The sequence below is a fragment of the Giraffa tippelskirchi genome, chromosome X (genome assembly GCF_054371585.1).
Source record: "Giraffa tippelskirchi isolate mGirTip1 chromosome X, T2T-mGirTip1v1.2.pri, whole genome shotgun sequence".
NCBI lineage: Eukaryota > Metazoa > Chordata > Mammalia > Artiodactyla > Giraffidae > Giraffa > Giraffa tippelskirchi.
Window position 1 is genome coordinate 87,768,509 of NC_137289.1, and position 144,179 is coordinate 87,912,687.

A 144,179-nucleotide genomic window follows, 5' to 3' on the forward strand; every position below is an offset into this window, starting at 1 on the left:
ATAAATCACAGCAATATGATTTTGCATCCACCTCCTAGAGTAATGAAAATAAAAACGAAAATAAACAAGTGGGATGTAATTAAACTTAAAAGCTTTTGGACAGCAAAGGTGGCGGGGGGGTGAGGGGGTGGGGCGGGGACTATAAACAAGACGAAAAGACAACCCTCAGAATGGGAGAATATATTTGAAAATGATGTGACAGACAGGGGATTACTTTCCAATATACAAGCACTTCATGAAGCTCATCATACATACATACATACATACATATGTATATATATATAAAATCTGCCCATTATGCTTTATACAAAGGGGCAGAAATTGTGTTTCTCCAAGAAGACATACAGATGGCCAAAAAGCACGTGAAAAGATGCTCAACATCATTAATTATCAGATAAATGCAAATCAGAACTACAATGAGGTATCACCTCACACCTATCAGAATGGCCATCATCATAAATGTACAAACGGTAAATGCTGGAGAAAGTGTGGAGAAAAGAGAATCCTCCTTCACTGTTGATGGGAACATAAATTGGTACAACCACTATGGAGAAGAGTATGAAGTTTCCCTAAAAACTGAAAATAGAACTACCGTAAGATCCAGCAATCCCACTCCTGGGCATATATCGGGAGAAAACCATAATTTGAAAAGACGCATGCACTCAAATGTTGATTGCAGCACTCTTTACAACAGCCAAGACACGGTAGCTACCTAAATATCCAACGACGGAGAAATGGATAAGGAATATGTGGTACATATATACAATGGAATATTACTTAACCATACAAAGAATGAAATAATGCCACTTGCCGCAACATGGATGGATGTGGTGATTGTCATACTGAGTGAGGAAAGTCAGAAAGAGAAAGACAAATGTCCCTTAGGGGTGGAACCTAAAAAACTGTACAAAGGAACTTATTTACCAAACAGAAACAGACTTTGAAAACTTATGATTACCAAAAGGGAAAGGCAGAGGTAGGGGAGGGATAAATTAGAAGTTCGGGATTAACAGATACAGCCTACTGTATGTGAAACAGATAATCAACAAGGGCCTTCTGTATAGCACAGGGAACTCTACTCAACATTGTGTAATAATTTTTATGGAGAAAGAATCAGAAAAGAAATGGATATATGTAGATGTATAACTGAATCACTCTGCTGTACACCTGAACCTAACACAACATTGTAAATCAACTACACGCCAGTTAAAAATAAACATTAAATTAAAAGAAATATTTTTAAAAGTACATTATGAATAGATATTGACACTACTTACTTTTTCTGAACATGGTTTTCTCCCATAGTCTGATGAGCTGGAAGGATATATCACCTCAAATTAAATCAAGTTTGTATTCCTGGGGTGAATCTGTGTGCTGTGCTGTGCTTAGTTGCTCAGTCCTGCCCGGCACTTTGCGACCCCATGGAGGGGGGAGCCCAGCGGCTCTTCTGTCTATGGGGATTCTCCAGGCAAGAATACTGGAGTGGGTTGCCATGCCCTCCTCCCGGGGAACTTCCCCACCCAGGGATCGAACCCAGGTCTCCCGCATTGCAGGTAGGTTCTTTACCATCTGAGCCACCAGGGAAGCCCCGGGATGAACCTACTCATGGCATATGATGTATTTCCCTTTTGCATATCCTGTAGGATTCACCTTGCTAAGATTCCGTTTCTGGTTCTTGCTTTTATGCGCTGAGTGTGTGATTGACCTGTGTGTTTCCTTTCTCAAACTGTCCTTGACAGGATTTAATATCAAGGTTATTTCATTCTCAGGGAAATGAGTTTGGGAGTATCCCACCTTTTCTATTTTTCCTAAGGTTTTGTGTGAAATTGAAAATATTTATGCCTAGGATGTTTGTCAGCATTCAGTGGGGGAAGCCTGGAGGATTTCTGTGAAAGTTGCTTTGACTACTGGTATATTTCATTATGGTTACCTGGAGCAATTCTGGTTGGCTATTCTTTCTGGAGTCAGTGTTGGTAAGTTATTTTTTTTTTTCTAAAAATTGGTCATCTTTTCCTAAGTTTTCAAACGGATTGGAATAAAGTGGCCCATGATGTCCTCTTTGCCCCCAAATTTTATTTTCGGAAATATCTCTCTTACATGTAGCTGTTGTTGTTGTTCAAGTCACTAAGTCGTGTCCAACTCTTTGCGACCCCATGGACTGCAACACACCAGGCTGCCCTGTCCTCCACTATCTCCTGGAGTTTGCTCAAACTCGTGTCCATTGAGTCGGTGATGGCATCCAACCATCTCCTCCTGTGTACCCCACCCCCACCCCACCTTATCCTCCTGCCCTCACTCTCTCCCAGCATCAGGGTCTTTTCCACTGAGTCCTAACCACTGGACCCCCAGGGTATTCCTTCTACAGATAGCAGTTGCAAGAAAACAGCACAGAACACCCAAAGATCCTTCACCTGGACTGACCCACTATTAATATTTTGCCACATTTGCCATAGTCTCTGTCTGTCTCTCTCTCTGTTTTGTGGAATCACTGGAGTTCCTTTAAGACGTTGCGGTGTATCTTCTCTCAATATTCCAGTATGGATCTCTAAAGAAAAAGATTAGTCTGCCTCAAAATCTTAATGCAATTATCATACTCAGGAAATTTAATTTTGAGACAATACAGTTACCTACTATATGATCCTCACTCAAAATGTCTGATCATCCCAATATTGTATTTCTACCTGATTTCTAAAAGGTCCCCTGGAGAAAGAAATGGCAGCCAAATCCAGTATCCTTGCCTGGAGAATCCCATGGACAGGGGAGCCTGGCCGGCTAGGTCCATGGAGCTTCAAAGACTCAGACATGACTTAACAAGTAAACAATAGCAACACTCCCTTTACTACTCATTGCGGATATAGATGCTTTTACTACTTGTGTCCTTTAAACTTCCCACTAGCTTTGTAAGTCATTGATGTACTACCTTTACTGTATATTTGCCTTTATCAGTGAGCTTTCTCCTTTCATCATTTTCATGTTTCTAGTTGTGTCTTTTCTTTTTTGCTTGGAGAAGTCCTTTTGACATTTCCTGTAAAGCTGGTGAGTGTGGCTGTTTCTGGGGGCAGCTGGCTGACATGCCAAGGTATCTTGAGGCTGGTTTGTCCTGCCATTGACTGGGTTTGGGGTCAAGGGTGTCCTGGGGCTAGCGCCAGCTCACTGGTGGGTGGAGCTCTGTTTCTGTTCCTGGGTCTCTAACTGCAGGGCCCTGGGGGTCCCAGAGCTGGTCTCAGTTCACTCTTGGGTGGGGCCCGTTCCTGACATTGCTGGCTGTGGAATCCTAGATGTCGCATAGGGGGTTTCCACACACTGCAGTGTGGGGCCAGATTCCAGAGCTGCTGGCTGAGAGCTCCAAAGTGTCCCAGACCTGGTGTCTACTTGCTGGTACACTGTGCTGGGGCTCAGTGGCTCTTGGGACTGGTGTGGGCCTGCTGGTGGGTGACCTATTTCCTGCTGTGGCAGGCTGCAGGGCTGGAGTTACTCCAGTTGCTGTTGTCTGCCTGCTGGTGGATGGAGCTGGTTCTTGGGTTCTCTGGCTTCAGGGCTCTGGAGGAGTCCAGAAGTTGGTGTTTTGGGCCATTGGTGGATGGGGCTGGATCCAGGGCATACTAGGGCTGGTGCCTACCCACTGATGGGTAAAACTGGTCCTGGGGCTAGTGATGACCTGCTGTGGGCAGGAACTAGGTCCCAGGGCCTCTGACTGCAGGACCCTGGAGTCCTGGCTTAGTGCCTTCTCACTGGTATAGGGCCAGTGTGGTGTGTTGGGGCTTCTGATTGACAGGTCCAGCTCCAGGGAGACTTAAGACAGCAGGCTTGCTTGTGGGTAGGGCTGCGTCTCTTCCTGGCTAGTGGTTTGGCCTGTCCTAGTATTACTGCCTACAGGCTGATGGGCAGGTCTGGGCACTGGTGCTAGTAAGCTAGAGGGAGGAGTCCAAAATGGCACTTGCTAGAACCAGTGACCACGGGGTAGAAGGAGCTCCGCAAAATGACTGCTTCCTGTGTCTATGTCCCCAGGGTGAGTCCAGTTGCCTCTTGCCTCTCTGGGAGACTCTCCAAGATAAGTAGCTGGGTCTGACCCAGGCTCCTTTCAAACTATTGCTTCAGCCCTGGGTCCTGGAGCGTGTGAGATTTTGTATGCCCCCGTTAAGAGTGGAGTCTATTTCCCACGACCCCCTGGCTCTCCTGAAATTAAGCCCTGCCGGCTTCAAATCCAAAAGTCCTGGGAGATCCTCTTCATGTGAATAAATACAATTTCATCAGCAAAATTATACAGACTACCACTACACAGAATAGGCTTGAATCTTACAAATTTAACATTGATTGAAAAACCAAGAAGCAACACAGATATATTTAACTATTCCATTTGTACAGGTGTAAGTAGCTGTCAACACTAACTCATAACATTATGTGTGTGTGTGTGTGTGTGTGTGTGTGTGTGTGTGTGTGTGTAGTATAAAAGTTTTGAGGAAAAGGGAAGAAAGATTGGCACATAAGTAAGAGTGGGCCTATTCTCCTTGAAGAAGGAACGGGGCTAAGATAAGACAGGGAAACTTCAGGAGTGTTGGGGAAAGCCGACACTATCCCCTTCTGAGACTTGGGGGTATACACTTGATAAGATAATCAATTATTAAACTCCACGTATATATTGTGACTTTTTCTCTATCTATGCTATGTTTCAGTATAATTGGAGAAAAATATAATGCTTAGGGAAATAACATCCCAGTATAAGCATATTGTAATTATATTCTAACCAGAAGTAGAACCAAAATTACTTTCTTTGTTGATAACATATCTAATTGAGCTTAGTAATCTTATTTCATCTACATTAATAGCTATATTTTTGGCAACTCATACCTTTTTAACTAAAACTAATCAAGTGTTGCTTATTTAATTATAATATCAATCTCAATTTTTAAATATATTCCATATTTGGGTAGTACATTCTCATTCAGAATTTAATTGTGAACTTGTGCTGAAACTCAAAGAAGTCATGTATTTGGATACAATTTCTCAGAGACGTCTCCCCTCCCCATCCACTTCCTCTCAGAGGTGGAGCACCAAGAACCTGAGAAAAAGAAATGAAAGCAAAAAATCCAGAGCGATGTGCCTGCGCTATAGTACACCTATCTGACCAGCCGAGGGCAGTATTGCTTAAGGCTGTTTTTTGGGAAGGGCCAGATGCCATGCCTTTGGAGTTCCTCCTGTTCTTTGTGATTCGTCTATTAACCCCTGAGACTGAGGAGCTTATTTGTGCCAGTATGGTGGCGGTGGTGATGGTGCTGGTGGTTGGATGGGCTGCATCTCCCTTGCCCGTTTGACACTGCTGTCTTAACACCAACCTTCACCCCTGCTCCTCGCATCAGCAGCTCTTTTCTTCCTCTTTCTCCTCAGACAGAAACTGAGACCATCGATGTGCTAGACTGGGTGTGCTCCCACCTTCCACTGGCACAGAAGCAGTAGGTGGGTGTGCACAACCCTTCAAGCCCTTCCCTTGTTCTTTGTAGGGAGCAAAGCGGAAAGAATTTTCCTTAAATGTTAACCTCCAGTAGTGGTTCTCAACCTGGGTTCCAAGAACTTCCTGAAATTGTGTGCAAAGTTGTGGGAGACAATGTATACAGTCTTATTGGGAAGATGTATGAAGCTTTCATTAGATTCTCAAATGAGTCCTATTATGGGCCAAGTTGTGTTGCCCCCAAATTCCTATCTTACAGCCCTAACCCTCAATGTGACTGAATTGGAGAAAGAGCCTTTAGAGAGATAATTAGGGTTAATTGAGAGAGCTGGTAAAGAATCTGCCTGCAATGCAAGAGACCCCAGTTTGATTTCTGAGTCAGGAAGTTCCCCTGGAGGAGGGATAGGCTACCCACTCTAGTATTCTTGGGCTTTCCTGGTGGTTAGACGGTAAATAAACCACCTGCAAAGTGGGACACCTGGGTTCGATCCCTGTGTTGGGAAGATCCCTTGGAGAAGGGCATGGCAGCCCACTCCAGTATTCTTGCCTGGAGAATTCCCAGGGACAGAGGAGCCTGGTGTGCCACAGTTCATGGGGTCACCAAGAGTCGGACATGACTGAGAGACTAAGCACAGCACACACAGAGGTTATAAGAGTGGGGCCCTGATCCCATAGGATATGATATCCTTATAAAATGAGAAGATACTAGAGATCTCTCTCTCTCTTTCTGCATACACACACAGAGGAAACATTATGTGAGGAAACAAAGATTATGGCCAACTGCAATACAAGAGGAGTTCCTTCACCAGGAATTGAACTTGCTGGCACCTTGATCTTGGACAAGTTATCATGTTTGTGCCTCATATATGAAATAGGGATAAGATTAGTATCTACCTTACATGGCTGTTGTCAGAATCAAATGACATAATGTATGTAGAAGGCTTGGCACACAGTGAAGTTTCAACAGATATTAGTCGCTTTTGTGATGAAAATATACATATCTATCAGAGTTTTTTGCCTGTATAAACACTGTTGTGAGCAAACTTCTTTACACTCAGAGAATATTTTTTCTTTTAAATGATTTCCTCAGGTTCAATTCTTGAGAGTGGTACAACTGAGTCAATCCCTTATCATTTAGATGTTCTTATCTTGTTCTTATTGAAACATATCCTTTACATTTATTTAGGTGTAAATCTCTTAGAAATACACAGAAAAGCAAAATAAATTTATAATATTTCCAGCAGTTCTTACTATTTAGTATAGAATTTATGGTGGCTCAGACAGTAAAGTGTCTACCTACAATGCGGGACACCCAGGTTCAATTCCTGGGTCAGAAAGATCTCCTGGAGAAGGAAATGGCAACCCACTCCAGTATTCTTGCCAGGAAAATCCCATGGACGGAGAAGCCTGGTAGGCTACAGTCCATGGAGTCGCAAAGAGTCGGACACGACTGAGCGACTTCACTTTCAACTCAGAATTATCAGTGTTGCTAGTTTTACACCACATACAATTCTTTGGTGGGACACCATTTATAAAGAGTGCTTCACTGTTGGGTCCAGGATTTCCTCCCAAAATTGAGACCCCCATCTGGACCCTGTCAATGGAGATGCTTTCTAAGAGGGTTTCATGTATGTAGAAGTAACGAAAACTACATCATAAAACTGGCAGATCACCAACAGCTGGCACTGTCAAAAGTATGCTCATTTTAGAAACAAGAAAATGTAAAAAAAAAAAAAAAGCCTGTCTTAGAATCAATGAAATATGTTTACTCACCACTACTATGAATCCTATCTTCTTCAGGTAATTTTCTTAATTAACATTTTCCAACATCCCTTGCAAGCCTGTGATTTGTGATTTGGTTCTCACCAGTAAGGTACTTCTGTGGAAGGCTTTGATTTGCAAGTGACATTAGGAAACTGCTGGGCAGAGGTCATGGTTTCCCTGGCATGAATAGAAACCATAGAGGCAGTGTTTCTGAGGTTAGTCAGACAAATTAAGCAACAGTGATTCTGAGAGATTTGCCTAGAGCTTCTTCTATACCTCTTCTAACAATTCTGCAAGGGATAAATTCCTTTATGTCCCAACTAGTTAGAATTGCCCCCATGAGATCTTTTCTTCCTTCTTGCTTGTTAACAAACTCTAATGTTTTGGGGGGCAGCAATACGTTCAGGCTACAAAGGTACACTTTCCAGTCTTCCTCAAAGAGAGATAAGCACATGACTAAATCCTGGCCAGTGAGACATAAGTAGAAGTCAGCACATAGAGCTTTGGGGAAAATTCCTCAGGAAGCAAGGTGACCTCAGCATGTCCCATGGCTGGGACTGTATATATGTCATGTGTATGTCGACTTCTTAAAGCTAGAGTAGTTTTTTTTAATTACTCTTGTTAAGTGTAAGCAGAGGACACAGATTCATTTTGAAAAATAAAAATCACACCCAGAAATGCATTTGAATTATAATAAGGAAACAAAAATATGAAATCCAGATCCCCTATTGTATACTGATAACTCCCCCAGGGTGCAGAATCCTCTTTCAGCTCTGTCATTTTACAGAATCATTTTACCTGAGCCCCATTCGGGATGCATAAAGAATCACTAGGTTCAAATTGACCAGATGCTTCTGCAGATATGTTAGTGCAGGGAATAGCTGACAAGCCAGAACCAGAATCTATTGCTTTGGTTTTATTTCAGGTAAAATTTGTATTACATGATCAAATATTTGGATTCTGTTTTGTATCTGCAAGGTCTCCCACTGAAGAATAATATCTATCTTATGGAAAGCTCATACTCTTAACTCAATAAATGCTAGTTTTCTTCTTACCCTACATTCCTTTTCTTACCATCAGAAGTTGATTTTACTTTTCATGATGGTCTCATTTCATAGTGTTTTAAATTGGAATGATCCTAGATCATGAAGCTTTAAATTATTTTTATAAATCTCTTTGCAGATTGAGTGCTCTTTGTTTAACATCTGTTTTGATGTACCACTGCCAGCTCCACACTGGATATATCGTTCTTTGACAGTATACTCTGCTGAAACTAGCAGTGAAATCAGAGTACCATCTTTCCTACCTAAAAGTACCTAAATGCTTAACAAATATATTTTATGGCAAAGAAACACGAGTGGGGAGCTGAATCAGTTGACCAATCTCCTTTTGCTCTTACCTTCACTTCCTCTCTGCTGCCTTGAAGACAGATGTGAAGGATGAAGATCAGGCAGCCATTTTGTGAAGGCTAAATGACCATTGTATCATTGAGCAGAAATACAAAAGGAGTCTGAATTTCTGAAAGCATCATGAAGTACTATTTCAGCCCTTGATTGCCCATCTTCAGATTTTTCCTTAAATAGAAATAAAATTTTACTTAATTTGTTTAAGCTACTGTTTTTGGAGTCCCTATTACTGGAGCTAAATTCAGCTTCTAGTTGGTTTATAATTTGGTACCTCAAAGTGCAAGCTGTAAGTTACAGAATCTAAAGTTTTAGAATTGGCTGAATAGGAAGAGTTGGACTTGGAGCCATAATGGTAAAGCTATGGCAGGTTGAAAAGTTGTTACTCTTAGATATGTGATGATGAAACATTTAGTCAAACAGTTGTATGTGGTACTTTAGAAAGTGGGCTCTGTGCCAACCAAAACTGTATGTTAGGGCAATTAGGTTATTTTTAAATTTGTATAAATTTGTATGCTTTTTAATCTTTCTACAAAGGAAGTTTTATCATGCAAGAGAATACAAGGAAGAGAGGCAGAGACAGAGAGAGAGAGATGAAAGGAAGATACCCTCACCCACACAACAGTCCAATATTGGACTTGCACAGCCAACTCAGATACTGGGCCCCACTTCCACAAGACTGGAAGACTTTCCCAGATAAGCAAAAGCTGATGGACTTTTTCACCACTAGAACTGCTCCACGAGATAGGCTAAAGGAAGTCCTTCAAATTGAAACAAAGGGATGGTAAACAGCAGTACGAAGCCATATCAAAACATAAAGGTAAATACATGCACCAAACACTATGATAGTTTTGGCGAATAGACTTAAATAAGAAAAACATAAAAATAACTATAAACCTGTATTAATGGTTATACAATAAAGAAAGATATATGTTTTTAATACCATAAAAAGGCAATGATCTGGGAAAAAATTCAGTTTTTTTATGTAACTGAAGCTTTTTTTAGCCACTTAAAAATAGAGTGTTATAATTTAAAGATGTTTTATATAACTGCAAAGGTAACCACATGAAAAATGTCTGTAGAATATACATAAAAGGAAATGAGAAGAGGATTAAAGCATATCACTACAAAAAGCAAAATCAGTGAAACAGGAGGGAAAGCAATAAGAGATGAAAAGAGGAACAAAAAGGTTGCAAGACTTATGGAAAATAGTTAGTAAAATGGCAATAGTAAGTCCTTCCTATCAATAATTACTTTAAATGTAAATGGATTAAACTTCCCAAGATACATAGATTTGCTGAATGGATTAGAAAAAAACAGGATCCATATACTGTCTACAAGAGATTTGCTTTAGGTCTAAGAACACACACAGGCTGAAAATGAAAGAATGGAAACAGATTTTCCACGCAAAAAGAGAGTAGGAGTGGCTATACAAATATCAGATAAAATGGATTATAAATCAAAAACAGTAACAAGCGACCAAGCATTATATAATGCTAAAAGGGTCAATTCATCAACAAGATATAACAATTACACAAATTTAGGCACCAAACCTCAGAGCTCTTAAATATAGGAAGCAAATGTGGACATAATTGAAGGGAGAAATACATTGCAGCACAATAATAGTAGGAGACTTCGATATCCCACTTTCAGTAATGGATGAGACAACCAGACAGTAGATCAACAAGCAAATAGAAGACCTGACAATAGAAGACCAACTGAACTTAACAACATACGCAGAATAATCCATCCAACAACAGTGAAATGCACATCCCCCTGTATAAATGGAACATTCTCCACTATAAACTACATGTGTAGCCACAAAACAAGCCTTAACAACTTCAAGAAAACTGAAATCACACACAGTATCTTTTCCGATCCCAGTAAATGAAACCAGAAAGCAGTAGCACAAGGAAGGTGGGAAAATCCACAAATATATGAATATTTAACAACACACTCTTAAACAACCAATGGATCAGAAAAGAAGTCACAGGGGAAATTAGAAAATACCTTGAGACAGAAAAAATGAAAACACAACATGCCAAAAGTTATGGGGTACAATGAAAACAATGCTGGGAGTTTATAACTGTAAATGCATACATTAAAATTGAAGAAGGATCACAAATCAAATACATAATTTTGCACTTCAAGGAGCTAGAAAAAGAACAAACTAAACCCAAAGCTAGCAGATGAAAGAAATAATAAAGATTAAAGCCCAGATAAAAGAAATAAAGAATAGGAAAGAGAACAGAAAAAATCAACAAAACTAAGATTCAGTTTTTTAAAAGATCAACAAAACTGACAAATGCTTAGCTAGATTAAATAAGAGAAAAAGACTAAAATAACTAAAATCAGAAATAAAAGAGGGAATATTACAACCAATGCCACAGAAACAAACAGGATTATATGAGAATATTATGAACAACGGTGTGGCAAGAAATTGAACAACCTATACAATTGGACATTTCACTTCTAGAAATGAATAAATTCCTAGAAACACACAATCTACCAGCACTGAATCAAGGAGAAACAGAAAACCTGATAGACCAATAATGAAATTGAATAAGTAATCACAAACCTCCCCATAAAAAAAACAATCTGGAAAAGATAGCTTCACTGGAGAACTACACCAAACATTTAAAGAATCAATAACAATCTTTCTTGAATGCTTCCAAAAAGGTTGAAGAAGAGAGAACACTTCCAAACTCATTTTATGAGGCCAGCATTATTGTGATATCATAGGCACCAAAAGAAAAGAATACTACAGGCCTGTTTCCCAGGTGAATGCAGACGGAAAAATCCTCAACAAAACACTAGCAAAACGAATTCAACAGCACATTAGAAGAACTATGTACCACAGTCAAATGGGATTTATCCCTTGGATGCAAGGATAGTTTAACACACAAAAATCAATCAATATAATAAAACACATTAACAAAATGAAGGACAAAAATCACATGATCATCTCTGTACATCCATAAAAAATCCAACACTCTTTCATGATAAAAACTCAAAGAACTAGGAGTAGAAAGAAATTACCTCAACGTGATAAAGGCCATATAAGAAAAGTCCACAATGAACATCATACTCAGTGGTGAAAAACTGAAAGCTCTTCTAAGGTAAGGAACAAGGCAAGGAAGTCCACTCTCACCATTACTATTCAACATACTGAAAGTCATAGCCAGAGCAGTTAAGAAAGCAAAAGAAATAAAAGGCATCCAAACCAGAAAGAAGTACAATTATCTCTGTTTGCAGATAGCATGATTTTGTACATGGAAAACCCAAAAGATTACACACAAACACACACACACACTCACAACTGGTAGAATTAATAAACAAATTCAACAAAGTTGTAGGACAGAAAATCAGCAAACAAAATTCAGTTGTATTTCCATACACTAACAAAGAACAATTTGAAAAGGAAATTAAGAAAACAATTCCATTGATGATAGCATCAAAAAAGAATAAAATACTGAGGCATAAACTCAAGTAAGGAGTCAAAAGACTTCCACACTGAAAACTACAAAACATTGCTGAAAGAAACTAAAAAAGACACAAATAAATGGAAAGGTATCTGTGTGCACAGACTGGAATACTTAATATTGTTAAGAGGTCCATACTATCTGTGATGGTTAATTTTATGTGTCAGCTTGACTGGTCCACAGAGTGCCTAGATACTATTATCTGGGTATTTCAGTAGAGTGCTTTTTATAAGATTAATGTTTAAATCAGTCAACTGAGTAAAGCAGACTGCCCCCCCAATAATGTGGGTGTGTTTTACCTAATCAGCTGATAGCCTGAATAAAACAAAATGGTGAACTTTCCTCATGTAAGAGAATTCCTGCTGCATGAAAGCCTTTGGACTGGGTGACTGAGGAGATCATGACACCATTAACAAAAATAGTGAATTCAGGAAAAGGAAGCAATTTGGAGGAGACGAATTTTTTTTAAAACATATTGAGCTTGAGGTGTGTGGGGGATAGCAAAGTATAGATATTCTGTAGACAGTTGGAAACACAAGTCTGGAACTCTAGAAGTTCCCTCCAGAGGGGTGGGAGCTGGAGGTATCAACTGGGGAGTTTTCTGCTCAGAGATGGTGGTTGAAACCAAGGGTCAGTTATAGCTGACCGACCAAATCAAACCCACAACCATCTTTTGTACAGCTTGTGAACTAAAAACAATTTTTATATTTTAAATGTTTATGTAAGTACCTACATAATCGCTTTGATTTTGCCTTTTGGCCCACAAAACTGAAAATATTTACTCTCTGACCTTTAAGAAAAAGTCTGCCAATGCCCGGTTGAAATCATAAGAGTAAAGGTGTTCACTGAGTGAGTCATATCTAGGGAGTGCTTCATGGGTAATAAAGAGAATAGACAGAGGGAAAACCATAATAAAGCCACAATGAAAATCAACAGAAGAGAGTGCTTCAAAAAAAGACAGCTAGGCCAGAGCGTCAAGTGCTGTACAGAGTTCCATTTGAGTTTGGCAGCTAGGAGACTGTTAGTAGTCGTCAGGTTGGCAACAAAATAAAGTGGCAGAAGCAGATAACAAGTAAGTAGGTTATGATCAGGTGGGGAGCTCATGTAGACTATTCTTTGAAGACATTTGATGTTGGGAGCGACTGGGGTAGGGCGGTCTCTGGAGTGGAGGGTGAGAAGATGGTTTCAGAATGGAAGAGATCTGAGTATATTATATGCTGGAGGGAAATGTAGAAAGAACAAATGCAGAGGTAAATGAATGATACAAAGGATCGCTGTTGGAGCAAGGTCTTGAGGAGACGATATGGGGTAGGAGCCAGGGTACCCGTCAGAGGAGACTGTTGGCATGAAAGGAGACAATTCTTCCCGAGCCATGGCAAAAGAAGATCAAGGAGAAGCAGACAGACTTTTCGATGATGAGTCCTCCACTCCCATAGCATAGGAGTAAAACACTCTCTCCTGAAAATTTGGGCATTTGTAAACTAAAACAGTAAGCAGACAGTTATCCAGGCCCAGAGATCATCCAGAGAAAGGAGTGTGGAAACACAAGGAGGTGGTGAAAGCATGGTGACATGGCTAGACATAGGGTTCTGACTTGGAGAGGGGTGACTGAGACCAGACTAAGGTGGCCTGGGAGAATGAGGATGGCTTGAGGGGCCAGAAGCCAAGCTGAAGACAGACTGACTCTGGTAGAAGAAAGAGAACTGAAAGAAACAGAGGTTATACTCAGAAAAGTGGATTTCCAAGTTTAAAATCTTGAAAATGAAACTCTGGTTGAATGAAGAAGACATTCTAGGTGTGATTAAATGTGTGGGAGGCTGAATAAGAGTAGACTTGGAGATTACTGAAAATGAAAGGAACAAGTTACATGGTCTTATTTATTCCTTATCACATACTTAGGAAATAGAAGATGAAGAAACTGGGGCACTGAGAGGTTAAGTAACCAGCCCCAATTCATGCAGCTAGGAAATGGCTGAGTTGAAATTGGAGTCTGGATCTGTGGTTGCAATATCCAGTTGACCATGTCATGGGAGAGATGTGATAATTTTCTATCACTGGAGATAGAATAAAAAAAGATAGCAAGGGGACTTCCCTGGTGGTCCACAGTCCCAATGTAGGGGGCATGGGTTCAATCCCTGATCGGGGACTAAGATCTCACATGCCACAGAGTGCAGCCAAAAAAAAAAAAATTCAGAAAAAAAGATAGCATGGAGAGAGGAGGACAATGTCCCACAGGTAAAGGCAGAATTAAGCATGTGCTTAGTTTGAACAGTGGTAATGGAATAAGGAGGGTTTCATCTGTATGAATCAGGTTCCTAAATTAGGGACTTAATTTTTTATATCTCTCTTCTTCTGTGCCACTTTAAGCTAAAGTTGTCCTTTGGAAGTCATTAACACATGACTTCATCCCTCAGCACCTTCACAACAGTCTCTGGAGGTAGCCATTATTATTATGTCCATTTTATTGAGAAGAAACAGTCTGGAAAACTATGATTTGCCCATGATCACACAAAGTGACAGATATTGGGTTCTTTTGTTGAGCCATCTCAGTAAAAGTAGACTTTATTGCCCCCCACCGTCTCACTGGTATTGAAGAAATCTCTAGCCCCAGTACCTCTAGCCCTCCCTCCAGCCTGAGGTGACTGAGACCAAAGGGAGGTGACTTTGGAGAATGAGGAACTGAGTAAGTTTGAAACCATATCCTCAGAGAGAACTATTGAGAATCTTACTAAATGGCAGAAATATAGAGATAACAAGCATAGCCTGTACATCCAAAGAACTCATCCATGGAGGAGAAAGAAATGTTTTTAAAATGACAATCCAAAGTACTAATGTTTGCTCCGTCCTGATGCACACAGTACTGTGGGAGCCCAAGGGAGAAACACCTACAACCACAGAGAGCATTCAAGACCAGCTTCTGAAAGGAAGAGCTGTAAGGAGGCAACTGAGTTAGAGCAGAGGAGATAGGAACAGCATGCACAGAGGCACAAAGGGCCTGTTGATCGGTTTGGTGAATGAACTTTGCAGCATGCTTGGAAAGTGGAGTCGCTGTTAAGGAGCCAGGTTAATGGGGCCTTGTGTGGCAAGCTTAGAATATTGGCCCGTGTACAGAAGGTAGTGGAGAAGACCATCGTGGAGTTTCTAAACAGTGAAGTATATGATTAGGTCTGTCTTCTGAGCAGTCTTTCCATAGAGAGGCAGAACTGGGCACTGAGAAATCAGATAGGAGTCTGTTAACAGAGGGCCAAGTGAGAGATGCCAGCTTGAGCCCCAGGAGGAAGGCTAGAGAGGAGGAAATCTATTTGAGAATATCCTCATACACAGATTTTTGAGCACTTGTTCTGCTGGGGTTGCTGATTCAAAGAAGATGCATCTGTTTTCTGGATACTACCCAATTGCTCTCCAAAAAGGCTGGAAAATCTTATGCAGGTGATGTTCGTTAAGGGTACCCCAACCATTTTCCATTCTCTCAGTCTTCCTATAGTGCTATTTCGTATAAAATGCTCCATAGAAGAGATTGTATTTTCTGATTGTGGATAAAGAAAACCAAAACCTTCATTTTAAGCATGTGGTTTCCCAAGCAATTGCGTGGCTCCCTTTTGCCTTCACTCCCACTGCGCCCAAGCTTCTCAGCACATTGAAAAGTGTGTTTCTTTCTTACAAGAAATAGTACTTCTCTTTATTGTTTTTCTAAATCAACTTAATTTCGATTCTTCACCCCATATCAGTAGAGGGTTGGGAAATTCTACCTGAGTCATTCTTGCAGTTCCTGCCTCCCTGAGACCAAGACTAGATCTTGGAAATTTCCACAGTGCCAGACATCTGAGGGAGCCCCATCTGGTCATCAATTATCCGTAGTATGTAAGTGGCTACCAAGCCACTAACTGTCCTCATTGCCCCCTGCCCATTGCTGCTCTTGTAGGAAGCTGAGGAAATCTTCCAGACAGCTGGGAGCCCTGGTATTTCTGGATGAACTGGGTGAAGGGGGGAGCATTCCACTCTGGGGAATTACCAGCTCCTCAGAGCACTACTAGGAAGCCGGGTCTAGAGACCCAGAGTTCTCTCTCTCCTCCCACTACCAGGCTATGTACCTCTCCTGAGACAGTAAAGTGCAGAGCTGACTTCATTTTGGTGGGTTGTGGGGAGAAAGAGGAAAATACAAGAAGGAAAAACACAGCCTTCAGCCTATGATACCTAAAAGGATGAACTAATTCACTGCTGAGTAGGTTTATTAAAACTGATCTAATAGCAGAGTAAAGCAATCTTAGAGCTTATGGTTTAAAAATAATTTGAACATGGCAATGTCCAATCTAACTTTAAAACACTTAACTGGGGCTATAGCCCCACATTATGTATTCACGGCATCTCCCAGATGATGTTGACACTTTTGTTCCTAGGATGGAGACTCCTTTCTTCCTAGGCCTGTAGGGGGGTGGGGGGAGAGCCGAATGATTTCCCTCTCCACCCCATCAAAGATGCTCACATCCTAATCCCAGAACTTGTGAATATGTTATATTAATATTACACGGCAAAGGGTAATTAATGATTGCAGATGAAATTATGGTTGCTTATCAGCTGGCTTTGAGATGGGAAGATTCTCCTGCATTACCTGGGTGGGCCAATGTAATCACAAGGGTCCTTGTAAGTGGAAGAGGGAGCCAGAGTGAAAGAACCAGAGAGATGGTAGCCTGAGGACTCAGCCTGACATTGCCAGCTTTTAAGATGAGGAAGAGATTGCGAGCCAAGAAATGCAGCCAGTGTCTAGAAGCTGGCAAAGGCAAGGAAACCAATTCTTCACTAGGGCTTCCAGAAGGAGTGCAAACCTGCCAATACCTTGATTTTAGTCCTGCTGCTGCTAAGTCGCTTCAGTCATGTCCGACTCTGTGCGACCCCATAGATGGCAGCCCACCAGGCTCCTCCATCCCTGGGATTCTCCAGGCAAGAACACTGGAGTGGGTTGCCATTTCCTTCTCCAATATATGAAAGTGAAGTCGCTCAGTCGTGTCCGACTCTTTGCGACCCCATGGACTGCAGCCTACCAGGCTCCTCCATCCATGGGATTTTCCAGGCAAGAGTACTGGAGTGGGGTGCCATCGCCTTCTCTGGGTTTAGTCCAGTGAGACCTATTTCAAACTTGTGACCTCCAGAACTGTAAGAGAATAAATTAGTGTTATTTTAAGCCACTAAGTTAATAATAATTTGTTACAGCAGCAATAGGGAATAAATACAGCCTGACAGAGGAAAACAATGCTTTTTTAATGTCCTGACATTGTTTCCAGGGTAACTGTTTCCATCCTGAGGGGCTCTAAGATAGCACTGGGCAAGACTGGTATCATGTTTGCTTCTATACTTGGATGTTAGAGGGTGGGTAGAACAGATGGCCCACCTCTGGCCCTGGCCACATGGACCCTGAGAAATCAATATCTTCCCCTTGCCCTCCAATCCATCTAAAAACCAAGCCTTGACTAGAGTGCTAAAGGCAGCTAGGTCTACAAATGTATCCTCCTTCAGGCTCATGGCTGATCTGCACATCCTGTCCCCACTGAAGTTAGATGTGGTGATGTGGCTGTGTGGCTTGCCTTGACCAATGAAGTTTTAGGAGACAGTTTCCAGTTCATCTCGTTCTCATCCCATGACTGCAGTAATCATGAGAGGAGGGGCTGAGATGGGACCACTATCAGCCTGGGTCCTTGAGTGGCTATGGTGAGCCAAGCCCTGGTCAACATGTGTTGCACGTCTAATGTGAGTGGGAAATAAAGTTCTAGTTGGTTAACCCTCTGAGATTTGGATATTTTTGCTGTTATCACCCTGATAGCCTAGTCTTGCCTGCACTGACAGACCTAGGTCCTATCAGTAGCTCTCTTTCCTAGGCTATCTCTTACTTAAGTGGCTACAAGAGGTGGAGCCTGAGCCTTCCTCAGTTCAAGCACAAACTTGGGCAACATGGACTCTGGCTCCAGCCTCATGCCCTTTGCCTCACTTGATACAAACTGACCTCTGCTTTCCCATGGTCTACTCTGAGATACTGTGCAAGTGAGGAAGCTTTTGGCTGCAAGTAAAACAAGATAGGGACTTTTTCATCTCACTTCATAAACCCAGAGTAGTCTCAGAGATTATTCAGGAGCACAAAGACTTCATCAAGGACCCCAGACTTTTTCTATCCTTCTAATTTGCTAAGCATGTTGACATTTGTCCTCGGGTTTGTCATAACTGTAAGATGGCTGCTTCACACAGCCATATCAAAAAACAAGAAGCTACAGGAGGAACAGTCCACACCAATTTCTCTCTTTAAGACAGGGAACCCTTTTACTGAAACCTTCTAGCTGATTTCCCTTTATGTACCACAGTTCAGAAATTAGTCATCATGCATGACCATTCCTACCTGTAAAGGAGGCTGGGAAACTGAGTACCTGGCATTTCCAACCTCTTTTGTGGGAGAAAGACCCCCCTGTGGGAAGAAGGGGACAGACATGGCTGTCAAACAGAAACCAACAGAGTCTACCATAACCACTGTCTGCCCAAGCTATAGCCTGCTTCTCTCCCACACCAGCTGTGACACTTGGATTCCCTGGATTGTGCGGTTTGCTTCTTCTCTTCCTTCCCACGCTCCTGGTGAGATGACTGCCTGGGTTATGGCATAGCTGAAACACAAAACGGAGTGTGACTTGTGGCTGAAATACCACTTGAAGGTTTAATGCCATACATTAGGGAATTCTCATTCCTCTATCTTTTGTGCTTATTGGAGGGGCTGGCTTTCCTTAGAAGCAAGCAAGAAAGACAGGGTTACCTTCAGGGATTTTCCCACATGCTTAGATGCAGAGGTGTTTTCAAAAGTGTCATGCAAAGCTTTGATGAGGTATTTCCTTTCTAAATGTCTGATAGCAGCTGGAGGATGAAAGAAGTGAAGGCCATACAGCTTATAAGAGACTTGTTTCTCAGACTTACCCGAGACAGAAAACTCAAGGCAGGAACTTTCCAGTCTCTTCCTCCAGCTCTACCTGGGGGCTTAGTGGTGATGTTTGTTCAAGAATAAATGTGCTCTACAGGAGACCGGTGTCAGGATGCCCTGAGAGACAGGACACAGACTAGGAAAGGATAGACCTCAACATCTTCCTTTTGATAAGAAACAGGCACAAATGTCACCCAAGCAGAGAAGTCTAGTCACTTGGCCCCTGGGGTTTGTGAAAGATAAAGCCCCTCATTCTCCATGAGACTCTCATTCTCCATGAGAGTCTCTGCTATGTGGGCCTGTTCCAAGCTTCCAGGGAGTGTGAATTTCCAGCTTGCAGGGTACTAAGTGCTGTTGGAGGTGGAAGGGTGGAGAGAGAGAGCAGGGCAACTGTTTGTTTGGAGGCTGTTTAGCCCAGACAAAAGCCACCAGGGCTTCCCTGACGGCTCAGCTAGTAAAGAATCTGCCTGCAATGTGGGAGACCCAGGTTTGATCCCTGGGTTGGGAAGATCCCCTGGAGAAGGGAACAGCTACCCACTCCAGTATTCTGGCCTGGAGAATTCCATGGACCATAAAGTCCATGGGGACACAAAGAGTCAGACACGACTGAGCGACTTTCACTTTCACTAGACCAGACAATGGGTATGGATTTGGGCCAAGTTAGCATTTAAATCTTGATCCTACCACTTATTTGCTGTATCATCATTTCTGAACCTCACTTTCTTTTCCTGCAAAATAATAATAATCCCTGTTCATAGCAACATTATTCACAATAGCCAAAAGAAGGAAAAGACCAAATGTCCATTGATGGATGAATGGATAAATAAAATATGATATATCCATACAATGGAATATTATTCAGCCTTAAAAAGGAAGTCCTGCCACATGTTATGACATGAATGAACCTTGAAAATATTATGTTAAGTGGAATAAACGAGTCAAGAAATGTAGCTCCACTTACATGTGGTACATAGAGCAGTCAAATGCATAGGAACAGAAAGTAGAATGGTAGTTGCCAGGGGCTAGGAAGAGAGGGGAATGGGAGTTAGTGTTTCATGAGAACAGTTTCAGTTGAGAAAGGTGAAAAGAGCTCTGGAGATAGTAGTGATGGTTGTACAAAACTTTGAATATACTTAACGCCACTGAACTGTACCCAGAAATAATTAAAAGAGTAAACTTTATGTGTATTTTGCCACAGTTTTTAAAAGTTGCATGCCAGCTGCCAAAGTAAAAGCACTTATGTTAAAATAATATGTCTAAATTAAATGACTCAAAAAAAAGAGTCTGAATCCACATTGACATATAGTTCTTACTCCATCCCATCACTGTGGGAGGAGAAGGCTGAGAGTCAGACATAAAATGCAGTAAATAGAGTATTCTTCCTGATATTTATGTGCTGTGCTGTGCTTAGTCGCTCAGTCATGTCCGACTCTTTGCAACCCCATGGACTGTAGTCCTCCAAGCTCCTCTGTCCATGGGGATTCTCCAGGCAAGAATGCTGGAGTAGGTGGCCATGCCCTCCTCCAGTGGATCTTCCCAACCCAGGGATTGAACCCAGGTCTCCCTCATTGCAGACAGATTCTTTACTGTCTGAGCCACCAGGGAAGCCCCCTGATACTTATAGTTATTCAAAATAAGTTAGAACTTTGAAGTTTACAAAAGGCAGCTTCAAAGCCACCATCTTATCCTTTCAGTAAACTGAAATAATTTGGGATTTTGAGGTTAAATGTGATATTCTATATGTGAAGAATCTATTACCTATCATAAAAATGTATCTATGATGCCTTGTCCCCAACAAAGGTTAAAATAGTAAGCTTTATGTGATGTATCGGAGAAGGCAATGGCACCCCACTCCAGTACTCTTGCCTGGAAAATCCCATGGACAGAAGAGCCTGGTAGGCTGCAGTCCATGGGGTCGCGAAGAGTTGGACATGACTGAGCGACTTCACTTTCACTTTTCACTTTCATGCATTGGAGAAGGAAATGGCAACCCACTCCAGTGTTCTTGCCTGGAGAATCCCAGGGACGGAAGAGCCTGGTGGGCTGCCATCTATGGGGTCGCACAGAGTCGGACACGACTGAAGCGACTTAGCAGCAGCAGCAGTAGCATGTGATGTATAGTTAGTTAATGTTAGTCACTCAATCGTATCTGACTCTTTACAACCCTATAGGCTGTAGCCCACCAGGCTCCCCTGTCCATGAAATTCTCCAGGCAAGAATACTGGAGTGGGTAACCATTCCCTTCTCCAGGGGATCTTCCCGACCCAGGGATTGAACCTGGATCTCCCGCATTACAGGTAGATTCTTTACTGTCTGAGCCACCAGGGAAGCCCCTTGTGATGTATATTTTACCACAGTTTTTTAAATGACGAAAAACTAGCAATAATGCCTGCCTGGCTTATTTCCTCAGAGAGCTAGGGGATTAAGGAGATAGTGGACAGAAAAGCCCTGGATAAGACTCCATGGAGTGTTAATTCACTATATTCCAATATAAAAATTTTTTTAGTGTTTTTAAAAAGACCCCCATGAAAAATGGAAGTATTCCTTTTTGGAAGCACCAACATCAAAAAGGTTTAGTCCCTCATTATAAAGCCTCATACCAGTTAGCTTAAACCTCAAACTTATATTTAACACTTTGGTACCAAAAACACTTGGCCCATCCTAAAGGCCAACTTCTCGTTCAGAGAGTCAGCAGGGTTGCTGAAGACCCCCCAGCCTCAGCCTCTGCAGTCGTGGCAGAGTTGCCTCCTCCAGCGGGGCCAGAAGGGAATAGAGGTTGTTGATCAGTGGGCCCAGACCAAGGGCTTTCCCTTCTTCTATTAAATAAACACTACCTCCTCTTTCTTTCCCGTAACCTTTGGCAGCTCTCTGGTGGGTCCCTATGTCCCACCAGCCCTGGTCCTGTAGACTCTGGCTGGGGGCTAGGGTTCTCACACATCAGTGGCTCCAGAGACACTTTCTGCTTTTTCTCTGTCCCTCACACTTACTGAGCATCACCCCACCCTCCCCCTACAGAGGCAGCCAATGTTCCTGGCACTTTCCTTATTATCTCCCTGAGAAGGTCAAGAGGGTTAATTATGGATGTCAACATTATGAACCTTGTTACTATTCTTAAAGATAATATTCACTAACAGCTCTATTTTTACATTCTCATCATATGGACACTATTGTCCAAGTGGTTTTCCACTCTTGCTACTCATTACAGTTACCTGGAGAGCTCTTGAAAACCACCCATACCCAGACGCTCTCCCTGGCCTAATTAAATAAGTACAGCGCAGTCATCACTCTCTATCTGGCGTAATTACCTCTCCATGTCTTTGTACACAGTGAGTCCTAGTCCTTGACACACAAAAAGAATCAGTAGGAGAGCTTGGTCAATATTCAGCCTCATTCTTCCACCCTGAGGAGAGCCTGACAATTATAGTATCCTTTTATGTTTTCAAGTTGTTTCTTCCTGTGCTCTACTCCCATCTCCACTTCTATCCTTTCTAAAAACCCATTTTTCTCAGCTCACCATTTCTCAAAATAGTAGAGAAGTTGTGGAAAATAGGGGAGACAGTGACTGGTTGGCTGATAATGGCTCCCAAAGATCTGTCCAGCCCTAGGCCCCAGAACCTGTTAAGTGTCATCTTGTTTGGAAACAAGGTCTTGACAGATATAATTAAGTTAAAGATCTTGAGATGAGGAATCAATCCTGGATTATCTGGGTGGGCCCTAAATGCCGTCACAATTGTCCTTATAAGAGACAGATAGAGGGAGATTAGACACATAGATGAGGGAGAGACCATATAAAGATGGAGGCAGATATTGAAGTCATGGTTACAAACCAAGACATGTGGAAAAGTGAAAGAAAGTGTTAGTTACTCACTCACGTCCAAGTCATTGTGATCTCGTGGACTGTAGCCCTCCAGGTTCCTCTGTCCACGAAATTCTCCAGGCAAGAATACTGGAGTGGGTAGCCATTCCCTTTTCCAGGGGATCCTCCCGACCCAGGGATCCAATCCAGGTCTCTTGCATTGCAGGCGGATTCTTCATCCCTTGAGCCATCAGGGAAAGTGGGCTAACATCTAAAAGACCCAAGAACAGATTATCCCCTAGAGCCTCTGAAGGGAGTGTGGCTTGCCAGCACCTTAATTTTGGATGACTGGCCTATAAAACTGTGAAGGAATAGATTTCTGGGGTTTTAAACTACCCAGTTTGTGGTAATTTCTTATGGCAGCCTTAGTAAACTAATATGATAACCAAATGAGTTTGGCTACTCTTGTCCTTACAGCAGAAGCTCCCCAAACCTCTATCTTAATATGCATTATTTCCCAAACACAGCCCCTAGAAAAGTACTCCCCAGAACACACCCTGTGCTAGGTCACATGCTTGACAGCAGCAATGCCCCAAACTCACAGTGTTGCAGGTCATATGCATGATAGTTACAGCCATCCATATATAAATACACGCACTCACTCGATAAATATGTATGAGCACCTACTATGAGTCAGAAACTATTGGAGGCCCTAGGAATATAGTAACTAAAATAATAAAATTGTATCTCTCGTGAAAAGTATACTGTAATGGAGTGATCAATCAATAAACAAATAAGCAAATAAATAGCATGTGATGATGAATATCAAATAAGCTAAAGGGACAGACTGGTTCCAAATAGGAAAAGGAGTACATCAAGGCTGTAGATTGTCACCCTACTTATTTAACTTATATGCAGAGTACACATCATGAGAAACGCTGGGCTGGAAGAAGCACAGCTTGTGCCGGGAGATTGCCGGCACAAGATTGCCAGGAGAAATATCAATAACCTTAGATATGCAGATGACACCACCCTTATGGCAGAATGTGAAGAAGAACTAAAGAGCTTCTTGATGAAAGTGAAAGAGGAGAGTGAAAAAGTTGGCTTAAAGCTCAGCATTCAGAAAACTAAGATCATGGCATCTGGTCCTGTCACTTCACGGCAAATAGATGGGGAAACAGTGACGGACTTTATTTTGGGGGGCTCCAAAATCACTGCAGATGGTGATTGCAGCCATGAAATTAAAAGACACTTACTCCTTGAAAGGAAAGTTATGACCAACCTAGACAGCATATTAAAAAGCAGAGACATTACTTTGTTAACAAAGGTCCATCTAGTCAAGGCCATGGTTTTTCCAGTGGTCATGTATGGATGTGAGAGTTGGACAGTGAAGAAAGCTGAGCATCGAAAAATTGATGCTTTTGAATTGTGGTGTTGGAGAAGACTCTTGAGAGTCCCTTGGACTGCAAGGAGATCCAAACAGTCCATCCTAAAGGAGATCAATCCTGAATATTCATTGGAAGGTCTGATGTTGAAGCTGAAACTCCAATACTTTGGCCACCTGATGCAAAGAGTTGACTCATTTGAAAAGACCCTGATGCTGGGAAAGATTGAGGGCAGGAGGAGAAGGAGACGACAGAGGATGAGATGGTTGGATGGCATCACCGTCTCAATGGACATGGGTTTGGGTGGACTCTGGGAGTTGATGATGGACAGGGAGGCCTGGCGTGCTGCGGTTCATGGGGTTGCAAAGAGTCAGACATGACTGAGCGACTGAACTGAACTGAAAGAGACAGAACGGGATGGGGTGGCTACTTTAAAGTGATTGTCAAAGAAGGCCAGGTGTTTCACCAGGTGGTTTTCCTAAATTAGTTTCATGTAATCCTTTAAACAAACATTTCATCCTTTTCATATGAGGTAAATATCATCTCCGCTTTGCAGATATGGAAACTGAGGTTAGGGAAGCGAAGTGATTTACCCAACTCATATAGCTGTTGAGTGGCCAATACGAGATTGAAACCCAGGCCTGTCAGACACCAAACAAAGCCCATTTACTACCACCGTGCTGCACAGTTCCTGTCCTCGGTAAGACTCCTGCTGAGGTCTTCCTGAGCCTGTCTTGGTCTTTCTATACTTTTTCAATGATTGCCAGTGAAGTGAGTGGTTCCAAGGGGAAGAAGACTGGAGGAGAGAGATCAGATGGCCAAGGACACTTCTAGTCAGAGAACTCGCCCCACAGAATAATTTCAACCCATTTCTATCTTTGGAAGGTAGGCAGAGGGTACTGAAACTTCCTACTTCTTGCCTTGGATCTTCTCACCTCTCCTTTCTGTCAGCCTTATCACCTAGGGCCCTCAGGGCAGAGCCATGGTGTCCAGATAAAGGGACTCTGTAATGCCTTCCTGTCTCTGAGCTGTACCTCTGAGTCCTAGACAGTGGGCAGGACTCAGGTAGAGACCAACCAAGCATGAAAACTTGGGATATGCTTGCAACAGTGTGGGGCTCAGTTTGGTTACCATATAGGATGCACAAAGCAGAGAGGAGAATCAGGCTGTACAGGAGGCTGGGGCCAGATCACAGAAGGTTTTGAGAGCAGGCCAAGAGAACAGCCTCCATTCTCTGTACTGGTATTTGCCAAAGTGCATCCTCAGACAACTTGCGTTTGGGGATAACAATAGCAGGAACTGGAAGAGGTATTATGTGAGAAAGTGAAGTTTCCTTGTCACTAATTTGGAGTTCAAAGAAGCTAAACAGAACTCCTTTCATGCCAAACTTCCCAGACCTGACATGAGGGTAGGGGACCAGCTGAGGAGCCAAAATGGATGCCATCCTCAGAGAAAAGATGAATGGAAATCCAGGAGAAGCAGACTGGGCTAGGGGTGGCCAATCAGTGCTGTGGATTCCAGCTCTAAATCACCTTCTCTCTCCCCTCCCTACCACCCCTGCTACTCACACTTGAGCAAACACTCTCCCTCCCTTTAACTTGTCTCCTTACACCTACCTGCCCCAAACTGTCTCCTCACACCCATTCTCCTCAACCATCTTATCCTATGCCTCTTCACATGCAAGCACTTCTCTAGCTACACTATATACCACTGTGCATGGGCATGTATGCTCAGCCGTGTCTGACTCTTTGCGACCCTATGGACTTTAACCCAACAGGCTCCTCTGTCCATGGGATTTTCCAGGCAGGAATACCGGAGTGGGTTGCCACTTCCGCCTCCAGGGGACCTTCTGGACCCAGGGATTGAACCTGCATCTCTTGCGTCTTCTGCATTGGTAGGCAGGTTCTTTACCAGCTGAGCCACTATAGTAGTTTATAAATCCTCTGGGTAGTTATGTGAAAGACTGTAGTCACTAGCAAATACAGTAAAAATTCATCTGCATTTCACAGAGGGTTTGTCCTAAGCCCTTCTCTAAAAAAAAATCTAGAATTAAAAAAAATATCAATTGCTTTTTTTTTTTTTAGACACAGACAGGCTCATCTGAGCTTGGAGCTTTACCACACTGTGGGTTGCCATGGTAACCATCTCCAGTTCCAGACTCCTGTCCTTCATTTCCCTTCTGGCACTGGCTGTGAAATATGCCTGAGGAGCCCCTGTTGTTACAGGAGTGGCCCTGCCTTAGTTTCTACAGCAGCCCCCGCACTGGCCTCATCACTCTGGAACCCTGATTGAGGTTTAGGATTTGCGTATTAAGCTGCACATTCATCCTGGGCCCAGCTGCAGCTCAGCTTCAGGCGCCTCTGCTTCTCTTAAAATCATGTAATAGCCTTTTCAAACTCAAGACAGTAGAGCAGAGTTGTTAAGAGTGTGGATTTTGAAGCCAGACTGCTGGGTTTGAAAGCCCGGCTCTGTCACTTACCTTTCACCTCATGTGAGTTACTTCACCTATTTGAGTCTGTTCCCTTACCTCTAAAATAGGAATAAAAATAGAATCTCTCAAAGAGTTGTTATGATATGTATGTGTAAAGGTGCTTCAAATGGCATGATAAGTGCTATACAAGCATTACTGATTAGTATTATTATTGTTGTTGTCTGTTCCCTCATCAACAGACATTTTGGCCAAGTCAGTGATTAACATGATATTCTGTGAGTGATATTCTGGAACTTGTGGGTATCACAGGGGAAAGCATGTTTTCAATTTGGTGTCTCCTCAAGCTCCTTTTAAGTCCATAGTCTAGAGCAAGGCTCAGCTTCTACACCTAGTCCCCTTTTCATCTAGAAGGAAACTCTCACCCCATCACCCAGAAGACCTGGGCACTGGGATCAAACTGTCATTTGGGCCCCACAGACAAAGACATCAGCTCTTTGACCAATTAAGCAACTCAGGACCAAGGCTTAGGCTTTCCAGTTTGGGTATGCAAATGAAGCTGCCCCCGGACATAAAAAACAAATTTACCATTACCGAAGTGGGAAATGAGGTGGGGGAGGGAGTTTGGTATTAGCAGATACAAACTCTATTTATAAAACAGATGAACAACAAGGTCCTACTGTATAACACAGGGAACTATATTCAATATCTTGCAATAAACCATAATGGAAAAGATTAAGAAAAAGGATATATATGTCGAACTATTGCTGTACACTAGAAACTAACACAATGTAAAACAACTATACTTCAATAAAAAAATTAAATAAATACAATTTTTTTTAAATGAAGCTACCCCCAGGGGTGTACCCATTCCTGGGAGGACCTCAGCAGCCATAGTGAAGACGGTAACACTGACCATGCAGCAGGCCTTGTCTGGAGCACCTCGACATATGCAGCATACTAACTCTGTTCATCCACAGAGGTAAACCGAAGCACACAGAGGTGAAGTAACCAGTGCAAGGTCACACAGCTAGTAAATGGCAGAGCCAGGAATCCAATCCAGACAGCCTGGACAGCAGGCTGCTCCAGAGTCCATCTGCTGATCCACTCTGCCACACTGCCTGGCATGGAGCTGGTTCATTTCTGGCCAGATGAGCCCCAATGTCTGTACCTGTGCAGATGACTTAGTGCCTGCATGCATGCTAAGTCGTTCAGTCATGTCTGACTCTTTTCAACCCCATGGACAGTAGCCCACCAGGCTCCTCTATCCATGGGATTTCCCAGGCAAGAATACCGGAGTGGGTTGCCATGCACTCCTCCAGGAGACTCTTCCTGACCCAGGGATCAAACCTGTCTCTTACATATTCTGCATTGGCTTATCACTAGCACCACCTGGGAAGCCCCCTAATTGGAGAAATATGGGACTAATACAAATGAGAGGCAAGGCCAGAATATGTGGCACCCTTCTTGGGACATGTGGACAAAAAGTCTCCCAGGCCACCATCACATGGGATTTTTGGAAATTAGTTTGGCTAGCTGAGAAATTTTCTAGAAGACCAGAGTCCAGGCAGGTAGAGTTCAGACCAGAGTCGAGCCCATCAGCAAGGGGCTTTCCTGGGAGGCCAGCTTAATACACAACTGGGTTCCCTTTGAGATAAGGACCCAGGGAGAGACGCTACCATTCAGCAGCTCCTGCTCAGTGGAGTTCCTTAGTGGCAGGCACCATAGTTTCCAGGGTGTGCCTTTTCCTCTTCGTGGGAGCCCAATAGCAGCCAAATGCCCCGCCCAGACCACTAGCTCCTCAGGGAGAGCAGCCTCCCAGGCAGGGTCCTCACCCAACGTGGCAGGATCACTTCTTTTGGGAACAAGAACTCCAGGCTCTCAGCTGGTGACACCCTCTGAAGGACACAAGCCCCAATCCCTTCTCTTCAACCAGTCTGAGCCAAGAGTTAGGTCAACCTGACAGCCTCAGGCACAGCCTATATTCTCTGAGAGGTCATGAAGGGCTTGGAGGAGTACGTGGGCTGCCAGTGCCTTCCACCTAGAGAGCCAGTGACACTTCCCTTCCTGGCTCAGAAGGCAGTGGAGAAATTTGGGAGGAACTCCAGGCCGAGAGGTTGGAGGCAGCCAGATGGTGGGAAAAGGGAAGGGAAGAGGCCAGAAGCAAATGGAGGCTGGAGGAGAGGAGGGAAGGGGACTGAGCCATGGAAGGGAGTTCCTGGGGATGAGGCCAGAGGACACAGCCGGAGAGTATTTGCTCCCAGGCCACTTCAACCCCACCTTCTTCTCATAAGGCCTCTAAACTTATCCTAGGAATAGCATCTGATACCAAACCCATCCTTCATGACAGTGATCCTTTCAGTAACTTTTATTTTGATATAGTTTCAAATGTACAGAAAAGTTTCAAGAATAGGACAAAGACTTCCTTTATACCCTTTCCCAGTATCACCAATTATTAGCATGCTGACCCATTGCCTTTATACTTTGTGCATTCTCTCTCACTCTGCATATCTGTTTTCCAAGTTATATGAAAGAAAGCTGCAGATGTGATAGCCTTTTTCCCCTAAATTCCTCAGTCATAATTTCTACAAAGATATTCATTTGCATTATCAAACTTTGCAAAATGGCCTGGGTATAGGGTTTTTATCTCATCTCCAGAACATGTTCAAATTTCACCAATTGTCCCAGGTTTTTAGCTTAATTTTATTTTCCTTTTGGATTTCTTTTTTAAATCATGCAGCTAATAGTGAATCTGATCTCTTTGCAAAATGTTACTAAGAAGGCCAAAGTTGTCCTCTTTGAACATCACTCTCCATCCCAGTCCCTCTCACCTTAAAAGGCATGATAGTGTAATGGGTGAGAGCAAGAGTTCTCTGCCGCTTGCTGGCTTTGTGGCTTTGAGCATGTTCCTTAAACTGTCTGTGTTTCTGCTGTCTGTAAAACAGGGATGATAATAGTAGTAACATCATAGTTACTACATAGTTGTATTAAATGAGTTCATCCCAATAAAGCTCTCAGAATAGTACCTGGTGCATAATTAAGTGATCAATAGATGTCAGCTTGTCTTATTATCCCATTTGATCTCACTCCATTGGGTGACCCAAGGAAGTTTAAGAAGCAAACATTGGGCCTGCCAATGACTTTGTTCCATGGGGTGGCACAGCCAACCAGCGCATGGGGATAGCCTCTACCCACTTACTGTGGGAGTGATAGGGACTCAAGAATCCATCAAGGTTAGATGCACTCCAATGTTCATAGCAGCACCGTTTCCAATAGTCAAGACATGGAAGCAACCTAAATGTCCATCCACAGATGAATGGATAAAGGTGAGGTGTATATATACAATGGAATGTAACTCACCCATAAAAATGAATGAAATAATGTCATTGGCAGCAACACGGATGAACCTAGAGGTTATCATACTAAGTGAAGTAAGTTAGACAAAGACAAATACCATTTGATATCACTTATATGCGGAATCTAAAATATGATGAACTTTTTATGAAACAGACTCACAGACATAGAAGCAAACTTAGGTTACCAAAGGGGAAATGGGGTGGAGGAGGCATCAGTGCACAGGCCCCAGAGCAGAGCCGGCGTCCCAAGGCCAAGGCGGGATGGGAACAGATGCACATTGACCGCAGATGTGGGGAATTCTCCAAGTCAGGTCTTCAGGAGCCTGCAATGGAATGGAGACTTCCAGAAGCACCAGAGATCCTCCTGCAGGTGTCACAAAAAGGGTCTGGCCCTTGGCAGATTTTTGTTTGGTTCTCCGGGCGCCTCATCCTGGAGACTCTGACATTTCTTCTCCCTCATAAATGAGGAGGAGCAGGGCAGAAGAATGGAGATTTGGTGAGGTCCACCAAAGCTCCCTCTAGGGCATGAGCCCTGACAGGTGAACACCTGCCCTTACACAAGATGCCTGGGTGAAGCTGCATGGTGAGTAAGGTGTGGCTCCTGAAAGATCCAATCCTTGGGCAGCAGTATGATTGTGAGGATTGGGAGAGCACATTAGAAAGTAGCCTGGGTAGGAATGTTGTGACAAACCCTCCTGGCTGACTAGCTTGGGACAGGTCGCTTCACCTTTCTGAACCTTCGCTCCATTCTACAAAATGAGTACATCAAGCTCTGCCTCCCCAGGAGGCTGAAAGATTTAAAGAGGATCATGTGTTTCAAAGGCAAGATCTTGCCAAGTAGAAGATACTTTTATTTATCAGTTCCCAGGCACTACTGGGATGTGGACAGGATGACAGGAAGGTCATTGTGCTTGTTCCCGTGGCTTGGGTCCTGAACTATTCTCCAGCCCTCTCCCTACTCTCACACATACCTTCTTTTCCAACCAGACAGCCTGTCCCTGGGCTGACAAGCTCTTCCTCACCTCCTGGCCTTGGCATCTCCTGTTCCCATGGCCTGACATGCCTTGTCTCCCTTTGCCACCTGACAAATGGCAGCAACATCCTCCTTCCTATAGCTTGGGGGCTTAGTCTTATAGGCCTGGACTCCTGAGGCTCCATCCAGCCCATGGCCCCAGCACTTAGGAAGGACTTGCCTCCCTGTCAAGCTCAGAACTACAGGGAAAAGGGCAAAGGAGGAGGTGGTTCCCAATCCCTGGGCCTCCCTGTGACTTAAGCTCTCTGAAATCCAGAGCTGGCAGAAGGAAGCAGAGTCCCAGCACTGCCTGGGCCCCCTATACTCCTGCCTGGGGTTAGGACTCTTCTTCATCTCGTCTAAGAAAGGCTCTGCCCCAGCCAAGGCCACTGCCTGAACGCCACGGAAAGCTTGGGCCTCACTGAGCCTGCTCCCCTGAGGGCTGGGGACATGCAGCCAAATCCAAGGACTTTGGGAGCAGGGCTCCCAGGGGCACTTGGAGAAGCTGCGAGAGAGGCTGTGAAACAGCAGACACTGAGGGGGAGGAGGAGGAAGTGGCCCCTTTCCCTGGCTGGCCTGACAGACAGCTGTGGAGGCCCTCCTTCCTGTGAGGGACCAGGCCCAGGGTTCAGATCTTTGAGCCTCCCAGCTCCCCATACCACAGCCCAGAGGTGTGAAAGAGAGAAAAAAAAACAGGGGGAGGGGTGGCAGAGAAGAGACAGGTGCACATTTCACACCTTGACCACAGGTGGGGCCCAGAGCAGCTTCACTCTGACTAACTTCCTTCTCAAGCTTCCCCCCTGGCGGCTCAGAAGGCCAGAAGCAGAAGGGCACAGCCACCAGAACTCAGGGTGCAGTCCCCTGGCTAGGTGGGTCTCCCCCAGGACTAGGTCTGCTTGGGACCTGGTCTGGGGGCTTCTTGGGACACAAGAGGGCCAAATTCTAGGGCCAGGTGAGGACTTGGCTTGGCACCATGACCCAGGCAACTTCTCAGGCATGTGAGCTGTAACAAACAGCAGTGGCCCACTGTAGACCTGACCTTCTGCAGCCTTGGGAGGGGCTGATCTGGAAAGTTACTAGAAGGGGAGGAAACTGCTGCTCACTGGGTACTTTACTCTGTGCCACATGTATTGTTTACAGTTCACAGAACAGCCCTGACACATGTTTACTAGTTTTATTCTTACTTTCCAAATGAGGGAACCAAGGTAGAGAGGTAAAATGATTCGCCTAAGGTGACATAATGGCGCAGCCAGAGGATTAGACCAGGACTGGTCAAACCCTCCCAGCTAAGGCGAGGGGCAGCCTTTCAGAAGGATCCATCCTTCAACCATGTCCCTGATGTGAAAGGCCTCCCAGCACCTCTGGGTTTGTGGCCAGTATCCCTCACACTCAACATTCTCAGCTCTGCTTCTATCAATGGCTGACCCTGTGCAGGGGCCTCACAGCCTTGGTCATCTCAGATCATCTTGTAACAACCCTGCCGAGACCAGCTCAAAACTGTTATGTCATTGGGCCAAGGTCACACACCTTGAACAGGCTGAGTCAGAGCTGGAGCCAAACAAATTCAGCATTTTTTCCATTCTTCCCACCTCATCACAGGCTTCTCAGGTGGTGGTAGTGGTAAAGAATCCACCTGCCAATGCAGGAGAAGCAGGTTCAATCCCTGGGTTGCGAAGATCCCCTGGAGAAGGGAATGGCTACCCACTCCAGTATTCTTGCATGTAGAATTCCATGGACAGAGGAGCCTGGTGGGCTGCAGTCCATGGGGTCACGAGAAAGTCAGACACAACTGAGCAAATGAACCCGCACACACATACTGCATCTTGGCCACACAGGGAGCAGCGGGAACAGCCTGCCCCATAGCCCAGTCTAGCCTCTCAGGATATAGCCCAACTCAGAAAAGAAAGCTCTCTGCCCCTTTCCAATGGTCTTATCTGAACTTCTCTTGTTTTTCCTTTCCAGCAACCCAGGAAGGTGGGGATAGTTGTCCCCATGTGGCAAATGAGGAGACTAGGACACAGGAAGGAGACCAGAGATCCACAGACTTTGAAATGTCACATGGACCTGTACACTCCAACATGTGTCTGGAAGACCCACATCAGGTTGTCAAGTTCAGCCAACACAAGATATTTCCAAAACCGTTATCTATTGTCACCATCAATTTATAAATAAAAGATCTTTCTAACACCAAAAAGCAGGTGAAGGGTATAAATGCAGAATACAAGAACTCCCTTTAAGTTGAACAGGTAGAGCTCTTTGTTTTCCTCCTTTCTCTCATGTGTAGAAGACTAGAGAATGGAAACTCTTCATGGGATAGCATCGCAAACCATGGTCCCAGCTCCCCTGCCCCCACCTGCAGGCCATCACCTGCCAAGTCCTGTCTTTCCTAACTGCCAAGCCATCTGGAATCCTCCCACGCTCCTCTACTTGTGTTGCTCCTGACCTCCTCCAAGCCTTTAGGTCCCCCGGCCTGGATCCTGCAAGTGACAAGCTGCTTAGAGAGAGAATAGTCACATCTTCTGGCCACAGGAGATAGGGAAGGGCCTTGCTGCCTCCCAAGTGTGCGTTTTGTCAGAAAGTTTGAGCTGAATTCCGGGCCTGAGCCTGGAGGCTCAGGTGACACATTCTGACTGAAAACTGGACCCTAAAGCCATGGCCTCTGTCTCAATCTCTCTCTTCTCCCTCTCTCTCTCTCTGCTTTTCATCTGTGAGGAGAAAGGGAAACTGCTTGGAGAGGCAAAGGGCCACCTTTCCCCTCTGTTAATGAGTACAGGGAGGGGAGAAGAGGGCAGAGGGGGCACCAGGCTAGGTGGGGGAGGAACTTTTGCAGTGCGCAGCTATAAACAGACTGGTTTGCTCTACAAACGCTTTTACAGCTTTTCCTTAAGAAAAGAGATCCCCATGTACTCTTCCCCAACCCTATTTCCCTTCTCCTGCCCCAGAACTGCTCTCATGGATTTATGGTGTGTTCATTCCCTACTTTAACCTTCTAAAACAAACAGCTGTATCCAAAACAAGATGGTATTGTTTTGTGTGTGTGGTTTTTCAAATTTACATAAGTGGTATCAAATGATACACAGAATTCTATAACTTGCTTCTTCTACTGTTGGTCATTGGCTTTTCTAGATGCCTCCATGTTAAAATATCTAGCTTTTAGTTCATTTGTTTTTACTTGCATGAATACATCACTGTTTATCCATCAAAAAACAACTGAAGGCAGTGTGAGGCAGAGTAAAGGTAGAGTAAAAGGAGAGTCAGACAACTGTGAGTTCAATCCTAGCACCTACCCTTACTTGCTGTGTCTGGCAAAGGCCTCTCCCCTTTCTGGGTTAGCCACAGGGATACCGCCTACACAAGGGGCTTGTGTGGCTGGAATGAGGCAGTGTCAGAGAAAGTGCCTGAAACAACACCCAGCTCATAGCCAGTTCATTACTAGCAGTTCCCTTTCCTTGCTCCTGTTGATTAGCGGGGAGGGGCAATAGTGAAGGACTAGAATTTGTGTGTTGGACTGCTCTCAAATATTTTCAGTTTTTAAGAAGGTTAATCTCCTTTATACACTTAATAGATTTAGCAACCCAGTCTACAATCATGTGAGATGAACTCCAGCCCAGGACTGATGAGTAGCGAATCTTACCCCTGGCAGCAGGGCTGCCCTGCCCCTGTCAGCTACCTGCTTCTCCCTCAGACCTCTCTCCTCAAAGCGCCTGCCCATGCCCCTCTGCCCCAGCCTTTCTGGTCCCAGGCTGGTGGCCAACTCCCAGAGCAGCTACCTTGGGCCAGGGGAATGGTGGGGTAGGAACCCCGTGGCCTTAGGTCTAAGGAGGTCTGGTGTAGATAACCCCATGGAAGAGGCTGCTGCTGAGAACCGCGTGAAACCCTCACTTCCTCTGTGTAGTGCAGGTTCCCGACCACAAGCACCAAAGCAGAGGGGCAGGCAGCACGCGGCCCAGCAGCTAGCGTACCAGCCCAGCCATGCTCCCCGAGGTAAGTGCCGCTGCCCAACCAGGCCAGACCATAGCTCTAAGTGGAGAGTCTAGGACATGAGGGGACCGTCAGGGCTGGCCCAGAAGTCAGGGCCACCAGAGGGTTGGGTGAATAGGTACAGAATGCAGGGACTGCATAGAAGCAGCACAGGACGGGGTATTCGGAAACCACCTTGGCCACTGACTTGCGAATGACCACAGGCAAGTCCCTCCCCTTTCTGGCTTTGGTGCCTCATCTGCAAAATGTATGAGGTTGAGGCTCACCCCTCATGGCCCCCAAGGCTCCCTTCAGCTCTGACTTGGAACTTTGATCTTCCGTGCTGGACTGAATTGGCACCTCGGAGACCCACAGCTCTGGGATGGTTTGCGGGGAGGTGGGGGAAGGGGAGAAGGAACATTTCTACTAGAGTTTGGTGGGGGAGCCGCCCAACTTGGTGGGTGGCAAGCCTCGGTGTAGGGGAGGGGAAAGATAGGGGCAGAAACTTGTGTTGGGGGGCCGTAGTGATTTGTAAAGGGGCCCCATCGGGGGGCAGGAAGTTGGGGACCCCAGGCAAGGGCTGAGGAGGGAACAGGAGGGCCAGTGACTGGGAGAGGGAACTGTGGGGAGGTGCCTGGGGAGGAAGGTGGTGGAACTAGGCGTGGCCAGGAACTGAGGACCGTAAGCCATGAAGAAAGGGTGAGGAGAAAAGGAGCAGGGAGGGCTCGGGACAGAAGGGAAGCTCTCCCTCTGGTTCACAATCCCTGTGCCGATGGGATGACCCAGAAGGGAGAGAAGCAGGCTTTGAGAAGGGAAGTTATCAGCCCAACACCCAGGCCGGGGCAGATGGAGCTCAGAGGGTATGGTTTGGAAGGAAACGCAGGACAGTTGCAGTTTCAAGCCCAGGCCTCTGGGCCTGCCTCATAGAGGAGTTGCTTTACGAAAGGCTCCTCAGACTAAATCTTCAAGGAGTGACTTTTGTTTAATTGAAGTATAGTTGATTTACAAGGTTTCAGGTGTACAGCAAAGTGATTCAGTTATGCGTACATATATATGTATTATTTTTCAGATTCTTTTCCATTATAGATAAGCTACAAGCTACTTACTTCCCAGTGCTGTTCAGTAGGCCCTTGTTATTTATCCGTTTTACATACAGTAGCATGTATCTGTTCATCCCAAATTCCTACTCGAAAGAGTCACTTCCAAGGCCTTCACATGCTCTGTGCCCTCCCTCCCTCCGCAGATGAGTGAGCACCAAGAGTTCCAAGCCTTCGAGCTTGCCTACCTCCTGGAAAACTCTTCCTATGACTATGGAGAAAATGAGACCTACTTCTGCTGTACTTCCCCACCCTGCCCGCAGGACTTCAGCCTCAACTTCGACCGCGCCTTCCTGCCCGTCCTCTACAGCCTCCTCTTTGTGCTAGGGCTTCTGGGTAACGGCATCGTGGCAGCCGTGCTGCTGAGCCAGCGGGCGGCCCTGAGCAGCACCGACACCTTCCTGCTGCACTTGGCCGTGGCCGATGCACTGCTGGTGCTGACACTCCCTCTCTGGGCAGTGGACGCGGCCATCCAGTGGGTCTTTGGCTCTGGGCTCTGCAAAGTGGCGGGTGCACTCTTCAACATCAACTTCTACGCAGGGGCCCTCCTGCTGGCCTGCATCAGCTTCGATCGGTACCTGAGCATTGTGCATGCCACCCAGCTCTACCGCCGGGGCCCCCCGACTCGTGTGGCCCTCACCTGTGTGGCAGTCTGGGGGCTCTGTCTGCTCTTTGCGCTCCCAGACTTCATCTTCCTGTCCTCCCACCATGACAACCGCCTCAACGCCACCCACTGCCAGTACAACTTCCCGCAGGAGGGCCACACGGCTCTGCGCGTCCTGCAGCTGGTTGCAGGTTTCCTGCTGCCCCTGCTGGTCATGGCCTATTGCTACGCCCGCATCCTGGCTGTGCTGCTGGTCTCCAGGGGCCAGCGGCGGTTCAGAGCCATGCGGCTGGTGGTGGTGGTGGTGGTGGCCTTTGCCCTCTGCTGGACCCCCTACCACCTGGTGGTGCTGGTGGACACCCTCATGGACCTGGGGGCCTTAGCCCGCAACTGCGGCCGAGAAAGCAGTGTGGACGTAGCCAAGTCGGTCACGTCGGGCATGGGCTACATGCACTGCTGCCTCAACCCACTGCTCTATGCCTTTGTGGGCGTCAAGTTCCGAGAGCGGATGTGGGTGCTACTCATGCGTCTGGGCTGCCCTGACCACAGGGGCCACCAGGGGCAGCTGTCAGCTTCCCGCCGGGATTCATCCTGGTCTGAGACCACAGAGGCCTCCTACTCAGGCCTGTGAGGCTGGGATGGGGATCCCCCTCCACCTGCCACATTTCAGGCTGTTCCCTCACTCACTTCCCCAACACACATTCCTGGGAGTCCCCCGTGGCCCTAGTCTCCCAGGGAGCCGCCCTCCTGGCTCTGAGGGCTCTGCCATCACTGCTCCTTAGCCGCCCAGCCCCATCCCACCACTTCAGAGGTGGCCACCTTCAGGCCTTTCTTACCTTGGCTGCGCAGAACCCCACCACTCTCCTAACTCTGTTAACTAGGCCTCAGCCTTCCCCATATGCAGGGAGCATGAGGCAAACAGCATAACACTCCGCAGTGACTGGCGGTGGTTTCTGAGACCTCTGTATTTGCTCCCTTTGACTTTTACATGTAAGACTCTGCTTCAAAGTTTTCAATAAACAAGCTACACAGGACCACGGTGTGTTAGGTGCATCATTATAGCCAGCCCCACCCACCCTCTGGGGATGTGCTTCCTGCTTCTCCTTGTCTGGCCCTGGGTTTGTGCCAACCAGTGCTGCCTGTCTCCCCTCCTCTGACCTCCTGGGCACACCAATCACTCATAGGGTGAGTGGGTGCAGGGTAAGCAGTTAGTCGACCAGCTGGCTAGACACTGTCTAGGCATAATTTGGGGAAGGGGCTTTCAGACATAAATGAGTCTCTGTGCTCCAGAAGCTTAGACCGACAAGGAAGATGTGTAGGTGACTACCAAGCAGTCTATGCCATGAGGCAAATGTGTGGCACATGTTCAGAGTACTGCAGCTGGAGCCGTTTGGGAAGACTTCTTGGAGAGAGAAATGAGCAGAACTTAAAGGGCAAGTAGTATTTCCAGGGCAAACAGAAGGAAAAATGGGCAGATGGGAGGGTAGTATACCAAAGGTGGGAAGGCTGAAAACAGTGCTGCTTATTGGAGGAATGGTAAGTGGTCCAAACTGGCTAGAATTAAGGGTTCAGATAGAGAAAGGATTGAAAAGACTGAAAGTTAGTGTGGGACCCAGGTGATGGCATCACATGTTACAAGGCTGTAGTGGCTACTCATGTTAGAGATGACACAGGCTCTTACTAAGAAAAACAGCAGTGGGATTAGAGAAAAGAAAAAAGACAGGGCAATGACTTGACAACACATGTGTGGGCTGCAGGGAGCACCTTCCTGTAGCTATAGCTGGGGTGGGAGTGGAGGAAACTATCAGGGCTCCCCAGGAAGGCAGATGACAGGGCTATTGAGTTAAGCAAGGGTTGGACCCTTCTTTGGTAGGGGTAGAACCACTGCACTGTCAGTTCTCCCTGATGAAGTCACCAGTGTGCCATGATCCAGTTTCACAGGCCAGCTGGGCCTTTGCTGAGACTGCAGATATAGCTGGAGGTGGGACTGAAGAAGGACCCAAGGATTTAGCTAGGGAAACTCGCACTACCCTGTGCATATACCCAATCCCATCTAGACTTGTGCTTAGACTTCAGTTTGTGGCCACTGAAAGAACATTCTGAGCATCTGCAAAACGAAGGAAAGATGGAAAGATGACAGAATAACACATCCTGCCTATAAAAAGTATCAGTGATGCCAGACTAGTCAAGATGTTCGGGGCAGGCCAAATAACAAGTTCCCAAATGTCCACACTCTAATCCCTAGAACTTGTAAATGTGTTAACATGTTACCTTATTTGGCAAAAGGAAATCAAGATTTTCCTGGATTATCTGGGTGAGCCCAATATTATCACAAGGGTCCTTAAAAGGGAAAGAGGGAGCAGGAGAGAGAGTCAGAGAAAGAGATGTTGCTGGCTTTCAAGACAGAGGAAGAGGGCCACAAATCAAGGAATGCAAGCAGTCCCTGGATGCTGGGAAGACAAGGAAACTGATTCCCCCCAGGGCCTCCAGAGAGGAATGCAGCCCTGCTCACACCTTGAGGTCTGAGGTCTGCACCAGACTTCTGACCTCTTGAGATGGAAGATAATACATTTGTGTTAAGTCACTAACCCCCTGGTAATCTGTTTTGGCAGAAATAACAAACAAGTAGAACATTGATTCCAGTCTATATTCCAGACACCTCCCCAAAGTGGGGAGGTTGTTTAAGTGCTTAGGGGCAGTCACAAAAATCCAAGAGAAACCCCAAGCGGAGGCTGTTCTTCCAGACACATCTTGGAAAGCTTTTGAAATCAGGGGTCTTGGACAAAAGACCCAACGGTTTGTTCTGCTCTGGACATGGGTTGTCAATGAACAGACTTTGCTAACAAGTAAACTGCAGAAAACATTTTATTTTTATTCTATGAACAATTACATTGTTTAGGTGGCTTCTTTTTTATTTTACGAACAAATACACTGGCTCAGATGAATTCATACAATGTTAAGAGCAACTCAATTCATGAAGCACATTTCTCTTATTTCTATGTAGGTGTAACAGGCTCCATCAGACAGAAGCTTTGGTTTTGAAGTACTGCCTTTAAAACATGTTCTCTTTGCAGCATGTCTCTCCTTCTCTCAACCTGTCACTCTCAAAAATTCGTTTCTCTTTTGCATTTTGTTCTACAAGTTTGCATTTTGTTCTACATGTTAAGAATAGTATATAAGACCAACCCAAGGTAGATCCAAAGGGCTTTTGAGTACCAGCACAAAATGAGTTGCAACAGAACCTTTGGTGAAGAACAATCATTAACAACAGGAAGCTTTTTTCAAAGAATGTAAATTCTAATATTCATAGCTTCATAGAATCAAATATATCTTTCTAAAACTCTTTACTAATAGATGAAGCCAAAGATGACTCATCTCACACAAATACATTCTCAGATAACCTCAAAGAACCTGACTTTGTTTTTTGGCAAGAAAATCCTTGCTAAGCTTTCTTATCACATCCCCATGAGTTATCCCTTCTGTCTCCTTCTTGACTTTTCTGTAATTCTCCTGTACATATTTGGCAAATGGCCTCACGTGGGGCTGAATGGGGGTTCCATCTTTCCGAGTTAGTGGCAACAGGACCAGAGAGCCCCTGCACTTGGGACAGATGAGGCGGGTAGTGTCCAATGATCTGCTGTGGCGCCCGACCCTAAGGAGGAAAGAGACACCACACAGCAAAGGAATCAGTTACTGTACCTCCACATTTTCTCAGAGCTGCTGGCCTTGGGTCCAAAGCCAGACATTTTCTGTGGGATCTCAGAAAGTGGGACATCAGGAAGGGGCTGTGGTCAAGCCAGCTCAAAGTGGAAGAGAATGGAGAAAGAAGACACAGAAAGGTGTAGAGAAGTTTTACTCCTCAAGTCAGATAGCCATGTACTTCCTGAAGAGCCATGTGGAGGCCACAGTAAAAACATAATTGGAAAAAAGTCTAAGGAGAAGGGTCTTACCTGAATTTGCACTGAGTACACTCGTAATGAATCTTGTAGTTAATCTTGTAGTCATGGCAACGGGTGACCTTGAGCAGCTCCGGGTGCACCATATTTGATTTTCGGGCATAATACCTCCACACGTCACCATGAGAATCACAGTTGCCATCGAGCAGCCAGGAGGCTGCATGGCATATCTCATGGATCAAAGTGTCCCGGAGTCGGTCTTAGAAGAGGAATGGAAAGAAATCCTGAGCCTTAAACCAATTACCCCTGGTCTGTTACCCAACCACCCCTAGACTCTCCACCTGACCAGACCCATAAGCATATGTGGGCAGGAAGAAGTGTTATCTCCCCAGGATTCTGAAAGTGAAATTTCAACCTACTTCCACCCAATTTTGTTAATGGCAGAGAGCCTCAGGTGAGCAAGTGCTTTCAGAAAAGCTCCACTGTGCTCTTTTTATGGGACACTGCTACAAATACATCCAGCTGAGACCCAGTCACCACCCTCCAAGAACATCAGTGTGGTTTGGTCAGGAGAAGCTCCATGGAAAAGCTGGGCAATTAACAATGGGCTGGATTGGCAAAATTATCAAGGCCTTTCTAGATGTGGTGGGAAAAGTGAGCCAAGGTTGGGGTCAGGAAAGCGTGCAGTCTATTTTCAAAGCCAGCGTGAAGAAAGGCTGGCTAAAGCGCAGGTGGAGTAGTGAGAGACAAGACTGGTCAATGGAGGGGGGCAAAGTACAATGGCCTCGTAAGCCATACTCCAGGCATTGGCAAGCCTGAGGTTTCCTATCAGGAAATTGCACGGAGCAGGGAGAAAAATGAGGTGATAAGGGTCCATAGCTGGGCAAAGGCAAAGACAGAGAAGGAATGATAACAGGAGAGTCATTATGAACATCCAGTGACAGGCTAGATATAGGGGGCCTTGAACTTGTTACTAGGAGAATGGAGATGCTGCCACCTGCTACGGGGAGCTGCAGAAAGTAAGTTAGGCCCGGCAGAAATATGGACAAACTACACTCTCAGTGGTGGTGAGACATCCAATAATAACGGCCTCTAAGCAACACACAGTAGACCTGTCCACCCAGGAGTGACAGGGAAAGCTGTGACACAGGCGGCCAGAGAACACCAGCACCCAAGAGTAACCCTTCAGGTGTGGGAAGGAAGCACGGCGGAGGAGCTACCCTACTCCCACCATCACCTGCAGAGTCGCAGACTTTCAGAGAAATCTGAATCTTAGCATAACGCTGTCTCTTAGGGTATCGAAGCTCGCCAGTGGTGCATAAGCCAGCAGTTCTCAGCATCTTTTTATTCCACTTAATGTCAATTTTCTCCGGCATCTGAGAACAAAAAAGCAAACAAGAACAAATCAAAAAGCAGTTCTAAGCAGACCAGAAAATCTCAACTCAAGAGTTTTGCAAATCTAACATTCTGGGGAGAATAAAATGTAAACTGAAGCCCAGGTAAAGACAAGATTGTTGCAAGAATATGAATGCAGAATCTCTGCTCCCTTGCATGGAGAAAAAAGTTAGGGACAGCCAAGGAGAGAAGGACACTTCCGCTGGGCTAGGAGACGGAGACCAGGCATGAGCGCCATGAGGCATGACTAAAAATGCAACTCAGAACACTTAAGGTTCCACTCATCACAGTCATCTGATGTAACACCAGTGTCATCAGGAAGGGCTCCAAAGGTTGGGGAACCTTTAGAAAGATCTAAGAACTTTCCATGCAGAAAGTTTTGTCACCAGAGACAATAAAGTCTGAAAAGCCTAATGACCACAGGTCTCTCTGCCTCCAGATTCTCTCCGATCCAGTCCACACCCCTGTGCTACTGACAAAACCATTTCTTTCAGCAGCCACACCATGTTATATCATATTCCTGGGCAGTGGTGCCTACTGATTTCAATTTAAGTTCCTCCAACCTGATTCCCAAGGCCCTCTATTAACCAGGCCTACACCAGCTAACATGTATTGCTCACCATATCATAGGCCCTGTTCTAGGTACTTCAGGGGGATTCACTTACCAGGCCTAACAGTAATTCTGTGTAGTGGGCAGGAGGTATACTACTACTGCCCCCACTTTACAGATGAGCAAACAGAGGTTCAGTAACTTGCCCAAGGTTCCATAGCTCTTTCCTAGTATCCTTAACACAAACCCTCTCTTCCAGATAGTCAAGCCTCAACACTTCTCATCTCCCCAACCACTGCTGTTCTCTCCCCTTACCATCCTTCAAGACCCAAAACAAGTCTCAGTCCCTCCAGGCAATCCTATTTTCCCAACTACTCAGGCTCTCAGTGATTTCTCCCTCTGCTGATCGCCTGTGGTAGTAACAGTCTGGACCATATACTATAACCCACAAAACATTCTGTTTCTTTCACATGTCTCATCTCCCCTCCCGATCTAAACTCACGCTTCTCAAGGGCAGGAAATATACAGTTAGTACAACTGCACACCTCCCAGCACCCAAGAGAGCTGGGCATACAGCAAGTGTTCAATAGGTGCTTATTCATTGACTCTACCTTTTGATCAAAGACAGAGCTGTTAAGCAGAGCGTAGATTTTCTGAACCAGTTCATCCTTATTTTGTTTGTAATTCTTTCCAGAATACTGCTTTAAGTTTTCAAGGCCTTGAAAGAAACATCCAGGTATTTTGCACTGAGAATTCCTGCAAAAGTAAATTCAGCTGAGTTTTATAGAGTGAAAGAAATCAATAGAAGAAATGCATATATATGGGTCATGTCAAGAGAGACTTAGAAGACTCACTGGTCTGTCTTCCTTCCAGCTCCTGCTACGAGGGCATTTCCTATAAGGTTCCATTCATAGCCTTTTCTTCTTCACTCCCCGCACACTGTCAGAGATGTGAAGCCCATGGTTCCAACCCCAACAGGAGCGATCCCATACCTGGATCTGCAGTCTCCACCTCTCTCCTAAGATCTAGTTCTGAGTTTACGATTGCCCAGTGCAAATGTCCAACCAACTAACTTGAGTATGTCTCCAGCTAAATGTGTTTTAATTATCCAACTTCTGTTACAATAGGCTGAAAACCTGAGACATTTTAAAATCCATTTTCTCCTTCACCCCATATTCAACTAGGCACAAAGACAGATCACTGTCTGCTTCACATCATCTCTTCCAGCCAGACTCTCCTTTCCACTCTGTTGTCATCACCCTAGGTCAAGCTCCTGTCCTCTTCTCTATGCCTTGCTACTACAACATTCCACTGTGTTCCTTACCTACAGGCTCTTTTTCTTCTAATCCAACCACACACATACACCTTCACAATAATTTTCCTAGGCCATGTTCCAGTGATGTCCCTCTCTGTGTGGCCTAACATTTAAGGCCCAGGTCAACCTGGTTCCAACCTCTATTTCCAGCTACCATTTCCACTTTGGCCAAAGTGAGCAACTTAAATGTTCCCAGGACATGGACTGACATTTCACATAGTTCATTCATACCTTGGCAAAACCTATTTGTCCATGGCCTAGAATGGTCACGCCTCCACTTTTCCAGAGACCCACCCTCTGTAGAGCGCTTCATCATTTGTCAAGAATTTCTTTTTTACATCATCATATTTAATCCTCACAGCATCCTGCAAAGAAGCTACTACTATTCTTACCATTTCCACTTGGCACATGACAAAACAAAAGTTCAGAAGTTAAATGACTTACCCAAAGTTCAGAGACACTGAATATACTGACCCAAATCTCATGGTCTTTCCATTAGACCACTATTGCTATTTCATCTTTCAAGGCATAATTCAAATGCACAAAGAATAGTGCAAAAAAAAAAAAAAAGAATAGTGCAGAGCACATAAAAAAACTCACTTGTAATAACTATTTATTTAAACTGAAGCATTTTAATCTTGGCTTGGACAATCCACAAATCCAAAGAGATCAGCCCACAGAGCTGAAAAGATAAACTACTAGCAAACATAGGGACGTGTTTCTGACTTAACAGAACTCCTGAGATGGAGATTTTGCCAAGACACTTGTTACCCCTTAAGGCACAAAATAAAACCCTATGAGAGGTGCCCAGGTTGCAGGTGGGGGAAAAGTACCAGACAAGACAAAGGCAGCTAAAGTAAGGATCTTTCATCCCAAAACCTGATATGAGTGACTAACATTTCTGCCTCCAATTATTTAGCTCTTTAAGAAAATTTGCATCAGAAAAGGTGGCAGATAAAAACCTAAACCCTCTACAGACCTCAGCAGAGAGCATGACCCTTGCGTGTGTCTGTGCTCATGTCAAGCAGCTTGTGGCTTAGCAAGCCTTCACTTCAGCGGTGATGCCGCTCTACAGCAGGCTAAGCATCTCCACATCAGAGGAACCAACAAGACCCCAGATGGGTACATCAGATACCATGACCAGCCAGCAGCCTACACGGGAACAATGCTGAGAACAGGAAGCCTACAGACTGAAACAGGAAGCAGCAAGGCAACAGTGAAGAGTCCAAACAGGCCAGCCTTCTTTGGATGAGGCAGAGGACAACGACACAAAGGAGAAGCTTCTTCCTTCATTCATCACATTCTCTAGCAAAGCAACCTGGGACTTACCCAAGACACATGTCCCTAGAAGCAAAGCAGCTTACATATGGATCTAAGAATCCAGAGAAGAAGCTTTGCTAAAAGGAGGCCTATCTAAGAAAGGGCACGCCAAACTTCCGAGAAATGCAGAAACAGAGAGCCTCTCTACTCAAGTCCAGCTTCTCTGTTGCCCTCACGCCTGACATATCATTTTTCTTCTCCCCTTAAGATGTATTTATTGCCCTAAAATACAGGTAAAAAAAGAAACATACAGTCCTTCAAATATACCCCTTCTTTTGTAATATAATTCAGATGGAAGTATACGTTATTCCTGAATGCAAGTTAAAAAAAAAAAAAAAAGAATGTTCACTCTATCACATTTTTAAGAGAAAAAGTGAAGTTCCTGGAATCTAAGTGAGGAAATGCATTAATTTTTTTGCTTCCTTTGAGCATTAACATGTCTTTGGTCTAAATGACCTGATGTTTTCACTATCAATATAATATATAACAATATAATACCAGTATCAATATAATTCGTAACATATAGCTTAATAAAGATAAATGGACTACAGGCAATCCCTTTCACCCTAACATTTAAGATATAAAAATTAGCAAGAATATATAGGTAGTAAGAATAAGGGTTCATATAAAATAGATAATCAACAAGGATCTACTATACAACTCAGGGAACTATACTTAATGTTATGTAATAACATCTAAGGGGAAAGAATCTGAAAATACACACACACACACACACACACACACACACTGAACTGCTATGCTATACACCTGAAACTGAGATGATATTGTAAAATAACTACACTTCAATTTAAAAAGTTTTTTTTAAAGAGTAAGGGTTCATCTGAAACCCTGGAAGATAATCTTGACGGCTGCTGCTGCTAAATCGCTTCAGTCGTGTCCGACTCTGTGCGACCCCATAGACGGCAGCCCACCAGGCTCCGCCGTCCCTGGGATTCTCCAGGCAAGAATACTGGAGTGGGTTGCCATTTCCTTCTCCAGTGCATGAAAGTGAAAAGTGAAAGTGAAGTCGCTCAGTCGTGTCTGACTCTTAGCGACCCCATGGACTGTAGCCTACCCCCAATTCCAATGGATGGGAACACATTCATTCTGCCTTCCCACCATTCCTACTGCCTTTGCTTTTAGTTCTGTGAAAACTGATGGCCATAGGGCTGTATCTAGCCTGAAAAAAAGGATCTTGTTTGGCTACACATCATTTAAACAATCTGAGTTTAAAGACAAAGGAAATCTAAGAGGCCAGAGCTGCTGTGGGGGTAAAAGGTCCAGTCTGCCCAGAACTGCTGGGTTCTGTGTGGAGTGCCCACACCAGCTCTGCTAGGGAGAGGGAAGAAGAGGGCATAGAGGTTCCTCCTCTCCCCACCTTCCTCCTGCTGCTGAGTCTATCCTCCCAATTCAGGGATATAAAACTTGTCCCACGCCGCCCACCAGACCTCTTCACCCCCTCAAAGACCCTCCCACATGACCACTGAATGGCTTCGCATATGACAACTGTGCGGTCAATTCCTTAGCCACTGACTGTGAGCAGTACATACCCAGGCTCGGATTTTTCAGATTTCACCGTCTTGGGTTCCTTCTTTGAAGACTTACGCTTCTTTCGTTCTTTAACAGCTGAAAAGATAATAGTTCATTCATACCCTGAAAATTGGTACAAACTGGCAACCAAGAGAAAGGTAAACCCAGGAGAGGCCCCCACAGACAAGCCCAGAGTAACATTTTAGTGTTGATAAAAACTAAAAAGGATAAACGAAAAGCTTCTCTCTGAAGCATGCATCCTGCTCTATTAGTTGGCATGAAAGGTTTTACCTACATGAGTCACAGAGCTGCAGGCAGAGTAAGTGGGGCAGGATTCTATCCTAGGCACCGAGGACTATTATGAAGCTACATGAATATACCTTAGAAGGTTAGATTGTGGGGGCAACAGAGGCACAAGCAGTGTAAGAAACGGTGTGGCACAGCTCACACACTTGCTTTGAGGAGGATGGTTCCTATCCTAGGCAGCACCTTTATGCAGTATGCAAGGCAAATTTTCTCTCCTTTGTCTAGTACCCACACTGCTAGTTGCTCTAGCTAGAAATTCATGTATCAGTGGAAAATTCTGAAAGAGATGGGAATACCAGACTACCTGACCGCCTCTTGAGAAACCCGTATGCAGGTCAGGAAGCAACAGTTAGAACTGGACATGGAACAACAGACTGGTTCCAAATAGGAAAAGGAGTACGTCAAGGCTGTAGATTGTCACCCTGCTTATTTAACTTACATGCAGAGTACATCATGAGAAATGCCGGGCTGGATGAAGCACAAGCTGGAATCAAGATTGCCAGGAGAAATATCAATAACCTCAGATATGCAGATGATACCACCCTTATGGCAGAAAGCAAAGAACTAAAGAGCCTCTTGATGAAAGTGAAAGAGGAGAGTGAGAAAGTTGGCTTAAAACTCAACATTCAGAAAACTAAGATCATGGCATCCAGTTACATCACTTCATGGCAAATAGATGGGGAAACAATGGAAACAGTGACAGACTTTATTTTGGGGGGCTCCAAAATCACTGCAGATAGTGACTGCAGCCATGAAATTAAGATGCATGCTCCATGGAAGAGAAGCTATGACCAACCTAGACAGCATATTAAAAAGCAGAGACATTACTTTGCCAACAAAGGTCCGTCTAGTCAAAGCTATGACTTTTCCAGTAGTCGTGTATGGATGTGAGAGTTGGATTATAAAGAAAGCTGAGCACCAAAGAATTGATGCTCTTGAACTGTGGTGTTGGAGAAGACTCTTGAGAGTCCCCTGGACTGCAAGGAGATCCAACCAGTCCATCCTAAAGGAAATCAGTCCTGAATATTCATTGGAAGGACTGATGCTGAAGCTCCAATACTTTGGCCACCTGATGCGAAGAGCTGACTCATTGGAAAAGACCCTGATGCTGGGAAAGATTGAAGGCAGGAGGAGAAGGGGACGGCAGAGGATGAGATGGTTGGATGGCATCACTGATGTGATGCACATGAGTCTGAGTAAGCTCCGGGAGTTAGTGATGGACAGGGAAGCCTGGCATGCTGCAGTCCATGGGGTCACAAAGAGTCAGACACGACTGAGCGACTGAACTGAACTAGCTAGAAATTCATGTATTAGGAGGTAATGCCCTTCATTTATCTAAAAAAGTTATTAAACATCTATTATATGCCAATTACCAGGCTAGACTTTGGGAGAGACTAAAAGATGAGTGAGAACCCTCTCACCAAGAGGCTCACTGTCGGGACTTCTCTGGTGGTCCAGTGGTTAAGACTGTGTGCTTCCACTGCAGAGGGCATGGGTTTGATCCCTGGTCAGGGAACTAAGACCCCGGATGTGGCATGGTGCAGCCAAGAAAAAAAAAAGAAGTCTCACCATCGACTAGGGGGACAGATTCAGAAAGATACTTAACACAGTTATGTAAGTGCTCTTGCTACTGATGAAGTCTGGGAACTTTGGGAACCTGGGAGGGAGGAGCACCTCAGACTTACAGCTTCCTACAGCAAAGTGGCAATTAGGCCTGGGAGCATGAGGACAACAAGGCCATCCCTCCCCCTCCTCAGAAAGAGCCTTTTCACTGTGATGGCTGCCACCCTTGGCCACTAGAGAGCTGCTGAAGCATGGCAGAGGGTTAATAAGCAAGACAAACAGACTCTACAAGACAGACATATCTGGGGGAAAGGGCACAGCGAGCCTGGCTGGCACACTTGTTGCACTAGGCTTAGTCAGTAGGACAGACACACTTGGTTTGATTGGCTTACCAGGTGGCACAGTTATGGTTTTGGTTTTATTTTTCCTTTTCCTTGGTTGTTCCACCACAGGTATAGGCTCTTCATTAGCTGACAACTTTCTATTTAAAATCTTTGGTTTAGCTTTAGGATCATCATTTGGCAGCTGGCAGAGATTTTTCAGAAGATTCTACTTACCAGCTACAGAAGATAACTTGTGCTGGAAGACAGCAAACTCATTCTTCTTTTTCTCATTTTTGACAATTTGGTCCTGATCACGCAAATCATCTTTTATCACCACAGGGTTCTCCAAATCTTCATCATCATCATCATCATCATCATCAGTGATAAGTATTGGAGGCCCCTGGGTCAGCCGCTTATTAGTACCAGACACTTTCTGACTCTTATCTGAAATTCAAAACACAATCATGTATAAACATACTCCCCCACCCTCCACACCCCCCTCAACTTCAGATTGCTGCTGCTGCTAAGTCACTTCAGTCGTGTCCGACTCTGTGTGACCCCCACAGACGGCAGCCCACCAGGCTCCCCCATCCCTGGGAATCTCCAGGTAAGAACACTGGAGTGGGTTGCCATTTCCTTCTCCAATGCATGAAAGTGAAAAGTGAAAGTGAAGTCGCTTAGTTGTGTCTGACCCTTAGCGAACCCATGGACTGCAGCCTACCAGAGATTATTGAGCACAAATTAAACAAGCCAGGAACTGAGGTATAATGAATCATAGTTAAGAATCAGTTATTTTAGACTGTTTTCCCTCTGCTACTTTATTTTACTGAGAACAGTGACAGATAAAATAGCAATTCAAACCCAGAGGCAATTTTCAAATCATATTATCTGAGTAGCACCATGGAGGTGCTCAGGGGTTCCCACAGGTCTGAAATTTGTATATTTTCACTGGGCCAAAGCAAAAAAAAAAAAAAAGAAAGAAATGAGAATAATAAAGTGGGTTCTCCCTGCGAATCAAGCCTGGTTTCTATAACTTAAAGGACTATACTTTGAGATTATGTCATCACTAAACTTTTGGTGCTCTTTACTTTATGAAATTATGATGACCGATGATAGTTAGAGTTTATTTCCATCATTAGACAAATTAAAAATTGGCAATCCTTTGTTATCCCCCAAAATTTCTTTCTTAAACTAGTTCATAAGTCCAAAGCTCTCAGAATCACTGATGTGAAAATGAGGAGATAAGTTCTGATGCCAGCATCGAGAAGCCCTGGGAACACTGGGATTGTCCCCAGCCTCACGGAGGACCCATCCCTTCAACAGGAAACAAGGGGCAGCATGCCTAAGACACAAGCTGTCTGCGTTCTGCTCAGAGTTCAGCATTTCTATGATTCTGGATGGAAAAAATATAAATCACAGCATGGACAAGTTATAAAAATGTATTTATGGTGCAAAAACTCTTTATCCTAAAATTCCATATTTGGGATAATATATTTTGAGTTTCATCTATGATTTAAATTAATTATCAAAGAACTTCAAAAAAAATGAACTGCAGATATGCAGTAAGGAAAGAAAAAGCAGTGGGTGTTCCTATGGGGAAAAAAAAGTCATCCTTCCTAGAAGATTTAAAGATTTCCCACATGCAACTTAAATTCTAAAATGTAGGGACAAAAACGAACAAATTTATAAAACAGGAACACTCACAGACCTAGAAAACAAACTTCTGGTTACAAAAGGGGAAAGAGGTGGGCAAGGGAGGAAAGATAAATTAGGAGTTTGGGATTAACATATACACACTACAATGTGTAAAAAGGATAACCAACAAAGACCTACTGTATAGCACAGGGAACTATATTCAATGTCTTATAATAAACTAAAATGGAAAATAATAGAAAAAAGGAATATATGTGTGTGTGTGTGTAACCTAATCACTTTGCTATGAAACTAACACACCTGAAACTGATACAATATTGTAAATCAACCTGATTTATGGATCTTCTGATTCAAGGAGTCAGCAACTGACTTTGGCTTTGTCATTCAGGCCCCTACTCTAAAGCTACTTCCCCTGGGGCTCTGTGTACATTGCAGAAGCTTGTCATGTTACACCCCCTACTCTGCACCTGGACCTCCGCCCTGCTCAGGCAATCCACTCAGAGCTAGAGAGGAGGGGAAAAAAGAAATCAGATGGGACAGGTGACGAAACAGTAGGAGATGAGGGTTCCAAGCCACCTATCCTTTCCCTGCTCTGATATCCCAGGTTAACTAGCAGAGTCTGGCCAATGCTAGCTCAGGGGTAGTTACCAAAGAAGTAGCCAGTATTTTTAAGGGTGCCAGTACTTTAAGCAGGTGCTTGTGTATCTTGCCCTATGTCAGGTCCTAAGCAAATGGAGATCAGTAAAATACTATCCCAAAGGTTTAAGAAGCTCCTAGTCTTCCTATGTCTCAAACCCACTGAGGAGGTTCTGAATTGCAAGTAAAACTCCACATCTCCTGAAAGGTGATGAGGACCTCTGAATTCAAAGAGGCAAGGATCTGTTATGGCAAATACACACTAAGAAAAATAGGACTCTCTAGAAAATATAAAGATGGTAGCAAAAGGCAAAGACAAATAGTTAAGACAGAGAAAACAAGCATACCTGAGAAGTCACTGCCAGCTAGCCTGTAAGCCTCACACGTCCTAATCTCCATCAGGCTGGAAAGAATGAGTCCCTTCCTCCTCCCTGTCATCCACACACAGAGAGAGATGAAGAGTGGAAGGCAGAAGAGCAGGGTAACCTTCATGCTGCTTAGGATGAGTTCCTAACTTCCTCTGCTCCTGCAACATAATGCTGAGTAGGTAAGAACTCTACAGAAGGTGATGCCTGAGTTCTAAATCAGCAAGAACAGTTGCTGCTCTGTTACGAAATTAACCAGGGAGTGCAGGGGACCCAGCCATATCCACATCCAGCACACAGGAAGGAAAAACAGTGGCACTCACTACGAAATGATTCAAAACAGAATGTTTGCCAACTCTCATCCTGAGATGACTGTACGTGGTGAGGCTGTACCACACAGCTCTTTCTCTAAGTTAGTAGTATACTTGCCTTTGATACTTATTTCATGTATCTTAGGTCTCTTTTTCTTAGGGCGGTGTTCATCATCAGAGTCTGAGTCAATCACCACGTAGCTGAGTGACAGGACAGAGAAAAACAAAAGCATGAAAGCAACATTCTTCTTTTCATGGCATTTTCTATTATACTTTTCTCCAGTGAGCAAAACCACTTTGAAATGATTTGTTGGTTTCCCAAAGTAACTCTTTTCCCCTCCTCTGGAACTACTCAATCATTGTTCCTGATTTTCCATCTTTCCTACCTTCCTACCAAACCTTTCCATCTGTCTAAATCCTTTCAAAGGGAGTAATCTGTCTAGTATTGAGAGTTGAAGTGGACTGTCAGAGGGTATGTGTTCAAATGGTTTTGGTGTGAGGGGAAAATGATTAAGGAAAAGTCTAGTTAATTGCCATTTCTCTTTATCCACGTTGAGATCCCCCTGCCACAGATGCAGAGAGGCAGCCTCAGTGGGGAGTTTTCTCCCAGGTGCTACTCTTTGCAGCCCAAAGCCAGCACCATCTCTCTAACTGAGCAGAATCCCTGTGACAATCAGGATGTGGGTGTCGTGGGCACACCTCTGGGACTGTCATTCTCAGCTGGCCCAGGTATTTGGGTCAGATGTTCCAGAAGGCTGAAATTCACCACTTTTATTTCCTACAGTGTATAAATGTGATATACCTTTATGATGAGAGAGAAAACTACTTAAAACGCTGCTAGAGAACTTGTCTGCCCCCGTTACAGACACAAATCTATTCACCCATTTCCTTCATATTCACCACTTTTAAGCTGCCAAGTTTACAGACCTTTGCTCTCTTGTTGACCATTCATTCCAGCCTTAAAATTCTTTTCTTGATTCCTGGGACACTAGTCGATTTTGGTTCTCTTCTCACCTGTTTGCCCACTCCTTCTCACTCACTTCCCTTCCTCGCTCGTCCCCAAGGTTTTATCCACATCCCTTTCATTCCAAGCCAATCAATCCCTAAGGATTGGGTAAACATTATCTATCCACCAGCCCAACTTCGCTTCTGACTTCTGGCTCCATAGTGCCAATCTCCTACCTGGATGTCCTGTGGGTAGGGTCAACTTTTAGTCAGTCTACACAGGTACAGCCTCACCAACTGTTTATTGGTGGTGTCTGTTTGAACCAGTCAGGCAGCCATCCTAACTAATCCCTGTCTGTATCTCTTGGTTGTTAAATGTTTTTAATATCAGCCCTGCCTGTAGGCCCCTCAATCTCAGCATACCCAAAACTGAACACATCATCTTCTTCCCCAAATCCACCCTTCCTACAGTATCCCACAGATAGAAGGCCCCGGAACTGGACCAAGATCTGTGGGCACTCCACGAAGACCCCTCGAAATGGATTTTCTTTACGTTATTTGTTCAACATCTATCTAGTGGAGACAGGAAGAAACCAATTGGATATTCTTAAATTTATTTTCAATCAAGGGCTCTATAGCATATAATATTGAAAATCGGGATATTTCTAAGGATCTATGACATACCATTTAAAATGTAAATGGCAATGATGGAAATTCTGCATCTTTGTGGTGATGGTTACAGTACCTAGTCCATATACATACCATATACGTTTGTCAAAACTCATCAAACTGTATACTTAAAAAGGTGAATTTTTCTGTATGTAAATCATACCTCAACAGACCTAACTGCAAAAATACAAATAAAAAACACAATCATTTCCAATAGACAGCTTTATACAATGCATTATTATTCAGTTCTAGAATTTCAGCTGATTGCAACTGCTGACTTCACACATTGCTGTCAGGCTTGGTGGCTTTCATGCTGCAAAAATATTCAACAGAGATAAATCAGAACTCGCTAGAAAAACATTTTCCCACTTGACAGCATTATTTCGTCTTAGTGTGGGAAACAGAAATGACCAATTCACATTCCTACATGATTCAAGGAGCTGATATGGAAACCACAGTTATTTCAGATTCACTCCAGTAAATTTAGCACTTCCTATAGTTTGGAACCTGGGCAACACCCCTTAGTGTAGCAGAGGACTCCTAAATAGGAAAAGTACTAGATAATGCTGACAGGTTATGGCCAATTCACAGAGGACTTTAACTCCTAGGTTTGACCTATTTGATTTCTCTTAGATAGACAATTTGAATAGAAAATTAATATGATCAAAGCAGTGTCTCAGGAGATTAATCTGGAAGTGGAATACAGACTGGATCAGAGGAGGAATAAATCAGGGTGAGGAGCCCACTTAAGAAGCTCTTGCGTGAATACAAGGGTAAAAACTGATAAAGGCTTTAGTAGTGGAGACTAGAAGTTAAGGGATGGTTCAAAGAGACATTATGAAGAAGAAACTGACCAATTAGATAACGGGTCAGTGATAAGAAGTCTAGTATTTTGAACCCAGTTGTGAGATCCAACACCCATTATAACCCTGAACATAGGATTCACAGAGAAAATGTGATGTTTATTCTGAAATCATCCTACCCAAACATTATTCCTTTAAAAAAGTCAAATTTCACCAATTCTCCTACCCACCTGATGTTCTCCTTCTTCACGCTCACTCCAGTTATAACTGAATCAGAGAAAGAAAGAGGGCATTAGAAAGCATGTGAAGCATGGTCAAATCTGATTACCTATGTCTTTAACTCCCTAAAATCAAAGTCCATAAATTAGACCTAGTTAAAATTTATGCTGGACTCTTTAAGTCATCTCCCATGAGAGACAGAAAGGAGATAAAAGTAAGGAGACCTATAATGAAAAAAAGGACAGGAAGCAAATTGGGAAAGAAGCACAAAGGACGTCCTCTGCTCCTCACAGTAGGGAAATAAACTTCGTTTCACCAATCGAGAGAGAGCCCTGGAGGAAACAAAGCTAGAACAGCTTATACCAAATGTCCCAAATCACATTTCAGTCATCTCTATGAAGACATGGCTAAATTATGCTTTAGACTGTAAATTACTGCTTTGAGGAGACTCTACTTACAGCAGTCAAGATTTTCATCACTGTCTGAGTCCACAGTAACAATGGAACTGCAAAATAAAATATGTTCTGTTTTAAAGGAAAGTTACTAACAATATTAGCAACCAAATGTCAAAAATCTCATATGAAAAGAACCACCAATCTCAAGTTTCTGAAACGTAAAAAGGCTTTAAGGGCTTATGAAATGAAGATCACAATAGTGGAGGAGAAGAAAAATTAGAAGCCACAAGCTGCTCAAAGCTGCTTTGTGCTCTATTGCACAAAGCCAGGGAAAGAATGTTAGTTGAGTATCATTAGCTATCAGTGAGAAGCCTGTTTTCTGCCCAGTGGTATATTTCTATTTAAAGATATGAGGACTTCCCTGGTGGTCCAGTGGTTGAGACTCCACATTCCAATGCACGGGGAGCAAGTTCAAATCCTGGTTGGGGAACTAAGCCCACATGCTATGAGGTATGGCCAAAAAGTAAAAAAAAAAAAAAAAAACAGTTAAAAATAAAGATATAAAAGTGAATTCCAAGAAAGGGACCACAGGGAAAAGGACTTGAGGATGCAGAGATTACAGTTAAAAATTAAAAGGGCAAAAGAGCAAGAGGGACACCTTTTGGGGCTTTGCTGCTTGAAGAGGATCTACTGATCGGGATTGCTATCTGAGTAAATGCACAAATGCTGAAGCGCATTTCTTGGGGAGAAAATAGAGGGTGATTTCAAAACTGCAACTGCTCCCTGTGGTGAACCATAGCATTGGGTCCGTTGCTTCCCTGCCTCACAATTTGCCAGAGGCCCTAGCACTCATTCTACCCCAGCTAGCAGCAGGCTGCTTGGCTGGTTGGTCAAGCTTCACATTACAGTCAGCCCTCTGTATTGAAGGGTTCCACATCTGCTGATTCAATCAACCTCAGATGGAAAACACTCAGAAAAAAAATATGCCAGCAAGTTCCAAAAAGCAAAACTTGAACATGCTATGTAATGGCAATTATTTACGTAGCATTTACATCATATTAGGTATTATAAGTCATCTAGAGATGATTTAAAGTGTACGGGAGGATGTGCATACATCATATGCAATTATCACACAATTTTATGTAAGAGACTTAAGCATCCAAGGATTTCGGTATCCAAGAGGAGTCCTGGAAGCAATCCTCCCCCCCACCCCAGATACTGAGGGACAACTGTACTATCTGAGGTGACACCAAAGCACATTCCAGCTGGGGGTCCTTTAGCTCACCAGATAGCAAGTGACTGGACATCCCCTAAATCAGCCACTCATGATGATTTGGAGTCTCAAAATCCAGCTCAGAAAAGCCATACTTCCATGCTGGAGCCAGGTTCCAATTCTAGGACCTACTCATAGGTAATCTTATCATGAACTATTGTGACATACAGCTAACAGAGGAAAGTAAAGTGCTGAAGAAATTGAGCATCACAGCTCTAAGGTTTAACATATATTTATATTGCTTTACATACTTATTAGGTTTTACAAAATATTTGTAAAGTTTTACATATAAAAATCAGCCTTAACCACTTCTTATAGACTTTTATTTTGGCCTTGAGATTGATTACTGGACTGCTTATATACCCACATGTTGGCTCACCCCCCTTGATTAGGTTTTATATTCAATTATTGGTCATTGTACACTGGACTTATTCAATAGTATAGGCTTCAAGTCATTTTTGTTCAATCAAGGATGAAATCTCTTGGTTTCCTAGGTATGGGTCAAAACGTGACTTTGGTTATATGAAACCTATTATCAATATACATCACTACATATAAATTAAAATGTGATTCACATGTCATCTATCTTTTCACACACTTCTGTGTTACACACACACAGACACACATTTTCTTTAGAGGTCAAACAAAAGGAATCAGGGATCAGAAACATGACACAAAAAGTATACAACAGAGTTCCACTTTAACCCCCAAAGAGAAAACATCGAATTCTGGGTTGGCAGGTAACCAACAGGAAAAGTAAAAAGGTCTGAGGACAGAACTAAGGAAGAAATAGGTGGTCAAAAAAAGTAGAATGTAGTACCCTTTTCAAATAAAATTTATGACCAGGCGTACAAGTCCCTAGAAAGTGTTTCAAGACTCATGTTGTGGGGAGGGAGGTGGGAGGGGGGTTCAGGATGGGGAACACATGTAAACCCATGGCTGATTCATGTCAATGTATGGCAAAAACTACTACAATATTGTAAAGTAATTAGCCCCCAACTAAAATAAATTAAAAAAAAAAAGACTCATGTCATTAGGTGCATAATATTAGAAAATATATGCACCTAAGAAAAGCCATTTGGCTTACCCAAAACTCTACCATGAAAGGACTAAGAAATCACATTAGAAGGCTTTGAAGACACATCAAATAAAAGCCCTTGAAAACTTTTAAGTACCCAGAGATCTTCCCTTTAAAACTGAAGCCACAAACCATACAGATTATGACTACAGAAAAAGATATAAAAGAATCAATATCAAGTTATCATTCATCCTACTATCTCTAGACCCCATGTCCCCCAATCTTATATTTCTATATTAACTCTCCACTGAACTCCACCTATCTATGTGACATCTTGGATATTTACTAAGTATTTAAAGTGTGACATGGCCAACACAGATTTTTTATTTTGTCCTTCTATTCTGTTCCTTTACAGTCTTACTCATCTCAGTCAATGGCACTACCATCCAACCAGTAATGCAAACCAAAAATTTCGGAGTCATCCTTGATTTTGCTCTCTCTTACCTCTCATGTCCAATCCATCAGCAAGACCTGTTGGCTCTACTTCTAGAGTGTATTTCATCTAATCTAATACATTACTATATGTACCTCTAAGAAAGGAAAAAACACTACCAAATGATGACATGCTATCAAATATATGAAGCATCCCAGCCTCAGAAATGTTAAGATGTGGGGAAAGTCTCTGAATTGAGTGATAATATTTCTATACTTATCCAAATCTCTCCAACTTCACTATCACCACCCTACTCTAAACCATCATTACCACTCACCTAGATTTCTGTAAATCAAATCTGGGCCTCAGTTGTAAAAGAACCATTTATCTCAGAGGGCTACTATGAAAATTAAACAAGATCCTATAGGGTCATGTGCTTCTCCCCATTCACGGCATTTATCACACTATACTGTTTATTGCCTGTTTACATGCATCTATCTCCCATTTCAGACAGTAACCTGTACATGGATCTCGAAGTGTGTCTGTTTCATACTGTTCAGTACAAAGTCAGTACTCAATAAATATTTGCTGAATAAATGAATGAATCTCAAAAAGTGTTCCCAGGATCCCTTTCATTATTTTCCACCCTCCCACCCACACCCCCATTGAACCTCATTTTTAAAGGATTTTTTGTCTATTAGATCTCATTAAGTAATATTTTTCCCACTTAAAAATTTAATTACATATATGAAAACTCAACCCTTAGAATAGAAGAAAATAATAGCAAATGAAATAACTAACAAAGGATTAATTTTCAAAATATACAAGCTTGTGCAACTCAATAACAGAAAAACAAACAACCCAATCAAAAAGTGGGAGGAAAAAGTGGGAAAAAGACCTAAACAGACATTTCTCCAAAGAAGACTATGGATGGCTAGTAAACACACAAAAAGATGCTCAACATCATGAGAAACACAAATCAAAACTACAATGAGATTATCACCTGACGCCAGTCAGAATGGTCATCATCAAAAAAATCTACAAACAGTAAATGCTGGAGAGGGCATGGAGAAAAGGGAATCCTCTTGCACTGTGGGTGGGAATGTAAATTGATACAGCCACTATGGAAAACAGTATGGAGATTCCATAAAAAAACTAGGAATAAAATCACCATATGACCCAGCAATCCCACTACTAGGCATATACCCTGAGGACACCAAAATTGAAAAAGACACATGTACTCCAGTGTTCATTGCAGCACTGTTTACAATAGCTAGGACATGGAAGCAACCTAGATGTCCACCAGCGGATGAATGGATTAAGAAGCTGTGATAAGTATATACAATGGAATATTACTCAGCCATAAAAAGGAACACATTTCAGCAAGTGCTAATGAGGTGGATGAACCTAGAGCCTATTATACAGAGTGAAGTAAGTCAGAAAGAGAAAAACAAATTATCATATATTAACACATATATATGGAATCAAGAAAGACAGTATTGATGAACCTATTTGCAGGGCAGCAGTGGAGACGCAGACATAGAGAATACTTATGGACACGGGGGAGGGATAGGAAGGAGAGGGTGGGACAAATGGAGAGAGTAGCATGGAAACATATACACTAACAAATATAAAATAGATAGCCAGAGGGAATTTGCTGTGTGACTCAGGGGACTCAAACTGAGGCTCTGTGACAACCAAGAGGGGTGGGAGGCTCAAGAGGGAGGGGACACATGTATACCTATGGCTGATTCATGCTGATGTATTACAAAAACCAACTCAATATTGTAACTATCCTTCAATTAAAAATAAATAAATTTTTAAAGGGGGGGCCTTTAAAATATCTACTCAATACTGTCTCAATGATTTATCAATAAAAAAAATTCCCAAATAAAAAATAATTAATTACACATATATGCCCATCTATGAGACAGCCCAAAGTACAGAGTCAGCCTAAAGCAAAAATAAACAAACAACTAACAATATCACCTGCATTAATGAAAATACAGTGCCCAGATAGTGAGACATAATGGTCCTAACTTGCAGCGAGGGCAGGTGGAGAGCCTGGCGGGTTGCTGTCCAGCCTCAAGAGCAATCTCCAAGCAGAAGCCCAGCATCTTTCCTTTATATCTATAGCTTCAGGAATTCGGGTTTCTCAATTCTTCATCAAATGCTAGAGGAGTGGCTCCTGTTAACCAAGTTTTCAAGGGGCTAATTTATAAAGCAGAATATACTTGCTTGCTTCTTGGGGGAGAACTAATGCCAACCAAGTACCCTGGGAATTCCCTACTTGGAGCATGTGACTGAGGGTCATGGAGAGAGCTGGGACTTTACCTTGTCCATTTTTGATCACACACACACATTACTTTGATTCTTTAGTTGAATGCCACAACTAGCATCTTTGTGCATGTAATTACTTTCATAAACTGGATTTTTCTAGGACTGAGTTCCAGAAGTCAAATTACTCAGTCAAAAGCAGGACCAATTTTATAGCTCTAGGTACATTTCCTTATTTGTTTCCAAAAGGTTGTACTAGTTTATGGTGTTAGGAATGTTACTATAATATGACTAAATATTTAAAATTTGCTAATTTAAGCAGTAAATAATTTTATTTTTTTTAAATTAGTTCATTTTCTATTTTTTAACTTTGCAATATTGTATTTATTTTGCCATACATTGACATGAATCCACCATGGGTGTACATGTTTTCCCCTTCCAGAACCCCCCTTCCACCTCCCTCCCCATCCCATCCCTCCGGGTCATCCCAGTGCACCAGCCCCAAGCACCCTGTATTAAATAATTTTAAATTAGCATTTCTATTACTTCTTAAGATATGTTTCCAAATGTTTGTTTGCGGCATTCTTTTATTAATCTTCATTTTAATGACTATCAAGAAAAAATGTTTACCAGACAGTTTTGTGACTGATAAAATACACTGAAAAGAGGAGTAGAGGAACACTTTGTCCCTGTTGTTCCAACAGTCCACTTTCCAGAGATAAATAATGCTTCTTATTCTTTTAGAAAGTTCTCAAGCATAAGCACATACCCCTACAAGTGCACAAAGCTTTTTTCCTTATAAATAGTATTATGCTTTATGAATTATTCTGCAGCTTACAGTTCTTGACTTTATAGATCTTAGTACTTCTACTATCAGCATATATAGCTCTCATCACTTTTTTTGGATGATCCATAATCTACTTCAAGTAAACCCTTAGGATATATAAACTCCTTCCAAATTTGTGTTATTACAAACAATGCTGCAGTAAACACCCTTGTATGTATTTCTCAGTGCACCAGTAATTAATCATACATCCTTCGTCCACAGAACTGAACAAAGACCAAAACAGTCTGTGTATGTCTGTATGTGATCCAATGAGCATGAGTTACAGGGAGAAGGGACATGGGAGAAGTCGGGGGAAGGAGTCAAGAGAAAGTAAGAGTGAACTACAAAAAGAACATGTATGATACAACCATTTGTTTTTAAAAAGAAAGAAAAAGTCCTTGTAGTTGAATTACTGGCTCAAAGGACATGGACATTTAAAATTTTCATATTGTCAGACTGCACTCCAAAAAGGCTGTACCAATTTACAGTCTCACCATGACTGTGTGAAATTTCCCTACGGATTTGCCAACACTGGGTATTATCAAAAATTTTTTAGTCTTTGCTAATCTGGTATATGAAAAATGGTAACTTGTTTAAAATTCTTCCTTTAAATAATAAAATTTGAATAAATTTTAATGTCTATAGGCCATTTGTATTTTTTCCCCGAGAACTACCTTCTAAAACTTTTGCCCATTTTCTCTTTGTTCACCTTTTAATTGTTGCTTTTATTTATTTATTTTTTGGCCATGCCACATGGTTTGTGAGATCTCAGTTCCCCAGTCAGGGAATGAACCCAGGCCACCAGAGTGAAAGCTTAGAATCCTAACCACTAGGCCACCAGGGAACTCCTTAATTGTTGCTTTTAAAAGTTCTTTGTAGACTAAGGAAGATGGCTTTTTATCATAAGTAGTACAAATATTTTTTTCAGTTTCTTGTTCATTTTTATGTTTTTGTTAAGGTATTAAATTTAGAAAGACATTCCTCACTTCAAAATTATTGGAAATAAAATCCAGCTATATTTTCTAGCATTTTTAATGGTTTCACTTCTAATTTTAAAATATTTTATCCATGTGTAATTTATTTTGCCATAAGGAGTGATGAGGTAAGAATCCAATTCTTACTGCTTTCCAGATGGTCAACCAATTCAAATTATTTGTCAGTGAATCTATCTTTTCCCCACTGACTTGAAATGTCATTTTTTTCCATCATGAACTAAATTTACATATGCATTTGGGTCAATTTCTAGACTCTCTACTCTATGGTTTCTACTTTCTTCCACATCATACACTTATCTGTATGCTTATCTTACCTGGAAAGGAGAAAAAGAGAGCAGCCTTTCAGGAGAATGAAGACTTAAGCGATGAGACAACTATTTTAAAATACCTATCACGGAGAAGAAAAATACTTCATCTGTGCACCTCTAGAGGGGAGTACTGAGAACAATGGGGTGCGAATAACAAAAGGACAGACTTGATGGTCATCAGAATGACGAGCTTTCTAGAAATTATGTTCACAATGCATTAAGTTGCTTCATGGAGTTGTATACTTCTGGCCACTAAAAGAGCTGTTATATAGAAGATTCATGCACTGGATAGGAGGCTGGACTCCTATGATCCTAAGATCTCTTTTCACAATTCTCATTTTGCTGCTGCTGCTGCTAAGTCGCATCAGTCGTGTCCAACTCTGTGTAACCCCATAGACGGCAGCCCACCGGGCTCCTCCGTCCCTGGTATTCTCCAGTCAAGAATACTGGAGTGGGTTGCCATTTCCTCCTCCAGTGCATGAAAGTGAAAAGTGAAAGTGAAGTCGCTCAGTCGTGTCCGACTCTTCGCGACCCCATCGGCTGCAGCCTACCAGGCTCCTCCGTCCATGGGGTTTCCCAGGCAAGAGTACCAGAGTGGGGTGCCAAATTATACATTCTGTAGACTCTAAATGACATAAATGTATACTTTTTGAGAATATCAGTTTGACAACAGAGTAGGACTAAACTAAGAGAAAACAATTTTTTCAAATCTCACCATTTATCATCCTTGCTCTTCAAACGGCAAGCCTCTTCTTTGGACATGTCCACGTCTGTTAAGAAACCAAAACCAATTAGATGTTTCTACACTTTGCATGTACCTTTGAGTAGCTTCTTCACTGTAACTTAAAACCAAAACTTCCCTCCATGAAATGAGAAGTATTTAAAATTTGTTTATTGTCGACCTTTCTCCCACCTTGCCCCACCAAGATTCTTTGTAGGTCAGTCAGAAAGTCCAAAGCACACGGGGGCTCCTGATGTTAAGTCACCTCAACTGCCACCTATTACAGAAATAGGCGAGGGCAATCATTCATCAGCCTCCAGATCAATTTTCTCCCCATTATATGGCTTTAGCGAGCACTACTTGGTCCCTGGCCCAATGCTCTTTCACCAGGCATCGACACCCCTGCTTTCCTCCCCAACCTTACCCCACCCCTCCCCCACCGTACCCCCAGGCACGCAGATGCCCGCACACGCACCCCTACCCAGCCTCCACCTGCCCCCACCTCCATACTCCAACCAGCCAGCCTTCCACCCTACTACAGCTGCATGCCACCTCTCAGGCCTCTATTTCCTTATGCCCCAAACTGATATATCTGCTTGCCCATCCCCCATCTTTACTTTAGCGGAGTTAATATCACTAACACATGCACAAAAATTCCTTCTTCCAAAAGCATTAGGTGCAAACAGGCAAAATATTTTGCCAAAATCTTACTCTTTTAAGATTCACGGACAATCAGTGTCCAGGGCTTATGGTGGTCCTCACTTTAATTAAGTCTGCTCAAATGCAGCAAGTTTCAAGAATTGCTCTCGCTTCGATACCCTCCGTTCATCTACCTGCTTCTGCAGCCTCTGGCCTGGTCGATCGCTGCTCTCCTCGGACAAGTGGATGGTGTGCAACGTCCCGAGCAACTGTAACGAATGCCAAGCGCAAGCCCTTTTATAGAGCCCGGGCTCAGCAGGCGGTAGGAACTGACGTATTCCCGCCCTCCCTGTACCCACCAATCAGTGTGCTCACCAGGCAGATTCAAACTTTGTGGCTATGAATTTGGCGCCCTGGAACACTGCTTCCGGAATCACGTCTATCATTTCCACAGTGAATGCGCCATTTCACGCAGATCACGTGGTTTAGCGATCCTTCATTTTGGGGGGCGGCAGGGAAAAACCAAGCCAAATCCTCTGGAACAAAGTTTCATTTGCGAGGACTTGGATAAGCGAGCCCTGTTCCTTGCTTGAATTGCCCAAGCCTCTAGGTTCCTTTGCCTCCCCCATCACACAGAAAGTTGAGGGATGGGGGCGTAGGCAGGGGGCGGGGGCATGGGCAAGGGCGGGGGCGCGGAGCGAGGTGCGCGGGGGCGAGGGGGGGTGCGCGGGGGCAAGGCGGGGTGCGCGGGGGCAAGGGGGGGTGCACGGGGACGAGGTGGGGGCGCGGGGGTGGCGCGGGGGCGGGGGGCGTGGCGCGGGCGCGGGGGCCAGACCCCTAGATAAGAGTGAAGCAGCAACCCAAAAGTGCCTGGCAACACTGAACTGTGATGCCCACTTCCAGAAACCCCCGCATTCTGCAGATAAAGAGGAGTTAACTTGACGCTTTTTGGCACTCACTCCTGACACCAAGAAAAACAAACGGGGGTAGATTAAAAAAAAACAAAAACAAAAACAGAGGTAAGCAAATGCCTTCTACATTGTGCCCGATTCTCTGGCAAAAACCCATACATCTCATAATTTAAGCATTTGGCCAACAGAATACAAATAAAAAACGTCCTTGCATTTAACAATATTAATAACAATGAGTTTATCTCATGCTAGGCACTGTTCCAAATGCTTTATTTGGATTTAATCCTTGCTATGCTATGCTATGCTAAGTCACTTCGGTCGTGTCCGACTCTGTGCGACTCCATAGACGGCAGCCCACCAGGCTCCCCCGTTCCTGGGATTCTCCAGGCAAGAACACTGGAGTGGGTTGCTATTTCCTTCTCCAATGCATGAAAGTGAAAAGTGAAAGTGAAGTCGCTCAGTCGTGTCTGACTCTGCAAGACCTCATGGACTGCAGCCTACCGGGCTCCTCCATCCATGGGATTTTCCAGGCAAGAGGACTGGAGTGGGGTGCCATTTAATCCTTACAGACACTTTAAAAAAGCAATGTTAATACTCTCATTTTACAGCAATCAGTGGCTTAAAAGTGGCAGGGAGCTAGAATTCAAATTCCAGTAGCACTAATTTAGTCTTAAGCACCAAACTGCCTAACTACATATATAAAAGGTACTTTCTGAGTTGATAAAAATTGGGTTAAAAAAGGTTTATCATTATAACCTTATCTCTTACAAGAAACTTTCAATTTACCTATATAAGCTTCTTCCATAAAATGAGGCTTACATAACTGTGCGCCTCAGAGGTTTGGGGAAAGAATCTAAACATTAGCTGCAGTTAATATTAAAAGGTATGTGCTTCAAGTAAAGAGTGGATTTAGGACTGGAATCAAACGGTAAGTTACACAAGTTTATTCAAGGTACACAAGCAGCTCCTTTAGACTGGAGGCAGAAGGAGCTGAAGCAGATTGAAAATAACTGATGCAGATTCCTGATAAATAGTCAAGAGGGTGGTGCTAAGTATTTATGACTAAGTTTCTGGACACCTTTCTTGTTGCATCTTCCAAGAAACAAACACCAACCTACATTAGGGCTTTGAGGGTCACAGTCCACAGAACTTAGGAGGTAAAGCACCGGATATTTTATTGGAAACAAATTTTTGTTTGTATCTCTGTGAAAACAGGCACCTGAACAGCCTGTTCTGGTCCCTGATACATGGATATCCTCTTCCCTCATACCTGTGGTTGAGTTCAATCACCATACAAAGCGGGAAGGAACAGTCCGCATAAAGAATGAGACTACAGGGATAGACAAAGAAGCCAGAATGGTTATAAGCTAAACAGGAACAAGCACAAGTGAGTGTGCTGGGAGTCTCAGGCAGTCTTAATAGATTATACACCAACCTGACACATGCTCCACCACACATGGCTGAGAAAACGAAATAATTCTTAATATCATAGGTGCACTATAAGGAAATTTGGTCCTTTTGTTGCTTGGAACTGTTGAAATACATATTTCATCATTGGAGGACCCTATTATTCCATCCAACGCTCAATTTAACAGAACACAAAATACATCAGCCATATTAAGGGCAAATCATTCATTTATTGTTTAAAGATCGCAAGACAACATCTGAATTTCTGTAGCACAATTTAAATGTTTTACTTCTTTGATAAAGCAGAGTATAATAGAAAAAAAAAACAATTAGTTTCCAGTAATATCTATATCTCTATTCAGAAATAAGTCCTCCACAGACATGTTACCTGGAAACAAAAGCCTGTTACAATAAGCAAAGCTTCAACCAGAGCGGCTACTTTTCGTGCCAGGAAAAGGTTCATCCCTATAGGAGGAATGATGTGCTATGTAAAATGGCTGTAAGGTCACAGCCTTGAGGGCACTGGAAGTACATTATCCTACTCCACATTAAGTAGTTTGGTGAATTTCAAACATTGATTTATCTGCAACCAAGCTGGCAACCTTTAACTGGTATCTTAATTAGATAAAAATAAATTAAGAAATCCCTAAACTGATATTCCTTGATTTATATTGTTAAAAGGTACGAAAGTTCATTAACACGTAATTCTGGTTAGAATTACACTTGAGACTCTGTTCAGATTTTGGTTAATAGTATGAATCTTTCAGAAATTCAAGTTCTTATTAATCAACAATTTGTCAGCTAGGATACATTCAGGCATCAGCTGCAACTACAAAATAGGTGCACTGCCTCAGCACTTTGGAAAGACATTATAATCTAGAACACTACTAGCAGACAAAATATTACCTGTTACTGGATAGCATATGTGCAGTACAGCAAGACAAAAACATATATTCATATGTTGGCTTATTTAAGCCTCAAGCTCTCGATCCTTTGTTGAAATTCAATAATTTTATTCCTATGGTTTTTAATACCAAAAAACTCAAGCTCCAGGAGGGCTAAAGTCTAATTTGTACTCCAAACCAAGTAGCAGTGCAGTTTGCTACTACTGAGGCTGAGTCCGAAAAGACTTCAAGATCAAGTCCAGAAGACAGTTATTATACATGATAACCCTAGAAGGTCTGAAAAATAATTACTCATATACATTATCTGGTCCTTTAGAGCTTTTTTCCTATAACGTGTTTTTTGATGAAAGTTATTTAATGTATCAGAGATAACTGTGACTTACTGATCAAATATTTGAATACTTACCTGGGATTTCATTTCTGCTGAAAGAAATAGGAAGAACAGGACTCACTTAAAAAAAACAAACTTCAGAAATGAAGGTAAAATATTATCACACATTATCACTTTTGGAAGCAGCATAGAGGGACAGTCAAAGGTAAAACACTGGTGAAATAGGTCAAGATTCTAGGCCAAAAAAACCTATATTATTATCATCAATGACAGTACCACAACTGTGCCCTTCATAATCAATAATCACTCCTAAGAATTTTCATTTGGCACCAGATGATATGTTTAAGAGAAACACTCTGGGAGGTTCTGAATCAGACTTGGTTTTGTTAGCCAAGTTACAGGAGAAATTTTAAAGTGGGGGGAGGAGAAGAAGGAAATAGTAAACAGACCAGGAAAAATATTAAGTCGTCATCATCATCGTCATCATCATCATCATCATCTAAACCAACAAAGCACTGATAGCTCCAGACATTATGTCAGACACTACAATGACTGATATAGGCTCAAGTGGTTTATAAAACCTATAAAAAGACTACACCAGCAAAGTCCCCATTAATCCATAGAGTTCAGAAACTAAAATAAGGAAAATTTTAGCTTAAAACCTTATCTCAAGAAAATCATATACACTTCACATGAACAGAAATACCTGAAACCAAACATTTTTAAAAGCTCCAATACCCAAAATATAAAGAAAAAAAATTAATTCAGAAGACTCATCAATCCATGGAATCACAAAACGGCTGGACAATCTCTCTCTCCCCTCCACACTATCCATCCCATGGAAGACCAAGGGAGATCAGACCTTCCAGACCTATGCACCACCTGGTTGCTGCAAAATCCTATGGAGACTCCTTGTGGAATAGCAGTTTCCCATCTCTTGTGTCTCTCCCTGTCGTGCAGGAAGCAAGTCTGGCTGTGCTATTGTATTATCATTTGTCACCCATCTGCAACATGATACCATACAGATAAGTAAAAAGTACATATCTAGTTCCCTTTCACCAGAAGGTTGAGGCTCAGGTATAGGGGTAATTCTCCTGTGTACACGGTGTCTTTATTTAGGCAGACTCAGTGACTTCAACAGGCTTAATCATGTGATCAGGTTTGTTGCCAGCTGCATAATGCTCCCACATCTGTAGATACAGCCTCTCTAGTTCCATTGTGTATTGTTTGGTGTTGAACAGAGGGCTAGATATTCTCTGCTTCCAGACTTTGCCACGAATTTTCTTCAGGCTGGATAATAAAAAGGAGCCAAGTTTATAAATCACAACAGAAACTCAGAACTAGCTCCCATAAATACCTAAACACCTCTGTGGTAAATTACATGGCCAAACATTTTTATAAGATTTTCTCTTCTGACTGGCCCCCCATTACCTCAATGCTAAAAAAGTGAAAGGTCATGACGAACAAAATGTTAAACACTTATAATGGAGTTCACCCCAACATTCTGTGAAAAAATTTAATTCTTTCCTAAACACGTATGTCCAAGAGATACCATGCTTTCTCCATTCATCTTATTTCTACATTTAAAATAAAAACAATTCTTGGCAATGACACATATCTCTTCCTACATACTACTGGTTAGAATGTAAACTGCTTTACTCATTCAATAAGCAATTTAGCAATGTCTGTTAGAACCATAAGTGTTCATAACCATATGACCTATCAATAACCTTTTAAATCTATTCAAAAGAAATAATCAGAGATGCAGACACATATGGCCATGCAAAGATGTTCACTGAAGCACCATTCACAATAGCTAAGGCACAAACAGATGGAAGTATTCATTTTATGAATATTTTAATGAAATAGGAAGACACTCCAGGGGAAAAATGCAATGTCTACTGCTATAATTTTCCCCTTGTACATGAACTGAGTTGTTTATTTAGATACAAAAAAAAGTGTTCCCAATAATAGTGGGGGATTTAATACCCCACTCACTCCTATGGATAGATCAACCAAACAGAAAATTAGCAAGGGAACACAAGTTTTAAACTATACAATGGACCAGTTAGCCCTAATGGCTATTTGCAGGGTATTTCACCCCAAAATAATGGATTTCACCTTTTTCTCAAGTGCACATGGAACATTCTCCAGGATAGATCACATCCTGGCCCAAAAATCTAGCCTTGGCAAATTTAAAAAAATTGAAATCATTTCAAGCTTTTTTTTCTGATCACAATGTACATACCAACTACAGGAAAAAAAAAACTATAAAAAACAAACATATGGAGGCTAAACAACATGCTTCTGAATAACCAACAGACCATGGAAGAAATCAGAAAGGAAATCAAAATATGAATAGAAACAAATGAAAATGAAAACATGACAACCAAAAACCTATGGGATTCAGTAAAATCCGTGATAAGAGGGAGGTTCATAGAAATACAAGCCTACCTCAAGAAGTTAGTTTGCTAACCCCAGACTTAGCAGAAGGAAAGAAATCATAAAAACCAGAGAAGAAATAAGTGAAAAATTAATGAAGGAGACTATAGCAAAGATCAACAAAACTAAAAGCTGGTTCTTTGAGAAGATAAATAAAATAGACAAACCGTTAGCCAGACTCATCAAGGGAAACAGGGAGAAGAATCAAATCAACAAAATCAGAAATGAAAATGGAGAAATCACAACAGACAACACAGAAATACAAAAGATCCACCATGAGCAACTATATATGCCAATAAAATGGACAACTTGGAAGAAATGGATGAATTCTTAGAAAAGTATAACCTTCCTAAACTGAACCACAAAGAAAGAGAAAATCTGAACAGACCCATCACAAGCATGGAAATAGAAACTGTAATCAAAAATCTTCCAACAAACAAAAGCCCAGGACCAGATGGCTGCACAGGTGAATTCTACCAAAAATTTAGAGAAGAGCTGACACCTATCCTACTCAAACTCTTCCAGAAAATTGCAGAGGAAGGTAAACTTCCAATCTCATATGAGGCTACCATCACCCTAATCTAACAAAACCAGACAAAGATGCCACAAAAGAGAAAACTACAAGCCAATATAACGGATGAACATAAATGCAAAAATACTCAACAAAATTCTAGCAAACAGAATCCAACAACATATTAAAAAGATCACACATCATGACCAAGTGGGCTTTATTCCAGGGATGCAAGGATTCTTCAATATTCGCAAATCACTCAATGTGATACACCACATTAACAAATTGAAAGATAAATACCATATGATTATCTCAATAGATGCAGAAAAAGCCTCTGACAAAATTCAACACCCATTTATGATAAAAACTCTCCAGAAAGCAGGCACAGAAGGAACATACCTCAACATAATAAAAGCCATATACAACAAACCCACAGCAAACATTATTCTCAACAGTGAAAAATTGAAAACTATTTCCTCTAAAATTAGGAATGATACAAGGGTGCCCACTCTCACCACCACTATTCAACACAGTTTTAGAAGTCCTAGCCACAGCAACCAAAGAAAAGAAATAAAAGGAATCCAGATTGGAAAAGAAGAAGTAAAACTCTGTCTGCAGATGACATGATCCTTTACATAGAAAACCCTAAAGACTCCACCAGAAAATTACTAGAGTTAATCAATGAATATAGTAAAGTTGCAGGATATAAAATTAATAGAAAGAAATCCCTTGCATTCCTATACACTGCAATGTATATGAAAAAAGAGACAGAGAGATTAAGGAAACAACCCCATTCTCCATTACAAGGAAAAGAGTAAAATACTTAGGAATAAATTTACCTACAGAAACAAAAAGACATATATATAGAAAACTATAAAACACTGATGAAAGAAATCAAAGATGACACAAATAGACGGAGAAATATACCATGTTCGTGGATCGGAAGAATCAATATACTGAAAATGAGTATACTACCCAAAGCAATCTGTAGATTCAATGCAATCCCTATCAAGCTACCAACAGTATTTTTCACAGAACTAGAACAAATAATTTCAGTTTGTATGGAAACACAAAAAAACCTCGAATAGCCAAAGCAATCTTGGGAAAGAAGAATGGAACCAGAGGAATCAACCTTCCTGACTTCAGACTATACTACAAAACTAGTCATCAGGACAATACGGTACTGGCATAAAGACAGAAATATAGATCAATGGAACAAAATAGAAAGCCCAGAGAGAAAACCATGCACCTATGGACACCTTATCTTTGACAAAGGAGGCAAGAATTTACAGTGGAGAAAAGACAATCTCTTTATCAAGTGGTGCTGGGAAAACTGGTCAACCATGTGTAAAAGAATGAAATTAGAAGACTTTCTAACACCATACGCAAAAATAAACTCAAAATGGATTAAAGGTCTAAATGTAAGACCAGAAACTGTAAAACTCTTAGAGGAAAACATAGGCAGAACACTCTGACATAAGTCACAGCAAGAGCCTCTATGACCCACTTCCCAGAGTAATGGAAATAAGAACAAAAACAAACAGTATGGGACCTAATAAAACTTAAAAGCTTTTGAACAACAAAGGAAACTGTAAGCAAGGTGAAAAGGCATCTTCAGAATGAGAGAAAATAATATCAAATGAAACAACTGCCAAAGAATTAATCTCCAAAATACACAAGTAGCTCATGAAGCTCAATACCAGAAAAATAAACAACCCTATCAAAAAATGGGCCAGAACTAAACAGACATTTCTCCAAAGAAGACATACAGATGGCTAACAAACACATGAAAAGATGTTCAGCATCACTCATTATCAGAGAAATGCAAATCAAAACCACAATGAGGTATCACCTCACACTGGTCAGAATGGCTGCTATCAAAAAGTTTGCAAACAATAAATGCTGGAGAGGGTGTGGAGAAAAGGGAACCCTCTTACACTGTTGGTGGGAAGGCAAACTGGTAACAGCCACTATGGAGAACAGTGTGAAGATTCCTTAAAAAACAGCAATTAGAACTGCCATATGACCCAGAAATCCCACTGCTGGGCATACACACCAAGAAAACCACAACTGAAAGAGACACATGTACCCCAATGTTCATTGCAGCACTGTTTACAATAGCTAGCATGTGGAAGCAACCTAGATGTCCATCAGCAGGTGAACGGATTAGGAAGTTGTGGTACATATACATAATGGAATATTACTCAGCTATGAAAACGAGTGTATTTGAGTCAGTTCTAATGAGATGGATGAAACTGGAACCTATTCTACAGAGTGAAGTAAGTCAGAAAGAGAAACTCCAATACAATATATTAAAGCATATATATGGAATTCAGAAAGACAGTAATGATGATCCTATATTCAAGGCAGCAAAAGAGACAAAGATGTAAAGAACAGACTTTTGCACTATGTGGGAGAAGGTGAGTGTGGGATGATTTGAGAGAATAGCATTGAAATATGTATATTACCATATGTAAAATAGATGACCAGTGCAAGTTTGATGCATGAAGCAGGGCACTCAAAGCCAGTGCTCTGGGACGACCCAGAGTTAAGGGAGTGGTAAGGGAGATGGGAGGGGGGTTCAGCATGGGAGGACACATGTGCACCCATGGCTGATTCATGTCAATGTATGGCAGAAATCACAATATTGTAAAGTAATTATCCTCCAATTAAAATAAATTAATTTTTTAAAAAAGTGTTCCTAATATCACTTGTTCAGAAACAGGAAAAAAACAATCAATTCTTCTGGGAACAAAGGAAAGAATTCTCTCTCGACTCTTGTTCTGAATATATCATTTGTCATGAAACTATTCTTATATAGAGAGAATTATTACTTTAAAACCAGAAGCTGGAATACTCCTGAAGTTTTTTAAAATTAATTAAAATGTTATTTTATTGTTTGCTGTGCCAGAACTAGTAAAATGGTTATGCATATCGGCTGGCCTCAAACCAACCATAACTATATTGTTCTCTTCCAAATAAAATTCTGAATGTCAGCAGAATGGTTAAACTGTGCTACATCCATACACTGAAATATTACTCAGCAATAAAAGGGAATGAGTTACTGATATCAGCCAACAACATGGATGAATCTCAAAACATTATCCTGAGTGAAAGAAGCCTTCAGAGTACATAATGTATGATTCCATTTGTATGAGATTCTAATAACACTAAGTAAATTATGTGTATGCGTGTGTGCATGCTAAGTTGCTTCAGTCGTGTCCAACTCTGCAACCCCATGGACTGTAGGCTCCTCTGTCCATGGGATTCTCCAGACAAGAATACTGGAGTGGGTTGTCATGCACTCCTCCAGGGGATCTTCCCAAGCCAGGGATCAGACCTGCATCCCTTACATCTCCTGCACTGCAGGCAGGTCCTTTACCACTAGTGCCACCTGGTAAGCCCCAAATAAATTACAGTGGAATAAAATTCAAAACAGTGGTTATCTCAGGGCTAGTGAGGTGGACCAACTGAGAAAGGGTGTGAAGCAACCTTCTGGAGTGATGGTAATGTGCTACATCTTGTTGGAGGTTTGGGTTATAAAGGTATTTCTCAAAACTCACTTAAGATTTGTGTATTCCAGTTTGGGATTAGCAGATACTATACATAACATATACATACACACACACATGTATATAGTATATATAAAATAAACAAGGTCTTACTTTATAGCACAAGGAACTATATTCAATATCCCATAATAAACCATAATGGAAAAGAAAATGAAAAATGTGTGTGTATATAACTGAATCAATTCTGCTATACACCAAAAACACGATGCTGTAAATCAACTACACTTCAATTAATTAACAAAATTAATTAAAAAAAGATTTGTGCATTCCACTGTATTTAAATTTTACCTCAAAAGAAAAGAGAAACAAATATTAAACTCTTAATGATGTCCATTCTGAAGTAAAAACACTGATGTCTGTAATTTAAATAAGATGGATTACTTCAAATAAGATGGATTACTAAATGGGTATAGAAATAAACATGAAATAAATGTGGTAAAAGTATATAAGAATATTAGTGGTGGAAGCTAGGTGATAAGTATGTGTTTATTATAAAACTGAAATTTAGGACATGGAAGCAGCCTAGATGCCCATCAGCAGATGAATGAATAAGGAAGCTGTGGTACATGTACACAATGGAATATTACTCAGTCATTAAAAAGAATACATTTGAATCAGTTCTAATGAGGTGGATGAAACTGGAGCCTATTATACAGAGTGAAGTAAGCCAGAAAGAAAAACACCAATACAGTATACTAACACATATATATGGTATTTAGTCAATGGGTAAAGATAACCCTGTATGTGAGACATCAAAAGAGACACAGATAAACAGAACAGTATTATGGACTCTATGGGAGAGGGCGAGGGCAGGATGATATGGGAGAATGGCATGGAAGCATGTAAATTATCATATGTGAAACAAATCGCCAGTCCAGGTTCAATGCATGATACAGGGTGCTCGGGGCTGGTGCACCAGGACGACCCAGAGGGATGGGATGGGGAGGGAGGTGGAAGGGGGGTTCTGGAGGGGGAAAATATGTACACCCATGGTGTATTCATGTCAATGTGTGGCAAAACAAATACAATATGTAAAGTTAAAAAACAGAAAATAAACTAATAAAAAAATAACAAATTTTTCACAACAAAATTTTGGGGAAAAGTATTATTTATATGAAATCAGCTAAGTTCCAAAAAAGTAAAAAAAAAAAATACTCTAGATTATTTACTGTAGTTATCTCTGGGATGATGGACATGAAGCTTCATATTTAATGCCCGGTCTCAAATTTTTCACTTATTTTTCTTAGCTGTATATGATGTTCAATGGAGAAAATTTTGAAAATAAATAAATGCTTAACATACATCTGTTGAATGCTTACTATGTACCAAGAACTGTTGTAAGTGCTTCACATGGAATACCTTTTTAAAATTCTCACATCTCTGGCAAGGTAGGTACTATCATTCATCCTCATTTTGCAGATGGAAAAACCAAGGCACATAAAGACTAACTTGTCCAAAGTCACAAAGATTATGAGAGACTGGATTCAAATCCAGGAAGTCTAACTCAAACAGGTGCTTCTTTAAGCTTCTACATAATATGCTACTTCTCAGAAAAACAAAAAGAAAAAAAAATCACCCATAATACCCAAAGAAAAATCTCATTTAAGTAATACATTATTTTACTGTATGGATAAAGCATCATTTATCTAAGCATCTAAGTTGTACCCGAATATTATTATAAGGATATTATTAGGGTCAAAGATTCGGCTTTTTTTTAAAGCTTTAAAAAGATTGCACCAATTTATTTACCAATGCATGGAAAGGCCAGCACCTCAATGCTCCCTCATCATTGGTATCATATTAAAAGTCTTTCACTTTATAGCCAAATAATGGGTATACCTCAATGTTATTTTATTTCTACTAGGGAATTCCCTCGTAGTTCAGTGGTTAGGCCTCTGCACTTTCCCTGCCCAAGGGCATGGGTTCAGTTCCTGGCCAGGGAATTAAGATCCTGCAAGCAGCATGGCACAGCCAATAAATAAATAAACACATAAATATTTATTTCTATGACAGAGGCTGAAACTTTTTCCTGTTAACTATTTGATTTTCTACTTTGATCAGTTGTCATTTCCTTGTTTACTTTCCTATTAAGGAATTTAAAATGTAAATATTCTTCAGTCTTTATAAATTGGCAATCCAGTGGTTAAGACTCCACACTTCCACCACAGGGGGCAAGGGTTTAATCCCTGGTTGGAGAACTAAGATCCCTCATTCCTCACAGCACAGCCAAAATGAATAAATTAAATGAAAAATAAAAAGTTTTTATCTCATCCAGAGAGCATAAAACTAATTCACTTATTTTATATTACCCTTATTTTATGATTTCACTTTATAACACCTATATTCTCTCTAAATTTTCCTTATTTCCTTCACTATACCATATAACTTTTCATGGGAAAGTTTACTTACTATTCTAGATCAGTCCCCAGCTTCACAGCTATGTCTTCATATTCTTGTCTATTTTTAGCAATAAGCTCAAGACAACCTAAACAAGTGAGCTGGGAAGCCGCAACTCGAGAAGCAAGAGTCTCCCCTGCAGTAAAAAAGATAATAATTGCACATCTGAGAATGCAAATAGCATGCAGTTATTAATGTTATTTATGTTTAAATATCCACACAATGCAGATGAGGTGTGTTCAGACTTGAACAAGTCTCATTTTCTATCATTTCGCCCTAAATATCACTTCTAGTACATATGATTTCACCTGGAAGTGTTTCTTCCAAGGAGATTTTAAAAATAAGGAAGCAACTCACCTGGCATAGTCACCATGGGTGTCCCCGCCCAGAGAACATCCATCCCTGTGGTGTGCCCATTACAAAGGGGAGTGTCTAGACAGACATCAGCCAGCTGGCCTCTCCGGACATGTTCCTCTTTAGGAGCAACAGGTGAAAAAATGATACGGTTCTGGGGAAGTCCCATATTCTGTGCATATTGTTGAATATTAGGTTCTCCTACTGCTGGAAACCGTAACAGCCACAGTACACTATTGGGAACACGCTTCAGAATCTAAAATAGGGAAAACAAGAACAAGTATTAATAGCTCTGCCCTTCTCAAGAAAGGCTCCCATAAATTTCTAGTAATTCTACCACATACCAAACTCTATGCTTTTCACCCAGAAAGCAGCCTACTGTGAACTTAAGTTTTTCTTTCACATAGATGAATTAGATCAACTGGGTTATAGTGGTCTGCTTAGCTGTCCCCAAAGACAGTTCAAAGAAACAGGAGACTGATGCAAGAAGCACAAAACAAGTAACTAATTGGAATAATCTGAGGCAGCTATGTCCTGTGGGAACTGATACTAGGAGTGGTTTTTGTCCACAAGATAGGAATTTTCCATTTCAACTTTCAAATTCCCCAGCATGGTACAACAAGTAAAGTTAGCTCACACTTGCCAAACTTTATTTGCCCAATCTAGATCAGGGGTCGGCAGGTTTTTTTCTGTAAAGGACCAGAGAGCAAATATTTTTGCTTTTGATGCCAGCATGGACTCTGTCATAACTATTCAATTCTGCCCTTGTCACTGGAAAGCAGCCACGGACAATATGTAAATTAGTAGGCATGCTGCTGCTGCTGCTGCTAAGTCGCTTCAGTCGTGTCCGACTCTATGCGACCCCACAGATGGCAGCCCACCAGGCTCCCCCGTCCCTGGGATTCTCCAGGCAAGAACACTAGAGTGGGTTGCCATTTCCTTCTCCAATGCATGAAAGTGAAAAGTGAAAGTGAAGTCGCTCAGTCGTGTCCGACTCTTAGTGACCCCATGGACCGCAGCCTACCAGGCTCCTCCATCCATGGGATTTTCCAGGCAAGAGTACTGGAGTGGGTTGCCAGTGCCTTCTCCAGATTTAGATCTACATCTACTCAATTAAGTTCACCATCCCTTCACTGAAAGTCATGAGAACAGACAGATTTCAGAGTATTTCAGATTTTTAAAAAGTAGTACAGTAACTATAAATTACATAATGTGCTCAGCAGCAGCTTCCTGTAAACAAACATATCTTTCCATCGAGATGTAGGAATATTCATACTAAATGGAATAAAATAAAGAATCATAAATAGCTTAACATCATTTCAGGCAGTTTTGCTGCCAAATAAATTTACCACAAAGTTATGAACATGTTTTTGGTTTTCAGGTTTTTTGAAATGGGGAAGTGAAGACAGGGATAGTAAACCTGGACTCATCTGCTTCCTCTTCTCCCCCACCCTCCCTCCTCCTTTAAAAAAAAAGAAAACAGACCAAAAAAAAACAGATACTGATCAGAAAAAAAGCCAACCAAGAATTATCTCCATTTTAGCTCCATGGAATAAAAAACAGATATGGATAGGAAAGTTTAGAACCTTCAGAGGTCCCGCTTACGTGAAATGGTATGATAAAATGACTGATAGGTAATGGCATAAACCAATTCCTTCCTAGTTTTAACTCTACAATATTACAAGAATGATACTAAACATGGATGAATATACATTAACAGCTTTATTATCAGCTTAGACTATGAGTTGGCAAATATAGCCTATGAGCCAAATCTGACATATCTGATGTATTGCCTGCTTTTGTAAATAAAAATTTATTGGAACATACCTACACTCATTCATTTACATAAGTATGGTGTTTTCCTGTTTACAATGGCAGAACTGAGTAGATATGATAGTATGGACTGAGAAACCAAAAATATTTACCACTTGGCCTGAAGAAGTTTGCTTTTAAACACGTAAATTTTAAAAGTTCATCATGTGATATTTAGACACATGAAAGAAAATTAAAAAACTGCTGAAATCTACAGCTCTTTTGAAAATTAGACATGAGCACAATAGTTCCTAAATGGGGGTGGGGGAGGGGCCGGCAGCCTCAGAAAGACAGCCTATATACAGAATCTTTTCTAGAGTCTCTAGACATTAATAATGAATCTACACATACTCACATTTGCCCACATCTGCAAAGTGGAAGGGTCAATTTTATATAATTGATTAAAGTTACAGTACACAATGGCATCTTCCGGTAACCCATACTGAGAACGTGTGGTTACAATAATGGTACGAGGAACCTCTTCTCCAGTGGCAGCCTTATTGTTGATCTACAACAAGAAAAAGAATATGACGATTATACTTAAAAGTCAACATACTCCAATATTTTTCAATCAATAAAGAATCCTTATGATGCAAAGTGGATCTAACCATTAAAACTCATGTAACTAAACTACAATGAGAAAATATTTGTGATGCACTAAATTAAAGGAAAAAAGTTAGGGCACTATCTTAATTTGGGGTGGACTACATTATGAAACATCTCACTCTAGCCAAAAAGTTCTTTTCAAAACCCTATAAATCCAACAGCAAGCTTCTTCTCACTTTTTTTCTTCATGAATGAAATGTCCTTTTCTAAATCACATCCACCTTTCAGGACTAAACTTCAGTTACCAAACAATCTCTATAAGAGCACCTCGCCTCACTACTATTTCTGAGCATCTATATACATAATTATAGTCTTACCTTGCAATTCCCACACATCTGGGGACTACCTTACATTGTTATGTAACTATTCCAGGTGTGATGGATGTCTCATACAAATGGGCATTGTGTTCTACATTCAAAATTCTTTGTCCTTGTACACTTCAAGAATTACACTTTTTTTTCCTTAAGTCAAGCATGTCTGCCCTATTGTTTCAAAGGACAGTTAACCAGAATAGGGCGAAAAACACATCACTGTCTTTTCAGCCCAATACACATTATAGGTGATTAGTTCCCTTACCTGAATTCACTTCAAGCACCCTTTGTATAAATTGCTATTATCACTAAAACTTTTAACTCCTAAGAGGTCAAAGATCCTTGCCTTATAATCTCTTGACAGAGCTACACATTCACTTATTCAAGTACACAAGCAATATATATTTACTGAGCACATACTACATTACGGAGGCTAAGACACAGGCTGTAAAGTAATTCAATTCAGTGGCAAATACATTCAAACCCAGGACTTAGAACGTGTTGTGCTGGATGTAAAGATATATCCCAAATATTACAGAAGCAGAGAATACAGGTACCAATGGAGCAGGGAAGGAGAGGTTACAGATATGGACAGAAACAGATTGTCAGACGAGCTGTCTGAACTGAAAGTCTTAAAGATGAGTAAGATTTAACTGGGGAAAGGATGAGTTACAGAAGCAAGAAACTGTATAATGTCTACAGATTATTTCACCATTGGTAAGAGTAAAGCCACAGAGGCAGGGAATAACAAGGTATTAACACAGAAGGCTCTCATTAAGTAATCTGCTGGCTGAATACAAGCGACTTTTAAAATCAAACAAACCTATATAAGATGCCAGTTTCCCCCAAATTCATTTCCTCATCTATAAAACAGGAGAAACGATGCTTACCTCCTAGAGTTATGAGATTTGAAAAAGATAAATGTATACTTGGTGGTACACAGTACATTCTATTATTCTCTTCTTACCTGGGTAGTTGCCAGTCCATTGCTAATACTGAATCCATTAATTGTTATCTGAATTTGCCCTCTGTTAATCATTTCAATAACTGCTTCTGCAATAGTATTCATAGGAATGACAGGCATATTAAGAGCTGTATTACTGCTGTCTGCATTGTCTCCTCCATCAGGACATTTCATCTTAAAATAATTACACACAAAATACATCATTAGGGAAAAGATCCCAAATGCAGATAACTTTATTTCAATTACAATATTGACCAGGTTCTGACCTTGACAATTTTCACATCTGGTAGACTATCAAGAAATGCTTTGAGGTCGATGCCATTCAGCACAATTCGATTGTCATAAATGTGCCCATTGGACTTAAAATCGATAACTGCTTTTTTCTAGTAAAAAAAAGTTTCAGACATATCTGTTAGGATGCATAGGAACAGTAGTAAGAAATAAATGACTATAGTTCTTTGCAATTCCCCTATAGCACTGTTTTTCCACCTACCTTCAGGTGAGGGAACATATTAGCATGATCACCAATAAAGAAAGTATGAGGCATATAAGCCAGCTTCTCAGAATATTGCTCAGCAACTTCAGCAGGTGAAGTTTCCTGATCAGTGATGATATAATCCATGAAAAGTGCGCCACTAGTCCCAGGATACCCCAGCCACATTGCCTAGAAGAAAAAAAAAAAAAATCAGATGAAAAACTAAGAACCTTCATCAAAAGGGTCTAAAATTAAATAAGTAAACAAACGAGGGTGGACTTCTTTAGCCAAGAGCAATCAAGTAATATTTTAGACTAAACTTCCAAGTGCTAAACTGTTTTTCCAATTTATAACACAGAACAACTGTTTACATCAACTACAAACTGCATGTCTCCATAAACATGTACCTGTGGGCATTGTGTCCTTACCTATAATTCTTCGTCCCTATGCATTTTCAAGAACTACACTTTTTTCATAAGTTAAGCACATCTATCCTATTGTGTCAAAGGACAGTTAACCAGAGGGGGGAAAACATATCACTGTCTTTTTAGCCCGATAAACATAGTGAATGTTGTTATTATTATTATTATTTCCTTTACCTGAATAGGAGCTGGCCTGAGAGCAAAGAGTTCATTTCGAGCACCCTTGGTATAACCATTCATATTTACAAGGATGTGTATACCATCTTGATGGATGCGATCAGCTGCTTTTCCATTGCATGGAATCTACAGAATAAAAAAATAAAAACTTATTATGTACAATCTCAGACTGATTCAACTAGCCTTAATGGTATTAAACAGAATTCAAATTCCCAGATGCAAAAATACAAGAACACAAATTAAGAATACATTAATGCAGAGTAAAAATATGGTTAAGTGCCATTAAAATGGGCCCACAGTATCACAGAAACAGGATACCGAGGAAGGAGAGTTTAATTCTACACTGAATGTACGAACAACTAGGCTTCACAGCGGAGATGGTATTTGAAATGGGTGTCCAAAGATGGATAGGAGTTTGAGAGAGTTGGAAGAATTACAATCTCACAGAGAACTGTATGAATAAGGAACCAGAGTAAAGTGCACGGTAGGTTTAAAAAAATGGGTAGATCACTTCTGTTTGCTATAGGGTATAACTGAAGGCTAATGGTGGGTGAAAAGCATTGGCAAACAAGGTTGCAGTCAAACTCAGAAAGGTTGTGAAGGCCATTCTGAAGAGTTTGGACTTCATATATGCACACCAATGCTCACTGCAGTATTATTTATGCATCATTTACAACTGTCAAGACATAGAAGTAACCTAAGTGTCCATCAAGGGATGAATGGATAGAGATGATGTGGTATATATACACATTGGATTAGTCCTCAGCCATTAAAAAAAGAAATCTTGCCATTTGCGACATGAATGATGGACCTGGAGGGTATTATGTTAAGCGAAATAAATCAGACAAAGGGAAATATGATCTTTTATGTGGAATCGAAAACAGACTAGATACAGACAACAAATGGGTGGCTGTCAGAGGGAAGGGAGGGAGGGGGGCATAATAGGTGAAAAGGATTACTAAAAAAACCCTCCAGGTATAAAACAAGCCACAGGGATATAACATATGACATGAGGAATATGGTCATAATACTGTAGTAACTTTGTATGGAGACAGATGGTTACCAGACTTTTCATGGCGATTTCATAGTATGTGCAAATGTCAATTAACTATGTAGTACACCTGAAATTTTCCCAGGTGGCGCTAGTTGTAAAGAACCCACCTGCCAATGCAGGAGATGCAAGAGACACAGGTTTGATCCCTGGGTTGCCAAGATCCCCTGGAGAAGGGAATGGCAACCCACTCCAGTATTCTTGCCTGGAGAATCTAATGGACAGAGGAGCCTGGTGGGCTACAGTCCATAGGGTTCAAAGAGTCAGACACAACTAAAGCGACTTAGTGCGTGCACACACACCTGAAACTAATGTTGTATGTCAACTATGCTTCAATTAATATATATGTATAAAATATATACATATTTTAAAAGAGTTTAGACTTCAGTCAATAAGCAGTGAATCCTGAAAGGTCTCAAGAGATGGAGGGTCGTATGCTGCTTGGTCACAGAAGAGTCCAACCCTACACCAAAAATGGTAAGGTATACTTCCAAAGCAATAGCTATAATGCAAAAGATATTGGGTACAAATTATTTATGAAATGACAAGAGTCTTGCAATTCTCCTACTAGGACTTCAATGATTCATCTATATGAATTACTAGATATACCATACATACCTCTGTTAGTCACCAAAGTGGCCAAAAGACCCTGTAAGAAAAAACTCTAGTCCGTACCTTCAGCAACATTCCCTCACAGGTTTCAATCTTAATTTATCATAAAACTTTCGCTCCTAGAGAAAACAGCACTGGAGCCAAGTATAGAAATAAAGATTTAAAGGCAAAGGCCCTTTAAATGACCTGTTCTTCTTCCAAGCCACCATTTCGTTCAACTTATTCAGGTAATATTAGATATCTACTGTCACAAGTGCTAGCTCAATCCCCAGAGAAGTTCTATGTCCAAGCAGAGATATATCATATTTCTATTTAATTTGCAACCTCAGCAAAATCCATGCTGATTATAAATGTAATGTAATAAACGTAGACAATCAAGGAAATAAGATCAAAGCAATTGCCCACAGGCATGTAGTATGCGTGTGCGTGTGTGCATGCATGTTAGTCGCTCAGTCCTTTCCGATTCTTTGCGACCCCATGGGTAAACACACCAGGCTCTTCTGTCCATGGTATTCTCCAGGCAAGAATACTGGAGTGGGTTGCCATTCCCTTCTCCAGGAAAGGCATGAAACAGCTGATGTTAAATATTTGTCAGGAAAAATACAAGCTAGACGTCAACAGTTTTATTCACTATTTGCTCAAATTAAAAAGCTGAAGTATAAGAGTTACACCTACCTGAGAAAGATCGATGAAATGATTGGCTTCTGCCATCACCTTCACTCGGAAGTTTGTGCCATCATCTGGGCTCAAGGCATAACAGAATACCTGAAAGGTAGCACATAGTATATATTTAATAACCTCGGCTCAGATCTTTCCTAAAGAGACACTGGGCTTAACACCTAACGGTGACAATAGTGGCTCTAGGGAAACACTAGTCTTACCTCAAATTTATCAGGATTGTGCATGCCTGGAATAGACTGCATAAGATGAGAAGTAGGATGATTCCCAAAGTCAGAACTCACGTATCCTACACGCAGTCGACCATCACTGAGCTTCAAGTCTTTTGGATGCTCATATGGTGGTTTATGAAGGACATTAATCTAACAATGGAATTCAAGGCTTGTTAGTCAAGTTGAGTTTATACGTAAACTTTCACCTAGGAAAACTGACTAAAAACACAACTCACACCTATTGGGAATAGTTTTGTGCCCAGAATACTTCTTTAATTCATACAGCCAGTTCAATGCAACCTTAGCAACTTATATAATATGGTTCACACTGTGACCTGTTTCTGAGGCCAATAAAATAGCCCAAGTCAGTCTAAAAGTTACAGGAAGGAAGCAAAGTGGACAGAGTATGACAAACCCTACATTTTAGAAGAAAATTCTGTAGGGAAACATTTTCAAAAAACAGAATTAGACCTAGCACTCCACTCTATTCTGCTAAGTAAATTCCCACCTTTTATCAAGTAGTGTTCTAATTCTCAAAAGTGAGTATAAAATACAACATTATTAAACACTATGATTTTAAAATTAAAGGAAAACACCATCAGCTTGCTGCTAGTATTTCAGTTAAGGATTCTGCCTTATAGAATGGAAGGGATTATGATCAAGATAGGACAGCGACTTCCTTGGTGGTCCAGTGCCTAAGACTCCACGCTCTCAATGCAAGGGCCTGGGTTTGATCTTTGGTCAGGGAACTAGATCCTGTGTACTGCAACTAAAGATTGCATATGCCACAATGAAGACTGAAGATCTTGCATGCCACAACTAAGACCTGGTGCAGCTAAATATAAAAATAAAATAAAAGACAGGACACAATGGAAGGAGCTTCTGGGCTCACTCACAAAGCTTCATTTCTCAACTTGGGTGGTGTTCACTTTATGAAAACTCACTAAGCCATAAATCTGATTCACACAGTTTTTTGTATCTGTGTTTTACTTTACATCAAAAAGATTAAAACAAAAGACTTGCACCTTATCCAAGCAGAGGTTCCCATGCCTCTCAGCAATAGCTTTCCTGAAGCCATGAGAAAGAGGATACAGCATACTATGATGAGGATGCACAGAAGGCAACCTATTCTTCTCTAACTGGTCAGCCACAATGCTAACCAACTTCTTCATTCGCTCATCATAGTCTGTCCAGTCACAGACAATCTAGAGAAGGCAAAAAGAAGATATTATCCAGAAAATCGTATTCCAAGACTTAACATTTTATGTGTCTTTGGCCTAAAGTAATGTCAGATAACCCATTAGAGAACACGGTCTCCAACCAAGTTTGGATTAATATGGCACATAACAATTAAAAAGAGATTAGAACCCTGAAAGCCAGTTACTGGCCCGTTATTCTTTACCTGCAGGCAATGAGCCAAATTACAGTAAGCGTCAGGAAAATCAGGTTTAAGCTTCAGAGCAGTGCGATAAGAAGCAATTGCTTCTGGAATATTCCCTGAATCCTGGAAGTAAATAAAGTGGGATGGTTAAAATGTTCCCTAAAATTAAAGACATTACATACTAAGATGCGCATATTATAATAAAACAAATATTAAAAAATAGTACCTTGTGAATGGAAGCCAGATTACTGTGGGCATCTGCAAATGCAGGGTTAATCTGAATGGCACGAGTGTAACACTGCAAGGCTCCCTGAACATCCTGCATCTCCTTCAGAGTGTTTCCCATATTAGAGTAAGCATCAGCAAAGGTAGGACTGATTCTAAATGACAGGACAAAGATTTTATTTCTCTAGTACTAAAACTTTTAACCCCTGTAATGTTAATTTAGTCTGCTGTTACTAAAAGTGCCATATATCAAATGTGCCAAACACCAAGCATTTAAAACCTTGAAAGAAAAAATAAGGCTGGGAGTCTCTTACCGAATAGCCTCCTTATAATGCATCAGAGCTTCCTGCAGTTTTCCCTGCTGCTGTAACACACTTGCTAAATTTGAATGGGCAGCAGCAAACTCTGGGAAGACCTATAAAGATTAAAAATGATGACTGAGGTTTAAACAAATAACTTTAGCTAAAACAGCAGTAATAACTTACAACAAGAACTGGGCTCAAGCACCTTTATATCCCTATACTTCTCTCTACCTTCTCCAAGTCTATGCATTCTTTAAAGCCAAATAGCTCAAATTCTACCTCTTTATTTTATACTTCTCCATGTTTCAAAACATAATGAGGTAAACCTCTCCTCATCTTAATTTATGCTGGTAACTCTAGCACCTCTCTCTTTGAAATTGCTACCACATCTAACCAACCAACATTATAGCCATCAGGCACTGAAATTATATACTTACTGGTAATTCTCTTGAACTGTCGCTTACTGTTTAAATTTTTATGCAGATCTTATCTACACATAAAATAACAAACTCAATGTTAAGGACTTTCTTGAATGTTACACAGGACCTCACTCATACCTTAAGTACTCAATTAATTGATTCAATGAATGATTCAATCACTATTTATTTTTACAAAAGAGGGAGATGACATGGCAGATTTAATTGCCTTCCCTCTACTATCACACAAAATACCCAGTCACATCACCCTCAACATACTTCTAATGCTTTACGATACAAGCGAACTGCCTCTTCAATGTTCCCCTGTTCCCGTTTGATATTGGCTAGGTTGTTCAGAGAGTCTGCATGGGTGGGACACAGTCGGAGAGCTGTATTATAACAATCTTCTGCTTCAGCAACCTAAAAACAAAACAAACTGTTCAAACCCTATACAGTGGAATCAAAGAACCACCAGTGATATTATTCTAACAATTGCTTAGTTAAGCCTAGTGGCTGGTAATATTTCAGAAACAGGTATTTTTGCTATTCTTCCTCTCAACTGAAACTCCAAAGTAAAACAATTTACCGCTTCAATATTTAATGACGATAAATACAGGACAATAAATACAAAAATGACTTTTTTAAAAATCCCACCAGGTAACAAAGAAAAAGTGAATAAAAATCCTTACACTGCCCTTCTCTTTGAGAGCATTGGCTAGATTGCAGTAAGCATCAGGGAAATGTGGTTGCAGCTCAATAGCTCGCCTGTAGGTGTCTATTGCTAGATCTATCAGGCCTTGCTCATAGTATACACAAGCCAGGTTGCCGTGTACCACTGCATGATTTGGACTCAAGCTTAGGGCACGAAGGTAAGCTGCCACAGCTCTGTAAATAAAAAATACACACACAATATAACTAACCTTTAGTGGATGCTTTGTTACAATTAATTCATGCCATACTATACTTAATCTCAAAAATCAATACTACACCCTTATAAAATGTATTTTTACACTGACAAGTTTTCTATACCCACATAAGAAACAGGCTTTCCTTTGAAAACAACACAAAGTTAAAATTCAGGATTTACTTTACTTTTTGAACCATTCAGAAGGAATAATTTTGTCTAAAAGATAGCCATTTCAATAGTTTTACAATAAAGGAAATTTCAACTAAACTCCTAGTGAGACAGATAGTGACTTCATGAAAAGCCAACAATGCAAAATCAGGCAATAATAAAAGGTAACACAGCAGACCTGATCAGGGAAAGCAATATTGCAGAAAAGGAAAGTGTATCTCAATGAACCATTGTAATAATTTCAGTCCAAACTCTCAAGTGTTGATACAACAGACTCCAAATAGAACATACTCTCACCTGTCAAATATCCGTGCCTCTTTCAAGACATTTCCTAAATTGATATAAGCATCCAGAAAATTGGGGTCAAGGGTGACAGCCTAAAAATTGCAAGATAGTTACTTAGAGCAACTTAAGAATTTCAGACTCACTTCCCAATTACAATTCTTAAATCTGACATAATTTTAGATCTCCCATTACATTTTCTAGTATAATTAATTATTTCTTTCATTTTTAAAACCCAATTATTTCAGTACACAAATTTATTCACAAATCTCAATATTATCAAAATAACTTCCCATGTAATATGAGTAAAATGTGTCCTGAAGGAAAAAATTTTAAACTGGGTCTGCTCCAATTTTATTGAGCTGAATACTTCTAATAGTTGGCCCTATTTTATTCTCAATTAATTAAGCCTAGCTTTTCTAAAAAATAATGGCAAGAAGCAGCAGCAAACTCTGAGAAAGGAAATACATACTTCAATAACTACAACTGTATACTCAGACATTAGTAACATATGTAATTAGAGCCATATACTCAGTAAGATACATTACTACAATGGGATGCTAACCATTAAACAGTCTCATCCAAATAGTTCTGAAGCTATCTTAACATATGAGCAGATATATCCACAAAAGTAATTCTCAACCCTGGCAGTGTATCAGAATTCACCTCCTACATGGTAGGACTTCCCTGGTGGCTCAGTTGGTAAAAAGTCTCCCTGCAATGTGGGAGACCAGGGTTTAATCCCTGGGCCGGGAGAATCCCCCGGAGAAGCAAATGGCAACCCACTCCAGTATTCTGGCCTGGAGAATTTCATGGACAGAGGAGCCTGGTGGGGCTACAGCCCATGGGATCACAAAGAGTCGGACACGACTGGAGTGACTAACACTTCCTAAATGGTGCCTGAGTTCTATCACAGGCCAATTAAATCAGATTCTCCAAAAATGGGGCCGGGGGACTTCCCACAGAGGTCTAGTGGTTAAGACTCTGCCTTCCAATGCAGGGAGTACAGTTCAATCCCTGATCAGGGAACTAAGATCCCACATGTCTTGGGGTGCAGCCAAAAAGTAAAATAAAATAAAAATTAAAAACTGACAATGGGGCCAGGACATCCATATCTTTTATAAGCTCCTCATGTACAACCAAAGAGAACCACTGAGCAAGAGTAGGTACTCTTTTTTTTTCTTTTTAACTTTATTTATCTGGCTGCACCAGGTCTTGGTTGCAGCACTCAGGATCTTTGATCTTCTGCAGCATACAGGATATTTAGTTGAGCCACATGGAATCTAGTTCCCTGACCAGGAATCCAACCTAGGTCCCCTGTACTGGGGCCACATAGTCTTAGCCATTGGACCACCAGGGAAGTCCCAGTAGGTACTCTTATAGTGTAAAAAGTGGAAACCTGAACTGAAACAATGAAAAGGTAAAGGTAATAAGTAACTGAATATATTGAAGATTCATTAAGAATACTTCCTCTTCACAGATGGCAACTTTGTTGCACTTAAGTTAGATTATCTATAGTGATAGATGTCCACCCACTAACTTTTTATTATGGAAAATTTCAAATATGTACAAAAGCAGAGGACTATATTAAACCCCCAAGTCTCCATTACCTGGATTCAACAATTAAAAAATCATGTTCAATCATATTTAATCTATATTCCAGCCTAACTTGCCCTCTTCCCAGATCGTTTTGAAGCTAATTTTCAGTGCTCTCCAAAATATTTCAAAATATATTTCAGGGACAATACAGGAATATTTTTTCCTAGCATAACCACAATACCAATATCATACCTAAAAAATGACAGCAATTCCTTAATAGCAAGTATCCATTCAGTGGTCCAATTTCTGATTAACTTTGATTCAGGATCCAAGTAAGACCCATACAATTACCATGTGAGTTTAATCTTTTAAATTAAAAGTTTAAATCTCCATTTTTATTCCTGCAATTTGTTGAAGAGATCAGATCATTGTTCTATACAGCTTCCCACAGTTTGAATCGGAGAGGGCAATGGCACTCCACTCCAGTACTCTTGCCTGGAAAATCCCATGGACAGAAGAGCCTGGTAGGCTACAGTCCGTGGGGTCGCAAAGAGTCAGACACGACTGAGCATCGTCACTCCACTCACTTCACTCACTTCATACTTTATCAGTGGAGAAGGAACTGGCAACCCACTCCAGTATTCTTGCCTGGAGAATCCCATGGACTGAGGAGCCTGGCAGGCCATGGTCCATGGGGTCGCGGAGAGTCGGAAACGACTGAAGTGACTGAGCTACAGTTTGAATTTGCTGACTGCACTCCTATGGTGTCTTTAACATGTTTATGCTTCCATCTCATGTTATTTCCTATAAATTGGTAGAACTATAAGCTTAGTCAGATTTGGGTTCTCTTCTCTTTTTGCAAGGCTAGTTTGCTGGTGGAAGTATCAATACTTACTTCTATCACAAGGTACAAAATGTCTGGTTGGGTCTCTTTTTTGCCACTGATAAATGCCTCAATTTATTACTGGTGATACTCAGAGTCTATCATTTAACCTACTTCATTTATTAACTGGAACACTTGTATAAAGAGACACTTTCTCCTATCAACTCTTGGGTTACCCTGATGTCCAGTTCACACAGGAGAGGACAATTTTTTAACCAGTTTTCATAATGAGTTGGTCCTTATCTTCTGAAGATGACCCCTGAATTTCTTCTTAGAATAATTATGAACTCATGAATTTGAAGTATTTGATAAGTTTCAATAATATTTCAGTAATTATTCCCACTGATGCTCAACGCCCATTTTTAGACAGTGGAAATCTCTTCCAGTTTCCTGAGTACTTTTGACATAAATATATCAAAACTTCCTTGCTTTCTGCTATGACAGACTCTGGCACTCCAGATTAATTTTGTACATTTCCTGCCCCAGATCTGGAATCAGTCTTTTCACCAAGAAACCCTGCTTCTTTACAACCCTGCTTCTTTTCAAGCTGCCAGTTTAAAAAAGTAATTTTTAATTACTAAAGTACATTTTCAATGCAAAACTGGAAACTGCCATATACCATCCAGCAAATGCTACAATACTGTCAGAGAAAAAAAGATATTATTTGACTACTTAAGTAAAGGACTCTTATTCAGTAGAAACACCCTGCATACATAAGTATTTCATAAATACCAATTATTAATTTAACGACTAACCTTTTCAAAGTGATGAATTGCAAGCCAAATTTCCCCTTGTGCATTAAAAACACAGCCAAGATTACTCCAAGCTACTGCAAAGTTCGGTTGCGTCTCAATTGCTTTCAAATAACATGCCTTAGGAGGGGTTAATGAAAGAAGAAGATGGGAGGGGAAGGAGGTAAAGGGAAAGGGGAAAATTTGTAAAGGGAAAAAAAAAAAAGATTGGGGGAGGGGGAAGAAGGTGATATCATTATTCCTTCTCTGACCAGCCAAAAGTGACCCTGCAGCATAGGCTCGCTTGCGCCAAAACTAATGCGCTGCCACAGCTGGCTGCTCCTGCGCTTGCGCCACCAGAACCCAGGTGCAAACCACCATGTTCAGTTCTGCCAACCAATAACCAACCCTTACACTGGGACTTAACCAGGAGGTCAGTTGCCTTAAGACTCTATGCCAGACTTCTCTTATCTGAACACCCAAGGGCTCCTGCTACTGTTTTCAAATGGTATCTAGAAGGTACAACTTAAGGCTAAATTCTTCCCACCTATCCTCCCTACCCAAGTTTCCCAAAGTGTGTTCTACAAGGTGTTAATAGTTATTATCAGGAAAAAAAGATTTCATGATCAAATAAATTAAGACAGAAAATAGGTTTCTTGACTATAGGACTTCCCTAAGCCTTTAACAGTATACAAAGGGTTCCCTAAACTTAGTTGATCATGGAATTTCTCTTGTATTGGACATTTCATGATAATACTTATAAAATACATTTGGGGAAATGCTGCTCTAAACAATATTGTTCCTCACTAACATCAAACTATGCTGAAGAGGAAAATGTTTTTCTGCCAAGGCAGATATAAGGCCAAGCTGTCAGTCACATCCTCACAATGCCCCTGTCTCCAAGGGGGACTGAAGCTGAAACCTCATATGACAGGATTGCACCTAGGTTGAGGTCCCTGTAATGCGAGCGCAAACATCGCTTGCGCAACCTAACAGCATCGCACTGCGCAATCGCTGCGAACTGCTGCGCTACATAGAACACCCCTAGACGCAGCAAACGGCCAACCAGATCCATTAATCTACTAGACAGGCCCATAGAGAATATTTTCTTAATGAGATTAGTTGGACTCGAGGTATGTTAAAACCCAATTTTATCCAAAAAGGCTACAGAATAGGACTGAGGGAGCCAGTCAATCAGATTACTCATCTAGTCAACCGTTCACAGGGGCTCATTTGCACGCATTGCGCATTAACGCTGCGCAGCCTTTGCGCTACTGCAGGGTCACAGCGCATCATCAGAAGAGCAGAATGCTGCAATCCAAACAAAGAAGAAAAAAGGAAAAAATGAACAACAAGAAGAGTTAGAAGCTTTTACTAGTAAATTATCTCTAATAATTTTTAATATCAATTAACTTTTACTTATCTTTGACAGAATTGTGGCTACAGTATAAAACATTTTTTTACATAACTTGCTTGTATTAAAATTATTTTAAGCTGTTTCTGAAGCCACAAGACAGAAGATTCAGGCATGGAGGCAAATTGTTTTGCTGTGGCAGTTACAAACCCGTTACCATATTTCTCATCATGTGACTTTTCGGTGCGTTCCTTGCTGGAAGAGGAGGAGGTGTGTGTCTGCCCTAGATCCAGGCCTCGAGCTCCCTTCAGCGAGGCACCTTACGCATGGAATAGGAGGTTTCACCCACCTGAAACCTTCTAAATACAATATCAATGGTGAAAAACCAAAAACAAGAGAGAAAATAAAAACAAGATCATTAGTAAAAGTTCAACAAAGCAATTGAAATTCTTTGGATGTCTATTACATATGGGAATGAGGACAGTCTCAAGTCTGTAATATGGGAAACATGCAGAAGGGAGAGGGTTAATCAGGGCTATTGCATACAGCAGGGATTTTGCTGGAAGAAAGGCTCTTTATTTTCTACAAAGACAACTTAATTTTGTTTCCATCTACTAGGAATATGCTGGCTTGAATTTTCAAATGCACTGATTACAAAAGAAATACATTGCATTTCACTCAAGAGTATTTTCTTGTTCACTAAGTTCTCACAAAAAAACAGAGTAACATTTTTCAAACTAGGTGTCTCCAGAGCTCTGAAATAAAGAAGTCAGCAACCTAAGGCAGGCGCAATGTCTCAGCCTAAACCGATCTCTAAAGCTGCAGTGAAGTGCAATTCATGTTAGCTGTCCGCTTGGTGGGGTGACAATTAATAGAAGCTTATCAAATATTTGTTCTATAAATTACCAATTAGATTTATCAACTAAGACTGAAATCAATTACAATTCATTAGCTGGAAACCTACATAAGGTTAATCCAAAGTGTCAGCAGAATTTATGAGCTATGCACTTAAAACTAGTGCCTTTTAACATTAGATAGTGCTGAAAAGCCTTCTCCCTCCCTGGATGAAGCAAACAGACAGCTACGCTGCGCATACACTCCACGTATTAGCATGCGCGTGGGGCTCAGAGCAACAGGTGGGAGTTTCAGAAGCATTCTGGTTTCTCCCCACTCCTCACCCCTGCAGCGCGGTTGCGTAAGGTGGCTTGTAACAAGACAATTTCATTTACAAATTTAATTTAAAATTATACCAAAAGCTTTAATAACCCAACCTGGTGTTCAAATTCATTATTTGGAAACACAATGCTAAAAGCCACCTTTCCACTTTGGCAAGTTTTCTTTCGATCAGTCCATTTCTCAAACAAACCAGCTTTGTCCTTCTGACTTTTTTTTAAGGAGGTGGGGTGGGAAGAATAAAAGAAGGAAGTAAGGAAGAAAAGAAGGTAAACAACTAGGATTGGAAAAGAGGAAAAAGGAACTTGGGGAAGGGAGTGGGGACAAGAAGGGGGAGGATGTTCCAATTATTAATTTGCAATCATTTAACAGCCTTTCTTCCACTGTAAAAAGGGTGAGGAAGATGAAGGGAGGAAGGTTAAATAAGAACTTTAAATGCCAGTATTATAGGGTAACATTTGGATGAAATTCTTCTCCACTTACAAGCCACAAAGGACTTAGAAGAGCAGCATTTTCAATGGCACCTGCATCATATAGGAGTCTTGAGCCAAATCACAGGCGCTCTGCTTGTCACCAGCAGGCAAGCCTCAAGATTTGATGGAATGTTATTTATTCCCACACAAGATCATGACGGAGCCCATTGTTATAAAGATGATCTAGTCAGCAGAAAGGCTCCAAAATGTTCAGGTTCTTGCTTTACCCCCAGATTTAGAACAGAAATGCCAAAGCCTGGCCCTGCTCTAGTCTGAGGCGATTCATGCCGTCAGTTTTCCTCAGTTTCATAGGACTGTTTTGTGAAGATAGCTCAATGAAGAGTTGAAGACTTGGCAAAAAGTACAAGTTTCCATAACACTGATGTTTAAATGTGTTCTATCAAACACCTACCTTGGCTTCTTCCAAGCGACCCAGGGCTTTGAGCAGGTTCCCCAGGTCACTGCGAACACAGTACAAATCCTAGAAACCCAGAGATATTCTGGCATTAATTACACTCTGCTTCGTCAACCAAAGATATCTTGAAACTACTTTTATTCATCTAGCTCCATTTTTTCTGTCCACTAGAGATACCGCTTGACAAATCTAAGTACAGAACCACAATCCCTCATCCTCAATTCCAAATTCCAAAAATTTAAAAAACTCATTTGATGATTAAATCTGACTTGAACTGGCATGAAATTAGAGTTTACTGGTCCCACTCAGTAGGAATACTCATACCTTTTGCTGCAGAAAGATGTGTTGCACTAGAAGGTGCTGCTCCAGACTCACCTGGGAGTTATATATGGTATTATCATCTTTCTAAAGTCCTAAAAATTCTGAATTGTAAGATGCATTTGATCCCAGTGGTTTTAGATATGACTACGGGCCTTGCTATAGTTCTCCTCTACCCAAATGGTAGTCATGTTTAAAAAAAGCATCAAGTGTTTGTTCAACTATTTTGTTCAAGGTTATTATGAACCACTACTATATCAAGGGTCCAAAATTTTCCATGGTGGAAAAAAGTATTTAGCTGTGATTAGTTATCAGCAAACCTACCCTAAGGCTGTCAGACACATTTAGAAACCCGTGACTTCATTTCGCTATTATAGACAAAAGGATTACCATCCAACCAAAGCTTTAATCCTGGCACCTGGCACTAGATTACTCATTAGTATTAAGTGCCATTAGAGTTGAGTGGGCGAATAATGAAAAGCAGTTGACTCCACTTTTTATTAGCAGCACAATTGTGTTACTAGTCATCTGACTTACCAGTCTGTTCATCAGTATGAAAGACACGTCAGGACAGTGAGCTTAAATTTTTATTTGTCCTTGTTTGCCTTGTCAGTCAACAAGCAAAGACAATGGCAATAGGGAGTAAGCTTATCATTCTAAATTGTTTCATGGGTCAAAGAGCCTTACACTAAGGCCTAGAAAGTGAAATTCAGTCAACTGTGCCAAAGTATCATCACATGTATTATTCTATATGCAACTATATCATGGTTTCCAGAATCAGGTGATTAATTTAACTGATAAACAGCTTTTGTGACTGTATATTATCATCCATAAGGTGAACCAAAAGTCAGCCAGCAAAGAATAGGCTGATACAGAAAACCCTTATGGTTGGCCATACTGGGTCACTTCCATGAGCTACGTGATATGTCTGTCCATAGAACAATGACTGGTGTTTTGGGGGAGAAAGGTTGTCTCCTGTGATCTCAAGCACAGAAGGCTAACACTAATCCTCATAGGTATCATTAATCTTATTACAGACTTCTCCTCCTCTAATGAGTCTAAGTACTTTTTAACCCTATTTACACTCTGAGAAGTAATGAATTATATAACCTTGCTATCTTCTTTGTACGATTTTTTCCCCTAAACTTTAAGGGTTACCCTTCTGTTTTGGCAGACCATGACTGAACAATCCAATCTATTCATACAAACTCCTTCTACTGCATCTGATTACTGTGGTTATATATCTTTGGACTTTTACCAAATCCCATGCCTTTTCTGAGCCATAGTAATCAGAAGTCTTGCAATACTTCTCCAACAATGACCCTAGTGGGCTATACATCTTGGCCAACTGTTGCATAATTTTACCCTCCAGTTTCTATAAACTCCTGGATGGATGCCATCCAAGTACTGACAATGTATGTCATATTTAGTTACATCCCAGTGTATGTAACTATTTAGTTACATCATTTAGACCCATTACAACATACTAAATCAAGTTAACACAGTGCCCATAGTTTAAAATAGACTATCAAGATCACTATAAAATAATAAAGCAATTTTAGAAGGTAAAACATATTAAATATCATAGTGAAATCCAATTCTCCCATTGGAAATTCAAACGTTATACATGAATAATTTCTAGAAAATTCAAAATTCAAGGATACCACTGTTCTCCCCCAAAGCTCAAAACCTAAGACATCAATTCTGCTCCATTTGTCATATCAAAAAAATATCTACTAGAAGAATCACATTTTTCAAATCTGGCCCATTGTATCCATTCCTAGGTTAATATTAGGTTGGTACAAAAGTAATTGCAGTTTCAGACTATGAATTTTAAGTCATTATAACTTGGCTCAAAAGCATCTTTATTAATAGGAACCATTACAATCAACACATTTTTGCCAATGAGAAATAAGTTTATTTATTCCTGTAGCATAAAAACCTGTGCTTCAGAAGTCGATGAACTCTTGGAAAGCATTTTCTGCATTTTGCTGGTCATGGAAACATTTTTCCCCACAAAAAGTTGTCAAGATGCTTGAAGTGGTAGTCAGCTGGTGAGAGGTCAGGTGAATATAGCAGGTGAGGCAAAAGTTCGTAGCCCAATTCGTTCAACTTTTGAAGCATAGGTTGTGTGATGTGTGGTCAGGCGTTGTGGCCTGGAAGAATTGGGCCCTTTTTGTTCACCAATGCTGGCTGCAGGCACTGCAGTCTTCGGTGCATCTCATCGATTTGTTGAGCATACTTCTCAGATGTAATGGTTTTGCCAGGATTCAGAAAGCTGTAGTGGCTCAGATGGGCAGCAGACCACCAACAGTGACCATGACCTTTTCTGGTACAAGTTTCGCTTTGAGAAGTGCTTTGGAGCTTCTTCTCAGTCCAGCCACTGAGCTGGTTGTTGCCAGCTGTTGTGTAAATTCCACTTTTCGGCACACGTTGCAATCTGATTGAGAAATGGTTTGTTGTTGTTGCATAGAATAAGACAAGACAACACTTCAAAATGACAATTTTTTTGATTTTCGGTCATCTCATGAGGGACCCACTTAACTGAGCTTTTTCACCTTTCCAATTTGCTTCAAATGCCAAATGACCGTAGAATGATCAACATTGAGTTCTTCAGCAACTTCTTGTGTAGTTGTAAGGGGATCAGCTTCGATAATGGTTCTCATTAATTGGTCATTGTTACCTTCTGATTGCTGACCACTGTGCTCCTCCTCTTCAAGGCTCTTGTCTCCTCTGCAAAACTTCTTGAACCACCACTGCACTGGTATTTCTGGGCAAATGCGTTGTTGATGTTTTGAGTCATCTCCGCTGCTTTACAACCCATTTTGAACTCAAATAAGAAAATCATTCTAATTTGCTTTCTAATATCATTTCCATAATTATAAGTATGTAATAAATATAAATATTAAATAAACAGCAAGTATTAGGTTGGTGCAAAAGTAATTGTGGCTTTGCATTGTTGACCTTTGCTACTCAATACTGGAATACATTCTTAAATAAATTTGGTTAGGTTATATATCATTTTAATGTGTTTCCCGATTTATGTTTTTTGCTAATAACTTCTTACTTGCTGTGTATTTTATATTTATTTTAGACTAAGGAAATGATGTTAGACAAAAAACAAATTCAAGCAATCTTCTTACTCAACTACAGAATGAGTCATAAAGAAGAGACAGCTCACTACATCAACAATGCATTTGGCCCAGGATCACCTAACGAATGTACAGAGCAGTAGTGGTTCAAGAAGTTTTGCAAAGGAGACAAGAGCCTTGAAGATGAGGAGCACAGTGGTCAACAACTGGAAGGTGACAATGGCCAATTGAGAACCATCATCGAAGCTGATCCTCTTACTACAACTACACAAGAAGTTGCTGAAAAACTCAACGTCGACCATTCTACGGTCGTTTGGCATTTGAAGCAAATTGGAAAGGTGAAAAAGCTCAGTTAAGTGGGTCCCTCATGAGATGACCGAAAAAAAAAAAAAAACTGTTATTTTTTAGTGTTGTCTTCTCTTATTCTATGCAACAACAAACCATTTCTCAATCAGATTGCAACGTGTGCCGAAAAGTAGAATTTACACAACAACTGGCAACAACCAGCTCAGTGGCTGGACCGAGAAGAAGCTCCAAAGCACTTCCCAAAGCGAAACTTGTACCAGAAAAGGTCATGGTCACTGTTGGTGGTCTGCTGCCCATCTGAGCCACTACAGCTTTCTGAATCCTGGCAAAACCATTACATCTGAGAAGTATGCTCAACAAATCGATGAGATGCACCGAAGACTGCAGTGCCTGCAGCCAGCATTGGTGAACAAAAAGGCCCCAATTCTTCCAGGCCACAACACCTGACCACACATCACACAACCTATGCTTCAAAAGTTGAACGAATTGGGCTACGAACTTTTGCCTCACCTGCTATATTCACCTGACCTCTCACCAGCTGACTACCACTTCAAGCATCTTGACAACTTTTTGCGGGGAAAAATGTTTCCATGACCAGCAAAATGCAGAAAATGCTTTCCAAGGGTTCACTGAAGCCCAAAGCACGGATTTTTATGCTACAGGAATAAACATATTTCTCGTTAGCAAAAAGGTGTTGATTATAATTGTTCTTATTTTGATTAATAAAAATGTGTTTGAGCCTAGTTATAATGATTTAAAATCCATGGTCTGAAACCACAATTACTTTTTCACCAACCTAACAAGTCATTAGCAAAAAAAAAAAAATTAATGCAAGAAATGCACATTAAAATGATATCTATAACATAACCACATTTATTCAGAATGTATTCCAATATCAAACAGCAAACTTCAACAATGGAAAAACCACACTTTTGCACCAACTTAATATCTTTTATGCAAACCTTTATTCAATTCAACAATATGCCTGAAACTGTGGGGAAATAAATTAATAGAATCCTTATCTTCAAAGGGCCTACAATTTACGTGGAAAGACAAACACATATTTTTTCCCATGTAAAACATTGCTTTTTTAAAATTTTATTTATTTTTGGCCATGCTGGGTCTTCATTGCAGCACGGGTTTTTCTCTAGTTGTGAAGAACAGGCTACTCTCTAGTTGCGGTGCATGGGCTTCTCATTGCAGTGACTTCTCTTGTTGTGCAGCACAGGCTCTAAGGTGCGCGGGCTTCAGTAGTTGCCTCACGTGGGCTCAGTAGTTGCAGCTGCCAGGCTCTAGAGCACAGGCTCAATAGGTGTGGTGCACAGGCTTTAGTTGCTCCTCAGCATGTGGGATCTTCCCAAATTAGGGACTGAACCCGTGTCTCCTGCACTGGCAGGCAGATTATTTACCACTGAGCCACCAGGGAAGCCCTTGCTTTGAGTTTTACTTTTATTTCCCCAAGACAGCCTATTCTTCACTCTACTTGGATAAATTTTACAAGCTACTTTTCTGCTGCTTCTGGTTTTAAACTTTAACAGCATTTCTGATTACAGGGAATACTGCAAAAATAGTCTAGTTCAACAAAGAGTTATGATCACAAAATAATTTTTATCCATTCTACAGTGTTTCAGAATTACCAACTGATTTTTAAACACAAAGTAGACAATAGATGCTAATGATGGTTAATCTGGTATGTTTCTTATAGCAAACTTTTGTTCATGCAACACTAAACCCATACATATTAACCAGCCACATAACTGTAAAGAATTTTAGAGAAGTAAATGAACTCAAAGGAAAAATTAAAAAGCTGGGCCTTAAAGGATGAGTAGGGTTTTAACAGACAAAATTTCCCTTCCTAAGATAGCATCTATTTCCCACCTATCCTCTTAGAGCCTCCCACCCCCGACACCCAACATCTATATACATGGGAAACAAAATCAGGTTGATAAAAGCCTACAGTAGTTCTCAATTGCCTCTCAAATTAAATTCAAACTCCTCAGCCTCTCTATTCTTTCTAAATCTTCCAATTGACTCTCCTCTACTATGCTTACTTCTTGTTACTACTTGACTCACCACTTCAGACAAGGAAGTCTACTTGCTATTTACTTTCCTACAGAATGCTTAGGTTAGAAGCATCCACTCGAGAAAACCTCATGATTAATACTCTAAGAATCATCATCTGAGGAGCTTACAACTTTTTTCCTTTATGGGTCAGGTCCTGCTCATGTTATAATCCACAAACCCCCCCAACACATCTTCCCAATTCCTAACAAAATATTGTACATACAATAAGTACTCAAATATTTAAATGTGACATATGCACAGCAAACTTTAAAAAAAGCAAAGCAGAGAGGGATAGAAATACAATCAACCCTCCGCATCTGCAGGTGAGGAAGCCGTGGACATGAAGAGCCAACTATACTACACCACTTTATATAAGTGGTGAGGTATATATAAAGGGCTTGAGCACCCACAGATTCTGGAACCAATCCCCTATGGATACCAAGGGATGACTGTATAAGTTTTTCTACAGTTTAGCTGTATGAGTGACGCTTGCAACAGTAACAAATAACAAAATATAGTAACACTTGACAGTCAGAATGCCAGCAGATCTCAGTGCTATGCATCCACAATCAAAACAGAAGTACAACCTATAGAATCAGAGACAGAGCTCCTTATAGCAACTCAGGGTTACAGCCATTTTACAAAGAACATTTTATACATAATTCATAAAAGGGATTGTCAAGTATGGGCAACTCTAGTGAGTCATCATGTGAAGATTACCAGCTGCAATAGCACATTCAAATACAATGGACTAAAATTTTAGTGAAATTATTAAATCACCCAACATTATGGAAGCCAATTCAGAATGTAAAAATATGAAACAGCTCTACTTCTTAAAAGCAATTTCTATAACCAAGTCAGAGAATAACTTCCAAACTGACATACCATTAACCTAAAGACACAAAGGAAAAAGAGAAAACAGGTCGCCAAGGCTACCTCCCTAACATTTTACTCTTTCACTACTGCAAAACCAAAATAACCTGAGTTTAACTATTTCTCATAGAATGCCAACTACAACTCTGATTCAGGCCAGCAATGCACTGTCACAGAAGCACAATTTAGGAACAGACTCAAGTTTCTCTGTCAGTCCTGAATTGACAAAGACATTTGACAGTAAGCTTAAATCTAGTTAGGAGCTTCCCAGGTGGCACAGTGGTAAAGAATCTGCCTGCCAATGCAGGAGACACAGGAGATGCAGGGTCGATCCTTAGGTTGGGAAGATCCCCTGGAGGAGGAAATTGTAACCCACTCCAGTATTCTTCCCTGGAAAATTCCACGGGCAGAGGAGCCTGGCTGGCCTCCAGGCTGTTCATAGTATCACAGAGTTGGACACAACTGAGCATGCACAGAGTGCATTGGGAAGCTCTTAAATCTAGTTAAGACTAGATACCCTGAAATGAATTAAATCATGATCATTACGATATATTTAGGTGAAATCAAGGCAGCAGGCACAATCTCTTTCTCATTCTTACTGGTAAAGACAGAGAAATAAAGCAGCACCTTTCACTAGTAGAAACAAAACCAGGGAATGCATAGCTGTTCAATACCTTCAAGGGTAAGTCCCATGACTTATTTTCATGTTATCTTACTTCTTTGGTAGGGCGCAATGATAAGCTTTCTGTTAACAGGTTAGATACTAAAATGAAATGCATGGTTCCGTCTCCCACTTTTAGTTTTCCTTTCTCATCATAATCCTGCAGTTTGGTCTACTGTCAGCAGCAATGACTGCTCTGCCACACATGTAGAAACCTGAGCAAAGGGGATCAGAGTTCAAGATGTTTGGGCCCACGGCTAGGTAAGCGGGCACAAATGAATGTGTATGCAATCAACAAGTGAAGGATGGGACCAACCTAATTAATAAAGGGAAAGAACTTATCACAATTAGATGCACAAGTGAGCCCTGAACCTTGGCAAGAACAAGGTCCAAGCCCCAGCAGCAGCAGCACATACAGGGGTCCCAAAAACTTTCTGTAACTAGCTAGCTAGTACTGCAATAAAAATTACAAGAAGTCCCTCAAATTTACATATATATCCATTGAGTATCTCTGAAAGGATACCTAAGAAATTAGTATCAGCTACCTCCAAGAAGGATACATTGTATCCATACAAAAAACAAATAAAATTAAAAATTTTACACTCAAAATTAACTCAAAAAAACAACTGTTAATAGATGTCATGATAAAAAGTGATTCCAGATCTTTGCATAAACTACTAAATTAAGCTTCAGTCTCCTGCCTGTAAAATAAGGACTAAGGGATAGCAGAATGGTTTTCACACTGTGCTCAAGGGTTGTCTTGAGGGATGAGTGCCCTCTGAGCACCTCTTCCCCTTTTTATCTTATATTTCTTCTCTCTTCAATGTTTGCTTTCAAGATATTCAGACTCAGGTTTCAATATCCACTTCATCATTCTGTTTGCTCCCAAATTACATAACCCCTCCATTATTTTTAAGTGATAAAACTGGAATACCATCTACTTTGAAAGATCATTGTGAACATTAAGAAAGACCAATGTCTGACTGGCACAGTGAGCACACAGTAGACTTTAAATAAATGGTAGCCTTAATAGTTAACCATTAACCACTTCCAGGGTTGCTGCAAAGCTAAAAGTTGATGACATAGCTTAGAAATATATTCTTAAATTTTTTTCTGGATTCCTATAATCTATCACTGTCCTCTTAAATTTATGTCTATCTTATTCCCTTAACTACATCAAAAGTTCTAAGAGCAACTCTTACTTTTCCTGTGTACCTTTCAGAGACCCTAACACACTGAACGTGTCTGCCAACTGGGCCTCACTTGCTTCCCAGAAAACATCTGCAATTTAAGATAAAAAAAATTATAAGGACTAATCAAAAGCCTTGTGTGCATACTATTACCTCTATTTTACCACTTCTAATTATGTTGAAAGAAGAGAGACTAGCGTATTGAGGGAAAAAATTTGCAGCCTAGTTTTCATGTTATGGATCCATATATTGACATCTCATTTTAACTATTCAATATTACAGATTAAGGCCCTGCTACCACTATTCCTTGAAAATCAATTACCTGTTGTGAATACATTATAGTAGAAATTATCCAAATTTAATCAAAAGGGCCCAAAGAAATAATGTGTTCTGTACTTTTACAGGCATTCTAAAAATAGATGTAAGACTCTCTTGCAACAAGGTAATTTTTATGCTAATAACTTGCTAGATAAAATGAATTTTTTAAAGATGACAACACAGGTCTGGGTCAAAGCAATTTCATCATTTTAAGTAAACAAAACATTTCCAAACTCTTGACTTTATTCCACGCAAAAAAAACCTGTTTTAGTGTCTGAAGTATCAAACTATGTTTTTTCTAGGCTTTTGTGAAAGGAAAATAATAACCATTAAAATTATACTCACAGGATTGTACTGAAGAGCAGAGACGTAAGCTTGTACTGCCCCTTCCATGTCGCCTGCTGCTACCAAAGCAGCTGCCAGGTTAATATAACCATCGATGAAATCTGGTTTGAGACGCAATGCATGCCGGTAATGCTCAATTGCTTCCTGCAACTGCCCTCTTTCCTTGTACACATTCCCCAAATTTGAATAGGCTTCTGCCAGAAGGGGGTTCTGTTTAATTGCCAGAGTACTAAAGTGGGCAGATCTGGAAAAGGGGAAAAGTGTTGATGCATGGGTATGCATGTTACAGAAAGAAGGTATGGCCCTTATGCAACAGTTTCTGAAGATCCTGTGTATTGCTCATTATATAATAATATACTATCTTTTAACTAGATCATAGAAGGAAAAATTGTGGAAATCAAAGTTTTCCAGATGTGGAGGCATTCGGAGTTCAAACCAGAACACTTTTTTTTTAAGAGATAAAATTCTTAACTAGTCTCATTACCAAACTGCCTCATTGTAAACAATGATCAATAAGATCAAGAATGAAAATGCTATGTGCATGAGTCTCATTTTCCATTTGCTGATAAGATTCAGTGATGCACATCTTTAAATGTCTAAATAAGCCAGTGACAATTAATTAAAAGGCCAAGAACACAGATTCTTCCCTTTTGATTAATTCAACTGATTAGCTAAAAGTAGTACATCAAAATGATTTAATGATGGCATTTGCAACTTGAACTACATATGCACCTCCTACCACAACATATACACTATTATCTCTGAACACTTCTGTCCCTCAAGGTGACACATCTTACAAAGGTGAGACTGGATGCTCAGATGGAGACTAAGAATAATTTATTACCTGAAAAAGAGTTTTAAAAAAGCAGCCGATGTAGGTGGAAAAATTTAGAAAAGGTCCCTAGTTATACCAATAATATAACCACCACCACAAAAGAAGGGAGGAAAACTGGCAGCTGGGCATATCACAAGTGGGCAAGAGAGCAGATGTGCGTTGGTGGCTCCAGGTGAAACCCAGAACTGGAAAAATTTCAAGTTCAGATATTTAAGTAACATTTTTCAAGCTCAGCACTCAGAGGCAGCAATCACCAGCATCACCCCCGTATCTCCTACCTGTCCAGCCTTCGACACTGGAAGTGTATAGATGAAAGTAATAAAAGCACACCAGTATTGTCTGGCTCTTGTCTCCAGAGCTGCATGCAGTGTCTCTCAGCTGCCTCAAAATCTCCTGCCTGATATTCGCGATGTGCCAACTCAGCTAACCCTTGGAAGGAAAGCATACGTTTCGTTGGTTCTGGAGAATCATCAAAACATTTGAGGGAAGGAGGGGGGAAAACAAAAAGTTAGAAATGCAAACCAAAAAATGTAAAAATATGGTATATTAAACTTAAAGATGAAAACGCTTGAAACTATGTAAAGCACTAGAATGTTCTGCATGTTATCGATACCCCCAAGTTTACATCAGGTGCAGAATTGGCATTTTTAGACTTCCCCGCCTAGATAGAAATATTTACTTGCAAACGAGATTACATTTTATGACCAAAAATACTTGGTATTTTAAATTACAAATCAGATGTAGCATCTAAAGATTCACTAAACATTATTCCTTATACTTCAGTTAACATAGAGAAACGAAATATAAAATGTGATTTGTGAGGTCACATAGATGTAACAATGTCAGAATAACCTACTGGGAAACTTAATACTTTGTCCCATGTTTTAGGTTGGATTTGTGGGGGGAGGGGGTACTTGTAACAATCTACCTCTTAACCTGGGTGGGGACACCAGATGTGTGGTTAACTCTTCAAATTATATTCATGCTTTTGTATTATTTCACAACTTAATTTTTAAATTATTTAAAGAGTGACACTAGAAACAGGCGTAAGGGGAAAAAACTAAAAGTCAAGGTGCTATTTTTAAAACAGCTGATAAACAAGATGAATTCATCTGTCAAGAGCCAAAATATTTAAAGGGGTCAAACATTTTAAATCAAGACCCAAGATTATATTATATTGCTCCTCTACCATTCCAAAACTCACACTGAGACCAAATTAGCTAAATCCCACCCACGCTGGTTTAACACTAGCATTTTCCAAAGAGCTCTGATACTGACTGAAAGGACTAAAACATTGCAAACAACCCTGTATAAACTAAGCAGTGACCTACAACTGCAATGATTTTTTAAAAGAATGGGAAAATGCTAAAATATAAAACGATTTGATAAAGTGCAACAGAATTAATAACAAACGAAAAAGCACTTTGCTGTGTGTGACTCTGTTCAGATACGAAAAATAAAGGATATACAGCTAAAGCCCAGAGACGGAAAAGAACAACAAGCTGCCTAAGTCTCAAGTGTAAATACTTAAACAATGATACACTACTTGGGAATTTGACCACAGTACCTTCACGAGACAGAGTAAGAAACTTTCTACAAATTAAATACTTAAATTCTACCAAGGTCCAAGTGAGAAGCTCATATTGAGCCTAGACCCTCAATCATTAGACCTGGCAAATGAAAGACCTGGCAAATGAACTGTATATGTATACTCAGGAAAGTAAAGTAAACTTCCTAACAAGGCGCAGCTGTCTGACCACTAACGTTAAGAGCAGAGAGACCTGCATCCACATTTGTGGACGGTTAAACCTCTTATAGAAACTAGAAAATCACATTTTAAACAAGTCTCTAGAACTTCCTTGCTCTTTATTTTTAACACATACTCTATCAACTTTTCAAAAGCCGCCTATCTGCTATTTTAACACTAGAAATGACAACTTTCTCAAATAAAATAACAGGTAGAAAAGGGCAAGCAGGGACTTCATTGGTAGTCCAGCGGTTAAGACTCTGCGCTCCCAATGCAAGGGGCACAGGTTCCATGCCTGGTCCGGGGAACTAAGATCCCGCAAGCCGCATGGTGCGGCCAAAAAATAAAGAAAAGGGTAAGCTAGAACAAGAGAATCTAGGACAGACTGTTAAATCTTTAAAAAAAATCTCTGAGCAGGAGGGGAACACTATCAATCCCACTACCTACAGTCAAAGGTAAGATACAATTGAAGATTCATCTTTTAGTGCACAATGTCCAAGAACAATAAAACCCTTGACATATCTCAACTGAGAAACCAACAACAAAATAACCTCGTGGGAAACCTTAGAACCGCAGCCCAATCTCCCCCTCCCTCCCGCCCCAAATAGCCTCAATACGGAAAGGCAGCTGAAGGACACTCCTATAATTTGGAGTTTTCTTATTTTTAGTACTAAATGCTCTCAGACTAATTGTCTAAAAGGGCAACCGCCTTGCACTTGTGCAGCTACACTCCAGTTGCTTTACAAACTCTTCAAGCAGGGATGAAAACTCAAAAAAATATACCCCCTATGAATAAAGAAATACCGGGCTAAAGAATGGGGATGGAAGACCCAGAGACGGTGGCGGAGGAATACAAGGAGAAAGTAACACAAAGCGAGAATCGGCAGGGCAGGGTGGTCAACGCTAAAGCTCCAGCACTAGAGTGGTTTCTTCCCGAGGGTAGGAAGCGGACCGCAGGGCTGGCAACCTCGCGAAGGAAAGGGTGTGGCTCCCCGCGGGAGCGGAGGGAGGAGGACAGGGTGAGAAATCCAGGCTGGGGGCAGCGAGTGGAATTGGGCGATGGCAAAAGGAACCCCTGGAAATTTCCAATCGAAACCGGGGCCGCTCAACCCAAGGCACAGCAGACAGGCGCTGCCAGGCGCGGTGCTGCTCAAAATCCCCTGTTGTAGAGGTTACTCGGAGCGCACCCAGGAGCTTGCGCTCGCCCTTGGGGTGATGCAAAGTGAAGATACGATTACATTGGAACGGCACCCCCGCCCTCAATTGACAGAGGACCACCAAATCAGGCTAAGGGGAACGGGGTGGAGGGGGACGTGGAGGGGGAAGAGAAGGGGGCGGTGAGCTGAACTGGGGAGAAAATGACTGCGAAGGAGAATGAAAGGCAGCGAGAAGGGCAGGGATTCCAATGCAGTCCATTCTGAGACAGTCTAAGCGCGCAGGTGTAGAAGGGTCCCGAGAGAGCAGAAGGCTAGAAAATGTATAGGATTACAAAGCAAGAAGGAAGCAAAAAGCAAGCAAGCGAGAGAAAATGTTTTAAGAACGGACGACAGCGGAAAACCCAGATCAGATGCCGCTAGACGCCGAAAAGCTCAGCGATGCCACTGATGCAATGGGGATGGCCAGAGGGGAGGGAGTGATGAGAGGCAGAGGACGGCGCGAGACCCCAAGGGGGTGTCTGCCAAGGTAGAACAGACACCGGTACCTGTGCTGTCGGCCACGTTGCCCACGGAAGACGCCATCTGGAGCTTCTAGAGCGAGTGCGAGAAGGGGGTAATTGAATCTTGCAGCCGCCAGTACTGGCAAGAATGTTTCTAGAGGTAGTAGCACGAGGGCAGCAGCCGTACCAGTGCTTTGGCAGGCTTAGGCAGCAGCAACAGTTACAGCTTTTGAACCCTGGGATTCTGGTTGGCCATCTACCTCTCACAGTCTTGAAATGGCGGCGACGGCTCCTCGGCCGAAACAACACGGACCGGAACTACTTTCTGTTACAATCAAGTACCAGCGCGGAAGTAGCGCGGTTACCAGTGCTACCAACAAAATGACTATAATCAAAGTCAATCGCTCCTCTGTAACCTTCCGCGCAGGGCCCATTGCGACAAACACGATTATGTCGAGAGCGCATGCGAGCAGCCCTGTCAACCCGACTGGCTGTTAGGGCACTGTCTGGGACAGGAGCCACCAAGTTTTTTTTTTTTACTAGCGAAGCGGATGGTTTAAAAGAAACTATACACTTGGGTGATACATTTTTGCCAGTGGTATAGTCTACTACCTAGCAAAGAGCATAGATTTTAATAGGAATGCCAAAGGCGTATACAAAAGTTTCATCAACTTCATTCGTATAGTTGCAAGGATGATGAATCAATTCTGAGCAAATAAATTTAAATGGAGATATTTCAAAGGCTAGAATTCAAAACAGCGGAGAGTTCCAATTTGAACACGTCTTAGTTCTGATTGCAGCTATTGGTTTAAGCGCTTTGATGAAAAGGATTGAGTTTCTCAGGGCCAAATGAACCCAAGCATCTCAGATTTTGGCCCTATAGCCCGAAAGTTCCAAATCCTCTTGGTGTTCACGATAATTTTGCCCACAGTATTACGGCAAATGCTTCACAACTCAGGGACATGCTGACAGTTTGCTCTCCAAAGGCAGCAGCCATAAAAATGTTAAAGATTCATATTCTTCAAAATCCATGACACTTCCGAGTTGACTTCATTTCCACCATGCTGCTGCTGCTGCTAAGTCGCTTCAGTCGTGACCGACTCTGTGCGACCCCATAGACGGCAGCCCACCAGGCTCCCCCATCGCTGGGATTCTCCAGGCAAGAATACTGGAGTGGGTTGCCATTTCCTTCTCCAGCATTTCCACCATATGGCTTTGCAAATTGTTAGAATCGGTGATACCATTTAACTCAAGGGAGCTCAAAAATGCACTTTCACTTTTCACTTTCATGCATTGGAGAAGGAAATGGCAACCCACTCCAGTGTTCTTGCCTGGAGAATCCCAGGGATGGGGGAGCCTGGTGGGCTGCCATCTGTGGGGTCACACAGAGGTGGACACAACTGAAGCGACTTAGCTGCAGCAGCAGCAGCAGCTCAACAATGATAAGTGGATTCATCTACCTAAACCACACATCTAAATTAAGACTAAACTGCTCTGCTTCCTTAAACAAATCAGTTCTTTATGGTCCTCCTGCAGTTTCAAGTCCACTGTTCAGACGTTTTGTCACTTTGGTGTTAATTTATATTCCATCTCTTGTTCCAGAAAGGATCAAAGTAGCTTGCCACATTAGCAAGAAATTACAAAAAAATTGAGGCAAGAAGCTGGATCTTTCCGAGGCTTTTTATTTCCCAAAAAATAGTCGTTGATCTAAGAAAACAAGTCCATGAGTTTATTCAAAATGTTTCTACTACCTAGTCATCTGACCACACTTAATTTCTTTTAAAAACTTAGGTCCTCAAATTTTGCTTTAATTTCTTTGAGACAGTTCACGTACTATTAATTACGGATATGAGTGCAGAAGAAATTTGTAATATTGATAATTTCTTCTATTACATCCATAATTAAAAGTCAGGTGCAGTGAAAAAGAAAAAGTTCACTACACAAACTCTCCTGGAAATTGGGCACCAGCTTCTCTTAATTTGATTTAACTGGTAAGACCTGCCCCCCCCACTCCCGCGGGTGCCCCACCCCTCACTACAAGTGTTTGATCTGTGGTGAATAAAATCAGCTTTTCAACTTTCATAACAGACTTCTCAAATTCCACTGGCAGATGTCTAGGCCTTCCTGATTAGAGGGTGCTTAGCTAATTAAGTAAAATTCTTCTTCAATCCCAGGTTATGTTGCCAGCTGGGCCAGCTATTTGGCCCATCCATACTTGTGTCTAAGTTTCCCTCTCCTGAGAGAGGAGTCAAGGGATGCTGCTGGGGAAAGCTGGGTGGTGGGGATCACTGTGAATCAATAAGGAAACAGCGCCCCCCCGTTGGAATCTCAAGAACCCCCTCCAGGTGCTTTCCAGGAGTAGCACCTGGAGGGTTTAGTTTGAAGGACTTATCAGATAAAACCATCTTCTTTGGCCAATCAAGCAACATTTACTACAGTCTGTGCAAGGCACTGTGGGAGATACAAAAATCAGCGAGAGATCTTTGCCCTCAAGGAAATTGAAGCCCAGGTAGTTAGACACAGAAAGCCACTAGAGCATAAAAAAGAAGAGTATTATTAAGGTGATAAAATACATCAGTGTCTGTAAATATCTGAGGAGGGAACAGTCACTTCAGGCTGGAGGAGGGTGACCAAGAAGGCCTGACCTAGGCGTTGAAGGGGGTGCTTTTGTGTGTTATCTTTCACACTGATTTCTGTTTAGTTTTTTATTTTGTTTTCTCCCTTTTATGGGTAGCAATTCAAAATTCAGAATCATCTAAAACAAACCAGATCCTTCTTCCACCGCAATCCCAAACTTTGCCACCCTAATAACACCACTAACTGTGTATTAGTTTTCTGTTACTGTCTCGCAAATTACCACCAACTTAGCGGCTTGAAACAAATACATGTTTCGCAGCAGTTGCGCCAGCGCTCGGTGAGGGAGCCTGAGACACGCTCTGGCCGCCGCCGCCGCCGCCGCCGCCGCCGCCGCCGCGCCGTTGCCGCTGGAAAAATGGCTCCAAATGGTTCAATGAAGCTGGAAGAATACACAGATGTAGCACCGCAGGCCCATCAGATGTTTGCGGATAATGTTCCAGAGAGAGATGGACCTCCACCCCCCCGGATTAGCTAACCAGTCATAACGAAGAAAATTTGTTTTAAAACCTTCTGGAAATTGTTGAACCCGAATAAAAGGATGAAACTGATTTCATGGTAGCACAGCAACCATCACTAGCCAGTGAGTTTGGAAAACATGATTCCTTATTTGATAGCTGCTATGGTAAAGACATGGCCAGCTGGGATATCAACAGGGAAGATGAAAAAGGTGGAACAAAATAGATCGAAGAGTGAAAGCCTAATGGTACCTTAAAAAAACGGCTTTCTGCAGAACAAAAGCAGAAAGGCAAAAGGATCACACCCTCTGGGAGCTCTGCCAGATGAGGATGCATTTTCTTCTCCTCAGCACCAATAGTTTTTAAAGATGTGACTTCTGAAAGATCAATAAGGTCCACTTCCCTAGGCAATCATCGCTATAGTCCTACCCCTTAGCCTCTTGACTGGCAAACTCTGAGGAGGCCTGTATCAAAATGGAGGAAGTAAGATTCAAAGCCTTGGTTCATTCTTCCAATCCAGATGCAACACAGAATGATGTCTGAAGATATTTTCACAGTCTTCAGACTGAAACTGTGTGCTGAGAACAAAATAATTGAAGAGTTCAGAATCTCCGAATGGAGATTTGCATCTTCCCTCAATGAACACGAACCTATAGTTATTGGACGTATGCCTCAAGGCTGCGCTTGGGACTTCCCTCCTGGTACAGGGGCTAGGAATTTGCCTGCCAGTGCAAGTGACACAGGTTTGATCCCTGGTCTGGGAAGATTTCACATGCGTCCGAGCAACTGAGCCAATTGAGCGGATGCACTTAGACCCCTGTGCTCCTCAACAAGAGAAGCAAGGAGAACCCAGGGCACCACAATGGAGGGTAGTCCCAGAAGGAAAGTTACACGGCTCAAAATTCCCTCCGGTCCCTCCCCACCATTCTATGCAAAACAAAGCACTCTCTCACCCAGAGAAAAACAAGGACATTAAAGTTGATTACGCCCAGCTCCCAGCCCATCCCAGCCTCTGGCAGATCTCCAAATTCCTTGCCCCAGCCCTTTAAGAGATAACTAATCCGAACAACCTTGGAGATGAACAGGCCCCCTTAAGACAGTAGATTTCCACATATATGCCTATATATACTTACTCTTTTCTTGGGTTAGTGCAGCAGCTCACTAATCTGACTACTGCCCCTTCTAGCCTCATTAAAGGTGATCTGTTCCTGTGAAGTGCTGGTCTTGTTCTTTTTCTGAACGTCGCCTTCTCTGACTCCCTCACCCTACAGTCCCTACTTGCCACAACTAGAGAAAGCCCTCTCAGCAGCAACGAAAACCCAGCACAACCAAAAATAAATAAACAAACTATTTTTAAAAAGGACTGTGTTTGATATTCTGTGCCTAGAAATGAGGTAATGTATGCTTTGGAAGGATTGCCTAGCTATTGTCTGGATAGTTCTCCCATGTAAGTTTCTGCAGTTCCTTCTCAATCCAGAGAGAACTCTTTCTCCCAAAATCAAAATCTGGAAGACGAGGACCTAGTCACTGCCCCAGAGAACTTTGTGGATCCGTCTGTGTATAGCTTGTTCATTGACACCACAGGTATCACGTTGCAAAGCCCAAGAGTGAGTCATGATGATGTCCCCTCCACACTCACCATTACAGAATAATCAAATCCAAATGAACATCGGTGGATTTACCAGCACAGATGTCCATGTGTCTGCAAGTATGTGTGCTATCATATGAATTTTGATCCTGACTCTGCTCCAGTGGTTGCAAGAGCTATGACTCAATGGAAAGTAGTGGTCTTATGGCTGTGACAAACTTTACAGAGGAGCTGAAAAAACTTGCGAAATAAGGATAGTGCTGGGGACCAATCACATGCTGGGAGACGGAAGGAAATCTAGCAAAAATGCCAGATGGTTCTTTTCTTGCTCCAGCTAGTTCTGATGACCGTTATCTTTTAAGCTCCAGCTTTCACTCCCATAGTAAAACACTTTACACTAGAATTGAGCACTCAAATGTCAGGTTTTGCTTTTATGAACAACCAGATGTGGATGGACAATTTGCTGATCTAATTAAACATTCAGCCAGGGACTGGGAAAATAGAGCTTTTTGTTATTCAAGGTCTCGGTTACCTGGATATGCAGTTTACCCTGTCAGACTGACCAATCAAGTATCACGACTCCTGCAGGTTCATTCTTTGCCATACCTGTGCTGTTTTGTTATATGTCAGCATATCAGAATAGATTTATTTAAAAAACTGCTTTTGCCAAACAAAATGAAGGATTATTGAAAGATTAGGAGAACCCTCCATCTTGCACTTTGGGTTCCAGAAAATGAGGCTGGACTATAGTTTATAAACTTACATTACTATCAAAATCTTTCACTGCCATAACTGTTCAAGATTAAGGTGAAAAGAATAGCCAATTTGTTTAGGGGTGAGGAATTATTGCCAACATGTCTTGAGTTTATTTTAAAGAACCAAAAGGCTTGAGAAGTGTGAGTTGTCTTCTATCATATGCAAAATAATGATAATGTAAATTATCAGATTCTCCTTAATCTATGCCCCCCAAGTCCTTTGATGCTATCCATTGTGATTTTTATGCATTGAGAACACATTTCACCTGTATGCAACCTGAAGTTAAGCTGAAAGAAATTTTTAGAATAAAAATTGTGGTCTATTTAAATGGCCTGTTTTCAAAAGATAGTGTTGAAGAAACATACCCATGTGATAAAATGCAGAATTTACATATACACTAAAAAAGGTCTTTAATCTTACACTGTAGAAAGATTTAGAATTATGAATTGACATAGATTGGGTAATAAAATGAAGATATGCAATTTATCTTTTATGACAATTTTTTTCTAAATTGTTTTTAAGGTTGTGCTAATTTTTTGGTTGTGAAAAGTTCAGTTTTTCTGTTGCCTTCATTTTTACCCAGTGATTTGTATATTTTATAAAAGTGGCCTTGCATTTAAAAATCTTGAAAAAATGTAGCCCGCCAATTTAGAAATTGTTGCCTTTTCTGTCTTTATAAACACTGATACAAATTGACATAACACTTAAAGACCTATGGAACTAGAACTATTATTAAATAAATATTACATGAATTTAGATTTCTATGGTAGCAATTTTTTACATCTGTACTTTCCTCTGGCGAACACTTTATCTCAGTTTCTTCAGTTTAGTCAACATTTTCTTGGTAGAACTTGATTGTACCACTAATTGGCATAAATGGATTGGCAGATTCTCTTGCAATATTAAAGTTTATATTAGGTTTGGAATTGACTTAGATAAAAAGAAAACATTGTTTTGCAGTTGGATTTCTATTTCTCCTTAATGTAGTCACTAGTAAAATGTGCTAGATTTGACCTCTGCCCCCACCAAAGAATCCAGTGGAAAAAAGGGTGGAAATTGTGAAGCATTGTATAAAAAAAATATTAAACCATATCAGATATATGGAAGTCTTATTGCCTATCATATGTACTGACATTTTTGAAAGTTTTGTTACTTGTTTATTTTAAATTTAGCCAAGTCTTGAGTAATTTGGAATCATTAAACATTTTACCTCTGATTCAGTAGTCATGGGGGTGATTATCCCTAATGTTTTTTTAGTTTGAAATGCAGAGTGTTTATTCATTGCACAATGCTGTAACGTAGTGTTTTGATATTGCCCTGTCTAGAAAATGTTTCCATTTGCACAAGAAAAATATTTCTATCTAAGATGATACATGTAATTCAAGATGTTCCTTCCTTTGTCACTAAGTTTTCCCTAGCCTCATTTAACCACAAGAGTAAAAGTCTTAAGTCAAATTTATTTGCTTTGTCATTCAAACACGTCTGTATCCCTACTTTTTTCTCTATTTGTTCTTTAAGGTCAGAATTGAGATATTACCAAGAAAAGGCACAAAGCCATAATATCATGGCACTACTTCTTTTGACTTGAGAGGAAAATACTGAGTTTTGGCAGATGCTGATTATACCTTGTTGTGGAAACTCCTCTCTCATTTTCTGATATGTTTTCACCTAATAAGAAGATGGAGACTATTATAATACCATTTGTGTTCACTATAAGATATTCATATTAAGAATTATTCCACAGTTGTAAGCTTGTTATCAAATTAATGTAATACATTTAAACCATTCTTTTGCAAAGTTATTTATTTTTAAACAATTTAAAATGTATCTAGAATGAGTTAAAAATCTTGTGCATCTATATTAGATGGCACGTGTTGTCAGAGAGCCAGTATATGTTAATAATAACTGTTGGAATGAGTTTTCCATGTTTCTAGAAGCATTTACATGTGCTTTGTGTGAAACCATGGTGCACAGAAGTCTTTGGACTTCCCTGAAACCCATTTTTATTTTATTTTACTATTTTTTTATTGAGGTATAGTTGATGTACAATATTATATAGGGTTTTATGTGTACAATATAGTGATAATTTTTAAAGGTTTATATTCCATTTATAGTTAGTATAAAATATTGACTGTATTCCCTGTGCTGTACAATATATCCTTGTAGTTCATTTATCTTATGCATAGTAGTTTGTACCTCTTAATCCCCTACCTCTTGCCTCTTCCCTCCCCTCTCCCCATTAGTAACCACTAATTTGTTGTCTATATCTGTGAGTCTGTTTCTGTTTTATTATATTCATTTGTTTGTTTTATTTTTAATATCCCACATGTAAGTGATATCATGCAGTATTTGTCTTTCGATCTCTGACTTATTTCACTAATCATAATAGCCTCCAGGTCCATCCATGTTGTTGCAAATGGCAAAATTTCATTCTTTTTTATAGCTGAGTAGTATTCCATTTTGTATTCATATACCATATCTTCTTTATCCATTCATCTGTTCATGGACACTTAGGTTGCTTCCATACCTTGGCTATTGTAAATAGTGCTTCTATTAACATTGGGATGCATGTCCCTTTTCAAATAGTGTTTTCATTGTCCTCAGGTATGTACCCAGGATTGGAATTGCTGGATCATATAGTAGTTCTATTTTTAGTTTTTTGAGCACCCTCCATACTGTTCTCCACAATGGCCTCATCAATTTACATTCCCACCAACAGTGTATGAGGGTTTCCTTTTCTCCACATCCTTGCCAACATTTATTTGTGTTCTTTTTGATGACAGCCACTATGACAGGTGTGAGGTGATATCTCGCTGTAGTTTTAATTTGCATTTCCCTGATGATTAACAATGTTGAGCATCTTTTCATGTGCCTGTCCATATGTCTTTTTTGGAAAAAATGTCTGTCCAGGTCTTCTGCCCATTTTTTAAATGGCTTATTTGTTTAAATGTTTAATTTTTTTTTTATTTTGTGTTGTTTTAGAGGGAAAATGTCAATACCGTTCTATTCAGAAAGACAATTTTTAATGTGTCTTTGTGAAGCTGTATTATAAAATACTTTAAAGAAATATGCCCTGTTATAATGCAATCTGAAATTATTAGGTTCTAACAGTATATAAATTAAAAGTTTTTGCCAAAAAATAAATGTATAAAAAGAAAAGTTTATCGCAGTATTTTGTACTTTTGTATTAATATATAGAGAGACATTAGACATAGGTAGTACAACAGAATGTAAAAGGTTAATTTTACATGATACTCAAAGAGTCTAGTTAAAAATGGAAGGGAAAGAATTTCATGGTGGTCCAATTTTAGTATATGTGCTGCTGAAGTGAGCACTCCCTGGTGGTCCAGTGGTCTGCATTCTCACTGCTGAAGGCCCAGATTCAAACCCTGGTAAGGGAACTAAGATCCTGCAAGCTATGTGACCAAAACAAGTAAAAAAGAAAAAAAAAAAAATATATATATATACATATATATATGTATGTATGTATGTATGTATATAATTTCTGGGCCAGTATTATTGAAACTGGATAAAAAGATAAAAGTTACTAAAATCTTAAATAGATTATGTGCAATGTCTCAGAGAAGGCAATGGCACCCCACTCCAGTACTCTTGCCTGGAAACTCCCATGGATAGAGGAGCCTGGTGGGCTGCAGTCCATGGGGTCGCTAAGAGTCGGACACGACTGAGCGACTTCACTTTCACTTTTCCCTTTCATGCACTGGAGAAGGAAATGGCAACCCACTCCAGTGTTCTTGCCTGGAGAATCCCAGGGACGGGGGAGCCTGGTGGGCTGCCGTCTATGGGGTCGCACAGAGTCGGACACGACTGAAGCGACTTAGCAGCAGCAGCAGCAGCAGCAATGTCTCTGCTAGAGGTAAAAGTTTAAACATTTTGTTTAAAATGCCTTCAGAGGACTTCCCTGGTGACACAGTGGATGAGAATCCACCTGCCAATGCAGGGGACAAGGGTTCAGTCCCTGGTCCAGGAAGATTCCACATGCAGTGGAATAACTAAGCCCATGCACTACAATTACTGAGCCCTCACTCTAGAGCACGCATGGGGCAACTACTGAAGCCTGCAGATGCTGGAGCCTGTGCTCGGCAACAAGAGAAGCCACCACAATGAGAAGTCTGTGCACCACAACTAGAGAAAGTCAGCACAAAAGCAATGAAGACCTAGGGCAGCCAAAGATAATAAATAAATTAATTAAAACAATAATTTCCTCTATAAAATGCCTTCAGAGGGACTTCCCTGGTGGTCCAGTAGTTAAGAATCCACCTTGCAATGCAGGGGACACAGGTTTGATTACTGGTTGGGAAAGTAAGATCCTCCACACCACAGAGCAACTGAGCCCGGGTACTCAGGGGCCTGAGCGTGCCACGGCTAGAGAATTAGGGTTCCATTCCACATGAGGCAGCAAAGATCCTGTGTGCTGCAACTAAGATCCAGTGCAGCCAAATAAATAAATATAAAATATACATATAAATAAATGCCTTCAGAAATTGCAGTTTTAATTATTGTACATTTCATGTTGTGAGAGATATTGCTTTATGAATGATTCAATAATAGGTATATATATATATATGTGTATATATATATATATATATATATATATATATGTAGTAATGGCTTTTCATCAAAATTTTTTTTCTTTTTTGGTTGCACTGTTCCACTTGTGGGATCTCAGCTCCCTGACCACAGATTGAACCTAGGCTACGGCAGTGAAAGCTCAGACTTCTAACCACTAGGCCACCAGGGGACTCTGTGAATTCTTTTCTTTTTAACTGAAGTGTCGTTGATTTATAATGTTGTGTTAGTTTCAGGTGTACAGCAAAGTGGTTCAGTTATACATACATATATATATATATATTCTTTTTCAGTTTTTTTTTCCATTGTAAGTTATTACAAGATATTGAATATAGTTTCCTGTGCTATACAGTAGGTCCTTGGTTTTCAAATGTGAAGTCTTACTTTGAAAAATGAAATCATACTATCAGCAATAGACAGTTCTGTTGAATACTCCAATAAAGAACAATTGCCAGTTCCATAAATAACTTTGCATTTCTAAAATAAAGTGTTGGTATGCTAGTAATCACAAATTTCGTTTCTTTTAGTACTTTTTTAATCTGGTAAAGAAAGGTTTTGTTTATAATCACCCTTTATTAATCAATTATGACATGACAAAATGTTTAGTTGCTGTTTCTGAAAAATGTTACAAACTCTACATCTAGAGATGATGAAAAATCCTTATGGAATTTGTGATAAGTACACATGTTGGGTTAGAAATTTTATAGTCATGTTGGAGTGTCATGAGATTAATACTTGCAAACCAGACTGCTGTAGTTTATACCTTTTCTCTGTTTCAAATCAGGTGTGTAAAACCATTTGTATTTAGAACCTCACTTATCATCCCAAGTCCACTGACTGCAATATGTGGTTTGGTTTGTAAACAAATAATAGCAATTTCTTGCACACTTTTGGAAATAAATTGTACACAAATTTATGTATCTACTTCTATGTACAGTGTATAAATAAAATTTTCATTTAAAAACATATACCAAACACATACACAACACACACATTTACTTCTTCACAGTTTCCGTGGATCAGAAATCCAGGCACAGGGACTTACCTGGTGGTCCAGTGGCTAAGACTCCGTGCTCCCAATGCAGGAGGCCTTTTAAAGAGAGAGAAAGAAAGAAATCAGGCACAGGTTAACTGGGTCCTCTGCTTAGGGTCTCATCAGCTGAAATGAAGATGTCAGGCTGCAGGCTCATCTGAGACTTCACATATTCTTCCAAACTTATGTGGCTGTGGCAGAATTTTAGTTCCTCATGGTCATAGGACCACAGTTCCTACATCTTTGATGGTAGTCATCTTGAAAGCTACTCTCAGCTGGTAGAGGCAACCCACATTCCTTGCCACGTGGTCCCCTCTGTCTTCAAAGTTAGCAATGGAGAATCGCCCTCAGGTCAAATTCCTCTCGCACTTTGAATCTCATCAGAAAGAGCCCCATCTCTCCCACTTTTTAAAAATTGTGATAAAAAATAACTGAAAATGTACCATCTTAACCATTTTAAGTGTACAGTTCGGTAGTGCTAAGTATATTCACACTGTTGTGCAACAGATCTCTATAACTTTTTAATCTTGCAAAACTGAAACTCTAGGTTCATTAAACAACTCCCCATTTCCCCCTCCCCCAGGCCCTGGAAACCACCATTTTACTTTCTGTTTCTATGAATTTGACTACAATAGATGTGACTGAAATCATACAGCATTTGTCTTCTGTGACTAAAGAGAGAGACCAGCTGATTGGGTCAGCTCACTTAGGATAATCTCGATTTTTTTTTTAAGTTAGATGATTCAGGATCTGAATTACATCTGCACGATCCCTTCACAGCAGCACCTAGATTAGTTTTTGAGCAAAGATCTGGGAGAAGGTGTGTATTCACCAGGAGGGCAGGAATCCTGGGGACCACATTAGAATCCCACCTGCCACAAATGGCAGAGTAACCTTGGAAAAGGAGGCAAAGTGCTAACTAGAGGCCGTCAGTTTCACATACTGAGTTCAACTCTCATATACCATACTAGCCCTTCGGATTTGCCACATGTGAGCTCCAGGCAATAGAGCACTGAAAAAGAGGGAAACAGCCCAGTCCCATAATGTTCAAGATATCAAATTCTAGCCTCAGATTAACTGAAGGATTTGGTAGTGGGTGGGGAAAGCAAACAGACAAGTAAATTCATTGAGACCAAAATCCTTTGATAAGTGCATACCCTGTCCTATCCAGTGGACAAAGTGGAGATATTACTGATAATATCAGAGCTTCTATGATGAAGAGCTGGACCATAAAATACATAAACTGAAAGGATAAACATAGCAGGCTTCATACTGCATATGCCGAAAATAGGTGAAAGGGTGTAGAGCTGCAAGAACACAAGTGTGATATCAAAATAGCTCTGAATTCATCTTCTACCTCCTCTGTCAGTGCCACTTCCCTGGTACTGGCCCAGGCAATTGCCAGAGCCCTCTAACTGGTTTCTTTCTTTCTTTCAAATTTGTATTCAAATATAGTTGCTTTACAATACTGTTAGTTTCTACTGTACAGCAAAGTGAAACAGTTATATGTATACATATATCCCTTCTTTTTCAGATTCTTTTCCCATATAAAAGTAACATGGCACATGGGTATTCCCTGATGGCTTAGATGGTTAAGAATCTGCCTGCAATGTAGGAGACATGGGTTTGATCCCTGGGTCAGAAAAATTCCCTGGAGAAGGAAATGGGAACCCACTCCAGTATTCTTGCCCAGGAAATCAGCAAAGTGAAACAGCTATATGTATACATATATCCCTTCTTTTCCCATATAGGCAATTATAATGAGTAGAGTTCCCTGTGCTATACAGTAGGTCTTTATTAGTCATCTATTTTATAAATAGCACACTACTGTATCTAACTGGTTTCTAACCCTATCTGACTCTAGTTTTCCACACTTCACCTTAGAAAATCTAAAACACAAATCAGAATGATGTCAATGCTCTGCTTAAGACGTCTCGGTGGCTATGCCTCCGATGTCAGCTCCGCTTGCTAATCCAGCCTCATCTGCTGCCACATCTCTGTGCTCACACTCATACTGGTTTCAGTTCCCTGAAAAGATCAGGCTGTTTCACACTTCCAACCATGCCTTTTCTTAATCTGTTCTCTCTATCTAGACTGGTCATCCTCTCCATCTCAATCTGCTGAGAAAATTCTTAGGTATCCTTCACTACTCCCTCCTTAAATAAGGAGACTGGTGCCTCGCCCATGACCTCCCACTCCATCCTAATTCCTGGTACTCATACTAGGAAGTCTCATTGTCCATGGTGATGACACAACCAGCAACCTCTGGGTCCCTTGGCCCTCTCAATTACCTTCCCCACTCCACTTCAGCCACCTGCACCCAAAGCACCACATCTTGAACTTTACTGTGGCCCAGAATTGCTCACCTCTAACATTGAACCCTTCACTTTTCCATTTTGAGACAATCTCCCCCCAACCTGATCCCTCAGGAGCAAGGGTCTCACAGGACACTTGTTCTTTTACCTCATATACCTCTTTTACCCCTTTAGTCCTTTGCACCCTCCATTTTTTCTCCCAATCTCCAAGCCCCTCCTGGCCTCATTTCCTTCTCTTCCAAACCTTTCTTAATGTCATGCTTGATCACCTGAACTACTCTCTCACCAGCAGCCTCAGTTCCCTTTTGCTGTCTGCCAAACCAGCCCTAAACTTCTCACTCTGTGTCAGTTCTACCAACCACCCTTCTCTCCTCCACTTAGTTATTTCCACCCTGCTAGACAAAATCCACAAAACCATGCAAATTCATTGTCTAATCTCTTCTTCAGACAAACCTACATTCACAGCCATCCTTGCTTCCATCCCACCTTCCTGTTCAAGATCCATTCATTCACTTGGGCCCTATGTGCCATCTTTTTCAACCTCCTTTAGCAATTTGCCCCATCATTCTGTCTCTGATTTCAATCTGTAGTACCTTTTCTTATCCTTAAACCTGCTTGGGTCTCTCCTGTTAAAAAACAGAACAAAACTGTTTCTTGACCCGAAATCTTCATGAGGTGCCAATTACTCTCCTTACCTTCTCAGCTTAAGCCTCTCCAAATAGTAGTAGCCTATGTTTGCTGCCTCTACTTCCTCAAATTCATTCATGCCTCAAACTACTGAAAAATGTTTCCATTGAATTTTCTTTTGGCAAAAGTCACCAGCGTCTTCCAAACTGCCAAAGCTTTTCAGTCTTGATGTTATCAGACCTCTCTATGCATTTGACACTGCAGATAATTGCCTCCCCCTCGAAACGTTCTTGTTCTTAGGTTTCCATCACATGGAATTCATTCAGTTGCCTGGTTATTATGTACTTCTCTGGGCATTCCTTTTTTTTTTTTTTTTTTTGCCACACTGTGCATAGCATATGGGATCTTAGTTCCCCAACCAGGGATTGAACCCATGCCTGCTGCAGTGGAAGCATGAAGTCTTAACCACTGGACTGCCAGGGAAGTCCTTTTCTGAGCATTCCTGTTCTTTTTATTTTATGTTTTTGCAGGCAATTTTATTTTTTGTGGCACATGGGATCTTCAGTCTTCATTGGGGCATCCAGAATCTTTAGTTGCAGCATGTGGGATCTACTTCCCTGACCAGGAATCAAATCTGAGCCCCTTGCATGGGGAGCATGGAGTCTTTGCCACTGGACCACCAGGGAAGTCCCTCTTTCTTTTTTAAAATTTATTTTTATTTATTAACTGAAGTATAGTTGATTTACCATATCATGTTAGTTTCAAGTATACAGCACAGTGATTCAGTTATAAATATACATATGTATATGTATATATATATATATATATATATATATATATATATATATATATATATATATATATATTCCTTTTCAGATTCTTTTCCTGTCTAGATTATTACAAAATACTGAGTATCATTCCCTGTGCTATACAGTAGATCCTTGTTGGTTTTGTAGGCAATATTAATTTTATTTTCAGGCATTTTCTTTTATTTACTTTTTATTGAAGTATAGTTGATGTACAATGCTGTGACAGTTCCAAGTGTCACATCTTTTTGCCTTTTCATACTGTTCATGGGGTTCTTGAGGCAAGAATACTGAAGTGGTTTGCCATTCTCTTCTCCAGTGGACCATGTTTTGTCAGAACTGTCCACCATGACCTATCCGTCTTGGGTGGCTCTACACGGCATGGCTCATAGTCTCATTGAGGATAACGAGGTTGTTATCCTGCCAACAAAGGTCCATATAGTCAAAGCTATGGTTTTTCCAGTTGTCATGTGAGAGTTGGACCATAAAGAAAGCTGAAAAGTGAAAGTGAAGCTCAGTTGTGTCCGACGCTTTGCAACCCCATAGTCTATACAGTCCATGGAATTCTCCAGGCCAGAATACTGGAGTGGGTAGTCTTTCCCTTCTCCAGGGGCTCTTCCAAACCCAGGGATTGAACCCAGGTTTCCTGCATTGCAGGCAGATTCTTTACCAGCTGAGCCACCAGGGAAGCCCAAGAATATTGGAGTGGGTAGCCTATCCCTTCTCCAGGCAGATCTTCCTGACCCAGGAATCGAACCAGAGTCTCCTGAATTGCAGGCGGATTCTTAACCAACTGAGCTATGAAGGAAAAAAAGCTGAGCACTGAAGAATTGATGCTTTTGAACTGTGGTGTTGGAGAAGACTCTTGACAGTCCCTTGGACTGCAAGGAGATCAAACTAGTCAATCCTAAAGGAAATCAGTCCTGAATATTCATTGGAAGGACTGATGTTGAAGCTGAAGCTCCAATACTTTGGTCACCTAATGCAAAGAACTGACTCATTGGAAGAGACCCTGATGCTGAGAAAGATTGAAGGCGGGAAGAAAAGGGGATGACAGAGCATGAGATGGTTGGATGGACTCACCAACTCAATGGACATGAATTTGAGCAGGCTCCGGGAGTTGGTGATGGACAGTGAAGCCTGGCATGCTGCAGTCCATGGGGTTCCAGAGTCGGACATGACTGAGCAGCTAAACTGAACTGAACTGATAGTTTCAGGTACATAGCAAAGTGATTCACACACACACATATATGTTCTTTTTCAGTTTCTTTTCCATTATAGGTTACTAAAAGATATTGAATGTAGTTCCCTGTGCTACACAGTAGATGCTTGTTGTTTATTTTATATATAGTAGTGTGTATCTGTTCACCTCAGACTCCTAATTTATCCCCCTTCCTTTCCCCTTTGGTGACCATAAACTTTTTTTTTCTTTTTTCTTTTTTGTCTGTACAGCATCTGAGACCTTAGTTCCCCAACCAGGGATTGAACCCATGGCCCCTGAATTGGAAGCATGAAGTCTTAACCACTGGACTGACAGGGAAGTCCCCAATAAATTTGTTTTCTATTTCTTTATCTGTGAGTCCATTTCTGTTTTGTAAATAAACATCTGTATCATTTTTAAGGCCTTAAATATAAGTAATATCATATGATATTTGTCTTTCTCTAACTTCACTTAGTATAATTATCTCTAGGTCCATCCATTTCGCTGCAAATGACATTATTTCATTTGTACTCTCTTTTTAAAATCTCTTCTTCTTTCCACCATTTAAATGCTTATGTTTCCCAATGTTTTGCCAAGAACTTTTGTCAAGGGGTCTGAGGTGTTACCCCATTTGCACAGTTACGTACATTATATATATGTATGGATACTAAAGAAGCAGGATACACCTGGATCAGGGATAAGTTTGGTGTTTTTTTTTTTAAATACTCACAACCAGATCAACAGCCAGAGTAATATTACCATGTCAATCCACCACACCCGGACCCATAGGCGACAGGGTGAGAACTGATGGAAACTTTCTATGTGAACGGTGGATTCACTCCCAAGAGAAGGGATAGAGAACAGTGGATTTTCTCCGTTTATATATGGGAGAGAGACAGCCATCCTGCTCCCCTCCAAAAGGAAAGAGAAAACCCTTTGTTCCTCGGAGAGGAGCTGGAAAGAGTCCTGGTTCTTACACCAATCTTTTGTAAGGTTAGCATGTCCTTCCAAAAGCCAGATAAGTCCCGAGTCTCCAGCTTTTACAGCCTAGAGACATCTCCAAATCTGGGCTTTATCCCTTTTGAAGTGTTAATACTTAGGGAAATAGTGCTCAGTCTTCCTGGAATCTTGGGCACTTCACCTGGGGACCTGGTCCAGGCTGTCACTGCTTGGAGCTCTTGGAGAGATAAGAGAAGTTTTATCATCCCTTTGGATCAGAGCAGTGAGCTAGACAAATGACTAGAAATATCCTCAAGGTATGTAAAAAGTGAAATGCAGGGGAAGTGAAAGCAAACATTCTCCATCATTACATTGTATACATTCCTGTGTCACAGGCTTTTTACAGGGGCACTGAAAAATCCTGGGAAGTTTTCTTTGCCACTCTAGGATTCTATCTTCTGTCTTCTCATCTCACTCTACATGCTCTCCCTAGACCATCCCACCTCCTCATGTTATTTTAACTGCTACCTCTATGCTGGGACCTTCAAATACCCCAACCACCTTCTAGACATCTATAGCTGAGTGTTCTAACTACACAAGTTTGAGATGGAACTCATTACCCTCGTCCCCAAAAACTCTTTAAAAAAAGTTCTGGCTGCATCCCACAGCATGTGGGACCTTAGTTCCCCAACAGGGATTGAACCCCTGCTCCCTGCATTGGAAGGCAGAGTCTTAACCACCGGACCGTAGGGGAAATCTCAAACTCTTGTACCCTCTACATTAGTTGACAGCAGCACCATGTGTGTTATACTCGTGGCTGTCCTCATTATTGGAATACCTTTCTACATATGGAAGTATTTCCATGTTATGAGCTCTGCCTCCCTTGTGTAAGAGTCAGGACTACCTGCTGGCCCCCCTCACTTCTCCACTCAGAAACATCTGCGTGAGACTGATTCAGAACTGAGCACCATGGGGAAACCAGCTCTATGCAGAGCTTCCAGTTTTGCTATCAGAGAATTCCCAGTGTTTTCAAGATTGACTTCTTGCAGCAGCATCAGTAGCAGTTTCCTTTTGGGCTCTACGTATATCATCTGTATCATCTGACTGCTTCTGCAATGGTTTGGGGCATTGTTCCTGGAAGCTTAGCCTTCAAGCTCCAACCCTCCCAACACTTGTGGGAGCTCCTCAATACCCTTTCGTTTAAAAACTGGCTTTTCTCTTTAGTCAACTGGAGGCAGCCTCTATTGCTATCAATTAATACCTCTGACAAATATCATACCATCACACAAAACAGAAGCCTCGAGTTGTTCTTGATTCTCCCTCACCACCAACATCCACTCAATCCTCAAGTCTTGTTCATTTTATCTCCTAAGCGTTTCTTGGTTCTGAGCTTTCCTCTTTATCCCAATTACCACTTCCTTGGCTCAGGCCCAGATAATTTCCCAACCAGACTACAGCAACAGCCTCCTACTAGTGTGCCTGCCTCTAGTCTCATGTCCTTCCAATTCCAGTCTCCACTGTTAATAGAGGAATTTATCTAAAATATAAGCCTAATTGTCATCCTCTTGCTTTGAACCTCATTTGCCACTTCCTATTTTGAAATTTTTTCCTATTGCAACATGGAACCACTTGTAATTACTCCCCATACACACACATACGCACACACGCGTGCACGCACACACACACACACACACACACACACACACACACACACACCTTTTCTATCTTGGTCACATGCCTTTGCTTGTTATGTTCCCTCTACTAAAATTACTTTCCTTCTCCCTCTTCACTCGGTCACTACCTACCTACCTATCCTTTCAAACACTCCAAGGGTGTGTTTCAACAATACCTTGTGCACACATCTATCACTGCACTTACTACAAGGCTCTGCAATTGCCTATTTATGTGTCTGTCTATCCGAACCAGATTATGAGCTCCCTGAGGGGGCAAATGAGACGTGAATTCATATTCATTCATATATATATATATATTGGAGAAGGAAATGGCAACCCACTCCAGTATTCTTGCCTAGAGAATCCTGTGGACAGAGGAGCCTGGTGGGCTGCTGTCCACAGGGTGGCACAGAGTCAGGCATGACTGAAGCGACTTAGCATGCATATATATATATATATATCCTCAATGCCTTAGTGCTTGGCATTTGCATGCATACAATAAATGTTTGATAGTCGATTCATACATTGATTGACTCAATTCAATTCAAACAATACTTTCTTGAAAACTGCTTTAAACCTTCCCATCCTCCCATTTTTCTGACCTCTCCTAAAGCAGTTAGTGGCTTCCTTCTCTATGTACTTTGTACATTCCTTGGTTTTTAAATCGAGGTAAAATTCACATAACATTAAATTAACCAGTTTATAGTGTGTTATTCAGGGCATATACTATATTCAAAATGTTGTGTAACCATCACTTCTCAGTTCAGTTCAGTCGCTCAGTCGTGTCCGACTCTTTGTAACCCCATGAACAGCAGCACGCCAGGCCTCCCTGTCCATCACCAACTCCCAGAGGTTACCCAAACCCATGTCCGTCGAGTCATTGATGTCAACCAGCCATCTCATCTTCTGTCTTCCCCTTCTCCTCCTGCCCTCAATCTTTCCCAGCATCAGGGTCTTTTCCAATGAGTCATCTCTTCCCATCAGGTGGCCAAAGTATTGGAGCTTCAGCTTCAACATCAGTCCTTCCAATGAACATGCAGGACTGATCTCCTTTAGGATGGACTGGTTGGATCTCCTTGCAGTCCAAGGGACTCTCAAGAGTCTTCTCCAACACCACAGTTCAAAAGCATCAATTCTTTGGCACTCAGCTTTCTTTACAGTCCAACTCTCACATCCATACATGACCACTGGAAAAACCATAGCCTTGACTAGACGGACCTTTGTTGACAAAGTGATGTCTCTGCTTTTTAATATGCTATCAAGGTTGGTTATAACTTTCCTTCCAAGGAATAAGCATCATTTCATTGCATGGCTGCAATCACCATCTGCACTGATTTTGGAGCCCAGAAAAATAAAGTCAGCCACTGTTTCCACTGTTTCCCCATCTATCTGCCATGAAGTGATGGGACTGGATGCCATGATCTTAGTTTTCTGAGTGTTGAGCTTTCAGCTAACTTTTTCACTCTCCTCTTTAACTTTCATCAAGAGGCTCTTTAGTTCTTCTTCACTTTCTGCCATAAGGGTGGTGTCATCTGCATATCTGAGGTTATTGATATTTCTCCTGGCAATCTTGATTCCAGCTTGTGCTTCCTCTAGCCCAGCATTTCTCATGATGTACTCTGCATGTAAGTTAAATAAGCAGGGTGACAATATACAGGCTGCACGTACTCCTTTTCCTATTTGGAACCAGTCTGTTGTTCCATGTCCAGTTCTAACTGTTGCTTCCTGACCTGCATACAGGTTTCTCAAGAGGCAGGTCAGGTGGTCTGGTATTCCCATCTCTTTCAGAATTTTCCACAGTTTATTGTGATCCACACAGTCAAAGGCTTTGGCATAGTCAGTAAAGCAGAAATAGATGCTCTCTTGCTTTTCCGATGACCCATCAGATGTTGGCAATTTGATCTCTGGTTCCTCTGCCTTTTCTAAAACCAGCTTGAACATCTGGAAGTTCATGGTTCACGTATTGCTGAAGCCTGGCTTGGAGAATTTTAAGCATTCCTTTACTAGCATGTGAGATGAGTGCAATTGTGCGGTAGTAGAACTGTACAAAAAAGATCTTCAAGACCCAGATAATCACGATGGTGTGATCACTCACCTAGAGCCAGACATCCTGGAATGTGAAGTCAAGTGGGCCTTAGAAAGCATCACTACGAACAAAGCTAGTGGAGGTGATGGAATTCCAGTTGAGCTATTTCAAATCCTGAAAGATGATGCTGTGAAAGTGCTGCACTCGATATGCCAGCAAACTTGGAATACTCAGCAGTGGCCACAGGACTGGAAATGGTCAGTTTTCGTTCCAATCCCAAAGAAAGGCAATGCCAAAGAATGCTCAAACTACCGCAACACCACTACAACCATGGTGCTGGAGAAGACTCTTGAGAGTCCCTTGGACTGCAAGGAGATCCAATCAATCCATCCTAAAGGAGATCAATCCTGGGTGTTCATTGGAAGGACTGATGTTGAAGTTGAAACTCCAATACTTTGGCCACCTCATGTGAAGAGTTGACTCATTGGAAAAGACCCTAATGCTGGGTAGGATTGGGGGCAGGAGGAGAAGGGGATGACAGAGAATGAGATGGTTGGATGGCATCACCGACTTGATGGACATGGGTTTGGATAGACTCCGGGAGTTGGTGATGGACAGAGAGGCCTGGCGTGCTGCAATTCATGGGGTCGCAAACAGTCGGACATGATTGAGCAACCGAACTGAACTGAACTGAACTTGAGCATTCTTTGGCATTGCCTTTCTGTGGGATTGGAATGAAAACTGACCTTTTCCAGTCCTGTGGCCACTGCTGAGTTTTCCATATTTGCTGGCATATTGAGTGCAGCACTTTCACAGCATCATCTTTCAGGATTTGAAATAGCTCAACTGGAATTCCATCACCTCCATTAGCTTTGTTCGTAGTGATGCTTCCTAAGGCCCACTTGCCTTCACATTCCAGGATGTCTGGCTCTAGATGAGTGATCACATCATCGTGATTGTCTGGGTTGTGAAGAACTTTTTTGTACAATTCTTCTGTGTATTCTTGCCATCTCTTCTTAATAACTTCTGCTTCTGTTAGGTCCACACCATTTCTCTCCTTTATTGATCCCATCTTTGCATGAAATGTTCCCTTGGTATCTCTAATTTTCTTGAAAAGATCTCTAGTCTTTCCCATTCTATTGTTTTCATCTATTTCTTTGCATTGATCGCTGAGGAAGGCTTTCTTATCTCTCCTTGCTAATTTTTGGAACTCTGCATTCAAATGGGAATATCTTTCCTTTTCTCCATTGCTTTTTGCTTCTCTTCTTTCCCCAGCTATTTGTAAGGCCTCCTCAGACAGCCATTTTGCTTTTTTGCCTTTCTTTTCCATGGGGATGGTCTTGATTCCTGTCTCCTGTACAATGTCACGAACCTCTGTCCATAGTTCATCAGGCACTCTGTCTATCAGATCTAGTCCCTTAAATCTATTTCTCACTTCCACTGTATAGTCATAAGGGATTTGATTTAGGTCATACCTCAATGGTCTAGTGGTTTTCTCCACTTTCTTCAATTTCAGTCTGAATTTGGCAATAAGGAGTTCATGATCTGATCCACAGTCAGCTCCTGGTCTTGTTTTTGCTGACTGTATAGAGCTTCTCCATCTTTGGCTGCAGAGAATATAATCAATCTGATTTCAGTGTCGCCCGTCTGGTGATGTCCATGTGTAGAGTCTTGTGTTGTTGGAAGAGGGTGTTTGCTATGACCAGTGCGTTCTCTTGGCAAAACTCTATTAGCCTTTGCCCTGCTTCATTCTGTACTCCAAGGCCATCACTTCTAACTAGTTCCAAAACATTTTCATCAACCCAGTGGGAAACCCCACACCCATTAAGCAGTCACTTCCCATTCCTCCAGTGCCCCCCAGCCTCTGGCAACCACTAATCTTCATTCTGTCTCTATGGATTTATCTATCCTGGATATTTAATCAAAATGGAATCATACAATATATGACCTTTTATGTCTGTCTTTTTTCACATAGCATAATGTTTTCGAGCTTCATCTATAATTCATTCCTTTTTATGATTAAGTAAAATGTAATTGTATGGCTATATCACATTTTATTTATTCATTCATCCATTGATGGACAGTTCAGTTGTTTCTGCTCTTTCGCTATTGTAAATACTGAGATAGGTACAATTGTGTACAAGTTTTGGTAAGTTACGGTTTAAATACCTGTTTTCAATTATTTTGAGTATATACCTATGAGTGGAATTGCTGGATCATACAGTAATTCTATCTTTAAAAAAGCTTTTTGTGGAACTGTCAAACTGTTTTCCACAGTAGCTGCACAATTTTACATTCCCACCAGCAATGCACGAGGGTTCCAATTTTACCACATTCTTACCAACACTTGTTATTTTACCTTTAAAAAATTATAGCCATCCTAGTGGGTGAAAGTGGTATCTCACTGTAGGTTTGAGCTGCATTCCCCTAATGACTAGTGATGTTGAACACCTTTTCATGTGTTTGTTGGTCATCTGTATATCTTCTTTGGAGAAATGCGTAGTCAAGTCCTTTCTTCATTTATTTTAGTAGACAGTGTTTTAGTACAGTTTTAGGTTTACAGAATAATTAGGCAGATATTACATAGAGTTCTGTATACTCACCCCACTCACCTCTCCCTCTCCAACCACTCCAACTCTGGCATGCACAATTTTCCCAATTATGAACATTTTGCAACAGTGTAGTACATTTGTGACAGTTAAGGAACCAATGTTGAAACATTGTTACAAAGTCTAATAGTTAATAGTTTACAGTAGGGTTCACTCTTTTGTTGCACATTCTGTGGGCATTGACAAATGTGTATGACACTTATGCACCACTACAGTATCATGCAGTTTTGTTTCACTGCCCTACACCCCCTTTACTCCGCCTATTCAACCCTCTCTTCCTTCTTTCCCAGAATATCTGGCAATCACTGATATTTTTATTTTCTCCAGAGATAAATTTTATTTTTTTAGAGCAGTTTAACATTTGTAGCAAAACTGAGAAGATAATACAGAGAACTCTCATAAGCCCAACATCCATCTATCCCTATTACTAACATCCTACATTGCTGCTGCTACTGCTAAGTCGCTTCAGTCGTGTCCGACTCTGTGCGACCCCATGGACTGCAGCCTACCAGGCTCCTCCGTCCATGGGATTTTCCAGGCAAGAGGACTGGAGTGGGGTGCCATTGCCTTCTCCACATCCTACATTAGTATGACACATATTACAATTAATGGACCAATATTGATACATCGTCATTAATAAAAGTCCATACTTTGTTCAGTCTTACTTAGTTTTTACCTAATGTCCTTCTTCTGTTCCAAAATCCCATCTGGGACCCCACATCACATTTAGTCATCATGTCTTACCTTAGGCTCTTTGTTGGTCATGATAGTTTCTCAGACTTTTCTTGTTTTTGATGACCTTGACAGTTCTGAGAAGTGCTGGTCAACTACTTTGCAAAATGTCCCTCAGCTTGGATTTTTCTGATGTTTTTCTCATGAGTAGACTAGGATTATGGGTTTGAGGGAGAAGACCACAGAGGTAAAGTGCCTTTTCATTGCATCATAGCTGTGATACATAGTATCAACATGACTTTGCACAACTGATGTTGAACTTGAGACTGATGTTGAACTTGATAGCCTGACTGAGGTAGCATTTGTCAGATTTCTACACTATAGAGTTAGTTCTCCCTCCCTCTTTCCACGGTGTACTTTTTGAAGGAAAGTCACTATATACAGCCAATCTTAGGAAATAGAGAGTAATGATCCACCTCCTTGAGAGCAGAGTACCTATGTAAATTATTTGAAATTCTTCTGCCTGGGAGATTTGCCTCTTCTCTTCCATTTATTTATCTGTTTATTCAGTCAATCACTTATTTATATCAGTATGGACACAGAGATATTTATTTTATACTTTGCCCATTGTCATTTTTTTGTTCAATAATTTTTACTTCCTTCTTAATGCAACTAACAGTGATCTGACATCAACCAATCAACCAATAAGACAACCCAAGCATGTTGTTCCTGATGCTGGGGAACCCTTCCTGGGACCTGAAGAATGGTTTCCTTCCAATCAGAGGCAATGATGGCCCTCAGTAAGTACTTACTGAAGTTCATCTTCCACCTTGAGGAACAGATAAAAGAGTTTGGGGAGTACCTTCTTACACTTGTCAATGCAATGAGAACTTCCCAGACTGGATGGAGAAAATACTTTGAAGGATGTATCAGTCAGAGTTCAACCAGAGAAACTGAACCAGTAGAAGATATCTATTAAGATATTTATTGCAAGAAACAAGCTTACATAGTTATAGGGGCTGGTTAGCCAAGTCCAAAACCTGTAGGGCAGTCAGTCAAGAAAGGCAGGCTGGAACTGCTGTTCACAGGAAGAATTTCTTCATCAGGGAAGCCTCAGCTTAAGGCCTTTGAACTGATTAAATCAGGCCCACCCAGATTATCTAGGATAATCTCCTTTACTTAAAGCCAACTGCTTATGGACTTCACATCTGCAAACAGCAATACCAAGATTATTTTGATTCAATAACTGGGGACTGTGGCCTAGCAACTGGACCCATCAAAAACCATCACAAAGGAGAAGGAGGAAGAGGGGAAAAGTGGAAGAGAAAAGAAGAAGGAAAAGGAGAACAAAGAGGAGGGAGAGAAAGGGGGAGGGGAGAAAGAGGTGTAGGAAAAAGAGGAAAAGGAGAAGGAAGACACCAGGAGGTCAGCAGAGGGTTTCATAACCAAGTTTATGATGATAAGTAGAAAAATGTGAAAAGAAAAACAAGTTGAACCAGCCATATCACACCACAGAAACAGAGCATTCTCCATGAAGGCTTTGCACAGACTCACTAGACAAGATGTTTTATCACATTCTCCACAGAAGAAGAGGGAGGATTCTGTAAGTGGAAACAGTTGCCCTTGGCAGCAGTAATGGAGACTGTGGAAGTGGATGGCTTGCTGCCATCATGTTCAAGAGATCACTGATAAAGCTTCCTCAGGGGCCAATCAAAAGCAATAGTGCCACAGTCTGATTTGAAATTCCACTTCAAGGGATGTATTCTATATATTTCATCTGTATATACTCTATAAATGTATGTTTGAAATGACACGTGTACAAAATTATTCACTGAAACACTGTTTGCAAGAGCAAAAAATTGGAAGTAGCCTAAAAGACTGCCAGTGGGAAATTGGTTAAATGAACTATGGTATAACTAGCAGTGTAATACTACACAGTCACACAAACAATGAGCAGCTCTATAGGGACTGACCTAGAAAGATCTTCAGGATATAATTTTAAGTGAAAAAAGCAAAACTGTGGGTATATGATGCTACAATCTGTGGCTTTTAAAGAGGAAATAAGTTGATAAATGTATAGAATGTTTCTGGAAGCATATTCAAGAAACTGATAACTGTAGTTATCTCCAGGGAGGGGAAGTGAATTGGGAATACAGAAAGAAGTCAAACTTACTCTTCACCAAATACATTTTTGGAGATTTTAAGTTTTGTACTATCATTAGGTATACAAAAATTAAATACTGTATGTCAAGTAATGTTGAAAGCAGTGCCATCTTCCCACTATGAATATGGAGTATGTCATAGCATCCACCTAACTTTCTGACTTCTATCTGTTCCTGGTACCTCCAAACAGGGCTGAAGGGCACATCTACAAATAACTTGCAAAGCAGTTCTGTGGAAGGATGCTTGGGCAAAAGCTAAAGATCTTGGGAGTGAAAGGGGGCACTGCCATTTCTTCATCCACTGAAAGAAGGGCTCTGGGAAGAGCGGGGAGGATATCAAATTCTCAGGGTCAGAGAAAGCAATTTGGCCTTTTGGACCAAGACTTAAGATATTAGAATGACAAAGTTTTTACTACAGAGAGAGCACATTTCATGAGGGCTAGAGAAAGTATTTCCTTGGAAATATGCCAATCTGATCATATGAATTTTAAACAGAAAGCAAAGTAAGAGTTAGAAATATGTTCAAGTACAACTAAAATCGGTTATAATGGAGCACATTAAGAAGGACATTAAAAACGAATGACAGTAGAGGAGGTGTTACCACCTTTGCAAGACTGGAAAAGAGGTGAAGACTGATATTAGCGCCCCAGATGCTCTGTTTCCTCCACATACACCACAACCTGTTTTTGCCACTATTTGCTTTTCTGAGAGCCCTTTCCACTGTGCCCTCTGGAGCTCCTATTCCATTAGAAACTAACTGCCCTACACATTCGGAGAAGGCAATGGCACCCCACTCCAGTACTCTTGCCTGGAAAATCCCATGGATGGAGGAGCCTGGTAGGCTACAGTCCATGGGGTCGCTAAGAGTCAGACACGACTGAGCGACTTCACTTTCACTTTTCCCTTTCATGCACTGGAGAAGGAAATGGCAACCCACTCCAGTATTCTTGCCTGGAGAATCCCAGGGACGGGGGAGCCTGGTGGGCTGCCGTCTATGGGGTCGCACAGAGTCGGACACGACTGAAGCGACTTAGCAGCAGCAGCAGCAGCCCTACACATTGGCTTTCTCTGCTGAGCTTTTCCTTCTAGTCCTTGTCTTAACTGATCTGGGGTTGTCTCCTGAGGCTCCTGCTTTCCTGCTCCTCCCCAGAAGAAGGCTGCTTCTTCTCTCACGCTCTGATTACCGCAAAGGCGAGGAGGAGTAGGGCGAATGAGGGAAGCTTTCTCCTTGCTCTCTGTTGTCAAGTCCACCACTCATGGGTGAACCAATTCTGTTCCTTTGAGGCTGTATCCGGATTTATAACTGTCTGTGTGCATACAGGCTAAGTCGCTTCAGTCGCGCCTGACTCTGTGCAACTCTATGGACTGCAGCCCACCAGGCTCCTCTGTCCATGGGATTTTCCATGCAAGAATTCTGGAATGGGTTGCCATGCCCTCCTCCAGGGGATCTTCCTGACCCAGGGATCCAGCCTGCGCCTCCTCCGACTCCTGCATTGCATGTGGATTCTTTACCACTAAGCCACCATGGAAGCCTATGATCCCACCCTCGTTTATTCAGTAAGAATGTTTGAATCCAGCTTTCAGTTTTCCTCTCTACCCCAGCTAGACGACTCCAGAATTAATCTGGATGATCATCTGACTCCCTGGCTTCCCAATTTCCTGACTTTCTCAATTGCCTTCAAGAAAATATCCTAATTCCTTAGTATAACAGACAGCATCCTTCAAATATAGTCACCAGTCTACTTTATTTCCTGGCATGGCTTCTTGGGTACTTTATATTCCAGCTATAAGAAATATTTTACAGTTCTCTGAAGCTACTGCTAATTTATTCCTCCAGGCCCTTTGCCATCTTCCTCCTTCTGTCTGTAATGCCAGTTCCACCCCCACTTAGTTTGCCAGTTGAGCATCCATATGAATGACTCATTTAACAATCCAGCCTTCCTGTTCCTATACTGCCTTTACTCCAGGAACTTTGAACTCCATCCCTCTTCAGCCTCCACTCTCAGAGCCACATCCTGGGCTTCTTCATTGCTCAGAAAAATAACACTTCTAGCAGCTTCTGTGAGCTGAGAAGAGAGAGCTGGGAGTCCAGGGAGGACAAGACAGCTAAAATTCACAGAACAAGTACTAGAGAGAAGAGGGCTGCATATAGAGAAAGCTCTGGAGATCTGCAGAGGATCCTCCTTGAGTCTTCCAGCTGAGGACTGGTTAGTGAATACATGTAAAGAAACTATCTAAAGCTGGAGAAAGAACCACCTGAAAGGATTAGAGGGCAAAATATTCAAAGCTCACAAAAGGACCAGATCGTTTGTATTCCCACATCTTGAGTGGGAAAACATTACAAGACACAGGATAAAAATATTGATGACAGTTTTGCCTCAGTAGTAGAGCAAAATTAGCCCAAGGCTAAATGGCTGCTTTGATTCCGGACTAGGGGGGGAAAAGCTGAAAAACAGGTCTCAAAAAGATCAAACTGTTGCCAAGTAACTTAACTTCCCAGAACAAGGATTTAAGCACATCTACAGTAGTACAAGAACATCCAGTACCCAACAAGGTAAATTTCACATCTGGTATCCAGTATGGTTAGGACAACAATACTCCCCAATGCAATCTACAGGTCAATTGAATCTCTATCAAAATGCCAGTGGAAGTACTTTCCTAGTGGTCCAGTGGCTGAGACTCCCAGTTTCCACCACAGGGGGTATGGGTTTGATCCCTGGTCAGGGAACTAAGATCTCGCATGCCACACAGTCAAAAATCAAACAAACAACAACAAAAAATACCAGTGGAGATTTTGCAGAAATAGAAAAACTCACCCTGAAATTCATATTGAATCTCAGTACAGTACAGTCACTTAGTCATGTCCGACTCTTTGTGACCCCATGGACTGTAGCACGCCAGGCTTCCCTGTCCATCACCAACTCCCGGAGAGCTTACTCAAACTCATGTCCATCGCGTCAGTGATACCATCCAACCATCTCATCCTCTGTCATCCCCTTCTCCTCTACCTTCAATCTTTCCCAGCAACAGGGTCTTTTCCAATGAGTCAGCTCTTCACATCAGGTGGCCAAAGTATTGGAGCTTCAGCTTCAACATCAGTCCTCCCAGTGAATATTCAGGACTGATTTCCTTTAGGATTGACTAGTTTGATCTCCTTGAAGTCCAACGGACTCTCAAGAGTCTGCTCCAACACCACAGTTCAAAAGCATCAATTCTTCGGCGCTCAGCTTTCTTTATAGTCCACCTCTCACATCCATACATGACTACTGGAAAAACCATAGCTTTGACTAGACGGACCTTTGTTGGCAAAGTAATGTCTCTGCTTTTTAATATGCTGTCTAGGTTGGTCATAGCTTTTCTTCCAAGGAGCAAGTGTCTTTTAATTTCATGGCTGCAATCACCATCTGCAGTGATTTTGGAGCCCCCAAAAATAAATTCTCTCACTGAATCTCAAGGAACTCCCAAAGAGTGAAAATCATCTTGAAAAATAACAAACCTGAAGGTCTCACACTTCCTGGTTTCAAAATGTACTACAAAGCTATACAGCAATAAAAATATTGTGGCACTGTGTAAGGACAGACATAGACCAATGGAACAGAGTAGAGAGGGCCCCAAAACCCCTCACATATATGATCAGTTGATTTTTGACAAGGATGCCAAGGCCATTTATTGGGAAAGGACAGTCTCATTAAGAAATAGTGTTGGTTTTCTCCCAGAGCTGGTCCTTCCCTGGGAAGATGACTTCAGGGGTGGCCACTCCCCTGTTACCCATCCTCAGCTGAAGAATGACGTTAGACCCTTACCTTACACCATATACAAAAAGTAACTCAAAATGGATCAAATACCTAAACTATAAAACCCTTAGAAGCCAACAACAACAACAGCAAATTCAAAAATTGGTAAAGGACTCAAATAGGCATTTCTCTAAAGAAGATATATAAATGGCCAACAAGCACACGAGATTTTGCTCAACAGCACTACCCACAAGAGAAACAAAAATCCAAACAACAATGAGATACTACTTCACATCCATTAGGAAGGCCATTTATATATATATACATTTATTTATATCTATCTATCTATATATATATATATATATATATATATATAGGAAACTAACAAGCATGGTTGAAAATGTGGAGAAATTAGAACCCTCATGCATTGCTGGTGGGAATGCAAAATTGTGCAGCTGCTATGGAAAACAGTTTGGCAGTTCCTCGAAAAGTTAAACATAGAATTACCATATGATCCAGCAATTCCATACCTAGGTATACACCCAAATGAATTGGAAACAGGGACTCAAATAGATACTCGTACACAAGAATTATTCACAGTATTATTCACAATAGCCAAAAGGTGGAAACAAACCAAGTGTCCATCAACAGAAGAATGATTAATAAGTAATATGTGATAATATACATACGATAGAATATTTTTCAACAACAAAAAAAGAATGAAGTTCTGATACATGCTACAACATGGATGAATCTTGAAGACATTATACCAAGTGAAAGAAGCCAGTCAAAACTGGAAAAATACTGTATGATTCCATTCATATGAAATACTTAGAGTAGTTAAATTCATAGACAAAAAGTAGAATAGAGGTAATTAGGGGCTAGGGGCAAGAGGGAATAGGGTTATTGCTGAATGGGTACAAAGTTTCTGTCTGGGTGAAAAAGGGTATCAGAAATAGTAGTGATGGAAGCACAACATTGTGAATGTAGTTAATGCCAGTCAACTATACACTTAAAATGGTTAAAACAGCAAATTTTATGTATATATTAAAAATACACACACACACACATACCACAGCACGTCATAATCACATTGTTTACAACTGGTGATAAAGAAAAAAATCTTAAAAGCAGCCAGAGAAAAAAGATATGTACAGAGAAATAAAGATAAAAATGACAACAGGTTCCTCGTGAGAAATATAAACTAGATGTAAACCAGAATTCAGCGGAGCAACATCTTTAAAGTACTGAAAGGAAAAAAACAAGTTGCTACTTAAAACTCTATGCTCAGGGGCTATAAAGGGGTAGCATGAGGGCTTCCCTGGTGGCTCAGTGGTAAAGAATCTGCCTGCCAATGCAGGAGACATGGGTTCGATCCCTGATCTAGGAAGATCCCACATGCAGCGGAGCAACTTAAGTCTGAGCGCTACAACTACTGAGCCTGTGCTCTAGAGCCCGGGAGCAGCAACCACTGAAATCCAAGCACCCTAGAGTTCCTGCTCCACAACAAGAGAAGCCACAGCAATGAGAAGCCAGCTCATTGCAACAACAGAGTAGCCCCTGATTACCACAACTAAAGAAAAGCCCGCGGAGCAATGAGGACCCGGCACAGCCAAAAAAAAAAGAGGGGGAGGTAGCATGAGCCATCCTGAGCTGGAACTGCTCTATATTTTGACAGTGGTGGTAGTGGCACAAAATCACATGCGTGAGTGGGGGAAGGAGAGGGTGGGTCAAATTGAGAGAATAGCATTGACATATACACTACCACGTGTAAAACAGCTAGTGGGAAATTGCTGTGTAACACAGGGATCTCAGCCCCGTGCTCTGCAAGGACATAGAGGGGTTGGATGGGGGAGTGGGGAGGAAGGCTCAGAAGGGAGGGGATATATGTATACTTATGGGTGATTCACATTGTTGTACAGCAGAAACTAACACAACACTGTTAAGCGATTATACGCCAATTAAAAGATAAATTTAAAAAAAAAGAAAGCATTGGTTTGCATTTGCTAATCCCAAACTAGCAGATGCAAACTAGTTTATACAGGATGGATAAACAGCAAGTCCTACTGTATAGCACAGGGAACTATATTCAGTACCCTGCAATAAACCATAATGGAAAAGAATATAAAAAAGAACATATATGTGTATATCTGAGTCACTTTGCTGTACAGCAGACATGAACACAACATTGTAAATCAAGTATACGTCAATAAAATTAAAACAGTATTGGTAACTGTAAAACACGTGTGATAAAATTACATAGAACTAAACACACATACAAACACACCCAGATGAGCATACGGAAAGCTGGTGCACTATGATAAGGTTTATGGATCTATGTCAGTTTCCTGGTTGTACAGTGCACCATAGTTATGCAAGATGTTACCACTGGGAGAAACTGTATGAAGGGTGTTGGGATCTCTGTATTACTTTTTTTTTAACAACTGTCTGTGAATCTATACTTACCTCAAATTAAGAAGTTAAAACAAAACCATGTATTTATTTAAAAACAAAGAAAGGGAAAAAAATTAAGTTAAAAAAAAAGAAAAAAATCCCTAAACCGTACATTTATCCTCTCACCATTTTTTATGGGTCAGGAAACTGGGCACTGCTTACCTAAGTTCTACAGCTCAGGGTCTCTCACAAGGCTTTGATCAAAGTGTCAGTCAGGACTGTCTTCATCTCAAGATCCACTTTCACATTCACTCTATGGTTGTTAGCAGGATTCAGTTCCTTGTGGGCTGTTGGACTGAGGGTCTCAGTTACTTGCCATTTTGGCCTCTGCGGGGAAGCTCACAACATGGCAGCTGGTTTCCTCAAAGCAAGCAAGCAAGACAGTGCTGGCAAGATGCAAGTCATGCCTTTTGTATTTTAGTCCCGGAAGCAACATCCCATCACCTTTGCTGTATTCTGTTTGTTAAGTCACAAGGTCCAGGCCACACTCATGAGGAGGGGATTATACATAGGCATGAATACCAGGAGGAGAGGATCATTGGAAGCCATCAATTCTCCACAGTAGCCAAAGAAAACAATTTGAACAATGAATAATAAGGTCATTTGACCCCCCAGATATAATTAAGTGCATAGTAATTAAAAGTTTTATGGTGGTCTAGAAATAAACAAAAAGATTAAACAGAATGGAATAGAGTCCAGGAGACTCAAGCAAAAAATTGGAAAATTAAATGTCTATCAATAGGTTGTTAAAAAATAATAAGGAAAACTAGAGAAATCTGAAAAAGATTAGTGTGTTGTATTACTGTCAATATCCTGGTTGTGATATTATACTATAGTTTGGCAAAGTGTACAAGAGATCACTGTTATTTTTTACATTTACCTCAATGAAAATTTCAATTAAAAAAGAATGGCTGTGTGGCACAGCCAAAAAAAAAAAAAATGAATGAGGTGTGTGTATGTGTGTGGAGAGAGAGAGAGAGAGTGAGATATATTCACAATATATTAAGTGTTAAAAGAAAGTATACCTCTCAGACTTGCCAGTGGTTAGGAATCCACCCACCACTGCAGGGGACATAGGTTTGATCCCTGGTCTGGGAAGATTCCACATGCCAGGGGGCAACTAAGCCTGGGCACCACAACTACTTAAGCACGGGCTCTAGCCACAAGAGGAGTCACCGCAATGAGAAGCCTGCACACCACAACTAGAGAGTAGCCCCTGCTTGCTGCCCATGAACAGCAACAAAGACTCCGAGAAGCCAAAAATAAATGTATTTTTTTTAAAGTATACCTCTCATCTAACACACACACACACATGCACACACACAAGACTTCTAGATCTTCACATCCCCGTTGAGATACTATCTCCTTTCTCTGCTCCCCTTAATAGCAAAACTCAAGTGTCTATTACTCACTGTTGCCACTTCTCACCGTCCATTCTTTCTTAAGCAGCATTTTATATAGTTGATCATGACTTCCTTTTTTTCTAACTGAAGTATAGTTGATTTACAATGTTGTGTTAGTTTCTACTATACAGCAACATGTATATATACATACATATATATACACATACTCTTTTTCTTATTCTTTCCCATTATGGCTTATTATAAGATACTGAATATAGTTCACTGTGCTATACAGCAGGTCTTTGTTGTTTATCTATTTTATATATTGTAGTCTGCATCTGCTAATCTCAAACTCCTAATTTATCCCTCCCCCTCTTTGCCTTTTGGTAACTATAAATCTGCTTTCTCTGTCCGTGAGTCTATTTCTGTTTTGTGAGTAAGTTTGTTTGCATCATTTTTTTTAGTTTTCACATATAAGTGATATCATATGATATTCATTTTTCTGTCTGACCTGCATTATGTATTATGATAATCTCTAGATGACTTCCTTTTTAAAATTCTTTTCACTTGGCTTCTAGAAATTGTACTCCCACATCCTAGTTTTCTTTTTACTTCACAGTCTGTTCCTTCTTGACTTCCTTTAATGAGTCCTCTGCATCTTCCTAGACTCTCTATTGTCAGAGGACCTCAAGATTCAGTCCTTTAACCACGTCTCTTCTTTGCATTCAATTCTCAGGCATCAATCTCTCCTAACCCTATGGCTTTAAATACCATCTACATAGTGATGATTCCCAGATGCATATCTCTAGCCCCAACCACTCTCCTCAACCCCAGACTCATAGAGTCAATTTCTTATTCATCATCTCCACTTGCGTGTCTAAATGGCATCTCACTGGGGAGGGAGGCTCAAGAGGGGTGGGATATATATATATAATTATGACTAAAGTGCATTGTTGTATGGCAGAAAGCAACACAACATTGTAAAGCAATTATCCCCCAATGAAAGAAGAAATACAGAAGTTAGATTCAAAAATTAATGGCATGTCAACCTAATATGTCAAAGTGTGTTAGTCGTTCAGCTATGTCTGACTCTTTGTGACCCCATGGATTGGGGCCCGCCAGGCTCCTCCTTCCATGGGATTTTCCAGGCTCCAGGGATTTTTCCAGTATTCCAAGAATACTGGAATGGGTAGCCATTCCCTTCTCCAGAGGATCTTCCCAACCCAGGGATCAAACCCAGGTCTCCCTCATTGCAGGCAGACTCTTTACCATCTGAGCCACTAGAGAAGACTAATATGTCAAAAATGGGACTTTATTTTCCCCTCCAAACCTTCTTTTACCCCAGTGTTCTCCATTTCACTAAATAGGATCTCCAGCCTTCCAGTCTCTTAGGCCTGGGAGTCACTCCTGATTTCTTTCATACCTCACATCCAATCCATCAGCAAATCCTGTTGGTTCTACCTTCAGAACACATCCCCACTCTAATCCTTTCTCACCATCTCCATTACTAACAACCTCATCCAAGCTACCATCATCTCTTGCCTGGATTACTACAACTGCCCACTAACTAGTCTCCCTGCTTCTGCCATTGTCCCCTAATATTTACCACAAAGCCTAAAGTGAAAGTGAAAGTTGCTCAGTCAGGTCCAACTCTTTGCGACCCCATGGACTATACAGCCCATGGAATTCTCCAGGCCAGAATACTGGAGTGGGTAGCCTTTCCCTTCTCCAGGAATCTAGGATTCCTTTCCAACCCAGGAGCTGAACTGGGGTCTCCTGCAGTGCAGGCAGATTCACCAACTGAGCTATCAGGGAAGCCCAAAGCCTGAGAGACCTCTTTAAAAAAAAATAAAAATCATGTCACTCCATGCTAAAGCCTTCTAACAGCTTCCCATGCCACATGGACTTACATAATCTGGCACCTGGAATCCTCTCTGACTTCATCCCCTTCCTCTCTCTCCCCGTGTTTATGCTATAGCAGACATGACGGCCTCCTTGCTGTTCCTTTAACACGCCAAGCACCTCAACTATCTCAGTGTCCTTGTACTTGCTGTTCTCTCTGCCTGAGATGATCTTCCCCCAGATATCCACATGATTTATCTTTTCAGTTCATTAAGTTCTCTGCTCAAATATCACCCTCTCAGAAAGGCCTTCCCTGAACACTCTGTCTAAAATAGCAACTCACTCCCCACCACACATGCTCTCTCTCTATACCCTTACCTGACTTCAGTTTTCTCATACTACTTATCACCACTCTCCATATACAGTCATCCTTCGGTATCCTGGGGGAGGGAATTGATTCCAGGACACCCTCCCCAACACCAAAATCCCCGGATGCTCGAGTCCTTTAATTGCATATAACCTATGCACATCCCTCCATATATTTTAAGTCATCTCTAGATGATTTGTAATACCTGTGTGTGTGCTCAGTCACTTCAGTCATGTCCAACTCTTTGCGACCCTTATGGACTGTAGCCTGCCACGTTCCTCTGTCCATGGGATTCTCCCGGCAAGAATACTGGAGTGGGTTGCCATTTCCTTCTCCAGGGGATCTTCCCAACCCAGGGATCGAGCCTGCCTCTCCTTTGGCTCCTGAATTGCAGGTGGATTCTTTACCTGCTGAGCCACCTGGGAAGCCCATTTGTAATACCTGGTACAATGTAATGCTATGTAAATAGTTGCCAGCATATACCAAGTTCAAGTATTGCTTTTGGAAACTCTGAAGTTTTCCCCTCAAATATTTTCAAGCCGTGGTTGGTTAAATCCGTGGATTTAACACCCGCAGATGTGGAGGGCCAAAAGTATTTATTTATTGTCTCTCTCTCGTCAGGAAAAAAGGGATTTTATTTTGTTCCGTGCTATATTCCCAGCACTGAGATCACAGCCTGGCACAGAGTATTCACTCAATAAATATTTGTTGAATGAATAAATGAATTAATGATTTCTAGTTCTTAAAATAGGAAGTAACTACATAATTGAATAAATGTATCTCTATACCCCAGGACCCAGCCTAGTACTCTATACCTAGATGGTATCAACAAATTTTTGTTGAATAAATGAAAAAAGTCTTTAAACATGCTATCTTCTGATGATCCCATTTCTCCCTCTAGTTATTACTATTATTCTCCTTCCCTTCACAGCCTTCCAATTATCATTTCTTAGCCTAAAATTTTTTAAAATAGGTATTTTTATTTATTTGGCTGTGCCAGATTTCAGTTGCAGCAATGAGACATGAGATCTTCAATCTTTATTTCAGCATGTGGGATCTTTTTTTTTTTTTTAGTAGCAGCGTGTGGGATCTAGTTCCCTGATCAGGGATGGAAACCCAGCCTCCTGCATTGGGAGTGCGGAGTCTTAGCCACTCGACTACCAGGGAAGTCCCAGCTTA

The 144,179-nt window shown here is 41.3% G+C and overlaps 3 protein-coding genes and 1 pseudogene across 9 annotated transcripts; 2 read left to right on the forward strand and 2 right to left on the reverse strand.

Moving 5' to 3' along the window:
* The first annotated feature begins 34,930 nt into the window (after positions 1-34,930).
* On the forward strand, positions 34,931-37,716 carry CXCR3 (C-X-C motif chemokine receptor 3). Its single transcript, XM_081564375.1, has 2 exons — positions 34,931-35,005; positions 36,225-37,716. The coding sequence occupies exons 1-2, from the start codon at positions 34,994-34,996 to the stop codon at positions 37,311-37,313; spliced, it is 1,101 nt and encodes a 366-aa protein (XP_081420501.1). The 5' UTR covers positions 34,931-34,993; the 3' UTR covers positions 37,314-37,716.
* A 1,813-nt stretch (positions 37,717-39,529) lies between these two features.
* On the reverse strand, positions 39,530-65,534 carry GCNA (germ cell nuclear acidic peptidase). Of its 4 annotated transcripts, XM_081566191.1 has the most exons (12): positions 63,742-65,534; positions 63,561-63,635; positions 62,722-62,776; positions 54,940-54,986; positions 54,493-54,529; positions 51,964-52,046; positions 49,115-49,324; positions 46,709-46,784; positions 43,135-43,279; positions 41,816-41,954; positions 40,633-40,837; positions 39,530-40,334 (listed from the first exon to the last, which is right to left on the reverse strand). In XM_081566191.1, the coding sequence occupies exons 3-12, from the start codon at positions 62,766-62,768 to the stop codon at positions 40,085-40,087; spliced, it is 1,239 nt and encodes a 412-aa protein (XP_081422317.1). In that variant the 5' UTR covers positions 62,769-62,776; positions 63,561-63,635; positions 63,742-65,534; the 3' UTR covers positions 39,530-40,084. The 4 variants fall into 4 exon arrangements, with proteins under 4 accessions (XP_081422317.1, XP_081422320.1, XP_081422318.1 ...); XM_081566194.1 differs by lacking the exon at positions 63,742-65,534 and having other exon boundaries at positions 51,964-53,772; positions 63,561-63,639; XM_081566192.1 differs by lacking the exon at positions 63,742-65,534 and having other exon boundaries at positions 63,439-63,639.
* Positions 65,535-65,894: 360 nt separating this feature from the next.
* Positions 65,895-107,449, reverse strand: OGT (O-linked N-acetylglucosamine (GlcNAc) transferase). Of its 4 annotated transcripts, XM_081566189.1 has the most exons (23): positions 107,359-107,449; positions 107,217-107,262; positions 104,046-104,226; positions 102,933-103,176; positions 93,763-93,831; positions 90,375-90,491; positions 87,213-87,292; positions 86,530-86,725; positions 86,120-86,260; positions 85,437-85,537; positions 85,124-85,277; positions 84,919-85,020; positions 84,542-84,721; positions 83,508-83,666; positions 83,302-83,391; positions 80,964-81,089; positions 80,383-80,553; positions 80,156-80,272; positions 79,893-80,063; positions 78,364-78,516; positions 76,200-76,452; positions 75,855-75,978; positions 65,895-68,210 (listed from the first exon to the last, which is right to left on the reverse strand). In XM_081566189.1, the coding sequence occupies exons 2-23, from the start codon at positions 107,251-107,253 to the stop codon at positions 68,036-68,038; spliced, it is 3,141 nt and encodes a 1,046-aa protein (XP_081422315.1). In that variant the 5' UTR covers positions 107,254-107,262; positions 107,359-107,449; the 3' UTR covers positions 65,895-68,035. The 4 variants fall into 4 exon arrangements, 3 of the variants coding, with proteins under 3 accessions (XP_081422315.1, XP_081422316.1, XP_081422314.1); XR_014075943.1 differs by having other exon boundaries at positions 75,855-76,007; positions 76,151-76,452; positions 107,217-107,449; XM_081566190.1 differs by having other exon boundaries at positions 104,046-104,196; positions 107,217-107,449.
* LOC145535688 (suppressor of cytokine signaling 6-like) lies at positions 107,320-111,991 on the forward strand (annotated as a pseudogene).
* The last annotated feature ends 32,188 nt before the right edge of the window (positions 111,992-144,179 follow it).

Bases quoted from the DNA above. Each gene is read 5' to 3' on its own strand.
- GCNA (XM_081566191.1), bottom strand. From the start codon at position 62,768: ATGTCCAAAGAAGAGGCTTGCCGTTTGAAGAGCAAGGATGATAAATG. The intron at 52,047-54,492 runs GTGGGTAGGAGA...CCTGTCACTCAG, and splicing joins GTGAAGAAGGAGAACATCAG to CTACGTGGTGATTGACTCAG. The intron at 43,280-46,708 runs GTATGTACTGCT...TTACTTTTGCAG, and splicing joins TCTGAAAAATCCGAGCCTGG to GAATTCTCAGTGCAAAATAC.
- OGT (XM_081566189.1), bottom strand. From the start codon at position 107,253: ATGGCGTCTTCCGTGGGCAACGTGGCCGACAGCACAG. The intron at 80,064-80,155 runs GTCAGAACCTGG...AATTATTTTAAG, and splicing joins CAGATGTGAAAATTGTCAAG to ATGAAATGTCCTGATGGAGG. The intron at 78,517-79,892 runs GTAAGAAGAGAA...TTCTTGTTGTAG, and splicing joins ATGGACTGGCAACTACCCAG to ATCAACAATAAGGCTGCCAC.